The sequence below is a fragment of the Hirundo rustica genome, chromosome Z (assembly GCF_015227805.2).
Source record: "Hirundo rustica isolate bHirRus1 chromosome Z, bHirRus1.pri.v3, whole genome shotgun sequence".
Lineage (NCBI taxonomy): Eukaryota > Metazoa > Chordata > Aves > Passeriformes > Hirundinidae > Hirundo > Hirundo rustica.
In genome coordinates, this window is record NC_053488.1 from 18,562,698 (window position 1) to 18,669,144 (window position 106,447).

The 106,447-nt window shown below is 38.6% G+C and overlaps 1 protein-coding gene across 1 annotated transcript; it reads left to right on the plus strand.

The window, feature by feature from the left end:
- Window positions 1–37,309: 37,309 nt before the first annotated feature.
- Window positions 37,310–105,863, plus strand: RANBP3L (RAN binding protein 3 like). Its single transcript, XM_040089954.1, has 17 exons — window positions 37,310–37,339; window positions 73,445–73,697; window positions 83,118–83,176; window positions 83,441–83,477; window positions 84,055–84,132; window positions 85,174–85,248; window positions 87,015–87,089; window positions 87,746–87,861; window positions 88,325–88,428; window positions 92,523–92,643; window positions 94,378–94,477; window positions 95,572–95,702; window positions 96,601–96,721; window positions 97,241–97,383; window positions 98,760–98,952; window positions 102,139–102,181; window positions 103,423–105,863. Exons 1-17 carry the CDS (start codon window positions 37,310–37,312, stop codon window positions 103,430–103,432), a joined length of 1,689 nt encoding a protein of 562 aa, XP_039945888.1. The 3' UTR covers window positions 103,433–105,863.
- Window positions 105,864–106,447: the final 584 nt, after the last annotated feature.

The following is a 106,447-nucleotide window of genomic DNA, read 5'->3' on the forward strand; positions in this document are numbered from 1 at the left end:
GGAAAGGAAAGGAAAGGAAAGGAAAGGGAAAGGAAGGAAAGCGAACGGAACATGGAAGCGATAAGGAAAGGACAGGAAAGAAAGGAAAGTCCCTTCCCTCTCCCCTTCCCTTCCCTCTCCCTTCCCTTCCCTTCCCTTCCCTTCCCTTCCCTTCCCTTCCCTTCTCTTTTTTTCTTTTCCTTTCTTTCTTCTTTGTCTGTTTACCAAGTGTTGTCATTGCAATCAGCATTGCCATAGTAATTGTAAACAAGTTAATTATATTATGAAAATTTGGAAGAGGTAGAGTGCCTAAAGAGCAGCCCTGTGGGCAGTTCCTGTCACCACTAGAGAGTGAAGAGAGTATTTAAATATTTATATTAAATATTTAAAATATTTATTTAAAATAAAACACAAACAATGAGTACTCACCATTCATAAGTGGCACATAAAAATAAATACAGGTTTTCATGGACCAGGAATCAGTTACAAGTGATGCAGTCTCACTTCATTGCAGTCAAAGCTGCAGTCATTTTACAAACCCACCACAGCTTCTGCTGTTGCCTTTCTCTGGAATTACTTTAAGTCCTGTTTGTAAAGCGCCAGTACACAGAGGAAAAGAATAGCTATTAGAATCTCCTTCATAATTTTGTTCTTCATTTTTGCTGTGCAACAGGGTAGCATAAGTTCATATGTTTCCATGAATGATTTTTCCTTTTTTTTTCCCATTCCCTGAGAATTCTGAAGCTCACATTCAGAAGTTGCAATTTTTATCTACACTAAAACCAGCTAAAAATTTTTCTTGTCAATTTAGCTGGACTTTGTGGAGTGCTGTTTTGAGGAGGCTGAAATCTGATTTCCCCCTTCTGACCTGTGATATATGTCCTAAAGTTAATTCGTGTTAAATGTTATAATATGTAATTCGTTCTCTGTAAACTGCAAGTTTTATTTCTAATCGAGTATACAACGGGTTAACTGGGACTGAAACAGCACGGAGAGGGGCAAAAGGAATTCTTTTGCTAAAAGATTGTACGGGAGGGATACGAAAAAACTATGCCAAGAATTACACGAAAAGGGACACGAGGAGACTTCGGGAATCGTTAGAGGAGAACACAAAAGGACAGAAAAGGGAGATGGAGAACCCGGAGGACCGAATGATTACATCAGATCAATATCTTATCCGTCCCTGCCCGACATTAACATCTCTACACCATCCCCGGACGCAGCAATCAAGACATTGTTCTCCAGCACAAATCCATTCAACTCACCAGAACCCAAACATGAATATCTAATGAAGCTGCCTTGGGAGAGGGAGCCTTAGGATCCTGATTTTCTCTCTGTGAACCAGTGTATAAACGTTGATAGCCCCAGACCAAAAATGTGAACTTGGGGGGTGACATACTGACAGAGTGTGTTACCGTATTCACCCAGTGCCGAAACCCTGGGGTTCGATGCGGACCTTTTAATTGTGGCTATCGGAGACTGTTATTTTGTCTCAAAATAAAATTCTAAATTTTGATTTATTGAATTTGGTCTATCGTATTTATTACATGACCTAAACTCTAAGACTCCTCCCCTAAAATACCCAATAAAACCCACAGCCCTGCCCCTGTTCGCTCTCTTCCTCTTCACCCCTCTTTGCTCTCACCCCTTCCCCAGCCTGCAGTAGCGGGGAATAAATGGATTTTCAAGCTTATAACAAAGACTTGTTCTCATCTATTTCCCTGCCAATGGTCCCTAGAATGAAGGTCACTGCTACCAGATGACACAACAAATGGTGGATGAACGCAGGCAACCAGTGAGGGCAACAGGACTGGCACCCCGTCAGTCACCCCTGCGGGACCCCCATAAAAACATGGGGGTAGAAAGCTTACAGGGAGGGAAACTCCTAAGAACGAGACTGGTTCTCTGGGACTGAGTGATGAACTAACATCTTCCATCACAAGTCTTTTCATTCTTCATGGGAAGGAGTTTTTAAGAGCTACAAGCAGCTAGTCTGCCTGCAAAAAGGACCATGCTGGGGACTCTTACCAACTCTCCCGACACGTTTGCTGCAACTTATGGAAGATAAAGCCCTAGTGGCTACCTATGGACAATTATGGATGATTTGCATGCAGAATGTCGGTGCCCTAGATCAGTGGTCCTGCCTCCTGTGAACTTTCACATTTTTCAGTTTCTGTGAAGCTGCCTAGATCTTTCCTCACCCTTTCTTCCTAAGAGGGCAGCAAGGAGTGAAAACTGCCAGGACGGCACAGAGTTGCTACATTTCTCCGTCACCCTGTGCCCCTCTCCACCCCTATCCCCCTTTCCCTGAAGGCAGGACAAGGTCGGAAACCATCCAGAAGTGATACAGGTGCACTACCATCCTCCCGCCGTCCTGTGTCCTCCTTCGCCCCCATCTTTCCATATCCTCTATTCCCTGCCTGGGAAGGCAGTGGCTGTGTCGTCCCAGGCGCTCCTTGTAAAAAATGGCGCTTACCGAGGGGTTTTGAGATCTCCTATTTCCCGCCAAAATCTTTCTCTTCCAGTCCTGTGCCTGCCTTTCCCCTGCCTACCTACCCCTTCCTGCTGCGCGGCTGCAGCTGTCCTGCCCCAGGCCCACACAGCAGCGGAGGTGAGGTGGGGCTGGCCCGAGAGTGCCAGGCCCTGCTGTGCCCTGCAGCTGTCCCCAGCAGAGGAGGTGAGGTGGGGCTGGCCCGAGAGTGCCAGGCCCTGCTGTGTCCTGCAGCTGTCCCCAGCAGAGGAGGTGAGGTGGGGCTGGCCTGAGAGTGCCAGGCCCTGCTGTGTCCTGCAGCTGTCCCCAGCAGAGGAGGTGAGGTGGGGCTGGCCCGAGAGTGCCAGGCCCTGCTGTGCCCTGCAGCTGTCCCCAGCAGAGGAGGTGAGGTGGGGCTGGCCCGAGAGTGCCAGGCCCTGCTGTGCCCTGCAGCTGTCCCCAGCAGAGGAGGTGAGGTGGGGCTGGCCCGAGAGTGCCAGGCCCTGCTGTGCCCTGCAGCTGTCCCCAGCAGTGGAGGTGAGGCGGGGCTGCCCGAGAGTGCCAGGCCCTGCTGTGCCCTGCAGCCGGCGTGGCAGAGGAGGTGTGTAGGAGGTGTGGCAGAGCTGCACAGCCCCGAGAGAAGGCCGGGCCCTGCTGTGTGCTGCTGACAGCTCTAGCACTGCTGCTTTCACCATTCCTCGCTTCACAGTCATCATCACCTACAATAATAACACCCACAACACCAGCACCAAAGCTGAGACCAAACAGTAAGAACTGTGTCCTTCATAAAGAAGAGATGAAACAACTGCACCCCTTCTGGTAGGAAGAGCAAAAGCTGAAGGAGATTGAATTATTAACCCATTAAGTGAAAATTTATTCATTTAATTCAGTATCATCAAATCTGTTCCTTTATTCTTTGTAATTAAGTCTCAAATGCTTTTCTGTTACTTGTTAATTTAGCTTAAGAATGTTCATTTTAATTTTGCAAACCAAGAAGTCATATTCCCAATAATCCCCTTATTATAAATTATTCAACACACCTTTTAACCAATTTATAAAGGGAGGAGTTGCGGCATCCTGGTTTGAGGAGGCTGAAATCTCCTCTCCCCCTTGACCTAAACCTAAGACTCCTCCCCTAAAGTACCCGATAGAACCCACAGCCCTGTCCCTGCTCTCTCTCTTCCTCTTCACCCCTCTTTGCTCTCGCCCCCTCCCTGGCCTGGGGTAGGGGGGAATAAATGGATTCTCGTGCTTATAACAAAGACTTGACTCATCTGTTTCCCTGCCAGTGGTTGTAACCTCCCTGGACAATGGTCACTGCTGCCTCACGATGCAACAGACTTCATGCCCAGGGTTTTATTACATCTAAGATTTAACGTGTTATAACACTCAGTATAAAACAAGCAGTATTCAGTTCAGAAAGAAAAAAGAAAAAAAGAAAAAAGAAAAAAGAAAAAAATAAAAAGAGAAGAAAGAAAATCAGACTCAATGCATCCTCCCTCAGCTTTCTGACTTGCTGGGGCTAAAGGGAGCTATGGAAATTCTTTGGATAGCCTCTGTGGAATGGAAGAGATCTGTGAACTAGGCGCCTTAATTCCACTTTGTGGATTCTTGTGCTGGCCTTACGAGCAAAAATGCAAAGTATGTCTGCATGGAAGTGTGTTTTAAAAGAAGCCACAAATCATTTTAGTATGCCAGGAACAAGAGCCATGATTCTCAGAAGTAAATACCATTGATAAAAGGGAAAGTGATCCTATCTTTTCCACTGATCTGAGCAGTATTTCAAGTACTAGTGCTACATATGGAGATTGCTGCAGGGTCAGTTTTTCTACTGCTATTGAAATTAAAATGCTAAATATTAAATTAATAAAGAAATCAGACATAAACTTGTTGCATGTAAATTTCAGGGATACTGCAATGAAGCTACAGTCAAAGAAGTTAGGTAATAAATGGGAGGTGTGCTCTGACTTGCCAGTACAAATATTTTATAAAGAGAAATTCGGAGAATTTTTCCACAGCTAGTTCTATCTGAGAGAATTTTTAACCTTAATGAATTTAATTTTGAAACTAAGATCTCACAAAAAGCGCAGTTATTTAAAAGGGAAATCCCAAGGAGAAAATCTTCAAATTTGGTAGGCTGAAACATATATAGTTCTATAAAAAATAATTTCAAAATAAGTTAATGCAAGGATAACAGTTGCCTGTTTTTTCCAACTTTATTAGTTGGTCTAATAAAGATCAATTTTCTCTTTCCATAGATCTTGCTTGCCCATTGCTTCATCCATTTATATTCAAGGTTTTAAGGCCTTCTACAACAATACAAAATTCTGTAAAATTTCTCCACCAGGGAGGTGCCCAAAACTGACATGTGTGACTTCCACTTAATAAAACACCTTTAATATAATCTTTGACTGCTTAGATGACTAGTAGGCAGTAGGCTTAAATTATTGATTTTGTAGTGCTGGAGGACACAAATTCTACTAACACTTGTCACTGTTGCTCATTTACTAAAATGTCGGTGCAGCAAAGTTTGCTGGAGGACATTCCCACCCTTCTGTTGGTATTTGTTGTACTTCACAGCGTAAAAGGGAGATGCATACCTTTCTCATTTTCCTCTTTAATTCTGCCTGCCTTTTGTGGGTTTTCTGTTGTGTTTAGAAGCTGCAGGCTACCCAGCTCCATTGGCTGAATTCCTGTAGTAATTTTATATAATAAGTGTTGGTCTGCTACAGGGCAGCTTTGGACAGCATATTGCTGTTCTCTGTTTAGGTTTGTTCCCAAGGTTTATTAGCACAACACACTAATAAAATAGATGGCAGGGAAATGCTGTATTTCTAAGTAGGCTTGCATGAAACAAATATCACCAAATATGCAGCAGATAATATATGGAAGGTAGTTTTTATATTAATCATGAAGTACTGTTTCCTTGGATAGGAATATGACATATATTTTTCCTTTGTTCATCAGAAAAATTTGAAAAAAAACAACCCAGTAATAAGAAATTAATTTCCCCCGGTATATATGTTCCAGAATATTCATGAAGCTTCCTAAAAGCATTTCTGTAAAAGAGATATCCATCCAGAAAGGAGTCAATATTTTATCTACCAACCAGTCATAAAAATTATTCTAGTGAAGAAATATTAGAAGGATGTAGAATAACAGTGAAATAAACAACCAAGCAGTCAATATCAGAAACCACAAAGAAGGCTGTAACTATTTTAATATTCACAGGTAATTCTTGCAGGAAATGCGTGAGCTTCATTGTGTTTTTTTACTGTTGGTTCTTCACCTATTTAGTCAGAAATATAGGTGAATTTCCCTTCTCAAATAGAAAAAAAGTCTTTATTTTTCAGAAAGAACAAAGCATGAATCATGTTAATCAAAAGTATTTCATTAAATGAATCTAAATTTAACTGTAGTCTGAATCTGCAATTGAATCTGAATCTCAAATGAGATATAATGTTATTTATAGTTTCTCATTTGATTTAGAGAGAACAGTTTATGCACATTCAGACAAAAGTATGTTCAGCAAATTTATAGAATGGCAAAAAAAAATGTTTAAGGCAACGGTAGTGGCTTTGACATCATTAAAGAGATGGAATGGATGAAACCTTGTGAATGAATTAAAATGTTTTGATTTATATTTTGGTTTCAGATGTGATCCTGAGGGAGCATAGCTGCACAGTACTTGAAACCTGCAACAAATCCACAGCTGAATCTTCATGGAATTTATAGCTTCCAGTCCCAGTAAAGGGTATGGATTTTTCTGTTTTATTCACTGATTTCATAGGCCACACTTGTGGCACTATCCATGGATTAGTGCCAATCTGGAGGAATGAATAAGGCAAAAGAATGGATCATGAATTACCTACAACCCAAGTGATACTTTGTTTCTTTTGTCCAAACAGGTGAAATCAAGATACCAAAGAAAAATACCAACCCCCTCCCAAGAAAATCTGTTATTCACAATGTTCACAACATGAAGAATGGTGATATGTTAAAATTAATAAATATTTATAAATTAACATTCATACAAAGCGATACTACAGCATTGTTTTATACTCGGCTGTAGAGGTTAATATACTTCATTACCACAGGAAAGCAGGATTTTATTCTGTAGTTCAGACGTGAAAACAGAGATTACTTTTAATAAAAGGTAGACTGAACTAATTAAAGAGTTTGGATATTTGAACAAAGGAAAACACATCATGTTTTGGGTTGATGCCAGGCCCCCATCCAAGCCACTCATTGACTCCTCTCCACAACTGGACAGGGGAGAGAAAACTTGATTTAAAGGGTTCATGGGTTGAGAGATAAGGACCAGGAGAGATAACTCAAATACCATCACAGGCAAAACAGGCTCAACTTAGAGATATGAAATGAATTTCTTACTAACAAAATCAGAGCAGGATAATGAGAAGTCAAATAAACCCTTAAAAACACCCTCCCCCAGCCCTCCCTCCCTCCCAGCTCTGCCTCCTACCCCAGCAGTGCAAGGAGACAGGGAATGGGGGTTGTGGTCAGTTCATCCCCCCGGGCTTCTCTCGCTGCTGAGGGAGAGGAGTCATTCCCCTGCTGCACCAGAGTCCCTCCCATGGGAGACACTTCTCCATGAACTTCTCCAGCACAGCTTCATCTCAGGGGCAACAGCTCCCTGCAAATTGCTGCAATGTGGGTCCATCCCATGGGCACCAGTGCCCCTCAAACTGCTGCAGAGTGGGTCACTCTTCCATGGCTGCAGTCCTCCAAGGACAGGCTGCTCCAGCCTGGGAGCAAGGCCTCTTCCCACAGGTGTCCCACAGGCTCCTCTCAGGCACCCACCTGCTCTGGTGTGGGGCTCATCCTGGGGCTGCAGGTGGGGTGGATCTTTGCATCCCTGCGGACTTCCCTGTGCTGCAGGGGTGCAGCTTCCTCACCGTGGGCTGCACCAGGGGCTGCAGGGGAATCAGTACCAGAGCCTGAAGCATTTCCTCCCCCTCCTTCACTGACCTTGTGTCTGCAGGACTGTTCCTTTCACATGTTCTTACTCCATACTTCTCTGCTCAGTATTACAACTGTACCACAATTTTGGTTTGATTTATTCTTAAATACATTACCAGAGAGACATTACCACAATTTGTAATTAGCTCAGACTTGGCTAGTGGCATGTCCATCTTTGGACAGGGACTGGCTCTTCTGGATGTGGAAGAAGCTTCTGGCAGCTTCTCACAGAAGTCACCCCTGCAGGTCACCCCCCGCTACCAAAACCAGGCCATGCAAAACCAATACACACAAAAAGAGTTCTCCTGGAATGTTTTAAGTACAGCTAAATCCATCTCTATTGGAAGGCAACATTATCTATGGAAATCTGGCAACTTTTATTAGGCCCTCATTTTCAATTCTAAAAGCCAAGAGTGATGTCAGAGGACATGTGTAGAGTGAAAAAGTATATACTGGTTGCATGCATTATCCAGATTATAATGAACATTTTCCTAAGGTTTCAAATTTTTAGGCATGTCTTTTCAGACCGTCTAATGTTGACCATCACACATCCAGAATCCTGTCTCCTATTACAGTCCTTTCCTGAAAGGAAAGTACTGTAACGTGAGTTTGTCAAATACTCACATGCTGTCAAATACTCACTCCCTGGTTGGACAGACTATGAAAGTAAATATAAATATGGATTTACATGAAATCTGCATTTGTATAAGGGTGTCTAAATTAACAAAAGTTCTGTGTGTAAGCAGTTTCCCAAAATGTAGATTTTACTCAATATTGCTAACTTTAGTAATAATAAAAAAAACCTGTTTCCCATGGAAAGATTCCCATCTGCAGATTTGAAAATATTTCACAGAGTAACTCATTATCTTTTCTTTATTTTACAGATGGAGAAACTATAGTGAGAAGAAAAACCAGGACTTTGGGTTGATTGTTTCTTAATATTTCTGTATGATCTTTACCATGGATGGCTTCAGTTATTTTATGTCACAAGAATGGTTTTTGCTGTGTAGGTGGAAGAGCAAGTTTCAAATTATCAAATAACATATCAAAAATAGTATTTATGCAGAGGAAAGAATTATGGGAAAAAGGCATTCTTCTTCTAATACTGCCTTCAGTAAACAGAGAGTAAGAGGTTGTGTATGTTAATGGTGATGAATTTTTTTAAGATGAGGGGTTTTTTGAAAAATGCAGCATTTACATCTATTTGGGAATGTTTTAACTACACAGTGTTTCTGTGCCTTATTTGAAAAATAGAAGTGAAACTTCTTCACCTTTGCTCAGAATTCTTTGAACAGCTCTTATCTCTCCTTCCGTAGGAAGTGACAGATAAATATGTATCATTTTAGAATACAGACAGAAATCTCTTTCACATGACTTAGATGACTGAACTATCAAATTCAAACACACCATCCAAGTTACCTCAAAGGTTTTCAGACTGAAGCTAAAGGACACTGAATAGGAAGATTGACAACACCATCAAAATATAAATACTTACATGTAAATCTTCCAGAGTCATAATCCAATCTGTTTTTCTCAAATGTGTCAAACAGGCAGACAATGGGCAGAAATCTCTACATATGATGTTCAGACATAATGCATAAAAATTACATTTGAAATTAAGCACTCATATTATTTCAGTCTTTCAGCTCACTGTATTTCAGTCAGGTTGAATAACTCTATCCCTGTTCCAGGCTTTTTTCCTCATTTTTAGTTACACACAATATACATTAAACATAATGGAAAGAATCATAGGTCATTATTTACAACTCAATTCAACTCTAGATATGGGCACAAAGTAGAACTGTGCCAAGCCTCTGTCACATGATAGTATCATATTTCTACTGACAAATAATGAAGAATCATGAAAACTTAAAAGTCTAGTAAAGTTTTGGTACTCTTTTTACATTTGTCAGAATTTATAAATAATGATGGTTTAATTGCTTGTGCTTTGAAAGCAGAGTAGTGGAAAGAAAAAGCTTTTCTCAAGCTAACATTGATTTTCCAGTAATGCAGTTTAAAGTGTTACCTTGCAGCTGCTCAGACCTTTCTAATCAGAGAAAATGCTGTAGTTGTTGATAGACTTACTACATCCTATGTCAGTCTGCAATCTAAGCAGGTCCCTCAAATTATTCTGATAGGTTCAGCAGTTGTATGTCACAGCCTGGAAAAAGTGTTTGCTGCTGCCACATTAACATTTCAGCTCATTGTAGTTTCTCTGAGCTGATCTCAGTGATGCTACTTGAATGAAATATAACATCAAGCTCTTGACCTCATCTGAACAGTGAAAATATTTACAGCATTATTCTTAAAATAGGGTTATTACCTCTCTGTCTCTGCCTAGGTTAAAAGGCAAAAGTATGAAAAGACTATCCAGCCTGGTTACCATTTTTTGCACTCTTCCCTAATTTGCTATAAATCACGAAATGACTGCGCCCTCTTCACAGGTCATGGGCCTGAAGGTTAAATCTGCATTCTGCAGTGGGAGCAACCATTCAAGAAAACAACAAAGATTTCAGTGTGTTCTGGGAGTTGAAAAGCAGAGTGCACTTCTGCTTTCTACATCTTCCATCTTTAAATCTATTGCTTATCATATATTAAAACACATGAAATGTTTGCAGAATTCAACTCAGGCTTATTGTTTTTAAGAATTTCATTAAAATGTCTTTTTAAATACTTTGTAATTAATTTTTTTCATTTAAAAGTTGCACTTGCAACCAGGATTTTACTTTTATGATCTGAATTTGAGAAAAAAATCTGGGTTTAGTTTGGGGGTTTTGTGGGGTTTTTGTTTTTTCTTTTCTGAGCATTATACTTTACGTCTTTATTTTGATTTTGTTCATACATTTATTCCAAGCACTTTAAACTACTTCACTGCTGTTGGAACCATCACAGGGTATTCCATGGCTGACAACATGAAGACTGTACTCCATGGGGTGGAAACACAATTGTTTAATGTTTTGAAAGCACAGAAAGGCTTAAGCTTGCTTCGCAGTATTGAATACAGAGCAGACCAAATAACTTCTCACACATAACCTAGAGTTTACTGTATAGCTGCCATACTTATCACTATACTTTTCTGACCTCATGGTCTTATAACATTAGAAATTTTACTTTTATCATGGGCAGTTGCACATCTGGTAAACATTGAAATAGAAGTATTCCATCAACCCTGCCTGCACAGTATTTTGAAGTGGAAAAATGAAGCCAGATTCTGGAAGAGTAGGCATGCAGTCCTGTGGTGAGTAGAGTGGATCTTCTGAGTTATGTGACAATTCCTGTATTTTGTGTAGATCAAGATGACCCTCAATTTTTACTGAAAAAAATATTATTTTGTCATTGGACCACAGAATAGAATTGGACATGGAAGTGACAGATACAGCATCTGCTACCAGCTTTGCAAGGGTGGCTTGGCATGACCTAAATTCTTTCAACATGAGGGTCTCTTCATCTACAAATATGTCCTAAGCAGAGAGATCTTTTCTTGATCTGTAAAATGCTCTGAGATTCAGAAACAGAAACTAGCTATTATTTTTTCACAGTGCATTTCAGCAAGACAGACCCAAAATAATTAGCAAGCTATGTAGTTTAAATTCATTTTCTCTGAGAGGAAATTATGTCTTAGATGATAGGGGCTAAGCTGTGTCAGAGGAACATCCACATCTGCAGTCAGGCAAGGTGAACTCCATATTCCCTGACAGCCCTCAGCTCTGGTCCACAGACACCATAACAAGATGTACTTCAAAATACAAACTGAAGTCATGTGGTGACTTTTGGTGAATAAGACAGATTTTCCAAAATGAAATTTGTCAGAATACCTAGTCTTTTTTTTTTTTTGCAAGAAATGCTAAAAGGGGAATTCTCAAATGCTGAAGGCAATGATAGAGATATACCCATGATTAGATTCTGGCAACTTTGAGGATGATTTCTTACACCATCATCCCATTTACAGTACATACTATAAAGCTTAAGGAAAAAAAAAAAAAAAAAAAGGAAAAAAAGCTTAAGCCATTAACATAACTAAAATACCAAAAGACGCTTTTTTTTTTTTTTCTGTGAGAAAGCCTTATTTCTCTGAGCATAAATCTATTTCTTTGATAAAATAAACAGTTAAAAAAAATAACCGTACTTCATGAAAGTGCGTGTTTAGAGTCCCAAGTACTGTTTGATTTTGTACAAGCAATTTAAAGTACAATTAGCAGTAAAATAGCCAGTTGTTAAGGCCACCAATAAATTAAAGCCAGAATACAATGGTGACTTGTGCTTAGTATGCAGATCATATAAACCCCAACTGCAGAGGCCGGCATTAGGATTCTGGACACCTGGTCTGCTCTGGTAGTGAATAAAGAGCAGGGCTGAATGTTGGGCTTCAGTTGTACACTTCTAGTGGTTAATCCTCTTTGTAACAGTTGATTTACATGTTAGAAGATCTAAAAGACAGGAAGTACAGTGTCTGGCTTTGAGTCCTGGTTGAAGAGATTTCTGTTCATCTTCCTATGGCAGGAATTACAATTTATTACCGGCTATTTCATAGCTTTCTTTGAAAATTTTTCATGTATTATACAGAGATTTAGCAATCAACAACCATGAATACAGTTCTGATTGTTTGTATGGTGTGTTTTTACAGATGAACATAAGGCTGTTTATGATATATATTAGAAACTGAATACTTTTCATGTAGTGTAACAGCACTGTTGACTATGACTCAAATAAGGAAAAAAAATGTCCAGGTGAGTCTCAAGCGACTTCATTTATAATACATAATATATTCATGCCTGAATGAAGTTGTTCTGCTTTTCAAATCTTTGAAAATTTGCTAAGCCAGTCATAAACCTGCTTGAAGTTCAGCAGTCAGTCACCATGGGTCACACAATAGATAAAAATTGTCAGGGCAACCCAAAAACATGAAGGTGTCCTCCGTATCTTAGACGGTCCACACTCCTAAATGAAGCCTGCGAGCAGTGATCACCATCATCACCAACTGCCCATGGGACCCCTGTGTTGGCCTGACTGGAATTTACAGTGGGGGGCTGGAAATAGATAATCCTTTCAACACAAACCGTTCTATGATCTCTGAGTTGTGACTTTTCTTTTGAGTCAAATTGTGCCCTGAAGGACACAATGAAGGACAGGGAAGTCACAAGAAACCCTCATGCTGGCCAGCCCAGCTTCTCCCCTGGGCTGTGCCACAGCTTCTGCACTAGGTGCACTTGTTAACATTCGATAATATGTTTATAGCGGAACATGCTGTGCTTTCAGAGCCCATTTAGCCTCCATTAAGTCACTTCAGTCTCAAATGTCACTTTGGTCTCAGACTGACTCAGACAGGTTCTTCTTCTATGGCCACTCATTTTCTCCCCAGATGCTTTGTGCTCCTCTGGATCTCTCTTTCTCACAAGTTATTTCAGCCAGCATTTTAATTACTTACATCAGCTTGAGTCTGCACTTCCGTCAGGTATTTCCTGTGACTCTTACCTTTTCCAGTGCAGCCAAATACACAGGTGACATTTTGTTTGTAGCTCATTAGTGGCAAAATATGGAATGTTATGCTAGATGCTGAATGCTGCTAGTGAATGCATTTTTGATCTGAGAAGTCTTCAGACTGCACTCAAGCTAATAGGTATGTTAGCTACTGCCCACTCAATCAAAACATGGAAACAAGTGCACTTATTGTTAACTGATGGCTGAAACAGTGACACGTCATCCAAACACAAAACCTGGAGAATGATTTGGATTCATCTGTAAACAAGGCCATTCCAGCTTCCCCAATTAGGAAAGAAATGTTTGCCAGAAAATTTTTGAAGCACAAATGCTGCTAACATACGATACTGACTCTAGATTCCATTGCTGTTCCTGAGTGATCTCAAGCTTTGCAATGTGAGTGGATGACGGATGATGACAGACTACCTTTTCAGTATCTAAAGACTCCACTGTTTGTAGATCAGTGTCTGAGATTTTGGGTTCTTGCTGTATCTTGTAGAGTATCTATAAAAGGGAAGATGAGGACATAGGTGTGTGTGTGTGTATGTATTAAAAGTATCTAAAGAGCAGAGGGATGGTGGCAACATTCACATACTGTGATACAAGCAAACAGAGAGGGTAAGAGACTTATATATTTCTTCGTGCTGTCTGGAAAGATAGCTTTGGACTTGTGAGCTAGGAATTCCTTTAACTAGTCTGATCTTAATGCAGTCAATGAAGAGAGTGTTGTTATCAATTCTGTTTTAAAAAAAAGACACTTAAAAAGCAAACATGCCAGCAACTTTCTTTTTTTTTTTTTTTTTTTTTAAATTCAAGAGAATCTGGGCTGTGTTTGTATTTTGGCCACAATGGGTAATTTTCCTCTGTTAATGAAGTGCAGTGCCCACAAATACTTCTGTAATTTTCAGAGGAAAAGGACTGCACTAACTTATATATGCTTGTTTTCTGATCAAATTCTTGACCAACAGTATTAGAAAGATATGGGTTTTGGTTTTATCATTAAAAAAAAAAATAGTTCAGCAATATAGTGCTGCCTACTTTTCAGAACATATGTCTATTACTATAGATTTTTGCTAGCTTTCTTCATTCATCTTTTTTTTTTTTTTTTTTTTTTTTTTTTTTTTTTTGAGACATATGCAGAACTCAGGTGATCAATATAATAAACATTTCTAGAGGTAATTTGGTATCTTTGGGAAATTTCTTTTTTTCTTTTGCTGTTTTGGACGGCATCTACTACATTTATCACAGGTGAACAACATAAAACTGCAAAAGAAGTTACTGTTTCGCATTTTCCCAAATATAGTTAATTTAAGTAATATCAAATAATCATAATCAATCATTTAACCAAACTAAAAAAGAAGTGAAAAAATGGATAGATGTGGGGGAAAAAAAATAGAAAATTAAGTGTCAAGGGAAAAAGTAATCTCAGTGGAAACTTGTCTAACTCAATAAATAATTTCAGAGGTTTTGGAAACAAAATAGTGATTTCAAAAAATATATTTGATGTATTGTTATTCTTTTGAAATAACTTTTCTACATTTAAATGAAAAGAGGCGAAACACATGAAAGCAAGGGATAGCATCTTATTTTCGGCATAGTATATCTAGCTCTTTATTGGGTGAAGTGAAGGATCAGTTGTTCACTCAGTCCTACAGACTGACTCCATGCCATGCTGATGTACAGCTCTGCCATGGTGGTAAGAAAAAAATCCATTAGAAATGAAAACAATTTGGCAGAGATTACCAAAATTAGTTAATATTTGCCTTATCTTTTTTTGCTTTCAATTGTGTCATACAAATCTTTAGAGATCTATCAGCAGAATTCTCCTTTCATTTATGTCTATCCAAAAAAAATTATCATTAGTGTTTAATGTCCATTAACTCAATCTTTAAGGATAAACAAATTTATATTAACAAGAGGTTCAAAAGTGAGGTAACACTTCTATTAAAAAAAATAAAAATTAAAAATTGGAGGAATGTCTGATTTTAAGGAAGTCTAAATGTATGCTATACATTTAGCTCTCATGTATATTACAGTGTAAACTATAAAGTGTTTTGAGCTAGATTTCTTTAGCAGAAAATGAGACTTTTGAGGAAATACACTATAGCTCGTTTCAGTTTCTGAAGCAATTAATCAAATATTTCTAATCTATCATCTGACTGCATTGCTTACCTTGTGGAATAACATAATAAACTAACTTCTGTCCCTGATCTAGAGTTCTTATCCTTGCCTCTCAAGGCTTTGATAATTTCAAATACTTCCTCTTTGTCCACACAGTTACATCATATTGTCCCATTAAAAGTGCTGATATCTTGACTTCTCATTTGAATTTGACAAATTTTAAAACATCATGGTTGTTGTTGGGGATTTTTTAGTGGTTTTTGTTAGTTTGTTCATTGTTTTTGTTGTTGTTGCTTTTTTTCCTCATTTGTTTGAATGTACTGCCTAAACTAATTCATGTGAAATTATTTTCTCCTATCAGATAATTCCACAAGACCCACTTCCTTGAACTTGCAAGAAATAAGCTATAACTTGTATAAACTAGGAGGAGAACACGTAGATCTGTAGCTGTAATGTATACAATGGTAATTATAGGTGGGGCTAGTAGAAGTCTTTTATATATAAATCTAACTGACATTTTTGTTAAGAATCTTTCATTGGTTGCTTATAACTTTTTCAGCTTTTACTCACATTTCAGACTGAATGTCTACCTTAACTGAGCATTTGGAGGCATTTTTTTAATGTAATTCTTCCATTCAGATAGAAAAAAAACCTCTTCCAAATTAAGAAAGATATCCATCAACCTCTTTGAACAGCCCTGCCACCCCTTTACTATGGTATTTGCAGCTTGGCAGAGGACTTATAACTATTCCCATGGAGCTCCACCCACACATAACCAAGTTACCCTTTGAATTGCTTCGCTTGAAATATGCTGCAAGACTTCAGAGGAGTTCAGCACCTTAATCTCGAGGCTGATGGAGACAGCCTCTCACGCCAGCCAGCCTGTACACGTCACTCTGAAAACACAGCTGTTTTGTGGCCAGATCTGCTCCAGGCAAGCAGCTGCTGGGAGCAGTGGGTCTATCCTGCACCCCAGCAGTGCTGGGGCAGGAGATATCTGACTGGAATGCAGTGGAGAAAAGGACTCACCCAGGGAAAGTACTAGGAACTGGAATATTGACTTGCAGGGGCTGGAATGGGCAGGGGGAAATGGAGCACTGAATTGGGGATGGGGCTTGGGATACATACATGCATAGCACAACATTATGGAACTGACAGGCAATGGAGCTGGAAAATGCTTAGGAAGATAGATAAAGAGAGGATTTAGGCTGCAGTGCCTTATGAAAGTTTGGAACCAAGATGTGGCATGTCCCTTAATCCCTATGCCCTTCCTGCTCACCTCCTTCCTCTTCTTGCATTCCGTGTGTTGTCTTATTCCTTTCTGTGACACTGAGAGGTGACACTTAGTTGCCTCAATGCACCACACCCAGCAGAAACTATCCAGCGTTCTCCACTCAGTCTGTCTTAAGCAACATCAGGAGACTAAAGTGACCATTCAAGGGCTCCAACAGGTGCCAATTCCAACCAAAGTGCATTGGATGAGGATGCAGCCCACAGTACAGAAAAGAACAGGATAAAGTGACATCACTGAGAATGTTTTCATTTTCAAGGCACTTTTTCTAGTGTAATTTGTGGAACCAGCTTCCGAGAGGGAATTAATGGATGTCTAAAACAGCAGATAATGACGCGGCCACAGGCAGAAAGTCAAGGAAGAGAAATCTGACAAGATTCACTATGGAAGCAAGATGGATTTTAATATAACGAAAGAGTACTGATAAGGTCTGAAAATGGGCTTGACCTGCACAAAGGAATGTTCTGGTAATGGTGAAGTGAATAATAAACCAGGAGGGTGAATGTATTTCCTTTTAGTTTTTATCTCTGTATGCTTGGGGACTGCAAGTCTAAACATGGATAGAATGGAAAGGGAAGAACAAAAGATTGTTGTAATGCATTAATTGGGTTTATATTGTGTTTCATCAGCTTTGTAATGTTTTTTTTTTTCCCTATATCATGTGGTCTGTCCCTGTTCAGCAGTGCCCATCTCCCACACTGGAATGTAACCCAACTCTGTTCCACTCCCACCTTGTCCCTGACTGGGCAGTGGCTTGTCCCTGCCTCTAGGCCCTTCCCCCCGGGGAAAAAGCCCCAGGACGGGGGGACTGGGGCTCTTTGGCGCCTGCATACATGGGGAAAGGACTCCAGAATAAAGCTGTTATATCCCACCCAGTGAGAGAGAGCAGGCTCTTTCCTTTTGCTATTGGCGGTCGTCTGGTCTCATAAAGAAATACCTCATCCCACAAAAGATAACTCCATTTTTTCTATAGTAGACTGAGTAGGTAAGGGGAATGAGACTGAAATTGAGATAACATAGGTCTTTAGAACTGTAGACCACCATGAGGGGTGGATGCAATACAGATAGATGTTTTGAAGACTTGTGAGTGTCAGTGCACGGCACACGCTGCACAGCACTGTTAGCGCCCTTTAGCATAATGAACTACGGAGAAAGAAGAAGGAAATATGAACAAGAGTACATAAAAGAACACTCATATCCCAGTTTTCTGCATTCCACTGCTCGTCCATGAGCTACTATCTCTATGTCCAGCCAAAAACAATTTATCTTGGTGCCTCTCAGGACGATACTAAGGACAGTGACTGTCACTGATGGCTTACTCCTTTAGCACAGTTGCTATGTTGTTAACTTAAAATTCTTCTTCTCTTGGTTTACAAAACATAAAAGAACAAATTTTAAAAAACACAACTTAATTTTTAAAAAAATAATGGAGATAATTAAAAGGGCAGACCTCAGGATTAAATCTGGGGGCTTTGTTTTGGTTGTCTGGTAGCTGTTTCTCATCTGCTTTTCAGGGAAAGCCTAGAAAATAATGCAAACTTCTGAGATATTTCCTGGAATACGTAAGTTTGTACTCAACAACTCTGTTGTATCTGCAAGGTAATATGTCCCCTTCATTCTGTATGAGTGTCATAGAACTTAAATTAACAAGAATGAACAACTCCGATATTGTACTAATAAATGTTAGAGAAAAGCAAGGAAAGCAAAACTTCTTGTTGTCAGACAGGAGTTTAATAATATTTAGTAAATTTCTAGAACTAATTCTAAGAGAGCAACACTGCCATTATAATTTGAATGAGCATAAATATTTATTTTATATGTAAACAATGTAATATCCCACTTGTATGTGACAAATGCTTATTGCAAATAGAATTGTTACCACTGATATCATTAGGAGGAAGGAAAAATGCCAACGCTGTCATATCAGTGACGGTGTTGGGGACTCATTGGCATAACATTATTCCCACCAACAAAGCACTGTTTTATAGTTCAGGCATTAGCTGAGACCTTGGTGATCAGGGATCATGTCTTGGCTAAGGTACAGACATTGTATGAGACTATAGTTAACTCACATAGACTCATTTGCCTTAGTTCTTATCTAATTTCTCATGTCATTTTTTTGCATCATAATTTCAGACCATAAACTCAAGACAAGAACTCCTGTGATGCCTGTATGCACTGCCACAGAATTGAGAGGCACCTGGTCATAGAGAAAGATTTGAATGGTCTTGAGACTGGAGTAACAGAATGATAGTAAGAAGTGTAAGGTAATGTATTTCTAGATAATTGAAAACATTCCTAGGAGCTTAACCAATTGAAAAGCTGCTTCCAGCAGATGAAAAAGAATTTAATGTGCTACTCTAACAGATGTGCTGAGTCCAGAATTACAGGCATGGTTGCAATAGAACTGTACAAAATGCAGACAGGCTTTTTTTGCTTAATGTCAGCTTATTTGTGTATATTCAATGCAAAATATATTGGGTTTTAGCCATAGCTCTTTGCACACTTACAGGTTATTTCTTATGTGTTGCTGGCTCTGATGCCAAAATGTTGTCGGCACAATTGTTGGTGTTTCCACTCATTCCTCTTTAAGTTTATACTGCATTTGTATAAGATTGTGTTCACATGTGTTTATGTGTGTTTGTATAGAAAGTATATAGCAATGTATACGTGTGAGATGGTGATTCACGTGCACAGTGGATTAGACTTTACTTTCCACAAGCAGATCTTGTTTGCTATTTCATGTTTATAATTATGTTTTCTCAGTGTCCTCATCCTTTATTTGCTTGGCAACTTTCATATTTCAATTTCTTGCAAAATACAGTATCCCAGTTGGTTCACTTCCTCTGTAGGTTACAAAAAGTTTGGTGAGGGTCACTTTGCTCCCCTCTTTACAGACCGGATGGGGAATTTAAACATCAAAATACTAGTTTTATACCACAAGGATTGCTTTCTACTCTAGCTTTGGACACAAGTAACATTTGAACATTGTCATTGTTCATTAAAAACACTAATAAAGGTATGCTTTAGAAAGCAAAGGAACAATTACATGGCAGAGAAAAATGCAGAAATAATGAGATATTAATTAGTCATTGACCCTTTTTTAACAAAGGTGCGCATTTGTTCATGCACAAATAGGATATGCAGAACTGTCTAGCTAAAGGGGTTATTTTGATTATATTAGATCAGTTTCAAATTAATGTTAAACAGAAAGAAAGTCAAGTCACTGGTATGTCTGTAACATATTTACCCAAACTTCTCTCAGTAATTAACTTCAAACTCTGCTGTTTAGTCTTCATATTTTATATCCCTGTTTTCACTTTGCAATGTTGTTAAAGACAAGTACTTTCATTACCATAGCAGCCACGGAAGTGTGATACTGTAGATATGAAACATCTTTCAAAGTACACAGTACCATGGGAACTGAGATATGGAGTCTTTGGGGGCAGCAAATGTTTGCAGTAGAAGCAATTCAAATACATCATTCAAACAAATGGTAGAAGTCTCACACTAAGTGACGCAAGACAAAGATGGAAGGTCTGTGCTGCTGTAGGATCCTTCAGATATTTCATCTTATTTCTTGTGGCCTGGAAATTTTAGGCATGCTAGTCAGGAGATGGAACACCATGATCCCTTTGCAATGGAAAAGGTTTTTCTAGACCCACCAGTAATCTGGGCCTTGTGACAATATTCTTTTTATAATACCTTTCTAAAACTTTCCATAGTCTTCTGTTTCCAACCAATATGCTCTTTAATTCTTTTATTAAGAATCTCTGATTTGGTCATTGTGTAGTACGTTATTGTAGATAACTTTGAATGTCCACAGATGCATCTTGAATCTATTCCAACTACTATGCTGAAGAAGAGAGCACATATTTTAGAAGTTCCTGCAGAAAAAAGTCAGTATGTAATCCATGTGTTTGGGGACGATTCAGGCCTTTTTAGTTAGGATTAACTTAAGTAACTTAATTCCTCTTTAATTACAGCTGGTTTTCTCTTTTATACTCAGCTTGTAAATACCTAGAAGTTAAGGGGGTAGTGTCTAGGTATCCAGGTATTGAACACTGATAGCCACGTAGCTGTGGAGCCAGCTAAGGTTTGTTGGTAATTCCAAGAAAGGATTGTTGGTAAGAGCATGCTGTGAGAAAGAACAGGAGGTGGCTGGAGAAGAGGACATACACAGCAATGGCAGCACTCATTGAGACAAATGTCCTTGTCTTGGCTGCTGGAGATAGGCACAGCACAGCAGGAATGAGGCCAAGAAATGCATATGGGGGGATCAAGATCACCCAATACCCCTAAAGCCTCTGACCCCTTTCCAGAAAGGTATGGCGAAAACTTATCTGTAACAAGGTACCCCCACCAATCCAGGTGCACGTGGGCCTCAGGACACTGGACATCCCGTCAGCCGGATTGATGCTGGAATCAGGACTATGATCTGTTTTTCTCTCTTCCTTTTTCTCTCTCTCACTGACTAATTAATCTCTCTCTTTCTCTCTTTCCTTTTGCCATTCTGTGCCACACCAAAAGTGTCAAATTTTGTCCTCCAGCTGAGGTCATAAAAGAAAGCCAGGAGAATGGAAAAACCAGGCAAAGGTCACCTGTACTGTCACTCAGTTCTTTTCACCTCAGAATTTATGCACTCTATTGATAAACAAAGTGGGTTTTTTTCCCTCAGAAATGTGTCCAGTGTGTAAAGTAAGAGCTGTGGTCTAAAGAGATGGCATGTGTTCATTCACCAAAACAGGGGGAAAAAAATCTAAATAATAAAATATGAGCTTCAATCATACTTATTCAATCAGTAAATGCACACTAGAGCTACATTTTCAAACAACTAAAGTTACCTTACAAGAGTGAATAGCTGGTCTCACTGAATCAATTGATTTCACAGGAACTGTGATTCATACTCAAAAAAGCTATTTCCTTCCCTTATAGATAAATTGCTTAAACTGCCTTCTTTCATTGCCAGCTTTATCCTGTGCTGTTTTGCAAGACCTTTTGAACCATGTGGCACAGAAATGTAACACTGCAGCATCCCAGTTACCTGTAAATAAATCTTACATCTATTATTTAGTCCTTCTAACCCAATCCTGAAGGTGGATTAGGGAGTATCCATCCTCCAGGGACTACCTGAATTGATGCTGAGATGGGGAACAGGAGCCCTGCAGGGTCACTCTGAGGACAGAAACATGACCAGCACACTGGAACTAGTGCTGTCGCTGTGATCCTCCTGAATTAAATGTCAAATGAACCCTGTTATTCTCTTCAATTACTGTTGACTAGAAATAGCTACTGCTTGTTCTCATGTCTGAAGGAGAACATGATCTTTTTTATCATGACCGGCTTGATAGCAGATATGTGATTTTACCCTTTCTCAGGCAATCACTAAATGTGTCCTTAAAAAAATCAGTTGAGCATACAGTAACTGCTTTCACATTTAAACCAAATGCAAATTAGAGACCACCCAAATTAGATACCACCAAAATAAAGGAGAAAGCACAAGACTTCAGTTGTTTGCAAGATGCAGCATTGCTAGGGTACTTCCGAGTGACTCACCATGAAAAAGAGAGCAGTACCCTGAGAAAGGAAGCACTTTGAAATGAAGAAGAAAAGACAGTACAGTCCCTCACAAAAAAGTGTGAACACCACATTGTGCAGACTGGTGCATGAAAAAAGTCTCACTGGTCTAAATTGGAAAAAAAAAAAAAAAAAAGCATTATACCCTATCCAAAAGAATTTAAGTGTCACCATTAAAATCAAGTTGTCTGGATGTTACCTACAGTACAAGTTTACATTATGGATGTTTCACAATTTTTTTTAAAAATTGCACAATATACCTTTGCATATTTTAGTAGTATTGTAACTACTAGAATGGCACAAAATTTCCATACTATTTTTACCAGTCTTGAACAGTTGTGTAAATACATCTGTGCCTGCAGCTGTGTGCATATTACATATTTTATTATTCACAAATTACCTCCCATTTCCATCAAAACTTTATGAAATCTTATTTTTCAATGGTTGGACATTTTCATAACTCTAAGTGTCTTGGGCTGGATTTTTTTTTTTTGTAGGAATATCAGCTTGGTTGTTGCACATTAGAAGCAGCTATCTTTTCCTCACATTGCATTACAAAACTCAAAAACTTTTTCGGTCAGGAACATGCCTGTTGGAGCAGGATATCCAGTGAGAATATACTGTGAACTTGTGAAAGCCAAGGTTGCAGAGGGGATTTCCTAATTTTTCAATGGTTTAGTTTTGCAACATCAGTGAAGTCTTTATGGCTTCCTAATTCCTGAAGTCTCCTAAATCCAAAACTATCTAACCAATTGGTTTCTTGTTTAGGTATTGTATCTAAATAATTATAGCTTCTTGTCCTCAAGAATACAGAATATGCTTTCAAAGAATAAACATTGCTCTATCATTGTCTTGTACCTGCAGAATTGCACTCATGTACATGCCCTTATCTGTGCTCTTGCACTCATACTTCTACTGTAGGTAACATCCAGACTGATTTTAGTGGTGACACTTAAATTCTTTTGGATAGGGTATAATGCATTATGTGAGAGGATAAATTTTTACTATCTGCTGGTGACAGCAGAAAGAGTAGCAGTTTATATAGCACTTGAAATCTCAAATCCTTCCATAGCACCTGTTGGATGTCTGTTAACAAACCTTCAAAATGTGGTAGCAGTGGAGATCAGAGAACCTTGGTTTCTTATCAGGACAATAAACAAGTAACAGTTTAAAAAATAATAAAAATTTCATCTAAACAGTTTGCAGATCCATCTCAGTTTCTAGGATTGGCATTTTAAGGAGAAAAGAATTTAGTTTGAGTGGGCAAAACACAGTTTTGATTCTGTACTAATTTCCTTGTTGACTTTATGAAATATGAACCATTTCTGACCATATTGTTTCAAAGCAGTAAATAATTTGTTTCTTTTTACTAATTCTTTCCATGCATCCAATGCATAATGTATCAATCAATGCGTGTGTCACTGTCAGTCCAGCAGTTTAGTAAATTGAAGTAATTCAGTTCACATGATACAGATTTCTCTCTCACTCTCTTGTGGAAAAAACAGCAACTAACAGTAAGAATTATTCCTAGCAAGAGATGCAGTGTGATTTGCACTGAGATACAAAAGGGCTTTCAACCATAAGATTAATTCTGCTTTGCACAGGTGATCTACTTAATTAGCTGTTTTGTTGAAGTTATTTTAATACTGTGAATTTTCCCCATTTTTCACTTCTGTTTTCATTGCTCAGGCTTAATTGTGAAATCAGATCTTGGACAGTCATCCAGAAAGCAGCACTCTTTTATTTTTTCAGGGATATTTCAGGAGAGCTTTTTCTGTGTGTGAGAGGTTATTTAAGCAATCTAGCTGGAATTTTTGGTCATTATTGCACAGGAGAGAGGAATATAAAGGAAAGGAAGCTAGAGAGAAGAACAATTTTTGTTTTGGGTGATGTGCTGCCTTAAAAGGAAAGCGAAGAGGCATTAATTAAAGACAATCTGGGAACACTGTATATGTATACTACATTTTGCTTGTGCTGAAGAATGTGACAGTTCTGAGTTTGAGTTGATTATGAAGGTATGATTCATGATAGGATATATTCATTACAGTAATGAAAGTTTAAACACAATTTGTTTTCTACAGTGTTTTTTAAAATAACTGATTGGAACCAAAGGAATGTGCCTAAGATTTGGGAATTTTAGTGAATAGGTACATAGAAAAATCATGCCGATAACAGTCACATGCAGGTAAAGAATAAAACAATCTTTTTCTTTTTATGTTCTTGACTACTGTCATGTTTATTTTCAGGGGTTTTTTTTGTTTATAGTCTATCCAGGTTATGTTTTCAAGATGTCTGAAAATCCTGTGGCTTCATCAGAGTTTCCATTTGAGTGGGTCTAAGTCCTTCTTGAAGGGCAGTGCCTCACACTGGTTGCCTTATCCTGCACACCCTGTGGTTTTATCAGCGCTGATCTGACTAGACAGATTACGTCACTTGTTCTGTGGTATACATTCTGTTTATATAACCTAGTCTGAGTCTTTGCTTCTTTTGTAAGAGCAAGCCTGTCTTGGCTCACATTCAGCATCTGATTTATCCCTAGTTCCTCCTTAGCCAGCTGTTCTGTCTATGGTATTTGTATAGTTGGTAGATTACCTCTGCTTTCTATGTACTTTTATGCATGCCTGCTGAGCTTCACTCAGGTCATGGCATCACACACTACTGCCTTCCATTTTGAGAACTAAATATAAGTAAGGCCACTATAGGTATAGATTTCCAACAAATTATGCACCCTTTCTGTGTTAAGAGAGTCATAAAAAGCTTCTGTAAGCTGTTGATGAGGATGTCTTACAGGACAGTTGTCAAAAGTCTCTATAGTGTCTGGGAACATTGAATTATCTGCTGCATCCTCAGCTGCAAGTCCTGTTACTTTATAGAAAAAACCTGATGTGATTTCATAGAATCATAGAATGTCTTGAGTTGGAGGGGATCCATAAGGGTCATTGTTGGTGGGATTTTCTCAGTCAATGAACCCTTCATCCTTCTTTCCATCTCTCCAAATAAAGTTATGCATTGTTTTTTCCCTATGTAGAGGTTTCTTATCTCTGTTTTCTTTCACAAGCTCTCAGAGGACTGCTTACTCCCTGAGAGTGTATCAGGCATTTTGTTTGTTCTTCCTTTATAAATTCAAACTGTATATTTTAGCACTCCATGAAGTGTGTTAGCTTTGTGTTCTCAAGTGATCTCCTTAGTGGTTTCTGAAGCCCTGTAGCTTTGCCTCTCTCCCATTATTCTTGTTGTATTATTCTTGCTGTATTATTCTTGCTTTGCTTATTGTTACTAATGTAATTGTTACTTATATTTCTTTCTTCCTCTTTGTCTTCCTTGCTAATTACAGCTCTTTGTGCCTTGGCCTAAGTTTTGTGTCGTCTGAAAAATACTTGTCCCCAGCAGTCTAACCTAATTTCCACTTTCTCTGTGCTCTCTTCCTGTGTTTGGGGCTAATAACAAGCTCAGGACTTAGCCAGGCCAGTCTCTTTCTACGCTTTCCATCCTTCCTCAGCATTGGGCCAGTTTGTACTTGTGCCTCAATACCATTTCTTTGAGGAATTGCCAGGTCTCTTTAAATCCTTTCCCCCATGAACTTGCCTGCCATAAATTCTTAACTAATGTGCCCCTGAGTTTACTGGAATCTACCTTCCTGAAGTTTATTGTTTTTATTTTGCCTTCCTCTCCTTGATTTCACCACTCTTCACTGCTGTTCTCATAACAGATTTCTCTGTGGTGAATATTCCTGATACTCCAAAGCAGCAGTGGAAGGCTTCTGAAGCTTTAGAGGTACACAAAAATCACATTCAGAATCCAAGATTTACCCAAGAACCTTCCCCATGCTCTTACAGCACTGCATGGTCCCTTCAGTTTTATCTGCGGAGACTATGTAGTGGGGAAGTTTTTAATACATTATTGTGTCTTTTATTTCTGTTTACAAGGTTGCAGACAGCACCGTGTGACAAGCCAGCTTTCCGTGGATGACTGCAAACAATAGTTTGAAAACTACTGATTTAGAGTGCAGGAGTTTCTCTATTGCAGCAGATCCTTGGTCCGTACAAAACAACGTAGAAAAAACCCTTAATGATTTAGAATGCAAAGCATGCATGTGAAGATTACCCAGGATAAAGTTCAAGAAAGAATTACAGGGAGACCATAATTGCAGAGAGTATTCAAAGATTGACTCAGTCCTTAAAACTCAAGCACTTCATTTTCCAGTCTAATCCAAGTTTTATAACCAAAAGAAAATTGACATTCCCACTGAGCACTTGATGTTATTAGAATAGGCAGGGTTTTTTTCCTCAGCTTTCAAATTTTTCTTTGAATTAGCTTTGTTTCATTTTCTCCTCAAGCATGTGAATTCTCTGAAAAGCCTTTCCTCCTCAAAGAAGTCTCCTGTATCAAGCCATCTGTTTTTTAAAAGTTAATCCATTTTGTCTGAGCTCAAGTTTTAATTTCAGAAAAACTTTTGATTGTGTCTATCCTGGTTAACCAGTCCTTCCTCTCTTTGAACTCCACATGCATCTTTCTTACCTCTGAAGAAAACATCATATGTATTGAGAGAATTAACTTATTTCTTCAATATGCAGTGCTTTTAAACACTAAGTATTTTGTACAAGATGATGTACATACAACGGTGATCTTCTGAAAGAAATCTCTGAATATACAAGACATATGTCACCAGGGTTACATAACTTGGTTATACATATAGGTTGGTCTTTTTCTTAGGTATTAATTTCCTAAATCCTCTAGTCCCTTTGCAATGCTATCCTCTTCTCAAAAACTCTTTTATCAGTTTGCATGCAGAAAAAAATCCTGATCAAAAATTTTTTTGAACATACTGTAAATTTCCACTGGAGTAGAAACACGTGTTTGACATGCACGTTGGGGAAATTGGTGCTGATTTCTTTAACATATGAACTTAGCATTGTAGAAGCATCTCCTCAACTTGTGTTATAACAATAATAAATAGTGAAGTGATTAATCAAGAGGATTATGTTAATATATGCGGAGTGCTTAAAGATGAAAAGGAAATTTAGGAGTATTGGGAAAAAAATATTACTAGATATTAAAAGTCAGTAAAAAATATATAAAACACCATGTAAACATACAAAGTAGGTGTTTGACAAACTGGGATTATCCAACATAAAAGAGTCCTGTAAACTTCATGCTACAACTGCATGGATGTATAGCACTATCAAACCACTTGTAACTACTGATGAAATAATTCTGCAAAAAATTTACAGGTTAAAAAAAAAAAAAAAAAAGTGCTTTAATCTAAATTTTCTAACAAGGGTACATTAGGTTGGAAAGTCCTTGCTTTGTAAAATACTGCATTTTATTTAAGGGGAAAGTTGTGATTTTTGGGTTTGGTCAGTAGCCTGTGTGTACTCTTGGGAAAATCAAGATCTTTGGTTCAGACCATTCTTTAGAAAATACCCCAGTTTGCCTCTACATATGAAGCAGCAAGCCTCAGCTCTGTGTGGGCTGAGTAATTCCACATCCAGTATAGACATGCCTGTGCTCTTGTGTGGAACAGTTCTGCAGAAACTGTCCTGCAGTGCCTTACCCCAGCCTCCAGGACAGAGGTTTGGCTCTGCTGGCTGAGGTGTGCTCAGCAGAACTTCCTCTTGGAAACTTGGAATAAAATTTGTATTTCTGCCAGCTCAAGTTTTTAAAGAGTAACAAATGCTTCAATCCTATTGTTGATCAAGCAGCTGTGAGGGCAGTGACCATGAAGGCCACACTTCATGGGAAACTGGGAAAGAAATACCTACAGTCTGCTTATTGAGGGGGGAAGAGTGGGGTGACAGGCAGAGTTACATCCATGTCAGAGATGCTGGACTGACTCCTTGGAGGTAATTCAGAGAGTGCTGGGCTAAGTGAAGCCTGGTTTCCTGTATGCACTGGTTGAGTAAAACTGTTTAACCAAAACATGGTGAGGCGATAATTTCAGCCCAGCTCTGAAAAATGAGAGGAATACCAGGAATGTTCTGTGGGACAGAGCTCAGCTGAAATTCATAATGTGTGAGGTTCTAGAGAACCAAAGCAGAAGATAACCCCTGGGTCACAAAGAGGATAAGGAGATCTTGTCAGAGCCTTGTTTCCTCATGAAATTGAGCAAAAAATGTTTGGAGCAGCTTTTGACTGGAACTTCTATAGGGAACCTCATGTCATTCTTCTGAGGAGGGCAAAACGCCATGCAGTTTCAACTGTGCAAGATAGTATGTTTCTGAGTTCCACAGAGAAGGGGTGAAAGAGAGGGAAAAGAACCTACTCAAAAAGAAGGAATAAGGTCCATATAGATGTAATCCAGGCTTTAAGTCATTTAAACTCTACCAAAAGAGATAGTTACAGGAAACAAACAAAAGTGAGGACAGCTCAGGTAAATGCAATTTTCAGCTGGTTACCAAGCAGTGGGGGTAAGAAGTAGAAAAGTGCTAGTTGTTTTCTGCTTGCCTGCCACAGATTATGGGAGGACAGTGGAGTTGTTGCTCCTGTCTGTCTGTCACCATGAGCAAAGTAGTCAAAGTAGCCTCTAATGGTAAAACTTCCGAAAGTCATAAAATGTACTTGAATGGGACGCAAAATTATTTGATATGTGAATCTGAGGAGAGGACTAGAAGTTTCTGAAGCCAATACGTGACAAGGTAATGGATTGGGAAGTTTTTTTGAGCTACCTATAGCTGGTTAGAGTATCTTCAAGAATACAGAAACCTGGTTTTTTTGGAAGTACTTACTTCCAAAGAGATGTCTGGAGATGTCTGACTCAGACTCCCCATTCCTGATTCTAATGGAGATAACCCATCAGGGCCCTGAACTTTGACTTTGAACTTTTTAACTCAATAGTGTGAATACACTATTGTGTGCTATGAAATTGACAGGATTTGTCAAGAAAGCAAATAGTGTAATAAACATCCAAATTTGCATACTGAAATTAATTAGCCATTTCCCTTTGTTTGCAATTCTGATTTTTTTAAAAAATTAATTATTATTTTTAAACCATTACATTTAATTCAGGTTCACAGAGGAATTCTCATATCATGGAACTAAAAATACAGGTAGAAACAACTCTACCAAGATTCTCCAGTCTTGGTATCTGCCCTGATTCAATACAGTTACCAACCAACCTTTAAACTCATCTAAATGGCTTTATCCACAAGGGAAGCTGAGCAAGACACAGGCCTGCAATGAAGGCTACATGTTTTTTAGCAAGAACAGGGACATACAATCAGGGAAAAACTGTGGTGACTGTAGCACTTTACCACTTCAGGTATCAGAATAGTTTGTATTTCTGAGATGCTGTGCTCTGGGTTAACACTAAATCTATGGGGGATACCACAGAGATACCACAAGTGCAACTCCTGGTCTCCTGTGCCATCAGTCCCTGTTAGAAATCTGTGAATGAGGTCATCTGTGTAGCCTAAGCTGAGTTTCAGACCAGAACTTTTCAAGTTTTCAAGTACTTACAAACAGCTGATAACAGTAGAAGATACAATCCCCACTTCCCCAAATTAGCTTTTGAAACAGAACTTATGAAATTCTAGATATCCTATACCAAAGCCTCTAAAATAATTTCTGTGTCCCTGTTGCATGAAAAATACTGCATAAATGAAAAAACTGTTTTTATAAAATAAATCAGGGGTTTATGGATTCTTTTGACACCCAGATACTTCATATTTTACTTCCAAAGAAACCTTTTTGAGTTTATTTTTGTGAACATATTTTTATCTTCATTTTCTGGCTTTAAAAATCATTTTCTTAATACAACGTAATAAAAATCAATCATTAAAACTGCAGCAAGATAGTAAAAATCCACAAAAACTATCAAAACTGCAGCTTCTTTCCAGGTAAATGTTAATACAAAATTATATAATCCACACTTAAAACAGCTTACATGTTTTTGCCTTGTAATAAAAAATTATAAATGATTTCTCATTTTCTTGGGCATGGACTAATACCCACCAGCAGCAAAAATCTATGTTACTGTCAGCGTGTGTAAAATGAGAGGAGAGCACACTTTAGAAAACTTGGAAAAGCTTCCATTTCTGTGGAAGATACAGGTTTTTTATCTTGATAATTCAGCCAGTCTTTTCAAAATGAAGCACCGAAGTCAGGAACGATTGTTCATTTTATGTACTATCATGTGGGAAAGTTGCCTGAAATTGGAGGACTACGCCGCGGTTTTCATTTAGTGGCACCTAAGCACCACCTTCTGGGGAAAGCCAGTATTTCCCGATGGTTTATAGGAGTGGAGCAGATCCCATTTGTATTACTGAAACTTTTATTGCTAGACAATATTGTCAGTTTTTACACTGCAGCAAGATAAGAAGCTTAAATAAATGTATTGATATTGTTAATAATAACTTTTCATAATTACTATTCTTACACAATTGTTATTGTTACCATTGTTACTCACATTACCTCATAGAATAATAACAGCATTTCTTTAATAGTAAATCTGATTCATGGATGAGAAGTTCACAGAATGAATTTTTTACATCAAAAATCTCATTGTAGAAAACAAGTGACATTAGATATCATCAGCTAAGCCCAAGGGGATGTTAAGATACCATTGGTCTGTAGGATAAGCAAACCACAAACTGAATCATGATCCTCTTATTGGCAGTCTAATGAAGAGTCATTTAGACTGCTGTTCATAAGCAATCAGGACATTTCAGGAGAAGGTGGAAACCAGATGTCAGTATCTCAGTAAAAATGGGAAATAGTGCACGGGGCTGTGGGCCCAAAAGTCTTTGAAATGATAAAGGGTTGGCTTGTATTTTCCAGAGAGAAAGTGTCAGTGACAATGAAAAACTGCCTGGAAGACAGTACAAGGAACAAAATAATAAGGTGAAAAATGTTTTCCTGTTCATACACATGAGCAGAAGAACATACCGTCTGTCAAAGACAGAAAAGCCCTAGTAGAAACGTGAAAATAAAGCTTGGAGAGTTTTCCTGTGCAAGTGAAAAGTGATCTCCGCATCTCGGGGAAAGAAAAAGGTATCAGTGGCAGTCAAGCACAGCCTCAGTGTGAAACTGAAACCTTGAACAAAGTGTGACTTCAGGGCAATGCCCAGGCTTCATAATAATTCTGGTGCTCTGAACTTGCCACCGGCAGGGGTTAGAGGGGAAGGAATCCCTTTGTTGTTCCACCCCAGGGAAGAGGCAAAATTACTGTTCGTTATATGGCTCCCTCTGCAGCTCTGTGTGCAGATGGCAATTTCTTATGGCAGAAAGCTGCACTGATCCTGAATTTTCTAGGTGATAAGCGAAGTGTTTTAATGCTCTTTCTGTGTTGCCAAATACCCAACAGAGCAAAAAGGAAATGGACCATATTAGACATGAGGACTATCAGTGCAATAAAGGCAGGCCCATGTGTTTCTGGGATACACTTCCTGAGAAATATCTGGCTCACTCAGGGCAAGATAAAATAATAAACAGTATTAATCACTAATGTCATAAAAGTGCTGTGCTTTGCATGGTGTGTCTTTGAACTAGGAGCAAGGAGAGAAACACTGGCAAGACAAAATAGACTTCAGGAACTTCAGCAAAGAACTGCACAACAGGGAGTAGTTTTTAAAGGCACCAGCCACAAAAGAATTGGGCAACTTGTCAGACTGCTTCAAGATTATACTGTTGGACAGCACTTTTATTACAAAGCCTTCTGTTCTTTCTTTTTTTTTTTTTTTTTAACTTGCTCACAAAAAGCAAATGTTTTTAATTATTAGGTGTTGTTTATTCAGTTAATATATAGCAGGTGGTAATAATTCTTCAACCTTTGAAAACCAGCATATCAGAAAAAGTAGAAAACCCTCCTTATCCAAGTGTCCCACTAGGAAAACATGAGAGAAAGTCTCTAGATCAATTCAGAGTGTAATTGAATCAGCCCTTAGAATTCTCTGTAGATTGTCATATTACGCTTTATTAACATAAAAGACAGGAGGGTCACAGTCTAGTGGAATTTATGGGGTGCATTAAATGCTAGAATTGATGAAGAGTGATGGTTGGAAGGGTCCTCCAGAGAATGCCTAGTCCAACCTGCCTGCTCAGGGCAGGGTCAGAGAGGGCAGGCAGCTCAAGACTGGGTCCTTTCATGTTTTGAATATTGCCCGACAACTTCTCTGGGCAACCTGATGTTGTCTTCTGTCGCAGTGTCCCTCATGCCTGGCAGGCGCCGGCCACAGGCTAGCTCAGTCCCGCACTGCGGCTAACGCCATTAGGTCGGGGCTAGACAGCTAACCTCCTCCCTGTGGGGCCTTGGTTCCCCCATACCAGCGACTGGACCTGATGGTGTCACGACTGCGGCGACAGATAAAGGGTCGACTCTCTCGAGCAGGGTTAAGGGTGGTTTATTCAAGGGGAGCCCGACAAGGAGTTTCGCCTCAGACAACTGCCGCCCAGAGAGAGCCCCGAACAAAGCTCTGCAGCGACTTATAAACAGGGGAGGATCAAGGGATGGCGACAACGGGTCAGCCAGTAAGGGAACGGGGGGGTGTAACAGGGGGGTGTCAACACTTAAACAATGATCCAATCACAAGAAGGGGGTAGGGGATTTCCCAGGCACCAGCCTATCACTCAACGCCCTCCCTGGATCTTTCCAGAAGCCAGGGAAGGGCCCCGAAGTGACAGACAGGGTGCCCAGGAGGAGAGAGAGGGGATTGACAGGGACAGGTGGGGGAGTGGGGTGATTGACAGAAAACTACCCGTTATATAACTAACTCCTGAGGTATGAACCAACACAGAAACGGGGGCTACAATAGAACAAACCATTACAAAAACCTCTTATAACACTTACAGAAAAGCTTATAAAAAATGCTTAAGAATATAATAAAGTAACTTTTGCACCACCACAGTCTTCAATCACACAGGCATTAAAAAAATTTCTGCTGTTTAAACAGTGTTTCCTGTATTTTGGTTTCTTCCCATTGTCTCTTGTCCTATCACCAGGCACCACTGAGCAGAGCCTGGGTCCATTTTCTTTAGTCTGCCAGCCCCATGCCCCTGGTATTTACAGACATTGATAACACCTGAGCTTTCTCCTCTCCATGCTGAACAGTCCCAGCTCTCTCAGCTCCTCCTTGTATTCAGGCAGTCCAATCACTTAATTGTCTTCATGGCCTCTCAGTGGACTCGCTCCAGTATCGATGCCAACACTAACCACTAAGGTCAAGTGACTGGCTTCCAGCTGGATTTGTGCCACTTAAGACAGTATTTTGAGACTGAAGTGCAGCCAGCTTTCCATCCGCCTGTCTACTTACTTGCTCTACTACCTGTACTTCATCTGTTTGACTATAAAGATGTCTCAAGAGCCTGTGTCAAAAGCCTTCCTGAAACTGAAATAAACACCACCTACTCCTTTCTGGCCCTTACCAACCCATCCAATTGTTTAGTGAACAGGGAAACACACAAAGTATGCAAACATGAGGGACAGTTGTAGTCACAGCATACATTAATTTGACTGAAAGGCTATACTATTTGACTGCCATTCTTTTCTAGAAAGGTGCAAAACAAGTAATTTGAGGATGTGTGTTCATATCAGAAATTGAGACCATCAGTGCTACTAAAACAAAGCTTGAATAATCACCACAGTGAAGACAAAGTCAGATTCAAAGGGATTTAAGCACCTTTTGTAATTGTTTGTGGTAAATCAGATAGGTAATTGCATCCTTTTAAAAACTGGTGGGTGTGAGGTGTAAGCTTTAAAGGCATTTTTGTAATAATTTATTTTAATTCTCTAAAAGACTAAAAAAGTCTAATCCAAAGTAGCATATTTGTTATTTTCAAATATATCCACTAGGTATTAGTCTTTCTCATCATCACATGTAGTGTAGTGCTTCCAATATACCCTAGATTCATATATTCTATTCCTTCTGGCCTTTTGATAAACATGAACCTAGGGCAGCATGAACCAAGAATATATAAGACTGCACATATATTAAGAGTTGTATTTTAAAAATTAATTTAAAATTTTGTTTCTGAGAGGCACTTTTTTTTTTTTTTCTGATTGTTAACTGCATCTTTTCTTACAAGTATTTTCCATTATCTTAGTTGTATTTATTATAGCAGGAGACGCTTCTACAAAACCTCCGTTCAGATTAAGATATTGTAAAGTACTGAATGCCTCAAAATTAAGGTGAAAAGAGCAATGCGTCTGAAATTTCCAGACACCAGTAAGTCATAAAGTCTTTGTTCTTTTCTCAATTCCCAGAACATTGAAATGTTATTTTCAGCTAAATGTAACTAATACCAACAATGCTATACTTCAAACTCATTTCACGTCTTTTCCTCTGACATTAGAAATATGTGAAATCTAACATTGTCTTCTGATCGACCTGTCATCAGTTCAGAAAAGGTTTTATAATTTACTAGTAGCATTCACCTTTAAAATATATTTCTTACTTTTTGCTGCATTTCTGCTATAATTTTCTTAATCTAATACTTAAGTGACAAGAAGAGAGGATGAAATCTCAGTAGAAGCTGAAGGCTTAACATGTTACTTTAGAAAAAGTTTACTAAACTCCTGGTGAGCTTCAGGTACCCAGTTTTCTTAAGAAACCTGACAGAGCATTGCTGTGTCTGAGCAGAAACCAGTTCAGTCAGCAAAAGCAGTGTAGTGCAGTACCATAGGATGCAGCACTTCCAAGGGGAGCCACTTACATGAGTCACAGAGTGGCAGCACTTGGGAGCTCCCCTTTATCTCCTGCTGTATTTCATTGTGACAATTTAGTACTTGCTGTATGGATAACTAAGATTGCTACCAATTCTATTAGAGAAATATGCTCCCGTATTTTACCCCATTAAAAGAAATCAGGTCAAGCAGATTTACATTCTTTCCAAATTAGATATTCTGACTAATTTCCTTGGAAATTTGCTTGCAGCAGAGAGATAATTTGGTTTGTTTTTATCCATATTTCTGACTGTGTGTCTTGGGTGTGATTGTTGCATATTTTCAATTTCACACAGGCTAAATTGTAGGCATCCTGTGTCTTAAAGTCTCTTTTCCACATTTGGATGGAAGTCATCCTGAAAGATAAGTCACAACAGGAACACATGATACTGAATAAGAAATATGACTCCAACACTTGTGACCATTTTAATTTCATCCCAGAAGTATGATCCTTGTTCATTGAGTGATGGCAGCTTCATGATTCCATTGTGTTGGGATTTTGTACACTTTTTGTTTTAAACCCCACTTCAATTAGAGTAAGTGTTCTACTTTTTAGCCTTCCTTCAAACTGTGAGGTTAAAAACCAGACTTCCTTAGCGCTGTCCCCGGTTAAACAATAGAATAGATAAGGGTCAGACTTTTCATCCTCAGTGAGTAGTTTATTTATCATTTTAACATTGTTTTCAGTACCCACCAGTGGCTTCAATACATCCACTTCAAGGAAACTGGAAGTAATTTCGATTTAACTTACTAAAAGTTTTTTAATTTCATACCCATGAACCTTTTGTTAGATACAGGATATAAGACATCTACCAAAAATAAGCCCTTTTTTTGCTACTGTTTGCTTAAAATCTATGCATAATACTTTAAGTCTTTCAATCCAGTCTAGGCTTGCTTTGATCCAAGCAGCCAGTTTTTTTAGCACTAGACTGTGTATTTCTGCTTAGCTTGATTTGCAATTCTTGTGTGTTGATCAAAACTTCATAGGTTGTTGCTACTGACACAAATCTAATTAAAAACATTTCTCACCATTCCACTAGATTTAAGTCCAAAAGAAATTTATAGCTCCTCTTAATGTATTAGGCACCTTTGTGAAACAAAGGGAATCAGTGCTGCCTACAAATATATTCCACATAGGAATGACATCACCCCCTCAAACACATACTTGGAGTGTTATCCACCCAGTATTGACATCCTGAATTATTGCTTTAGCTATTACAGTCCACACTTCTATGACCAAACTGGATTTTTGTCAAGAGGATATTATGTAGCTGTAGACTTGGCTTCTCTGCATTTTTTTTCATAATTATAAATTCTCTCTAGTTTGCAACAGTAGTTATATTTGGGCCTGTGTTCCGCACCTCGCTTCAGGCGGAAGGAGTGTGCTGGAAGATGAAAGCTCTGTGCAAAGTAGGTTTGAAACCCATGAATCCTCTCTCAAGTCAGTATTCTAAGTCTACCAGTACTAAAGTGTAGTTATATCTGCAGTTACTTTTTCCATTAGAAAGGTGTCTGGAAAATCTGGTATTCTTGGCCTGACTTTTGGCAATCAAGGCACCATCCCCTGTCCAGGCCAGCTGTGCTCTGGGATGGGGTTTGTCCTTGGGGCTGCCTGGGCACTGCTGACCCATACTGAGCCCAGTACTAGCTCGCCCCATACCCTCTTTGCAGGGTGAACAGTCACCAACCAGACCTAGCCCCCCTCACTACAGCACTTTGAGACCTGTTTTTCACTCACTTTCATTACAAATGTCTTGGTTTCACAGATTTTACGTGTCAAGTTATTGTTTGGTGTGGTGTTGTGTGTTTAATGTCAGAACCACGTATTTGTCATGCTAGGACAACCCCATGTTTTGTCTTATCTCAGAGTTTTCCTTCTAGTAATGGTTCCACTGCAGGTACTTGTGCAAGACTTAATGACAGAAAGCTAACACTCTGCTTGGGTATCCTTTGCCTGAGTATTTACTGAGTGGGCAGCTGCAGAGCTTCATCACAGCCATGGGATTCACTGCATTTTGTCTCTTTTCTTTTGAATCCCTTAAAATATTGACTACCACAATACTTTATGGCAAGAAATGCCGGTGTTATGTTAAAAAACTATTTTACCTTAAGATTATCAGTTCCTCTGATGGGTAATTTTATTGATACCCTCTAGTGTTCAAAGTGAGATAAATATTTAATAAGTGTTTTCTTAAAGTAGGTAATATAGACAGCCATGCCACAGAGGATGTCTTACTGGACCTGTCATTTACCAACCCAAGTGAGTTAATCAGTGACATGATTGGAGGCAGCGTGTACTGCAGTGATCACGCAATGGTGGAGTTCACTGTCCTGAAGGACTGAGTCAGGAGAAGAGTGAAGTCAGGACACTAAATTTTAAGAAAGCAAACTTCAAGCTGTTCAAGGACTTTGCCAGTGGTTCCCCCTGGGAAAGTGCCTTCAAAGACAAGCAGGGGTGAAAGAGAGCTGGCAGTTCTTTGAGGGTGTGCTCCATAGAGCACCAGAGCTCTTGTTCCTCATGAGTAAGAAATCAGGAAAGGGAATAACATGGCTATTTAAACTAAAGGGCAAGAAGGAAATGCACAGGGAGTGGAAACAAGAGTGGGTATCCTGGGAAGAGTATGAGGACACTACCCAGTTGTGTAGGGATGGGCTCAGTATGGACAAGAATTGACTGTACTTGACCTTCACAAAGGACACAAAGAATCAAAGGAAAGGTAAAAGGAAATGTATCCCCCTGATGAAAACAACTGGCAAAATGGCGACAGTGGATGAGGAGAAGGCTAAGGTACTCAACAACAGTCTTCCTAAGTCTTCACTGACAACATCTCTTCCCACACCTTGCAGCTGAATGGAGCTCCATTGAGGAACTGGGAGAGCAAAATCCCTGCCACTGTAAGAGAAGATCAGGTTCAAGGCTCCTTAAGAACCTGAATATATGTGAGTCTACAGGACCTGACGTGCGTCCCAGAGTCCTGAGGGTATAGTTCCCTAGGAGCTCTCCACCATTTTTGAAAAGTCATGGCAGTCAGGTAAAGTCCCAGATGACTGGAAAAGAGGAGACATTGTACCCATCTTTTGAAAGAGAAGAAAGCAGGGTGCCTAGAAATTACCTCTCACCCGTTGGAGTCCAGGGCATTCCTTTGGTTGCCCTGGAGGGTCAGAGACCTGGGCAGGGGGATCTGGGACCCCAGCCCAGAGCTCAGAGAGACACTGGCTTTGATTTCAGTCCATGGGAAAGACTTCCTGCACTGCAGGAAGCATTGCAGGCCACAAGAGTGTGAAAGATTGTAGTTTAGTATATCACAGGGTGAAAAAACAGTAAATTTATATTTCTAGCATTGAAGTGAATGGGGGCAAGATGGAGAATTTGGGGCGTTGTCTCCTTCTTCTTCATCCTTCTTGCCTCATTCCATTTCAGCAGTGACTTGGGCACAAAGTAGTTTGTGAGGATTGGGTCAGAGTAGAGATGACCTTTTTAGTATTAGTAATAGGCATTGGTAAGAAAGAATAAATAAAGGATACGTAGTAATTAGTATTAAAGATAACGACAGCCCAGTTTGGGAGGAGTCGGGGAGTCGTCAGAAGTCCAAGCCATGGCAAACATCTTGTTGGACACTGAGAAAATTGTAAGATAAGAAACAATAAACGAAGCGTGCAACCTTGAAAAATCTAAACCTGAAGACTCCGTCTCTTCCTTCGGTTTGGCACAGAACTTGCAGAGGCCAGAAAAGACTCTAAAACCACCTGAATTGCGGGGAACAAACGCAACACTCACCCTCACTTCTGTGCCTGGGAAGATCATGGAACAGATTCTCCTAGCAATTGTGCTGAGGCTCTTGAAAGATGGGGGATGTGATTCAGGACAAACAGTGCAGCTTCACCAAGGGTAAGTCCTGCTTGACCAGCCCAGTGACCTTTTGTGATGGAATGACCACCTCAGCAGACAAGGGCGGGGCTATAGATGTAATTTATCTGGACTTCTGTAAAGCCTTTGACATGATGCCCCACAACATCCTTCTCTCTAAATTTGAGAGACATGGATGTGATGAGTGGACTGTTCAGTGGACAAGGAATTGGGTGGTCATATCCAGAGGTTAGTGGTGAACGGTTCAGAGTCCTGAAGGATATCTGTGCCAAGTGGAGTTCCTCAGGGGTCTGTATTGGGACCAGAGTTATAAAATATTTACCTTAAAGACATAGATGAAGTATTGAGTGCATCCTTAGCAAGTTGGCAGATGACAGCAAGCTAAGGTGGTTTGACACACCTCAAGGATGGGATGCCACCCAGAGGTATCTGGACAAGCTGGAGAAGTGGCCCTTGGGAGCATCATGAGGTTTAACAAGGTCAAATGCTGGTTCTGCATCTGGGTTGGGACAACCCCTGGAATCAACCCAGTTTGGACATGAACAGACCCAGAGCAGCCCTGCCCAGAAGGACCTGGGGGTGCTGCTGGGTGAGAGGCTGGACATGCCCCAGCCATGGCACTCACAGCCCAGAGAGCCAAACGTGTCCTGGGCTGCACCCAGAGCCCCGTGGGCACCAGGGGAGGGAGGGGGTTCTGCCCCTCTGCTCTGCTCTGGTGAGACCCACCTGGAGCTCTGCAGCCAGAGCTGGGGTCCCAGCACAGGAAGGACAGGGACCTGCTGGACTCAGTCCAGAGACAAGATGATCAGAGCACCTCTCCTATGAGGAAAGGCTAAAGGAGTTGGGGTTGATCAGCCTTAACTAGAGAAGGTGTAGGGGGTTTAGTGTTAATATTTTTGTGGGAGGGAGAGACTAGGAGAAAAAAAAACAAACCAGGCTTAAGCTTAAAAATGAACAAAAATAGTTTTATTAACATATATTAAAAGACTGAGAAAAGAAAAAAAAAGTTGAGAAACAAGAAGACTTAAAACAGAATGATACCTTAAAACACTCTTCTTTTCTCTTACAAACTATTAACTTTCTTATTGAACAACATAGAAAGACACAACTTAGGATTTTCAGTCAGTTCCATTACTTAGACATAACTACTCATTACTCTAGGAGAAGAGTCCTTCTAAGATTGTTTTATGAAGACATTTGCTGCAAGACAAAATAGTCCAGTGCTCTCAATGTCACACATCTGCTGCCGCCCGGAGTTTTCGCAGACTGTGATGTTCTATCCACAGTGTATCTGGGGTATTATTTACAAATACTTCTTCTGATCTAAAACTGTCTTTGTCTCAAAAGGCTGAGACCTCCTTTTGACCCAGGAGCAGGAGTTTCAAAGTTCCCAAATAAACCTCTATTACATGAGACCTTAATTTTGATTAGAATAGCACTCTACCCAAATAATACTAAGATGCTGCAAAGAACAGTTCATTTCTTCATAATTTACCTTAGAAAACTCTGGTTAAAAAGGTCCACTTCTTCAATCCTATTCCAATATTATTAGTTCTTTCACTTCTCATCTAACTGGCTTCATGCAGTGTCTGTTCCATGTACCTTCTGGGTTTTTTTCTTTCTTCTTTCTCTCGAGGAAGAATTGTGCTTTAAAAGTTCTGTGTTGCTAAGAACGGGTTAAGTTTGCCCGGGCTTGCAAAAGCCACGTGCACGCACCGGGCTGCAGGGCTGAAGAAAAAATGCAAGGCCGTGCTGATAAAGGAAGCTGGTAAAGGTCCTTTTTTCCAAAAGGGCAGCGAGGCCGGACCCGAGGCCGCCCGCCGCCTCCGATGTTACCTCATGGCTGAGCCTAAAGCGAGAGAGCGGGCGGTCAGCAGCAGATCAGTTTTAAATGTCCCTTCCAAAATTGCACTGACAGTTCTCATTGGTCAACTTAGCTGCCAATATCCCAGCCTGCTTTTTGATAGGTCCTTGTCCTCCCCCCAACCTACGCTACAGTCAGGGCAGGGAAAAACATTTTACATTTCTCTATATCTAGAAAACAAAATTGTGCTAACCCATGATAGAAGGCTACTGGCACACCCTATTGTGGCCCTTTCAGTTTTTATAAGGGGCCTACAAGAAAGATGGGAATAGATCTCTTAGCAATGTTTGTTGCAATAGGACAAAGGGTCCTTAAACTAAAAGAGGGTAGTTTGAGGCTAGATGTAAGGAAAGTTTTTCACAGAGAAGGTGGTGAGACACTGGAGTAGGTTTCCTGAAAAGGTGCTCCATCCCAGGAAACATTCAAGGCCAGGTTGGACAGGGGCATAAACACACCCAGCTTCTGCAAGATTTTCAGATCAAACCCAAAGAAATTTATAGTCCTGATCACCTGCCATTTGCTATAGATTAAATATTTTAATAATTTTGGGTTGGGGGTTTTTTGCTTGTTTGGGTTTTTTTGTTGTGGTGGTTTTATTTTTGGGGGGTTTTTTGGTTGGTTGGTTGGTTGGTTTTTTGGTTTTTTGGGGGGGTGTTTTGGGTTTTTTGGTTGGTTGGTTGGTTGGTTTTTTGGGTTTTTCTGGGGGGGTGTTTTGGGTTTTTTGTTTGTTTGTTTTTGGTATATGTTTAAATATCTGTTCCAAGTGATAGGAGTGATTGGAGGGCTCCTCATGAGTTCTAAATTTTCATCTAGTCACAAGACCATAGAATCATAGAATGGTTTTAGCTGGAAGTGATCTTTGAAGATCATCTAGATCCAACCACCCCAACATGGGCAGGGACACATCACCACATCAGATTGCTCAAATCCCCACCCAATCTGGCCTTGAACACTTCCAGGATATCCACGAAGGTCCCTTCCAACACAAACTCTTCTATCATCCTGTGATTCTGTTTTCTATTCACTCTCAGTCAAATAATGATTTTGAGTCACATCAAAATACATTATACATTTTTTTTAAGATGAAAATTCCTTCTTTGCTCAGGTTCTTTTCAAGTGAAAAACATCTCTTTGTCATTCTTTCTTTATATCTCTTCAGCTTCCAGCATATTCAGTTTGGCACAGAGAAAGGAACTGTGATGCGAATTCAGTATTCATTAGCAAGGTGGGTTTATAAAGAAGCTTACCCATCTCTTTTTCTTTCTTCCTTTCATCATAATTCACAGGGTTGTGTTATGTTCTGATTCCCACTTTCAGGTAACTATTCACATTGACTAAAGTTTTATTACTTATGTCAAAATCTTAATTAAGCCCATATTTGTACATCTACATAGTGACTTTTTAAAAAATTCTGTTACCCTTTTCTATCTTGTGTTTGTTCTTTCAATGCACAAACATTGAGTATTTTTGCAGTTCCTTTGCCGCCAGTTTTAATCTTGACAGTTGAAAATAACAATGCCGCACATTCTGCTGCTTCACTATATGAGGCCTTTTCCAAATCATTGACAAATAAATTGAAAACCTTGGATTCCAGTACTGAGCTTCTTTTGACTTTCTAGGTAACTTCTCTCCAACTGTTCCTAACTTCCCTCTTGTATCCTCTAACAAATTACTAGTTTAGAAGCACAGGGACTACTGTTTTATAGACAGAAGGACAAGTTTTGTCATCACACTTTGCCGCATGCCCGTAATTATATTTTTACTTTACAGAATTTTAAAGAATACAGTGTTACATTCAATAATAAAAATAGTGACTGAGTAAAGAGGTGACAAAGATTGACGAATACTACAGAGATTGCAATGTGTCAGTATGAGAAAACAGTAGAGGAGGCCGATATGATCCTGCAGTTTTTCCTCAGGAAAATATCCCACAGATTTTAGTCAATCAATGTGCATTGTGACCCCAGAAACAGAGGAGGATCAAACCCAAAAACTGGTCAGAAAACTGGAAGGAAAAATATCTTTCAAAAACAGCATTCCAAAGTGTTTATGAAGAGACCACACTCCCAGCCCCCCTTACAATGGGTAAGGCTCATTCCTCTGCCAATAAAGCACGCAGTGGAAATTTCCACTGCAAGTTACAGCACATTTCCACCCTTTAACCCTACTCACACTGAAGTTTTGCAATTCTTTATGGTAGTTGAAATGTATAACCTTTACTTTACTAAAGATAACCAATCTGATTTTTTTCTAACCTAGCCTAATCTAATCTTTGTTTAATTAAAAAAAAAAAAAAAAGGCATTTTTATAGTTCTAGTGAGAAATATGAGGATGTAATGATTTGAATGATGAGCAGACATGGTACCAAAATAATATTTGTTTTAATTTGAAATTATTTCATATAGAGGTCAACATATTTGCAGATGAAATTGGTAGTTGCATGTTTGGCAAATAGCATTTTTGGTTTAATAGTAAATAGTTGTTAATATTATTAAATTCTTTGTTTAATTCACAGCAATCTGTTTTTATCCTGAAGATGATGATTAACAGGATGCTTTGTGATCAGAAGACATCTTCTTTGCTGCTTGACGGGCAGAGGTTTTTAACCTGTAAAACTCATTATTGCCACGAAAAATGCATGCCCATAAGCCTAAATTTGCAATTGTGAACCACTCACTAAGGCCATGTTCTTATCCTAAAAGGGTTAGTATTTAAAGCAGGTAGAATTAAAAGAATGTAGCAGATGGGCAGAGAAGTGGCAAGGAGAAACAACAAGTAAAAGGGCAGGAAGAGTTTCCAGGAAAATTTTTTTAAGGCAAAATTTTGAAAAATAAGAGAGCAAAAGATCTAGAAATGAGAATGGTAAGACAACAGTGTCTTGGAGCCACGCATGAAGAAAAAAAAAAAATTATATGTGATTTGGGCATATGAGACAAGGGAAGAGGAAAGATTTCTTGCTTTCAAAATACAATGGAGACATGATAAAACTTCCCAAGTTCCTTCACCTTTGTTTGCAGGTTTTTTTCTCAATATTCTGCTATGACAATTCCTGGACAAGCTACACACGCCTTCCACACCATCCTGAAAGTCTCCCAAGTCGCAGTTTTGACTTTTACTTCTGACTGTGATTCTTTTGCTGCCTTCATGCACTGTGCTGCATAAACACAAAACAGTAAGGCAGGAAGAAGAAAGTGGCAAGGATAGTCATGCAGGGCCTTCATGTTCCCAAACAAGAGTCCTTTTTCCTGGGAGTCTTAGATAGCAGGATTAATTTTGTTCAGATCTGAAGTATGAAAACTTAAAAAAGATTTAAAAGTTGTCCAACTCCTGTGACATCACCAGTCTGTCTTCATTTTATCTGAACACTTGTGATAGTATTATGTCTCTGCCTAGTGTTATGCATCCAGTGCTTTTTAGTTGAAAACATCTGTTTTTTTTCTTGAAGTATTGATCTCCGTTTTAGTTAACCTTTGTAAGCCTTCTTTACTTTAGATTTTCCATTTTTGTGCAAACTGCGAGATTTACATTTCTCCTGCCTTGTTTCATGCATTTAATCTGTTTATTGCTACTTCTACTTGCTTAACACCCTTTTTTCTTAACATTCTCAGTAGTATATCTTGATATCAAGCCTCATTACCTACTACAACATCATTTGCTTGAGAAGATCCCTTAAAGATGCTGACATGGAAAGTCACATCCTCGTGCCTCTGTTTGACCATGGTCTTTCCATATTGGCAAGCTTTCCTCCTGCCATCTCATCAGATTAAAGTTTCTTGTCCACCATTTCTTACAATTCTTCTTTTCTATTTGTTTTCGTAGCATGAAGTGATTTTCCTTTTCCCATGTCAGGAACAACTTTCAGGCACAAGGACTGACTGAGCCACATATTTAAATCTCAAATCTTGCTCTCATTGTGTACAAGGGACCCATCCTATTGTTGCTAACCAGCCCTCCAAACTGTGTCATCTACAGGTTTTAGCAATGATAATTTTACCTTTCTTCCAGGTAACTGGCTGAGATAACTGAGTACAGAGTTCAGTTGTCATACACAAGGGTGAGAAAGGGTGCTCTGATCTTGGCATTGCAGTAAAAAAAAGTCACTTGTGATGTCAGGCTTTATTTTCATTATGTTTATATTGACGAAGATTTTTAGTGCCATCTAAAAGTTCTGTATTAATTAATTAGTATCATGATTGATTTTATAAGAATCATTTTCAAGTGGATAAATTTGCAATTATCTGGACTGCCCCCCTTTTAAAAGTATGTGAAACATTATTTTTCTTTCCAGTTTTCTGAAACTTTTCCAGTGTTCCAATAGTTTCTGAAAATCAACAGTTATGGTTCAAGACAACTGAACTTTCTAGCTTGTTAAAACTTTAAATGCAAATTACATTGACTTCTCCCCTGCTTCATTTGTATCATATTATTTCTCAGTTTTTGCATGGAAATTGTGTCATTATCTCCCTGTAAAAAAACAAAACAAAACAAAACAAAAACAACAACAACAACAACAACAACAAAAAAAAACACCACCCCCCCCCCAAAAAAAAACCTGTGTCCTTTTCTTCTGCAGATACAGTCCAGAAATAACAAAAAAGGGGTTTTTTTAATAACATTTTACTATATCTGTGTAGCTGTGTCTATAGATAATATTAGAAATCTATTCATTGTTCCTAATATATGAAAAATCTCATTATTTTCCCTACAGACCATAGATTTCTCTGCTGGACTGTTGATTTCTTAATAAATTTTCAAAAGTTTCCAGATTTTATTTTATTTTTCTTGCTGACAGTTTCCTGCTCCTTCTATTTGAGTATATATTTTTGTATATAGATACAGATGTACATACAGTTCATTACTGCTGCCACATTTATCAGAAAATGGGGGGGGGGGGGGGGGGGGGGGCGGTGTTCCAAATTTTTCGTGCTACCCTTAAAATGCTTTCTACTACCATTCACTCTTTTCTCCCAGGCAGCTGCTTCACCGATTTTTGGCAACATTACATTAAATTAGTCTTTTAAAAAGATGATAGATATGAATATTTGTAACTTCAGTTTTCTTCTGTTTGACTACATAATCTCCTTGCCACTTAACTGGTGCAGCTGTCTTTGAAGTTATGAATCTTTATTTGATAATTACTGTTGTTGCTATTTCATTAGTGGTACTCAGAAATTAAAAAGTTGGAAGAATAAGCATAGATACCTTCTGTTCACACTGTGAGTGGGTATAGTCCATTACCCACGTTTAGACTTTATGCCATTATTTGTTTGTTTCTCAGACTGAGTGACTTGTGATAACACAGCCTTCTAGCCTACACATGATGACCTGGTTCTTACAGTGCTACAGAGCATGAGCTCTCTAGTGTGATAGATACCCAGCCCCACACAATATGTTGCTTTTTTCATCCTTTAGGACATTGATTTGTGAGCATTCAAGAGCTCTATTTCTAACTTCCCAGTGACTTGTGAAAAAGCAATGGCATTTTTCATGTAGACTGAGACTCTCCTTTCACATATTGCCCACTCACTTCTTCACAAGTAGTTGAGACTGAGTGTGAAGTGGAAAGTTACAGGTATGCTTGAGAGTAAACCTCCCAAATTATTGGCTGAGGTCAGGCAAACTGTGAGCAGTATCTTAACAGTTCTTTCAAATGACAGCAAACAAAGCTTCAGACATTGTAAAATATTTAAAGCTGTGCGAAACTCAGCAGTTTTTGCTGGCAAAGGTTCTGATTTTGGTCTGGCTGCAGTTTGAATAAGGTTTGCATACACTAAGAAAAAATGTAAGAGGAAACACACCTAATAGAAACTTACCTCTAATAGTATAATGGTTTTGTTAAAAACCTAAAAGCAAATAATTCTGTTAGTTTTCACTAAAAACCCAATTATTGGTCCGGGTTTATCCAAAATCTTAGAGTTGCATTTTCCTTGTCACAGATGTAAGGACAAAATTCAAGTTGTATGGAAAATAGATGAATCCCATTGAATTGTTTCAATATAGGAAAATTCACAGCTCTGAAAAGACTGTTGTTATTTCTTCTGAAAACTGGGATTCCCTTATCACCCTTGTAGTACCATTGTGGAGATTCTTCCGTCTCATATCAGCTCTTAGTTTGATCTGTTGGAAACAAAAACACATCATTAAATTACTGTAGAAGTACATTATTTGAAAAGGGATATAGAAAGAAACCAGCTTCCTCTAACTCAGTGCAACAGCTTTGCATCTGGTGAAAAGGTGAAAAGGTAAAATTGAACTATGTCTTCTGATTTCAGTCCAGAGAGTTTCATTCATTGCAGTAAGTGTGGAGTATTGTAAGATCAGTAAATTCAGCAATCTCAAAACCAAAATTAATTTAAGCTTTTTATCAGTTCTTAGAGCAGTACAGGGGTCTTTGTCATGTGCTTTTCTAAATTCTCAAGCACAAATTTACATCTGCTAGAAATGAAAAAATGTAGAAGTGTGGAGGCACATACTGTATACAGATTCTTTCTACACATATTAAAAATATTTTATTGAGCAAGGCTGCTTTGGGTTCAGCAAACAGAGCCTCAAAAGAGCTGCGTGGCTCAGAATGTTAGCATATAATCATTATCACCTTCATAATGACAGGTGTAGAAGCAATCTAGAATACTTACCCTGCCTGCTCCAGCTGATGCTAGAGACAAAACTTATTTCAGTGAGAGCATGGTCATAGAATCATAGAAAGGCCTGGTTTGGAAGGTACTTTAAAGATTATCTTCTTCAAGCCCCTACCATGGGCAGGGACACTTGCCAGTATATCAGGTTGCTCAAAGCCCCATCTAACCTGTCCTTGAACACTCACAGTGATGAGGCATCCCCAACTTCCCCAAGCATCCTGTTTCAGTGCCTCACCACCCTTGCACTCAAGAACTTCTTCCTAATATCTAAGGTAAACTTGTCCTATTTCAGTTTAAGGCCATTCCTCCTTGTCCTATCACTACCCGCCCATGTAAAATATCCCTCTCCGTCTTTCCTATAGGCCGCCTCTGAGTACTGAAAAGCAGCTCTAAGATCTCAGATCTCTCTCTTCCCCAGCTGAAGCACACCAGCTTTCTCAGCCTGTCCTTATAGCAGAGGTGCTCCAGCCTCCTCATCATCTTTGTGGCCTCCTCTGGACTAGCTCCAAAAGGTCCATGTCCTCTATATGTTGGAGATCTCAGATGTGGACTTAGAGGTGGGTCTCACCAGAGTGGAAAAGAGGAGGATAATACGTATCTCTAAACTAAAAAATAAATGGTTGCGTCTTTCAGCACAACTTTCCAATGCCCATTCTATAACATGTTCCTTTTCGTGCAGTTTGAACAGTTAATCACCAGATACAAAATCAACTGCTTGCATGTGTGAGCCTTCTCATCTGTATTTCTTTCCCATATACCAGCAGAAGGCAAATTTTCAAGGAATTTCAGCAGCAGTTATGGCATTATTGTGGTGTCTTTTCTTTCAGGTTGAAGGTCTCTGGATGAAGTGGGATGGCTACCAAACTCCTTAGGGTTCTGTAAATAAATTATTGCTAAAGCTGACTAAGAAAGCTCTAACATGGCAATATCAGAGCGCAATATCTCTTTCTGGATAGAAGATAAATTCTCCATTATTAAAAAAGTTTTCACATAAAGTAGGAAAATGTCTGTTACATAGAAATTAAAACACTGTTCCATTTATAAACCACCCCAGCCTTAGTTTCCTGAAGGAAAACTTAATTGGAAATATTTTCATATAAGATTTTCATACTTTTTAATGTTCAGTAAGAAACACTGGACAACATGTTTGTCCCTTCTGGAACCTATTAATATTATAACACTTTCTGTCATCAACAAGTTGAAAATACTGTCAGTTCCTCACTTCACTCGTGATTTTTCTACCCAGATTACATTCTGTAAGTAATCTGGGCTTTGCCTGTAAAGTGTTAAAGATATATGTGGATGTCAGAATAACACCTGATTAATAGAAAATTGTAAAGAAAAAGAAATTTGTCTGAAGAGAGGCAGTTACAGTTCTCTAGCAGCTCATAGGCTGTAGATCCTAAAGGACATGATTATTGTCAGATGAAAAAGGGAAACCAGATGGATTAAAGTATATAATATATAATATATACTTATATACCTTAATATAAAAACATAAAGTATATAAGTATTATAATCAGAAAGGTTCTTAAGAATCTTGTAATAATTGCATAAGAGTGTAATTTTTGTAAGGCTTGAAATAGAGTATAAAGGAAATGTTTTGTATTTGTTCTCAAACTTTTTCATGATTAAGTGTTTTGTTTTTTCCTTTTTTAAAATTGTAAATAATGATGTTGCAGAAGCCTGGAAGATAAGGGGAGAAATGTGTATATCTCAAACACTGTCAGCCACACAGCTGTGAAACCAACCAAGGATTGTTCATAAGAACATGCTGTGAGAAAAACAAGATGTGACTGCAGAAGGTGCCATACACAGCAAGGGCAGCACCCACTGGGAAAAATGTCCTTGTCCTGGCTCCTGGAGATAGGCAGCAAACCCAGCACAGCAGGAGTGAGGCCAAGAAGTGGGCATGGACTTTAGTAGGTGTCAAGACCACCAAAGCCTCTGATCCATATCCAGAAAGGTCTGAAAGAATGAACTGCGCATGAGAACTGATTTGCATAGAAGGAGAGAAATTTATCTCCAAGGTGGGGAAAACTTATCTGTAAAAGGGTACCCCCACCAATCTGGGTCACAGGACACCCCATCAGCTGGATCAGCTCTGGAGCCAGGATTGGCAATCTCTCTCCCATTCTTCCTTTTCTTCTCTCTCTAGCTCTTTAATCCATCTTTCTCTCTTCCCTTCTTTAATCCATCTCTCTCTTCCCTTCTACCCTACATTTTGTTCAAAGCCCAGCTCTGTGTGTTCGGACAGGGAGATCAGGGACTGATTACACCAATGCCTGTGCCCAGTGTGTAATTTACTAATGAAACTTTGTAAGGTTTTACAGAACCTCTGACTTCTGTTCCTTTCTACTACCGGAACTGATTCTCCCTTTCCCCTTTACAGATAGGATGCCACAGATGGATATCACTGTATTTAAATGCATATATTAAAATTTTACAGAATTCATGGCATCATATTGGTATCTTTATATTGAAGGACTGAAAGTCTTGGACAAAAACCTGCAAAAGTGGCAGAAACATATAAATATAATTTATAAATAGATATTACATTCAATAAAGTAAATGTTCCTTTTTGCATGGGTATTTTAAAATGCCCTTTTCAACGTGTTTATTAAAACTAGCTACAAGCAAAATTTGTCTTGTGAATACTGACCACGTGTTACCTCTTTTTCTCCTTTTTGAGCTCTAAAGGAAAAAGGCACCGAAGAATTAGTTCTTATACAAAGCTGTTTTGAGGTTTCTCTGTTTATCATAATTACTGTGGAAAGGATCTCCCTTCCCATCTCAATAAATATGCAACTGATCTTTGCCAGGTTCTTCTTGCTTCTGGTATCACTTCCCCACAGGTGTGTGCTCAGCTGTACCTTCTCACTCCATCCATCCATGGTTCAGGAATTCCAGCTCCCACAATTGCATCTTGAAAACTTTTGTTGCCCCTATTGTAGCTCTCTTGCCTGTTCCTTAGTGACTGAGGCTTCCCTGTACACTTTTTTTCTCCTTTTCGCACTTTCAGTCTACTAAAACTACACTTCCCCCAACTTAGAGTGTTAAGTCCCTTCTCTTTTCCTGGTGAGAGTGTATGGTTTGTTTTCCATCCTACTTTAGCCAAAATAAGCTGTGTTTTAGACTCAAAGCTGAGCGTGCTCATTTGTGTATGTAAACAAGTACAGCTGCTATCTCTCCAAGCAGCTAAGTTGTGTATTCCTCACACAGGTCTAGGAAAGAATGAGCTGACTTTAATCTAAGCAGAGAACAAACTGATTAAATGTTCTTTCGGTCAGAGTGGGACCTTTTTTCAAATCTTCAATAACAACTAGCTATAGAGCTGTTGTTTTTAGTGTGTGGACAAAATTACTTCACAAATAACATTGGAGCCAGCAGGGTGGTTTGAAATTTGGGGGAAGAACAAAATGTCCAAACAGAAAACGTAATGTGCATATTTCTGACCGCAGGCAGAGCAAAAGTTGAAAGTTCTGACAGTGTATTGGAAGTGGACATACCTATTTAGGCATTGTAAGATTGAAGCTTATCATTATTTTAAAAGGAAACAATTCACTAACAATAAAAATCTGGGAACTTAAGTTTTTCATATGGGCTAAAACTTATTACCACACAACTGCTTTTGATATAGATTTTCCTTTGTGGTATAACTTGTACTTTTTAGCCTTGAAAAATTAGATGTAGTATTACTATAACCAGAGTCAAAAATACTAAACCTGGATGCTAAAAATGTGCATGAAACATCGCAAAGAGTTAAAATAAATCTCTCAAAACTGTTGTAGACTCTGCAGTTAATATATCTGAAGCCTTGTAAAAGCATTACATGTGTACAATTGGCTACATTATGCATATAAGGAACAGGAACCAGGAGTCATGCTCTCCCAGAGACTTCGAGTCTGGAAGAAATCCCTTATGACTGGAATCACAGGGCCTGAGACTCTCAGGCAAGTTTTGACCCATTACTTCTGATCTTTAGGAATGGTACAGCCAAACTGGACTGAACCACAGGCAGCATGCTCCTGCACCGTAAACACTGACTTCAAGAGTGAGTACTTCACTGTGCCAGCCAGAATGTTCATGCGAATTTAAAAAAAAAAATCATTTAAAATTGATCTAATTAAAGACCAGGCTGGAAGTATCCAAGCTAATAAATACAACTTTTGAATTTTAAATGTCAAATAACAACAGGCTGTAGAAGATCAAAATAATCAACTTGACCATATTGTAGGATTAGGTTTTTAACAAGTTAAATTTTTTTACACTTTTAATTAAATTTTTTATGTTAATGAGATGATATGAAACTTCCTTGATTTTAATTTGTTCCTGTTTAAGGGTATGTAATACTGTATTCTTGCTTCTTTGTAACTTCTACTTTCATATCTCCCCCGAAAGAACTTAGGTGAATTGAAGCAGTGGAATAAAAAGCCTTTAAAAAGTTTTGAAGTAAAATCACAATTCTGAAGAATCAAAGTGAAAAAAAATGCACTTAACAGTTACAAATAAAGAAGATATAGAAAATACATATGGATGTGTACAATGACTTTTGAACTTTCTATATACGTGAATTTCACTGGCTATTATAATAAATGAGAAGCGCAGTTTCTAGATGGTTAAATGGATGTGACCTCAATAATTTGTGGAAGAATTCTCCTAGTAATATACCAAACGTGTGAGGTATGAAAACTAAAAAATAAAGCTGGCTCAACTGTTACTGTATAACTTGGTCATTGTTGCAGAATATAAAAATACTCCAAAGAAACTTGAATTGAAATTTCTCAACTAATATTGGGGATTTTACAGAAAGAAATTAGATTTCTATCCAGTCACTCAGCAGGATCTCATGGTTTGTCATTTTATGCTTCTTAATTCATTAGAATTATTTACCTCCTCTCCATACCTCATTATCCTTTAATTTGCTGTTAACAACAACCCTGTTACAACTTAGTCACAAGTGTCAGCAGAAAATTAAGTGACTCCTCAACCCTTTTAAGAATGAACTTCGGGAGTGAAATTGATGAGGAAAGCTGAAATCATAATGTCAATTACTTTATATCATACTATATTTTGGTTTTACACATCAGCTATGCTGGAGCTGTAATACAGCAAAGAATGTAAGCATATGCTTAAGTCCTGTTGAAATCAATGGGACTTAAGCTTGAGCTTATGCTATGCATATAGATATATATGGATTGAAAAGCTATGTTACATAGGGGTGATTTGTTAAACTAGAAATAAATCAGCATTCTTTTCTTACGTTTCCCAAGTTTTCATTTAAATTACTCTTTCTTCTGACTTGAATTTTACAAATTGTTTTTAGGATGGGCAGTCTGCTGGCAATAAGAGTTAGAATCTGACATCTTTACTTGCACGGAATAATATCTCACCAGTGTTATTTTTTTATGTATTTGAAATTAAAAAGTCAGGCTAGACTAGAAATACTTCTGTATGATTTAAGATTGCTGTGTATTTATGCAAATTAATTGTATAAGTGCCTTTCAAAAAAAGCCCTGTATAGCCTATGCAAAATGGTCTGTAGTATAAACCTGTTGCATGCAGAGTAAGAATGTATATTTTCCATTAGAAAAAAAACCAAAAAAACAAACAAGAGTTCTTGTAAAAGTGTAAAAATATGGCAAGTCATCTTCATTAATTTAGTAATGCAGGCTGCTTCCATCTTTCATTTTTGTAATCTGCATTCACAAGGCATTTCTTGTAAGCTTATATATTTGACTGTGAGAGGGGGAATGTCTCAAATATTTACATTAAGATGTCCTGTGTTTAGTATTATTTGTGTGAGAAACATTTCTGATGCTGTAAGCTCTAAACTTGGATTTTAAAAAAGAGAATACAGGTCTCAGTAAATGAGAAAAGTCTTTTCATTCCCCAATGAGATTATAACTCTAATTAGTAGTATTAGGAATGACATTCATAACACATCAAATTACATTTTTGCATTAGCTTCTATAAATAAAATATTTTCATCAACTCTACATTTGCCTGCATGGCAGATGTGCTGATTATTCTGCACTTGCCTAAAAAAACACTGAGAAACTTGATATGGAGCCAAAATATGCATGGAGACAACTGAATTGCCAATTGTAATATTTTTTTGCCAGCAGTTTCCTCAGTCAAGCAAATCAAGTACCATTCTATCAGCACTAAAATCAGACAGCTGGAGACTCTGCTACCATTTTAAAACTTTCCCTTAGCAAAGACAGTGTAGTGGAAAATCCCCAGCTCAGAGGCGGGGATAGAGAAAATGTAATCATTTACTTGTCACTATGTGCGCCTGTAACCAGGACAAGCTTTCCAGGTATTCCAACCCCCAATTACAGCATTCAAGTGTGGAGAAGGATCGGAAACATTAAATAGATCACAAAAGAGACTCTTTTTCATAAAAGCATGTAGCTACAGCACAACTACACTGTAACCCTCAACAAACAAAGGTTTGTTAAGTTTTGTGCAAGAAGGGGAATGATGATAGCATTGCACATTCAGCTTTCATTCCCTTCTCTGATGGAGCGTTTGGGCCCTCAGAAATAGCTGAGACATAAGGAAAAAATTTTTGGACAAACATCACAGAGTAAGATCACAGCATGGCTGATCTCTGAGGTGCATTGCTGTGGCAATGTAGCCTAAGTACTTAAATATGTCATATAGCTACCCGTCTTATAATATTTCCTTCCCAGCTTCCCAGCATCTCAGTCAACACAGCCTTTTGGATGGTTAGGACTGTTTAATTAGTTAATGGCCTAGTGAAATCAGGTGAGCACAAGAGAAGCCTCACACCTTTTGCTTTCTTTTCCTCTGCTACATGTTATGCAGTAGGTCCTGTAATATATCAGATAAGCCTGCCATTTTCTAGCAAGCAAAAGTTTCCAAAGTTTCTCAGATACAACCCACAGAGTGGTCCTATATTTTAAAAAAAAGCCATACAGAAGTCATATAGCAAAAAGATAAGCTTTATAAATGTTTTCTCAATTTATCAGTACACAGTAGAATGGCATGCATTTGAACTATGTATGTGGGCTTCCCCTGGAAACCCTGTTATTCACTAATAAAGACTATTGGCATGGAAAGCATGTCTAAGGCAGGCTGAAAAATAAAAAACTATTGCACTTGAGAAGCTTGAATACATAATAAAATTGTTACAGAATTAATAATAGATTTTTAAAATTTCTCTAACTTTTAGTCTGAACTGGGCACATTTCTGTGCCTCTTGTGTAGTTTAAGCAGATGTTTAAATTTTGATGCAGAAATTGGCAGGTGTCAGAATAATTTTTATGGCCATTATACAGCATGTCTGGCTATATTATTATAATCATACTGTAGTCATTTTGATTCCAGAAAGCTAACAAAAACTTCTACCCTTTCTTAAAATGGTAGCTTGAATGTGAAATTAGATAAAGAAGGTACATCAGCAAAGATGGTAGTTTAAGCCACATACTGCTATTTCACAAACATATGTTGTGATTTATTTTGCTTTTACAACATACATACCCTCTCAGTTTATTTCTCCTTTGCAGGAAATTCCATTAAAATATTGTTTGTAACTGTAAATAGCATTATAAAACTTGATTTTCACTTAGTGCTGCCTCTTAGTCTGGAGACAGATGAAGACTTCATTGAAAGGTGTGCTGAAGCACATAAAGTTTTTTTAAAGAAACCAGATGACAAGAAGTCCACAGAGAGCAGGACATTGAATGGTTTAAAGGTGCTAAAATTTCCCATGGGACTGCCAAACCCACATAATCTAGCATGATGTCTTCAGCATGGTATGCAGGTCACACAACCGTAATTATATTAAAAAGGCATGAAATAGGTCAGGTCAGATAAAGAAGGTGGAATTAGTGAAACTTTAATGATTGATTTAAGAGTAATATTACCTCGATCGAATTCCTGATTTGCAACCCTAATTTCATTAAGTTGCTATAGCAACATGCCAGTTATTAGACAGCTATAGATATATATCTATATGTGCTGACTCCACCAACAAGCTTGAATAAGGTAATACTTGGCACCTTCTGACCTGCATAGTCAGGAAAACAGGCAATCCACTCATCCACTAATGTAAATTGCATATTCCTCCTTTGATCTGCTTAAAAATTCCCAGTCAGGTATTCCTACACACTTCTGATTTCTAAGTAGGGACTGTCTGCAAGAAAATCACATGATCTATTACATATGAATAGCTATTTGTGAGATTTTTGTTAACAGATTAGATCTGTGTATGTTTTTGAACAAGAACAACTGTCAAAGGATTTCTACTTTGAATGAGTCAGCACTGAATGTAATTGATCTGGTGCCTTCCTATTTTTAATCACAAAAAAATACAAAATCATAAAAATCTAGACTTCAATATCTGAGGCAGCACAAATAATCCATTTTTCCTACTAATGTATATTCTGTCACAATATAGGTGCATCAAGAGAGTTGTATTTCTTTGCTTCTTTAAAAACATAATTTATTAAAGAAAAACCTGGTGTTACAGATACCTAGGGACTTTGGGCAGTAGAAGGACACAAATCAATATATTAAACCAGAAGAAGCTAAAAAGGGATCTGAGGCTTCCAAGTCCCAATTATTTGCAATAGAACAACAGTAAAAGAACATTATTAAAATATATGCTTTTTTTTGACTTTAATACATGGGGAGATCATGTACCCAAAGTTAGGCAATAATCTTATTGTGAAACAGTGGATCATTCTGAATTCAAACAAGACTTGCAAGAAGCAGAAGAAAGTAAATCTGCCATCAGTTTCTCTCTGTTACTCAAGCATTTATGTCTGAAAATGAGCAGTACCCCAGAATAAAACAGGAAAATATTGGAGAACTTGGCCTTCCTTATGGCTGATATTCTCTGGAGATACAAAGACACTGGAACCACTCATATGATTAAGATAGATATATTTAATGTTCACAATTATTAAGCACTCCAGAACTGAAATCTGTTAAATCAAAAAGTCCAATATTCTTGATAAATTTACGATTGAGAATGATAATTTATATTCAGCCTTTTAGTTAAACTTGAGCAATACTGACAGGTAAGAATGACTCCCTTTGAAAGGAAGCATGAGAGATAAACAGACTGTACCCAAAGGTGATTAGGTTTATGTGTGGTAGGTGCTGCTGAAGAACCTAAATGGAAAGGTAACATTTATAACCCGAGTGTGTGAGCTGGCACAGGCAAGACTCACGAACAACACAAAACCACAGGTGAAATGCAAAGAGTAAATTTAATTTTGTTACCTCACCAGCCAGGGTATCCTAGATGCAGCACCCAGGCAGAGGAACATGAGGGGACACAGGTACCAAAGGGCTTGGTCCATGCAGAGGATCTACTAAACTGCTATTTTCAACTGTATGTCAGGAATTCATTCAGGTGTAGTTTACTACTCTGCTTGGGTCTTTCCCACAGCAGAGAAGGAAGGAAAGGAAGGAAAGGAAGGAAAGGAAGGAAAGGAAGGAAAGGAAGGAAAGGAAGGAAAGGAAGGAAAGGAAGGAAAGGAAGGAAAGGAAGGAAAGGAAGGAAAGGAAGGAAGGAAGGAAGGAACATCACCAGTCCTGGTTCCAGCATCAGGTGAGCCACTGGGATGTCCAGGATGCTGGGGCACGTACTCTGGCTTCATGGGGTTACCTTTATATAGAAAGGAGATGAGTTTTTTCTCTCTTTCTATGCAAACCAGTTCTCATGTACAGTTCGTCCTTTCAGACCCTTCTGGAAATGAGTTGGAGGCTCTGGGGGTCTTGGGTAGTCTTGATCCCCCCTACGGTCCCTAACCACTTCTTAGCTTCATTCCTGCTGTGCTGTGTTGTGCTTATCTCCAGGAGCCAGAACAAGCTCATTTGTCCCCAAAAGTGCTGCCCTTGCTGTGTGTGTTCCCTTCTGCAGCCACATCCTGTTCTTTCTCACAGCATGTTCTTACCAGCAATTCTTTGTTTTTACCAACAATCCTCATCTGTTACCACAGACTGTAACTTTGGTTGGCTCCACTGACATCTGGCTATGGGTGTTTGAGACATATACAATATCCCCTTCTGGGTTTCCACAGCAGAAATGCGCCATTCTGGGTACAGTAGGTTTGAAGTAGCATTTGGTTGAGGAGATGTTAACTAACTTCAGGCAAGCAAAACAGCATGAATGAGTCAGAGTATGAGTCTGGAGTTTTTTACTGTCATTTAAAAGTCAAATACTGGCAAGAAATCAACCAGCAAGGATTGAAGCTGTTCTACTGTATTATAAAATGATTGGGGTGTCTTTGGCTACATTGAAACTAATGTATTAGATCACTTCCAAGGACTGTCCCAGAGGTATAAGGCTCTGTCAATTATTTAAGTCTCATCCACACAACACAGTGGCCTTGCACACCATTGGGTGATAAACTTCATCCAAGAGTAATTTCATTATCTTATTAAGGCCCTTAAATAACCATCCTGATTTGACTTTATGCCTACACTTGAAAGGTGATGTACCTTATCATGTATGAAGGATGTTATTTCACTCCAGACTGATGCAGCAAGAAGCAGAAGGACGGGCTTCTCTGAGGAATCAGATTTCTACATTCTGCCTCATGTCAGTACTGTCTGTCATGACAGCTGACACAAGGTAAGGCACAACCTCAGGAGGAAATATCTGTTATATATAAGATCACAGTCACACTCTTTATTGATGAGACCCAAAAAACCTTACTGTTACAAAGGACAAAGGACTTTTTTTTTTTTTCCTGACAGTGTCTAAACTGAGAGCAGAACAGACATGTCTCTCAAGACATGTAAAACAGCGACTAATTATGAACATTTCCAATGCTATTCCTTGAAGCTGGGCTCCAAAGACAAAAGGCTGTCTGAAAGCAGCCCAGTTTGGGGAAAACCGTAACCAGTCCCTAGAAGAAAAATTACAAAGTTAAACCCAAATCCTACTGGATGGGGGATTTCGCTAGGCTTTCTCCCTTGTCCAGAACTCATGGTCCATAAGACTGTCAAATTGGGTCTACAAAAAAGCATTTGATCATTCATTTCACTCTTTCCCAAATCTCATATTTCAATTGACTTGGTTAAGAGAGACACAGATCCCAAGCTCCTCGTAGGACCACGTCATTCCAAGCTATTCTGTGTTGTGCTTTGGAAAGATAGAGGACAGTAAGGCGCAGGCAGGAGTGTCTCAGCAAAGACAGAGTAAGTAACAGTCCATGAATGTATGGGCTGAAGTGACTGTTTATGGATAGAAGAAAATAGATGGATAAGAAAGCTTTCTCATAGAAGTTTGTTCTATCTTGTAAGCACCTGTGGAGAGGGGCATCTGTCGTGAGTCCACAGACCGTGAAACCATTGACTGCAAGGTGAAGTGTTACCTCTGAAGACCCCCAAAGAGAAGCAGTCACCTGGCTTGCAGTATGAACAGGACCATCAAAGGGCACTCACAGAGCATCTTCTGGCCAAGTTTATGATCCTTCCTCTAGCTCCACTGTCACAATGGACATGGCTATTCCCAGGCCAGCCTAGAGGATAGGGATACTTTCACCTAAAGGTGTTTGAATAAACATGTAAGAAATTTCACATTCCTGCTCACAGCCTGCTTCTTATCTCACCCCTTTTTTACTTTTATTCTCTTTATGCTTTCTTTTTTTTACTTCTTCTTTATCTTTGTTAGCTGGTCTCCCTAATAATATTCCATCATTCTATCTAATGTAGGTATAAATATGGTTGGTCTATTAAAATTCAAATAATTGCCATTTTTATAATGCAAAATTATAAATTTCATTAATATAGATCCTGCTTTACTGTGAATGTGTATAGTTTTTCAAATTTCATGCTTCTTTATGTATATAGATAAATATTTCATCTTTATATATTTATATAAATAATCAGAAAACAATCTGAATAGATTTTAATATCTGAGTTGATCCTTCGAAGTGATCTAATACAAATCTAATAGAGATATAAAACACATAAAGCTTAGGATCTTTGAGACTTTTAAAAAGTATATTTCTACATATTTAGCCTCATACTTTTTTTTGTTTTGGTTTGGGGGGGGGGGGGGGGGGTTGTTTTTGTCTGTGGGTTGGAATGTTTGTTCGTTTTTAACTGGGTCCACATTTTGTTGTCTAGGAAAACAGATCCTTTGGAAATCCATGAAGTTTATGCCCAGTTTTAATTTATCTTTTTTCTTCTCTGAGGAAAACTCCCAAAACAAATCTGCTGGACTTTCAGCAGAAGATCATGTCCTTCAGTCAGCTAATGAATTTTGGTTTAGGACCAAAGCTTCAGGAAACGCATTTTCTAGATTTTATTTACATTAAAATGATCAGAAGAAATACACACTATTAATTGCTCAAAAGACTCAAGGGGAAAGATGTCATGTATTTGTATATCCTTCACTGGCACAAGCATAATCTCATTTCCAAATCCTAAAAGTGAAATACAAGCCAAGTTATTCTGAATCTAGTAAGTGTGTCTGTATTTAACACTAGGGAACTCCTGAGAAGAAGAGAACTCATTAGCTTAGGGGTTTAATGACCAATAAATACTTTTTCATCTTGGGTCTCCTTTGGCTTTTGCGTATCAGCTCACTGTAAATTCCAAGGCTGAGCACTAGATAGTTAATTATTTCTGCAAAGAGCAGTTTCAGTCAGCCTTTCAGAATGTAAGGCTAGGATTTCAAAGGAGCCCAACCAATTTAAGTACTCATCACCTAACAGATGTCAAAGGGGTTTAAATCTCTTAAAGATTCCTACAGGGAGAGGAGAAACAGTAGGTCTTTTGGATACAATGGAAATAAGCAAAGTCTTGTTCCAGGCAGATTTACAAACATAAAATATTTATTAGTCACCAGTGGTAATTTTTTGCTAAAACTACTGAATTCTGATTCTCTTAATATTTTACTGAGGATCTAAGAAATCCTTCTTAGACAAAAAGGAGCTCTCCTGGATACCATCAAAAACTTCTATATGAATACAGTGTGAAAATTTTAATTCAAAAGACAAATAAAAGAAAAAGCTCAATATTACACAACATGAAAGGGACCTTTCCTAACCTTTCATAAACAAGGACGGAAGCCTTCAGAATACACTCCCGTCACACCATAAATCAAGACTACCTTTTCAGACTTACTCTTCCCCTTTTAATCTACACAGGCATGCAAATATCTTTAAAACTGAAACCAGAAAAAATGAAAAGGAAGCATGAAAAGGAAAGATCTTAAATGAAAGATTTTAAATTTTAAAATCCTGAGTATTTGAAGAGTCCCTTTTGGTTTTTGCAGTGAGGTTTGACAATATTGACAGTTTTATTCCCCTGCCTCACATGACTCAGAAAAAAGAAACAGCCTATGCTACTTTTTTGTCTGTGAAGTGGCCATTTCTTTTTATATTTTCTTGTGTTCTTGACTGTTCAGTATCAGGACAAAAAATAGTATAATTTCTGTTTATAGGCAATTAATTTTCAATGGAAAGAAGACAGTGCTTGATGAAATCACAGCATGAAAGAAGAAGGCAATTTTGAATGAAAATGCATTTGAAATGAAATGCTTCTCTAGCTATGGAAAGGTTTTCTACCATTAACAGTGATGAGAAAGAAACATAGCTATAGATATAGGTTCCATCTGAATGAACTGATGCATGTGAACGGCCACAGAGTCTGTAGTCCGACCTGGATAGCTGCAATCCTCCCAGAGAGAGAGGTCCACTTGGAGACTGCCTTTCCGGGCATCTCAGGCAGACCCTGGCTGCCAGGCAGCCTCAGCAAGACACAGCAAAGGGCTGCAAGAGTGAAAATAGTGAATAGTGAAAAGGATACTTCTGGAATACAGGTGTCTAACAGCTAACTGGAATGTAAATATAATTAGGGTTTTTAATGTCCTAAAGAAGGTGGCTGGAAGGATTCCATGCCTGTAAGTATTATAAGCCATTGTACTTTCCTTCACAGAGCTGGCTCTGCTCCAATACCTGTGACTTTGCACGAGTTGTCTTTGGTCAGCCTTCCCTTGGACTGCCTTCAGGGGTTGGCCAGCTTTTGACCAATATTGTGACAGATTTGAAGATACCAAATCACTGTTTTCTTAGAATTCATTACACTGCTAACTTTAGTCTGCTGCAAATTAATATTTTCCTGTGTTCATCCTTGTACGCCTGGCTCCACACGGTGTATGTGGCATTGGATCTGAACAGTCTTCCAGACTAACAGCTGTGGCTTTTCCATAATGTATCTGTGAACAGATATTTAGAGCATGTGCAACACTATAGATCAAACTCTTTATATGACTTGAGTTTGCTATCTTGTGTCCAGATGTGACACTGATAGTCAAGATAACTTTCTTTGAAGCAGTAAGCCTTTGAGTTCTAAGTACAGGTCTACTTCTGCCTCAGAGGAGAGGTGAAAGATGTCAGAGAAGTATACAGGCAAGAACAAGTTCATATTCAAGTCCCAGAGAAGAATCAGAGTTGTAGCCTCAAAAGAGGATGAAGATGCACACCTAAAGGGAAATAGTGAAGGGGTACGATTTATTCGAACAAGGGAGGTGAAGAAAGTACCTGCCCCTGTCCTTATCATGGTTCTCTCTGTTCTCATTTCAAAGGGCAAGACTGCCAGATAAACCTTTGCAAATCATAAAGTCCCATTTATTTCTGTGGAAGCCTTGCCAGCTGACAGTACTAATTCAGGGCTTTTACATTATGGAGCACTGTTCTACAGTGTAGCAAAGCAGAAGTGGTCCCTAGTAGCTGGATTTCTATCCCTGGAATTGACCTGGATCCTTTGTCTTGTAAGCCTCTAGTTTTCCTTAACTTTTTATGTCTTGAATTGTTGGTTCTCTTCTTCCTCCAAATCTTTAATTTATTTCAGCGCCTTCTTCCTTTTCCCTTACCCTTATGTGCAAATCAATTTGAGGAGGAATGTTCATGCAGAAAATTTCCTCAGATGTTTGGCTTCCTCCATCTCTTCCCAACTTACCCTGCTGTTTTATTCTTTTACCTAACTACTATCAGAGTACGCTTGGGTCTTTAGCAAAAGTCACCTGATAGATGAAGTCAGAAAATATGTATTAAGAAAAACACAGAATCAGAAAACATGTTTCAATAGGAAGCAGAAACAGATTCTCTGAAGAAAGACATTGTGTGACTAATACATTACAGTTCTTAACATGTAGAGAAGTGCCACCGCAAATCAAAAGAAGTCCACTGATTCACAAAAGCACAAATCTAAATGCAGGACTTAAAAAAAGCCAGAACCTGCTTTAAGACTGTTGATTTTAGACACAAGATAAGTGGTTTGTCATTCTGTCCATGAAAGTAGCTTGAGTGAACTTCAGAGGAATGTGCAATTCCATAATACCTCAGCTGAGTATTTCTTCCCACCTCTTGCAAATGCATTGGTGGTTTATGCCTTGAGTCATAAGAATTCATCCCCTACTCATTTATGACTCTCTATATAATTATTATTCCTATATATGGTATTTTTACACATTTACTGCTGGCTTGCTGAAAGTTTGTCTTGTGGCAGCGTTCCAAGTTCTCTTTGTCCATTACGTTAATAATGTTTTTGCTCAGTTTTAGGACTTTTATTGGGCAGTTACAGGATAAGCAGCTGTTATCTGAGCTGGGGCTTGGTGCAGGAACTCTCAGCTATTATACACAGTTATAGTTATTCTCAGGACCAATGTCGAACAGTAAATTGGTTTGTTGAATTGCTTAATAGAGTTGTGCAATAGTATATAATACTGGCTAACTCTCATTTCTCACTAGTTTTACACATGTAAAGTATCTCAAACTTCATTTTCAATGAAGTTAAGTACAATTACAGAGAAACAAAGGTAACTAATTATTTATATTTTAAGACCATGGAAAAATATTATTTTATAGGAAAGACACAAAGGGAGATATTTTTCATCATATGTCCTAGGGAAAACCCCACAATAATGTATTTTACAATGCTGCCTTTTAACTTTTATAACTTGACTTCAGAAGTTGTGGGGTTTTATAATTTTCTTTTCCCTGGCAAATTATGTACAGTCATATTGTGGAACTCTGTGAACACTATTAAAGAATAAAACCTTTCTGGATTATAGTGAAATCTGTCATTAACCACTATTTTTGTTATGATAATCTCCACGTAATTAAAGAGGAAACTGACAAAGCATCTGTGATTAGGAGAGACAAAACTGCTTGAGTTTACCTCCTGATTAGCTCTGCCTAGTTTTCTCTTGAAAGAACATAGGTACTTCTCTTTCTCCTCAATCTTCTTTTCACTTGATGATCTCTTACACAAAAGCCCAATGTCTCAATCCCCACATTTGCCATAGTCCCAGAGACCCAAATCAGGCTTTTGACTCTAACTGTGAGCAAAAGCTTTTGATTGCAGCCCTAACTTTGCGTATTAGCCTGCTTGGTGCTCTGATTTTATTAGAATAAAGGATAATAAAAATACAGCATGTGTAACTTTGTTCCTGTCTGTGTTTGTCTAATGATGAAAAACTCATCTGAAAGTAAGATAATAATTTCCACAGCAGCAATATTAATTATAGTAATTTTAATATACTCTATCACAGCTATCATATAAAAAACTTATTCATGCAGAAATTCTTCCTTTAGTTCTTGTTTACTCTAAAATACCATGAGCCGGCAGCTGTTGAGTAAGTAGTTAGTTGCTTGATCAACAATGTGCATGTACACACAAAGTTAAAGTAATATAAAGATATTGACACGAAAACAAAGCCAAAACAACTTATTCACTTATAGGGAGATTCTATCACAGTAGCTTTCATGAGGCTTGAAGAAGTTTCTGTGCCCACTAAGTTCGTTTATTAATAGGAAGTTCAGGACAGCAAAATGCAGCCTTGCCATGTCGGTGTCAGCAAGGTCCAACAGCCACTTTGGGATGCGTGAAGTGATCTTCTTTCTCTCCTTTGTGCTGAGCACGGAGAAGTCATTCACAGACAGGCTGAGGAGCTGGGCCTAAAACCTGGCAGTCCTGCAGTACCCGTGGCAACTGCATGATAGGGTCTGCCAAGGATGGGAGGCTTCTTGTATCTGGTGCCTGCCAGTGTGGTATGGCAGCAGCTGAAATTCCATTTTCTTCCACTGGAACCTGCCTGTTTGCTCACTGTACAAACTACAGTACCAAACTCTTGAAACTGAGCCTAAACAGAAAAATGAGGGAGATTTCAGTGTTTATCAGAGATGTGCAAAATATGACACTTGCATTACACAGGGCTTGTTCAGGCTCTTTTATAATTTCACTTAATGTAGGCTTTAACAACCCAGGGTTTGATTTGAGTATCAGTTTCAAAAGAACTCCGAAGGGTCCAGAATCCAAAGCCATTAAAATATTAATTCCATATAAGGAAATCTAGTCCAAAAGATAATACTATGTAATTTAATGACACAGGAAGTAAAAAAACAGTGGCTGCCTTGTGTATGTGTGTTTTATACAAAAAGGACTAGACAATTAATCCCTATTTAAGCAAGGTGAAAGAGTGACATAAATAATACTTCATGTTTCATATCGCAAATCTGTCTGGTTGCCTGCTTCAAGGAATTAGAGCTTAGTAAGTTTAATAGGATTTATTAAGGGTTTGAACAGTCTCTTGTTGAAATCAAAAGTATTTCCCAGACTTTCATAAAGTTTATATGGTCCTGGGATTTAGATACCTCAGGTTCTAGTAAAAAATTCTATGAAGCATGCTGACCACAGCCAGCTAACTGATTTAATGTACTATGTTACTGACAGACAATTCTTCTGCTTTAAAAAAATTACTGATTAATCACTTCTGAAGTGGGGGTTTGTTTTGTCAACTCTCTTAGAGAAATACTGTTTCATTTAGTTGGGCATTTTGTCATATTGTAGAATTAAGGAGGAATTTACCCAGGTTTTGTAACATAACATCAGACTTGGCCAGGGGCCAAAATATATTATATTTTATATAATATATATTTTTGGTTTGATTATATCCAAGTTTAACTTAACCACAGCAGCAGGAAGGGACCTTATGGTTTTATTCCTCTCCCAATTCATAGGTAAACAATAATTGTGTTGAAGAATGTGATTTTCTTCCCCACCAGGGGGTAAAAACCACTACTTTTAGCAATTTGAATAGTTATACAACTTTCGCACTTAGAAAATGATTAAGGAATTTCCTCTGCATGTCTCCAGAAGCAAAAGAAGTGAGAAGGGATTGTTCTGCATGTGCTAAAACACTAACGAGTCCTAACAGCTGAAGCAGCTTTTGCCATTCATTGATTTACAGATTAATACAGATTATTGTTAAAAGTGGTAATTCTAATCGTTTCATGACCTCCTGCATAGTGCAACAAAGAATTTCAATTATTCTTGTCCTGTGCTCCAGGAAGTCACTTTGTACCTGCAAAGAACCAAAAGAAGACACATAAAAATGTAGTACTATGGGGCCACAAGGAGCTGAATTGATTCCTGCAATCTGCAAATGTTTGAAAGAAAACCTAATGGATAACAAAACCTAGCTTTGCCTGAGGTCTGAAGTAATAATCCAAAGTGTCTGTTTGACTGCACAATAATCTGCTGATGGCTCTTGGTATCTGAGTCACCAGATGGAAACCCTCCCAGGAACACAAAGAGCTCCAAACTTTTTTTTTTCTCCCCAACAAATATGAACAGTGTAATTGTCTTCTATCTGATGGGTGGGAATCTTTTGGGAAAATGCTACTCTGACACAACAAAATAGTGAAAGAGAAAACAATTTTTCTATCATATTCATCCATTTGCCCTTGTCCTGACAGATAACTGAAGCAATAGCGATCCTTTTCTCTACATTCTTGTCCTTAAAATATATGCATTTACAAGGCATAATTGTATTAGGTAGCATAATTTTATCTTTAAACTATACTAACATCACTATAAATTTATTAACCAGCATTATTTTTTGTGATGCCATAGTAAATTTTCTTGCCATTTAGCATTTACTCAAATGCTAATGTTCCCTAAGGACAGCTACACACAGATTGATGTCCTCAGAAAACTTGCTGAGGGTGACCTCAACACCCTCATGATGCTAACAAAGAGGTTAAACAGTGCCAGGAGATGAAGGCAAAACATAAACCACTGGTAAAGAAGATGCAAACCTACTGCAAAGAGTGTAATGGTTTCAATTTAAGACACATTCTTCATCACATCCATCATTAAACATAAGCAGCCTGTTAAACAGTGAATTTTCTGCCACTCAAATGCAGCTTTGCATTACAATCAAAACTTTACACATATTTGAAATATTATATGTATATAAATTGCAGCATAAAAATGAGATTTATATGTTAGTCTTGCAGTTCAATGTGCTTCTGTATTTGATTACAGGTTTGACGGCAATGAGTCCATTTCCTATCCCAGGAGGAATGAGAGTTCAATGCCAACAGAGAAGAAAATGGAAACTTAGAAAAAGGGGTGTATTAAAATGCAGACACCAAAGGAGAATACAGTACTTGTCAACAGCAAGGCAAAACCTTCAGTTATTCCTAAGTAAAAGCAGGTTTTCATTATAACTTTCAAGGCTTGTGTACACCATTAGACCTAATGGCTTATTCATTTAGCTTTTGTTTTAATCCATATTATCTTGCTTTCCTAGACATCCCTTCTTCATTCCTTTTCATTCTTTCAGTTCCATCTCTGGACGAGCTCCTAAAGAAATCTTTGAAGTGCCTGTTAACATGACTTGAGGTCAGCTGATAGAGCAGACAGAGAACCTCTCCTGTTGAAGAGCAAACAAGACAGGGCATGCACTGATCCTGTCCTGCTGAGTACAGTAGGAATTTTATGTCCTAGTTCTCTTTCAGTTTTCTTTCAGTAATTACTGGAGGCAGGTTAATTAAAACCAACCCTTTTGTCCATAGCATTAAGTAATACCAATGATGTCCTGGCATATCTATTACAGAACCTCTGGAAAGTTGCCAGGAGGTTTCATGGAGCTAATTTAATGTGTCACTTTCAGCAGAACGTGCAGAATTGTCATAGCAACAATGCAGCACAGTATCAGATTTTACATTTTGCAGTGCCATGTTATTGACAACACCCTGTGAAATACATTGGATGGATGAGAAAGGTAGAAACATAATAACAAGAAAGTATTCTTTGTAACTTATATTTGAACATAAAGATATACCAAATGACTATAATGGGGGAAAAAAAAAAAAAAAAAGAGCCTAAGAAGAAGGCCTGTCTATTGTGTTTTATAATAAGTGGCAGCAAGCATTTTAAAGCATACAAAAAGCAGGTATGATTCTAAAAATACTTAAACCTTTGGCTTTAAAAGTATTTATTTTTATGCACAAGATACCATAAAGTATTCCACAGAGTTCAGAGGGACAGTTGCTTCAGTGTGGACTATACAAGAAATTATTCATCTCTCTCACTTGGAAGTTGTCTGAAGGGAATCCTTGAGAGTACATGCATCCCTTCTGCAGTCAGTAAAGGGACAGTGTCTGTCCAGAGGCAGCTCAGATCACTGGAATAAATCACAGAACAGTTGCACCTTGCAGGTCAGTTTTGCCTTAAATAAGGTGGGTTTGAACTAAAAGACAAGCTGCCATTAAGCAATAGATCCTACAGAGGCAGGGTAGAGGTTTTTTCTCTGTTGGTCTTTTTCCCACACCACGATCCACCACTGTGCAATGCAAAACTCTGGAAGTTTACTCAGGAACTTTGTCTTGGCACAGATAGACACACACAGTCACACTCTCACCGCCTCCTCTCAATGCCACTATACTTCCAGAATTTTCCAGAAATCACACTGTCCATGGCAAGAACTCCTGGTTCTGGGGCACTTACGGGGAGAACCAGGGTTCTCCTAATTTCTGATGCACATGTGGGTATCTACCCGCAACAGACCAGGGCTCCATATCACAACCACAGACCACAATCACTCAGACGTGGCTGGAGCCATCGGTAGTGATAATCTTGTATCTCTTATCTTATATCTCTTTCCCCGTTATTCTTTTTCCAATTTTCCTCTCTCAAGGTTATCACATCCTCAAGAACAGCTGTAGACCCCTATTTTTTTTTTTTTCCAGATATGGTTTCAATGGAGTTGTTCACTGTTATATGAGTTATTTAGCATTGTTTTGCTTTAATTCACCCCAAAGGATCTATTAACAAGGAACCTGATTGCCCTGCCTCAGAAGCAGATCCCAGCAACTGCCCTCTCTGAGGTACAGAGGAGAAGCAGAGCAATGGGTATCTTAATTTAGATGCTTTACTTGAGTGCCTAAAGTTAGAAAGGTGGATTTTAAGAAAACAGGGATTCAGATACAGAAAACAGGAACGTGTTTTCCTGGAGATTTTAACATATCTGACAGTGTTTGTTGACAATTCTTTTCTTGACTCCTGTCTGAAATCCAGAAATGTCAGCTAGGTTTTACTGTGTTGAATGAATATTCAGTCATGATGTACTCCAAACTGTTGGATCAAATTAAATATTATAGTCTTGCAAAATATCATGAGTGATTTAAAATAATGGTCCAAATATTTCAAATTTAATAATAAAATTAGGCTCTGGAAAAAAACGCTGTTCTGTAAAAGTTGTTCTGTACATGTGTGTTTGGATTAATGACATTGCCCTTACATATTTTCCGATCAAGTTTTGAAGTCTTTCGATTTAGTATTGCATCATGCCCTGATGAAAAATTTGTATACTCTACAACATAGGGCTCATGTAGAATGAGGTAAAAAATGGCTGGTGTTGCTCAAAGAGTAGCTGTCTTTGGGGAAATCACCAGTGAATATTTGTGGCTTTTCTAGAGATTGGAAGCTGCAGCTGTTCTACATTTACATCAACAGTGTATGTACGGCATAACAATTTTGGAGTGGGTTGTCTAGCTGGTTTTGTGACTCAGGCTTATTTAAAGAATAAATGCTTTTATAGGGAAAAATACAACGTTAATAATCTAGCCGTGGGAGTGTGTGCTTCTGCTGAGAGTGAAGAAATGCCTTGGAACAGCCCTGACTCTGGGAGGACTATGTGTGCACTTGTGTGCAGTGTTACAGCAGCCCTGCTCTCCTGACCTGCACGTTCAGAGGATGTGCTGGCGGGGAAATACAGGCTGTGTCTGCTTAGATGTTCATGCCATGAAAAAAGAACCTATAGGGGGTTGAGACTGTGAAGAAAGGCATTTAAAGAACAATATAACCATCACACACAGGCAATATGTTCCAGTGGGAAATCAGTGTTCATCGAATCCGATATCTTTCTACAGGAAGGTCATCTGTGTAGTGAGTGAAGGGAAGGCTGTGAATGTAGTTTTCCTGGGTTTTAGTACGGCTTTTGATACTTTTGTCTGTCACAGCATCCTCCTGGGCAAGTCATCCAGCAGTGGGGTGAGCTGGTGCTTCACAGTGTGCTGGGTAAAGAACAGGTTGGATGGCAGGGCTCAAATGGGACTGCACTGACTGGTGACCATTTAGCAGTGGTGTTCCTCCGAGCTCAAGTCTAGGACCACCTCTGTTCCATGTTTTTATCAATGTTCTGGATGCAGGAGGTGAATACACTTGTGCTGGTTTCAGCTGGGGTACAGCTAATTTTCTCCACAGTGGCTAGTACAAGGCTATGTTTTGGATATGTACTGAATACAGAGCTGATACTACAGAAATGTTTTTGTTGTTGCTGAGCAGCGGTTACACACAGCCAAGGCCTTTTCTGCTTTTGAACTGTGATGCTAGCAGGGAGGCTGGAGTGCCTGAGAGGTTTGGAGGAGACAAAGCCAGGACAGGTGACCAAAACTGAACAAAGGGATATTTCAGACCATGTGACATCATGCTCAGGATAAAAATGAGGGGGAAGAAGAAGCAGGGGGGGTGTGGGGGGGAACGGACATTTGGAGTGATGGAATTTGTCTTCTCAAGTTATTTTACATTTGATGGGTCCCTGCTTTTCTGGAGATGGCTGAACATCCGCCTATGCATGGGAAGTGGTAACTTGTTTTCCTTTGCTTTTGCTTTACTATACTCTCTTTATCTTATTACGAGTTTTCCAGCTTTTACCCTTCCAGTTCTCTCCCCGATCCTGGGGAATGGGGGACAGAGCAAGTGGCTGCTTAGGGCTTGGCTGCTGGCTGTGGCTAAACCTCAACCGCAGTTATCACATTTGGTATGAATTATATTCCCTACTAAAATTTTAATAAGTGGAGACTGCTCAAACCAAGGGTTTTGTTGAGTGATTAAAATGTATCTGTAAATTAAAATTAATGTATTGTGCTTACTTTATTCATGTTAAATAAGGAATTCTCAAATGTTATCTTTGGATAAGTAGCAGCAATGGAGTGCATCATGCTGGCATTCCCAAAACCTGTGCTGTCCTTCGAGGTTCTGTTGATCTGGAGGACTGCAGAGAAGAGTACCTGAGACGTCATTGACAGCAGGATGTATACAGGCATTTTCAGGATTTTATCTGTTTTATTTATTATAATTGAGTGTTCACAAAAGTGTTAGACTCATAATTAAATTATAATGACTTTGATCTAGGATTCATAGTTACTTTGTCTATCAATGAACTTTGCTGTTAGGGGTTAAGTTTTGTTTTGTTTTGTTTTGTTTTTTTCCTTTCCCTATAGAATTCTGCGCCCCCCCCCCCCCCCCCATAAGTTGCTAAGAGACTAAACACTGATGCTTAAAGGGTACTTGACCCACACAAAAGAAGTGGCAAGGGCAGTAGATCACTTAGTTTGGGGGGGAGGGAAATGCTCAGAGGCTCCCAGGAGCTGGGGGTGGTTTCTTCTGCTCTCCGTTTTGGAGAGGATGGTCGGGAGACTGCTGGCTGCGTGAGGAGTCCACTGTTAACGGAGGGTCCGATCCTGGGAATTCTGCCACCATCCATCATCTGCTGGAGTGCCCAGGAATCTGGAGCCCCTCACCTGCTCTGCTGGAGCTGGGCCAGCCCTGCCCGGCCGTCACGGCTTCTCCAGCACTGCTCACTTTGCCAGAACACCCCCCTGCCTGCTGGGGACCCTCGCTGTTCCATCCACCAGCCCGGGAGTTTCCACCGTTCCAGCTTGGTGCTCCCGGGGTCCCAAGGGATCAGACTGCCCCGGGCTTTGTGAAACAAAGCCACTCAAGGTTCCTGGTTCTGTGTATTATTAATGCTGTAGTTGTTGTTGTTTGCCTTGTTATACTTACTAGTAAAGAACTGTTATTCCTTTCCCCATAGCTCTGACTGAAAAGCCCCTTTAATCTTCTAAATTATAATAACTTGGAGAGAAGGGATTAGAATTCCCCATTCCTAGAGAGGCCCCGCCTCTCCCTAGCAGATACCTGTCTTTCAAACCAAGACACTTGCACCATGTGGAGCTGGAACTAATAAGGAATTTGTCTTGTGACCTAGCCAAGAGTATACGCAGATAACTACTCCGCTTTTTCTTTTCTCCCTCTTAATACAAAATTAACTTCATCACAATGTGATGAAAAACTGCTTATGGAGAAACTAGCTGTTGGTTAAATTTGATATTCATAGTTGAAATATAAAAAAATAGATAGGTGTGCTTTATGGTTTCCAAAGTATTTTGCCTGTATTTTTACTTTTAGTTGCTAGTTCAAATGATGTTGTGTACTCACTTGACTGTCACAGTGTATTAAAGATTTTATTATTTAAAGGAGGTTGACAGGGAAAATGAATATACTGTTAAGAAATACTGTATACTGTAAGAATGGTGATGCTGAGTGGCACCACAGAATCCTTTCTTGAGCAGTGTCTAGCAATGGATACTGCAGCTGAGAAGAGGGCGGAACAATGTGATATCTCCACAGAATACTTTCTCCTTCTCCAGCAGTTGTCCTTATGGACATTTATTGATCCCACATAACTCTACAAAGACTGTCATAGGGAGTTAAAGGCATTCATTTCAAATATTTATATCTGTTGTCAGACAGTGCAGTTGGCTTCACTGGACAAATCAGACATAGCTCTGTGCCATTACCTTTTCTGCAACTAGCCACCTCTGTCTGGAGCAGGAAGTTTGTGAATTAAAAAAAAAAAAAAAAGACTGAAAAATTTTGAACAGCGTATCTCAGAAGATAACTAGAATATATGACAAAAGTATAAAACCATGAAATGTTCAGAAGCTAGAATAGGACTGTTACACCTAATAGTAACAAGGCAGTATTCAACTTAAACTGAAAATATGCAAAACAAAAATGACAATGCATTACTGTCACTGTGACACATGACGATGAAGTGCACACTACAAGTCAAGGACTAAGGTTTATTTGGAGGTGGCACATATAATTGGAGGTCACAAAAATACTAAGTTCAACTGTTAAGGCTCATGTTTCTGCACTTCAAGTACTATGTTCAGTTTTGGGACTCCGACTACCTGAAAATGAGGTGCTGGAGCATGTCCAGAGAATGAGGTTGTAGCCAGATGGAACCTGGCCTCTTTTTCCATGTAACAAGAAACAGGACAAGAGGAAATGGCCTCTGGTTGCTCCAGGAGAGATTTAGATTGTATATTAGGAAAATTTCCTCCACCAAAAGGGTTGCCATGCACTGGAACAGGCTTCCAAAGGAAGTGGTAGAGTCACCATCCCTGAAGGAATTTAAAAAGATGTGCAGGTGTGGTACTTGGGAACGTGGTTTAGTGGGGAACTTGGTAGTGCTGGGTTAAGAGTTTGGACTTTGATCTTAGAGGCCTTTTCCAGTCTAAAAGTTTCTCTGATTCCACTGCAGAAGGGTTAAATGGTACACTTTAGAAGTCATGCCAGCACACATTGAGTCTCTAACGAGGGAAAAGAGCACACTGAGCAACTGTGCGCTCCTGGACTTCTTTCATCTTTTTTTTTCTGTGAAACATCTGACATAGGCAGTGTGAAGACACTAGATTAGACTAGACATATGATTCTGATGAACTTACAGTGAATTCCTGCCTTTTTGTCTTGAACTGTGATTACAGGCAATTTGACACCAGGCCTCCAATATATAAAGGCCTCACATCGTTGCCATTTGAATAATTTGGGGCTGTTGCCAGTTAAGAGAGCAGCAGGAGGCACGGGCGAGGCTTCAGAACTCGCAGCACAGCCCGTCTGGAAGGAGGGACGCCAACACCTATTTGTGCTGACGCCGCACTTGGTGCACGTCAGCCTGGGAACGATCGCGCTATTAGGCTACCTTACTTGAAATTTCATCTTCTTTTTGAAAACAAACAACAACAACAAAACCATAGCAGGCGCAGCACTGACAGGAACCCACCCGTGACCGAGCCCCCGCACCCACCGTACCTCCCGGGAAGCGCCACTCGCACAGACCCCCAGCCCGCCCCCTCTCCCTCCCCGCCCGCTTTCCATGTCCCCTCCCATGGCCCGCCCCGCGGGCGCGGAGCCAGCCCCGGGCCCGTCCCCGGGCTGTCCCCGCCGGCCGCCGCCGCCGCTCCATCCCCGCCTCGCTGCGGGAAGCGCCGCCCGGAACGCGCGTCCCGGGGCCTCGCTGGCTGCCTCGGAGGGCGGAGGGTTTCCAGACACTGCTGCGGCGTATATAACGTACATGATTACATATACACAGAGGGATGTGTATAAAAGGGTACTTGTGCTGACCTCATAGTGCGAAACGAGCCAATTCCTGCTTTCCGAGGGAATGTTTTATGTGCAGACACGCGATGCTGTGACGGACCCCGGCCAGGTGCGAAGGTGCCCGACCTCCGCAAAAAAAGAGACTGGCCCGGTGGTCCCTGGGCTCTGCACCCAGCTGCTCACCTGCAGGAACAGACCATGCCCAGGCCCTGCCGAGGCTCCCGTGGCAGCAGGTTAGACCGCAAGGAGGAATGCTTTACAGGTAAGTTTTGTTAGCTATTATCCTTTGCACGTCCCTTGTGTTCCCATGGTCTTTTGGGGTTTTTTTTGGGGGGGTGGGGTGTGTGGAATGGGATAAACACAGAGAATCTGCCGGGTTGGTAGCAGTGCTGTGTGTAATCAAAACAAGAGCTTGGCTGGCTATGCTTATATTATTGCATTGATGGTAATCTGTCGGAAGTCTCCAATTTGTATTTTCCTTGAGGAAAGGACACTGCCAGATGTGTGTATGTGATCTCTGTTTCTGATAGCGTTAAGTCCCCTGCCATTTGAGCTTTCTGCAGCTTTCCTAACTGCTGGGCCTGACAATAGGTGAGAATAGCATTTGCATTCCTGGCCGTACCTGGAAGCAACACTCGTTTTTTCCTGGACATTCGTGCCCTGACGTGCCCTGTGCCTTGAGAGCAAAACTGTCCTGCTCTAGCTCTTCAGATGCCTGACTGCAGAGGTGGACAGAAAAATCCCTTGTTTATGTAGTGAAGAGAGCCATGAATTAGAGTGATTTATCAATATCATTAAAAACTGATGAGGTTGCATACCAGCAAGTGCTATTTATTAAGGACTTTTTGCAGATGATGCCACCAACCATTTTTTACCACAGGTTGATGAATTACCTAGAGGACTTTCAAGGGCTAAGCCTCATGTTATGACTGATACGTTTTAGAGAGGTTGGGCTAATTTATCAGTTGACCAGCCTTTCAGTTTGTGCTTAATATTGAGCACGCAGTCCAATTTATTAACTGAAATTTAAGGTTGTGTGAGTGTTGTTGGATCATGTCCTTATTACCTGTGCAGTTCAATTTCTGTACAAACCCTCTGAGGGTTACTTCTGTGCTACCTCGTACAGATTTATGAAGTTTAAATTTGGTACAATGCCCTGAAAAGGGTAACTTTTTATGGATGTGAATTTTATTGTCCTTGCATTGGTTATTTTACTGGCTTTTATAATAGATTAAAAATTCTGAGCAGTGGGATGTTACAATGTTTCTTAAATATTTTTTAGTTACTCTTTTTGGCACAGTCCTGCTGGTCTAGTGACACAGTTCTGGTATAGTATCATTGCTAGAATTACTCCAGTGATGAGACTCTCAAAAATATTTACTTCACTTAATGTTTGAAATAAAGCCAACTGGGTTACATTTCTCTCAGAAATTATCTTAGAATATTGCTGAGAAATTGTAATTTTCATTGCTATTTTAATACCTGTTTATGTTATAAAGTTCATATAAAGATGAGAACTACTCTACAGAGGTAAGTGGGTGTGACATATGCTGTACTTATAAACACTTCCACAGGCTGTCAGCTGAGTTTCCATGGCTGAAGAGAAGTATTTTAAATTTTAAATCTCATCTCTCACATGGCATGCTATAAACCACAATGGAAGGTAGGAGTATTAAATGGAATTTTTGGATAAAAGAACCCTTTCCACCCTAATCCCTATCTGTGTTTAGAATCTTAAGCATTGAGAAGAGTGACTTAGGAGAGGAGGAACATGTCTTAAGGAGTCTGATTATGCAGGACTGTGCCTGCATGAAGACTCCTTGCTCTCATAACTGGTGTCACTGATGACAGAGAAGTTATTTATGTGGGTTTTGAACTATTTGTATGACAAAGACTGTGCAATATTTGAGTCCCAACAATGTAGTAAAGCCGTCCTAGGAAAAATTCCTTCAGAAGTTTTATTTCGCAATTGTCAATTAGATTAACTTTTCTTTCTGAGTGCAATGAAACAGAAACTTCTTTGATTATGTACTCTCTGCTGATCCAAACAGGGAGGTGTGAAGTTATGTATTGGTTCCCTAAACTGTATTTACAGGATGCTGTCTGAACCCAAGATAAGCAATGTTCACTTCATATTTAGTACAGGGTGTTTAAACAGAGCACAGTGCTGTGTTCAGCAGTCTCTTCATGGGCCACTGAAGTACAGTTGCTCCTGCAGCAAGGTCAGCCAGTAGCCAGATATCAGTGATATATGTTTAAGTTCTCTAGAAATAAAATTCACAACAATGGGTGATTCCTTTTTTTTTTTTCAAATAATGAAAAACTTTGTCAAAGATTTACTCTCAATAGGTTTGAAGTACTTTATTTTAACAATACTCAAGGGGTTTATTTTCGTTATGTAGAACGGTTTCTATTGAACGTGTTTGGAAAATCAGGATTAATGAGGAACTGTTGCAAATTTATTGACATTCAGAAGAGTATTATAAAAGAAAAACTCCGTTAACATACAGGTCTGGAACTATGATTAAGGTAGTGAAGTTGTGTGTTGCTGAATAGCAACATGCATCTCTGATACATTTGTGTATGGGAAACTCTTCTCATTAGCACTGGAGATTTGACCAGATTAGAACTTTGTTTAATTTATGACCTTATTTTCTTTTCCTTTTTTTTTTTTTGAGTGTTTACAGATTAAATAAATCCCATTATTTATATATAATAGATAGAGATGCAAATTGAAGCTATCAATCCTGTATTGCAATGTCTCTAGGGAAAAAAAAAAAAAAAAAAAAAAAAAAAGAGTAAGTGTGCTTGTAAAATCTCCAGTCATGGCATAAAAACTGATCTTATTTTTAAAGACAGTTGTCTTAAAAAGTATTAAATGTACTTCATAAGCAGAATCAAAAGTATGAAGAATAATAAATGAGAATCTGAAAGTACGTTTTCAGGTCCATATTTAGAGCTTTACTTAGTGACCTGTTTTTCCAAAGGTGCAGAAAAGCTGTGTATGTGAATTCCACCAGAATACTCAGCTGCCCAGCGCTTCTGGGAACACACCTGTTACTCAGGGTCAGCAATGGGAAATTTAATGAACCCTTTCCCATACTTCTTTTAAGTTGATCCATTTTATTAAGTTGATTGCATGAAGTACTGTTCTAGGACACCCCCATTTTGCCTCATGTCTTATTTAAGTTTTGGCAGAGGAAAGCCTGGCTTTTGTATTGAGGCCACCGAGAGACCCAAGATGTTGGCTGACAGCATTGTGGCACTTTCTCTTGGTTGTGAACTGACTCTATTTTGTTGCCTGCTTCCATGAGTATTTTTAAACCAGAAACTGGTTCTGTTGCAGGTTTGGAAAATCCTGCTCTTGATTTCTTCTTTACAGAAACCAGAAGCTTTTTTGTTATTTTCCACCAAATTTTAGATGAAAATGGTCCATCACTGGAAATACTGACAGATGTCTTTTTGTATCAAAAGCCAGAAACAATATTTAGACACGAGCCCAAGCTTAGAGAGCAAAATATTTTGTTAATTCATCTTGTTGCTTGTTTTCACTATATATATTTCTCTTCTGCCTGTTGCAGTTTTGCTGTCTAAAGTATTGATAGTCTGCTATGTTTGTGTAGCATTTTGAATAAAGACTGGTTGTATTATTACATAGTTTAACTCTGATTTTCCTTGCAGTCACTAATGTAGAGATCATCGTCTAACGCAGTGAAAATAATTTCTTTTATTAATTTCTTTTATTAATTTTATTTATCAGTACAAATTTCTTGATCCATGTCTTCCACGTAAATGCTAGTCCATTGCTGCTTTCTTTTCCTTCATCTATATTGCCAAAATTTTTTGTCTTAGTGTGTTTTCAAGTAATAACTGTACATAGCACATATTCATTAGTGACAGAATCAAAGTTTTTCCGTGGTGGTTTTTTTGTTGTTTCATTGGTTTTTGGTTGTGGGGGGTTTTTTTTTGGTTTTTTTTTTGGGGTTTTTTTTTTTTTTTTTTTTTTTTTTTTTTTTTTGGTTGTTGTTGTTGTTGTTTGGTTTTTTGGGTTTTTTTTCCCCCCCTTACTGTTTATAAAACTACTTCTGGGGATGTAGCAACCAATGTGGCATTAAATCTACTTTTCTTTTCAACATCTTCCCGAATTGCATGTTCTCATTGAGCTAATTTAGATGTTAAACAATCAAAATAGCAGTCTTTTGTGCAAGAATTTCTTATTATTGATTAACTTCTTTTGGTTAGATTTGTGTGGGAACCAGCAATCTAAGCAGTAACATCAAAATACAGCAGTGTCTCTGCTTCTGTTTTTGCAAATTACAGCAGTAACATGCAAAGCTTCTAAAATATGCTACTCATATCAGAGCACAGAAACTTGATAATTCAATGTCATAGCCCTGTCATTTGATAGGATAAAATTATAAGCTGATTATACATTTTCATGTAGTCTTTGTGTGCTGAGCAGTGCTTACTAGGATTTTGTAAAGGAAAGTTAAAGATTTGGTAAGTCAGTGATATTATTTAGACATTATACAATTTTCAAGTATCATACTATTTGAGAAATTTTTTTCTGATTAAGAAGGGGGTTTCTGTTTGGTTTTGGTTTCTGCCATTTTTTTTTTCCTTTTGTTTGTTTTATTTATTTAATGTTGTGCTATGTTGACCCTGGGTGAATGCTATGTGCCTACCAAAACCACTCTTTCTCTTCCCTCCTCAGCTGTACTGGGGAGAGAAAATTATGGAAGGCTTATGGGTTAAGATAAGGACAGGGACAGTACACTCAGCAATTACCACCACAGGCAAAAGAGACTTGGCTTTGGAAAATCAATTTAATTTAATACCAGTCAGATTAGAATTAGAGTATGGTAGTAAGAACTAAACCAAAATCTTAAAAAACCCCTCTCTTCCCACCCTTCACAGGTTTAACTTCACTCGCTCCTTTCTCTGCCTTCTCTGACTGAGCAGAGCAGCGGCACAGGGAATGGGGGTTATGGTCAGTTCCATCACACATTGTCTCTGCCGTTCCTTCTTCCTCTCTGGAAAGACTCCTCACACTCTTCCTCTGCTCCACCACAGGGTTGCTCCCAGAGGAGACAGTGCTCCATGAACTTCAACAACTTGAGTCCTTTTCACAGGCTGTTGTCCTCCATGAATTCATCCAGTGTGGGTCCCCAGTGGGATCAAAAGTCCTGCCAGCAAACCTGCTCCAGTGTGGGCTGCTCTGTCCACAGGTGCTGCCAGGATCCTGCTCCAGCACGGGCTTCCCGTGGGGCCACTGCCTCCTTTGGGCATCTCCCTGCTCCACTGTGGGCTCCTCCAGGGGCTGCAGGTGGATCTCTGCTCCTCCATGGACCTCCAGGGGCTGCAGGTGGATCTCTGCTCCTCCATGGACCTCCAGGGGCTGCAGGGGCACAGCTGCCTCACCATGGGCTGCACCTCAGGCTGCAGGGGAATTTCTGCTCCGGCAGCTGGAGCAGCTCCTGCCCCTCCTCCTTCGCTGACCTTGTGCCTGCAGAGCTGTTCCTGTCACACATTCTCACTCCTCTCTCACAGCTGCGATTGTCCTTGTGCAGTACTTCTTTGCCCTTCTTAAATCCATTATCCTGGAGGTGCTGCCACTGCTGCTGGTGGGCTCAGCCTTGCCAAGCAACTGGTCCATCTTTGCTTAAAAAAATATGTTAAGTTTTTGCTAGGGATATGAATGAAAGCATTTTCAATATTTTGGCCTGTTTGGTAATGGTGAAGATGAAACAGATTGAATTTTTTTTCAGTTGAAAACATAAAAATTAACTGTTTCAACATCAGAAATAAAAAAACCCCTTTTATTTAGATCACAATTCCTATTTCAGAATTACCTTCTGAAAGATTTGAGTAGGATTTTTTGCATCTCTTTGAGAGGAATAGCAAAAAAGTGCTGTCACCACTTTTGGCATGATTTCAGGCATAGGACTGCCTGAAAATTAAAAACAGGTATGTACTTGTATTCTCTCCACTGCGTCCTTAGCCCTCAAAGTTTAAGGATCATTTATCTATGTTTAGGGCAGGATGGAACAATAGTGATAACAACTCTTAAATTTTCAAAATTATGAGTGTCCCACTTATTTTTTAATGTATATATTTTGTGAAGTCTCAATAGCTTTAGAAAAGGCAATAGCAATGGAATTGAAGAGTGGCATGTCACAGGATAGACAGAGGGACCCTTACATCTCATGGACAATGCTGGCTTTTAGGATAAAAATAAATCTGGTAAAAGAAAATTTACATTATTTCTAGTCTGTTATTCTCGCTAGTGCTCCTAAGGCATCAGACAGCATTTACTCTTCCCAGAATGCTCTTTCAAATGGAATGCAGTCTCCATCCTGTAACCTGGGCGCCTTCCATGTCAGGTAGCTCAGGTGTGAGCACATCTGATAGTGTTTCTGTACAGGACAGGAGGCTGGAGCCAGGACACCATCTGGGTGAGGTCTCAGACAAAGAAATTGGACATTTCTAATGCATCTTCCAGGCAAAGGCCTGTTTTGATCTTTGAATACACCAGACATTTGGCCAACACATTTCTGATTCAGCAGCTTCAGGGGAACTGTAGCACGGGAGAGAGCCCAGTCTGTGGTGATTATTCATGCACAGACAGACAGGTTCTGTGTCCAGACTCTTGGCTGAGTCTGGTGGATTATTCCAGTCCTTGCAGCCAGAGGCAGCTCATTTGGCATTATTTTCTGGTAACTTTCCCAACAGCCTCTTTCATCCACTTGTGCCAAGCTGCTGAGGACTGGAGTGGCCCGGTCTGAACAAGGCACTAGCCAGCCCATGTCTGTCTGTGTCCTGGTGGTGATGATGAAGGGGAATGGCTCCAGCTCACCCATTTCTGTTCCTATGTCTGCATCTGCCTGTGCCTGGCCTTGGCTGCTGCTGCCTATTCCTGGGACAGAGTCTGGCATGGCTCTGTGCAGAGGGTGCAGAAGCACTTCTCTTTCACCCAGCACAGCCACCCTGCCAGAGGCAGACTTAGTGCAAGAAATGAAGGGGAGAAATGCAGAGACACTGACCAGTGTTGAAATTACCGCAATCAATTCGACTGCGCTAACTCCTTGATGGCCTTGTGCTATATCCAGAAGTTCTGGGTGTCTTTTTCTGTGGAGATCAGATATGTTGTGCCTGAATATCTGAGAAGCTGAAAATGTAAATGGAAATTTATGCTTAGGATACATATATAGTTAACACAACATATTTTTAAAACCCCGTTATGAACAGCCTGATTGAAGAGTGAAGATCTTACTGATGAGCTTTGTGGAGTACGCTTCAGAAATTACAAAAAGGTCAAAAAGGTCTTCTTGATTTGAGTAGAAGCATTTTAGAACTGTAAAAACTATAAATAACTGTGACAGTGTCAACAACCTCTGACTAAATCTACAGGCAGCTCTTCGGCTCAAGAGCAGGAGGTGGGATATAGTCTTTATATTTACTGTAATATTAAAATATGTCTATTTATCTTTGAAGGCTACCATTATGGTGTAGCTTCATGATTTTCTGTTGGTAATTAAGCAGTTATGATTTTTTTTCTTCAGGAACTTTTGGGTTTTGAATTATTTTTTGAATCTTCTTGCAGTTTCAAATGTAGTGGGCTTTCTTAATTGCTTCAAATCCCCCGCAGCCTTTTAGCTCTAGGAAAAGTTCACTCTGTGACAGAAAGTCAATTCCTTTTTCACAGTACTTCACTCTTTGCTAATTCCATTCTTTGGAGTAGAAAATGTACCTTTAAAAATGGTGCAATCTTCTGAGCTTGAGGATTACTGAGAAGAATACAAAGGTTTCTGCAGTTACTCTTTACTTTTTGTATTTTTTCTTCTTTCAGTAAGAATGCCAGTTTTGTTTGTTTTTAAGGGGACAGAAAAAAATACTATTCTCTTCAAAAAATTATATTTAAATGAAATACTATTGTTCATGTGTGCCACTCCCCTCTAGTGAATAGAAGTGGAATTGCTTCATGTCATGTCATGCCATTGGCCCCCTAGCTGCAACCAGATTATGGAATTTTTTCTTCAACTTTCAATGACAGAGAGTTATCTTTGTTTCAATGGAACAATGTGAACTTTATTCTGCTTTTTCTATTAAGGAGGAAATAGGCTTTCATTGCAAAGCATGCTAAATTTGTTGAATCCTGTCCTCTGCACACACACAATGCCCAAGTAAATATAAAATTAACAACAGCAAAACTGTATTAGTTACTACTCCTCCGTCTGCATATCTCTGGGCTTGAGTAAAAGTTTAATGCACTTTTCCCCTGTTTATATATATGAAGCATTTATTTTAACAATGTTTACTTTTTCGTTAATAGTTGAATACATTTTTGTGTAGTAATCATAACTCCTCCATGATGTTTGCTTTATTAAACCTTTGAGTAATTGATACTAAAGCTTGAGTTGTTTGGTCACAGATAGGTGTGCAATTCTAGATAAAAGTATCTCTCCACATATTTTCACTTGGATGTTTTTGTTGAAGATGTAACAGAGGAAAGGAGTGTTACAAAAATGTTGTGGATGTGATAACTATTCTGTCAGATATCAGCTAACGAGGCACCAAGTGTGAGATTTCTCTGGCCAGAGGCCAGTCAAATAGCTCAGCAGTCATCCTAGTCTGTACTCCGTACTTATCAGCCATGAAGAGGAATATATGCATTTAGCTTTCCATTTACCATCTGAAGTACACAGCTGAAATATGCTTTTAGTCAGAAGCTGATTGTTTCTATTTACTGCACATGACAGATGTATTGAGCTAGCATGAGATGAATCCTGTATGGGGTAGTCTTTAAAAAAAAAGATCTATTTGTGTCTGCTTTTTTGATCATTAATTATGTCCTTTAATTAATATAATAAATGTGTTGTTAATCAGCGGTGCTGGCGAAAATGGCTTTTTCCGTTACACTGACAACCAAATTTAGTCTGTTAGAGTTGCATGGGCTGTGAAGTTCACAAGCCTAACAAAGTAAACAGCCTGAAGAAGTATGAAATGTAGAAGCAGTGAATCCTAAATCAACATAAACTCAGGTGTGAGACAAATGTATGCAGAAAAATATTTAATAGAAAAGAAAAGCATAGGTCCAATATATTTTTAGTTACACCTAAGAGATGCAGAGTTATGCTGAGACTAGAATTTGCTCTGTAGAGCTCCATATATTTATTTATCATACACACACACATTATCATAGACATCCACCTACGTGAAGCTTAAAGAGCAGAGTGTATTGGAGCTGAAAGGCCAAGTTTATGAAGCTTAAAGAGCAGAGTATATTAATGGAGCTGAAAGGCCAAGTTTAAGGATATTTTACATATCACATCCTCACTCTTTTCTGCTACTCAGAGATGCAGTTCACCACTGTTCTTAAAGGATGGCAGATGTTTTTTTAAAGGCTAAAATAATTTTTTTAAAGAAGTATTAAAAATTAAAATTATGAGGCAAAATCCCATGGCATCTAGTTAGGCAAAACTCACATTCAGATATGGGTATCATAGATTTTTAATTTTTTTTTTAATTGTACTGTACATCACTCTGTATTTTCTTCCTTTGTAACAAAAAAAAAAAAAAAAAAAAAAACCCTTCTGTTTGTTATTGCACAGCATTTTCAAAGCTCTGGTTGATAAATACTATTACGGGATTGTTATTAAAAATTATCTCTTCTCTTTTTCAGAGAGATCAGTGCTTGCCCAGGCAACATTTGTTTTTGAAAAGAAGGACCGCTCTTTGAAGGTAAAAAGCCTTTTTCCCCCCTTTTTCATTATAGATAAAAATTGTTGAGAAATAGGGATTCTATAGACAATTATCTTAGCAGTACTATAAGATTTTAGCCCTGGTTAACACTTGTAATAAATGGTCCAAAAATAGAACAAGAAAGAATAGAAAACAGAAACAAGACAATGCATATATGCTGGATTGTTATACTTTGTGTATATGTCTAGAAAATGACTGTTCTATTTTCCTTGACTTTTCCATGCTTATTTTTTTTTTTTCCAGCGGCCTGCAGAAGACCCAGTTTGCAAAGCTGAAAATGGTAATGACCACCTCACTGAAACAGCATAATATAACTGGGTTATTCATAGGTCTGCCTCAGTGTTTGGACTCTTTCTGTGAGCAGGGGCAATTCCAGTTACCAGACTAAGATTTTCTGGGTTATAGAACCACCTACTCTATCCTAATATGTACATCCCTGTCTTCCCTCAAGAGTTCTTCCGTCTTAACCTCTCATATTTACCAGAAAGAAAAGCTCCAGAAGCCCTGAAAATTGACCAAGCATATGCATCAGCTGTATGAACTCCTAACTGCCTTTTTCTGTTTGCTTGGGCAATGTTATAGTGTAGCTTCTCATTCTTAACGTTTTCTGACCCCATGGGCTATGAAGTGATTCTAAGTGCTTGCTTTAAGTTCTCTGAACTTACTGGAAATAAAGAAGACTCCCCACGGCTTTGTGACAGGCGTTGACTGAGATTCCAAAGCCCTTTTGCTCTTAGGTACTGCCTTAAGGCTGTTCTGTAATTTGCTCCTAGAATTTATTTTGTTCAGGTTTTAATTCAGTATTATAACATCATGCTGATGCCTCCTGCAATTATATTATATTTTCTTTTCTCTAGATTTCATTAGTTGTTCCAGAAAACGTGCAAGATCATCATCTTTGACTTTCCAGAAGTCTGACTCTCAGTCTAATACTGGTATGATATTTATCTCCAGTCATATTTTAATTGGAGCTCTGTGTTCTTATCTGGTAAAGAAAAGAATGAATTCCCCCATCTAAGAAATGTTTCTGCATTGTAGGCATGCTGCAAGTCATGAAAACTTAAACATTGATACTTGCTGGTAGTGTCCAATAAATACCTTTTTAATTAAAAATACATCATTTTTTCAATACTTACATAATACTACATAAAGTAGTGAGAAATCTATAAATTTTGTATCATTTTCTTGAATTGCTGACACAGTCAAGGGAGGATGAGGTAAGGAAAGGAGTTATATCCCTGGCTTCTGGAAGAGATCAGTGTTCCTGGGCAACCCTTCAAAATGTAAAGCAGTTTCCAGAAGAGCCCCTCCTTCTGTCCAGCCAGGAGTTGACTAGGAAGACTCATTAAGGACTGTGTATTTTTTCCGTGGGAAATGAACACGAATCGCTGAAGCTACTGTGCAGAAGGACTGATCTGTTATTTACAATCTTTATTTAACATATGGATGGTACTAGAAAGGTACTTCTGAATTCAAGCATTAATATATGTACAGTGTATTTTTGTTTTAATCACATCTGAATGTACCTAAGAGGACTTAAGATAACCTAAGTTTGGTTTACTCTGAAAGTTAAACTGGGATAGATATGCTATAAATTTTAGGGCATGACTATACCAAAAAATGAAGCAGAGTACAGGAGGAAGCTGGAGTGTTTTCCCTCTTGATTGCACACACTGTTTAAGTGATAGGTCACTGTCTGGCTCTGTTTTGAACCTCTCCACTTGGAGGTCTCCAGGACAGAGCTGCTAGGGAGGGGATTAGCTGCGTGCCTGAGCCCTGCTGTGCTGCTTGTCCTCAGAAACCTCCTGGAATCAGCAGCACAGACATAACCTAACAGTCTGCTTCAGAAAGATGGTAGGTAGCAGATAATAATTTATTCTGCTGTCAATGAAAGCGTGACATCAGCCTGGCTAACCCTAAAACTGGTCTTTTTTATTCTCCAAACAAGTTATAATTTCAGTCTTTCATTCTTTTAGATACAGCTCTCACACAGAAAAGAGAGAGATCATCTTCATTTAACATCCTTCCTACTTTCCCTCCCTCCCAGACAGGTAAATAAAAATAAGTGTTTATGTAGAAAAGCAAGTATTAGCTAAAATAAAGATGGGTGCAGAAATGCTTTTTCTGCAAGACAGAGCTGAAGTGTGTTGGTTTAGTCTGGCATTTAGATGGGAGAGAGGAGCATTTTATAAGGAGGACTGGCAGTTCAGTGGAAGATAAGGTTTTTTTTTTTGTAGTAGGGGAATCCTCTGGAGCAGAGGTGGAATCTTTGAATAATATAAAAACATGCATTTACAGAGTGTGATACAAATTATACTTAAAAAACCAAAATAAAATTACAGTAATTACATTAATAGTTTGCTTGCAATATAATGGTGATGGTTCTTACAGGAAAGTAATTTTCCATCCTAGGAGACTCTCTTCCACCCATCAAGGGGCTCAGGGAATATCCTGACTCTTAGCACTAACAGGAACAATGGAGTGGTCTCAAATCCTAGCTGACGTCTCTTACCAGAGACAAGTTTTTGACAGCCAATGGTGTAGAGGATTTCTAAACAATGTTAAGAGTTCACAGCGTTTTAATAGCGACAAAAGACACTCCTGCAATGAAAAAGTGGTGACTGGTGTATCAGTTGTGCCATTTTAACACGGTACATGTGGGGCATCCCACCCTTAAGGGGAAGGCAGCACCCAAGATCTGTAGGTGGTTGTGGTGGAAAGGAATGACAGAAGTCAGAGGTTCTTCCAAAGCTTAAAGTTTTACTGGTGAATTACACACTTGGCATGAAAACCGGTATAAGTCCTGATCTATTCTGAGCACAGGGAGGTGGACTTTGGATGAAGGGGTAAGGTGAAAGGGAAGAGAGAGAATTAAAGAACATTAAAGAGGAGAAGAGAGAAAGCAAGAAAGAGAGAAAAAGAGATCACCAGTCCTGGTTCCAGCATCAGCGTCAGTGAGAAGGGTTTCCCCACCCTGGAGATGAGTTTCTCTCTTTTTGGGCAAATCAGTTCTCATGTGCAGTTCGTTCTTTCTGGAAATGGGTCAGAGGCTTTGGGGTTCTTGGGTCGTCTTGATGCCCCAACAGTCCATGCCCACTTCTTGGCCTCGTTCCTGCTGTGCTGTGCCATATTGTGATTACGGTTGTCCTGGAAGAGTGCTGCCAAACCTCTTGGTATGGCCCCTTCTCCAGCCACATCCTGCGCTTTCTCACAGTGGGCAGCCTGGTTGGCTCCACAGCTATTCGGATATCAGTGACCTGCACATTGTCCCCCTTACCACCTAGACTTCCACAACACGGTTGCCATCACCTTCTCACTGGTGTTTGCTATCTTTATTTAAAAAGTGAAAACATCAATAGGGCGCTGCCATTGTTCTAGTGAATTATGAAGGCCTTTTTAGCAGAACAGGGCAGGGTACATTTATTTATTTATTCCTATTTGGGTCTCACTTAATCATCTTAAATATGCCTAAAAGTCGACCAGGTAGCATTGGCATTTCAATGTTTCGACAAAACAGGAACATCATTTTTTAAAAAGTGAAGAAAGACTTTGCATTTAAAATATTCATTAATGTCCAAAAGACTGTGACATAGCCAGAAAACTTCTGGTGCTTTCTGGTGCCAAAGTCTGCCCACCGGTAAAAACTGAGACAGTAACAGTTATCTTGGAGATCTTTTTTCAGATGGATATGTTGGAATAATGCTGGAATATTGTTGGAATGTTTGGAATACCAAAACAGGGAGAGGTTACAGAAATATTAATTAATGGTTAAAATTTGTGTGTACTCATTATTCAATTTTAAATTCCTTTTCTGTAGTGAATAAGAATAACATATTCATAACCTCAGCTCTTCTTCAAAGAAATCCTGACATCATCAAAAGTACAAGAGAAGGTAACTGTCATTGTAATATTTATTCACTGTAGTTCCACAAAGACATCCTTTAGAGATACTGGTGCAAAAAAAAAGAACAGCTCTTCTCCATACTGAATGATAGGCTAGGTGTCTTTATGCAGTTCATAACTTACTTGTTTGACAGTGTAAATGACCTGTGACCCTACGGCAGTAAACTCTGGTCTGAGCATCTGCTCTGACTACTTACTTCCTGAGTGGACTGAACATAACCTTCCATAGTGAAATTTCACATTTCTAACTGAACACTTTTGCTTCTGGAGAAGGCAATGAAGAAACCTCTTGGCATCTGAAGATGCAGAATTAAATCTGAAATGCCAGACATATCTTCAACAAAGCAATAAATATAAGTATAAAGAGATACTTAAATATATAAATACAAATATATTTTATAAGTAAAAATAAGAATGTTTATGTATATAACACTTTTTTATCTGATAGGATAACACATTGGTTTCACTTCAGAGTTGTGTATTTCAGAAACCATTACAATTTGTCAGAATATGAAGCAAGTAAACAACAGTAAATGTTACTTAAAAATGTTTTGAAATTTTCAGTTAAGAGGCAAGACATGTAGGTATGAATTAGATGTGAAGAAAAAGTGTATGTTTAAATATTTTGTCTTTGTATTTTGCAAGGATCCTTGTCACCAAGTCAGTTGTGGAATGTCATTAGACCTGCCACTTTACAGCCCCCACAAGCCCTGACCTGTCCTGTAGTATCTCTAGTGACTAAGAAAGAAGCATGTGTTCAGGTAAAAAGAAAAATAATTTTACTGGAGCTCAAATTAAGGAAAAAAACCCAATCAAAACCAAACACCAAACAAACCAGCGCTGTTTAAAAGCAAATAATTATTCCACTGCGTGATTTTCAAGAAAGTTCCCATGTAAATTTCAGTGGAATTGATGTATCACTGACATGATGTGAAATGTTAAACTCATGCTGACTGTGTTTGAAAAGCATCTTTTCTCTGCAGGCTGTCTTGTCTTTCTGATATCAGGGTTCTTTGGGAAAATCAGCTTTGGGTGTTTTGGATTTGTTTATTTAGAATTTTAATTGGGGGCACTGGCTTAGTACACATCTGGAGGAATGTGTACTAACCACATCTATTAGCTGTATCTATGTCTGTCTATCCATAGTGACTGGATTCTAGCAGATCTGTTGAAAGCAGAAAATATACTACCTCTAATTAATCCATTTGATTTTGTTATTCCTAGCTATCTGAAGACAGCTCTTATTCATCCGCTGAGAATTCACTAAACTCCAAAACAGCAGTGGGGTCATCTATTACCTTGAGTCTTTCCAGCTCTCAAAAAACACAGTAAGATTTTATTTATTATATTTCTATATCATCTTGTCACTCGGCTGATGCCCTGCCCTTTCATCATCTGTGTCTAACCTGCTACTAAGACCATGGTATCTGCACCCACACAGAGCTCAGTGGTGTTTGTGTGTGGTGTCAAGGTTTGTGTCTTGGCATGAGCTTCATATGCCATAAAAAATGGACTCGCAACTGCAATTAATCTCTATGGCACAGGCAGTTTCTCACAAGCAACCAAGCTGGAAACTTTTGGTTTGCCATCTCTCTTCTAACTGTATGTCTGCTGCATCTCATAGAAAAGGTGCAGAGAACCTCAGGAAATTTCCTTCTTTTGAGCAATTACCAATACATGTCAGCATATTGGACACAAGAGGCATAAAGGAAAAAATACAGGATTGATTTGGAAGACCAGGTGAATGCTGCATTTGATCCTCTACTTTCATTCACAAAACAGAATTTCTGGCATGAAAAGTTTTCTGTGGTGACAGTGATAGGTTATCATTTTTGTTCACCACAGACTTCAGAATTTCTGTGAGGAAGCTGACGTCCTTGGACTAGGATATTTCCCTATCCTTCTGACACTGTATGTGATGGAAGGAACCTCATTCTTAGAGATCAATCGGATTCTGACTAAAAGCTTGGAAAGCTTGTGTCAAAAGTGACAGAAATACAATGCTGAGAAAACACCGGCTTCTGGTCATGTATGCGACTTTGCACAAGGTTTTGCTTGGGAAACAGAAAGGGGTCAAGGCTAGCACTGAGAAGGCCAGCACTCACGAGAGCTCTAGGTCTGCGGTTGTCTTGTGGTATTAATACTGTTTGCTGATGTTGATGACTATTATTTACCTGGAAGTTGTGATCATCGGGAAAATAACTGGTATCACTTTTGATTAGAGAATGACTTTTCAAAATTGCTAGGGCCACAGATAATAGATTTCTAATGTTGCCCAATTCCCCCTCCAACCCAAGGAGGGCATAAAATATGTTGATTGTAAAGAATTCTGTGCTAGTCTTCTACAGGGCTAGATGGACCACAGATAAAGGTTGGGATGCACAGTGCCAGGGTTCTGAGGAGGCAAGGGATTTTTAGATGCACAAAACCCTTAGATTCTTAATTCTTATCAACAAAAAGAACACCATTAGGGGGCAGATGGTCACTGTGATTTTGGAAGAACCAACCTTTTCTATTACATTTAATGCTGTTGTGATGCCCTCTGAGGACAACATGTAGCCTCACAGCACACTGGGTTTTTAGCAGAATCTGAATGATGGTAATACATTTTTTAGAAAAGCTAAATCAGTTGCTGTTAAATTTATTTACTTTCTGTCAGCTGCACAATATCTAGGAAAAGATTGGTGAGTGACTTTCTCCTGCGGAAATAGAGAAATGCAACACAGTGATTCAGTGCCAACAAGCTAACTTAAAGTTAAAGGTACTTATGGTATTTCTTTCCCTATCCTGATTGGAGTGTTTGTGTCTCTTGAATTCTGAATATCACAATACTAGTTTTATCACAATCATGGTAAACGTTGGTTCCTTTGGCAGTTGAAAACTAATTTAAATACAACCAGATGCTTACTGCTTTTCTGAGATTGCAGGAGGATGTAAGTGCTATTCTTCTGACCCATATTAAGTGACTGATGCTGTAAAATACTTAGGTAAAATCTTTCTGGCATATCTGTTTTCTTGTCAATAATAAACAAATTATTTTATTAAGCTCTGCGTACATGCTGAGCAAGCAGTAAATGAACAATGCAGCCAGACCTCCTCATTGCTAAGAAAACAGCTTTTTAGGTTTGCTTTTAATATTCAATCAAGGCATTTATTTATAAAATAAAATGCAGAGAGATGCAACAGCAGAGATTGCTTTGCCTGCAGACATCTCTCTCACTTCTTGCTCCTCTTCCACGTCTTCATTTCTCCATTATATGATTCTGTGGAGAGATGAGTGAAAATACCTTGTTATCCCTCTGCAGTTGCTGCAGCTGTCTGTCCATGTTCCATGAAACCGATAATTTTCATTTCCTGGGCTGACTATAATAATGATCTGAAAAGAAAAAAATTCCAGTTTCTTGATTCTGATTGAAAGCTTGGAAAGCTTGTGTCATAAGTGACAGAAATAAGCAGTGGGAAAACGCAGGCTTGCAGTCACATCAAGTCAGCTTTGCAGAAGGATTTGCTTGGAAGACTGAAAAGGGCTTGAGGCGAGCACTGGAACTGGTGGCTACTCAGACCTTTTTGGACACTCTGAGTAGGCTAATATCTGAATCTATTCCCCTCTCATAATCCCATGCAAGTACTTTATCCATATTTCTCCTCCATTGTTCCTTGTTAGTGATCATTCCCTGATATCAGTGACTGTGTTTTGTATCTCCGTGACAGTGCCATCCCTGGGGCAAGAACAGTTTGCATCCATGACGATGCATCCCTGGCAAGAACACTTTGTTCTTGCCATGGAGCAACATGAGGGTATTGAGTTTTTAAAAACATTTTAAGGCTGGCACTTGCAGTTAACTTTCTTTTAAAAGAAAGATCTTGCACGGATTAATTTTTCTTACATTTTTGAATATAATCCAAACAATTTCCCACATTTTTTTTTTTAGAAATAAACCTCTAATGGTTGGGTGGGTTTTGAGCTCTTTTGGGGTGCTGTCCTTAAGCTGCTATTGGAGCAGAAGTAGCAGTTGAAATACCAGTGTGGAAATTGGTCACACTCCAGTGCATTTTAGTGAGGAATGTGTTTAAGGATAAGGAACTCATCAACACATTTCAGATTCCCTGTTCATGGCCCAAAAACATGCATAGAAACTTTCTAGGCTGAAAATACAAGTATTTTCTGATTTCTCTGTTTTGCTCCTAGTCTTAGCAAGACATCAAGCGTGAGAATGCTAAGGAGTCTTTTTCTCATTAAGTGTAAGATTGAGAGAGGCAGTACTTGGTAAGCCCTTCATCCTGGAAGAGATTTCAAGCACACTGTAGTTGTGAAGAGAAAAACTGTATTTTAGAGGCAATCACCAAAAGTTCTGCCAACAAACATAGTTAATTAACAGGAATACATACATTATGTTAAGCTCTCCCAAGGATGATAAATACTTTGAAACGTTAAGGAAGTAGTGCTGAAGTATGCAGTTTGTGACACAGTATCAGGTTGCCTTCCTGCCAGGTGTTCCTTCTGGAACAGCAAGTGAAAAGAACTTGCATGGTTTTGCCTATGCCAGCAAGATGTGCAGGGCGAAGCTCTACAGAAAGCATAAACAACCTACAACCCCTTCATTAAAAAAAAATCCCAAACCAACCAAAACCAAAACCAAACCAGCAGCAGGAACAACTTCCACATAAAGGAGTTTAAAAGGACTTTTCTTGTGACTTAAAAAAAAAATGAACCCTGATAATTTAAAGTGGCTATGTAATTAGCAGGTCAAATCACAATTCTACTTGGATAAAATATTCTTGAATGAAATGTCTAAAATATAGTTGGCCAGTACCAAAGGATTACACGTATTGAGTTCTCTTCTCATTTTAAGTGTATCTATGAAACCGGTAATTGAAAAATGGAAACACTTTTCTCTCCTGTTTTACTTATACTTCATCTTAAGCCATCTGCTATCACACCTATCTATCCATTTTTTCGGTATTTGCATGTGTATGTGAATACACTGCCTCCCTGCCCTTCCAAGATGTAAGGAGGATGACCAAGGAGTCTCTGTAAGGCACTGGGGTATACATTATTCTGCAGAGTACTGGAGCTGCACCATCTTGAAAGGATGGTTAATTGTTGGTAGTCTTTTGGAGGAGCAAAAGGCAACAGGGAAACAAAAGCAACTCATTAAGATTTCTGGAGTAAGACTCTTCCCAAGGAGAAGTTGCATGTTGTTTTTCTGCTTAAGGAATACCCTCAATAATTTTAATAAATATAGTGTGATACTCTGTTCCTTTTGTAAAACGTTCCATGGAGAACATTCTCAGAATCTCTTAAAGAATTTGTCTAATTATTTATGTGGCTATTTTTTGTTTCTATTTCATGTTAGGCGTGGTGAATCTTTCAAGTGCTTTAAATAGTTCTAAATCACATTATGTTATTTTGTTCCCACAGAAGTCAGTTGCTCAAAGAAAGAAGTGTAAAAAACAGCAACAATTCTGATTTTGTGTTTGGGGAAAACATGGTTGAAAGAGTTTTGGTGGGATCTGCACATACTGGCAGACTTTTTATCAAGGTTAGTATACTTAAGGGTATGATTACTTTTTCACAGGTTGATTCTTTTTAGGTCTTCCTTCTTATAAAGATGTGAGTTAATATGGTTCCAATGTCTCTTGAGGAGAAAATATCTAAGCATGTGCTGCTGGAGGGGTAGGCATTCTTATCTTCACCACTCCAGATAGGTTCTTTAATTACTAACATGTACAGATATGCACTTCTGGTTTGTTCTTTTTTTGACTTGAAAAAGAGGTTTTTTATCTAGTCCATGTAAAATAGAACACCCAAAATGTAAGATAAAAGAATGTGGTTCCTACTGCTCTGGTAACTTCCATCATAACTGTAAAGAGATCAGATACCTAAAGGGAGCCTACAAGAAAGCTGAAGAGAGACTGTTTACAAGAGCACAGAGTGACAGAACAAGGGGAAATGGTTTCAAACTGAAGGACAGTAGGTTTAGGTTCAATATTAGGAATAAATTCTCTTTGAGAGTGGTGAGACCACAGGAAAGCACTGCCTAGAAATGCTGTGAATGCTTTATCCCTGGAGGTCATCTAGGGTGACCATCCAAGGCCAAGCTGGATGGGGGTCTGAGCAACTTGGTCTAATGGAAGGTGTTCCTTCCCAAGGCAGAGAGGTTGGAACCAGATGATCTTTAAGGTCTCTTTGAACCGTAAACCATTCTGTGATTCTGTGATAAAAAAGTATGAGGGAAAAACTGGACACCCACCTGTAGTAGCTCACCACGAGACCAGACGACCGCCGATGGCAAAAGGAAAAGAGTCTGCTCTCTCTCACCGGGTGGGATATTACAGCTTTTATTCTCAAGTCCTGCCTTGTTTGGCTGGACTGTCCCGATGACTCGCTGGTGCCAGAGAGACTTCCCCTCGCCCATGTCTGGGTTTTTCCCCAGGGGGCAGGGCCCAGAGGCAGGGACAAGACACCACCCAGTCAGGGAGAAGTGGGAGTGGAAGAGTTAGGTTACAGCTGAGTAAGGGCAACCCACCATACAGATTACAGATCCGATAAACGTAACACAATTAATGCATTACAACACCCACCCTAGAGAGTGTCCATGTTAAAGCATATTGTACATGCTTGTGAGGCAGCTTAAGTCCTGGAGGACTCTAGCACAAAAAAGTGGTTTCCAAGCTGAAGAGTGCACCATTAAAAATTGAATTGAAAATCAGTTTTTCAGTTGAAGCAGGATGAAAACTGCATGATCATCTGCCAGGTAAAAAGCTTGGCAGCTATAGGTTTGGGCTATGATTTCTGGCCAAGATTTATTTATAAGGTATGAGTTAAGCCACTGAATATTTTCAGGAGCCACAAACATTTATTTAGACCTGCCTAAGAAAATTTATCTGGAAAACAGAAGGTGACAGAAACATTTAAGTCCTCTGAGGTTAAGTTTGTGGTGTTTGAGAGTTTTAAACAACTTTTCTGGGAACTATGGGCTCTAACTGGAAATAAACCAGTGCCTTAACATCCAAGTTCTTCAGTGGATTTAAATACTAGTCCAGGATCCACACAAAGAAGTCATTCTTCTTGGAGGAAGAATGGTGCACCGAATCTATGGTAATAATATTACTTCCTCTAGAGACTGAAATTGTATCATCTGGGCTGGTTTTTACTCTGAAGCCATTAAAATTGCTGATCTTCAGCCTAGTATGCATTAAATGATTCGATGTGCTTTTTGATATTAAGTAATATAGCCATTTTTTAAATTGGAGTTCTTATTTCCCCTGTCTAGAGTCCTGAGAGGAATCCCAAGCTGTGTAATGAAGCTGATTTACACAAAGGTGAAATAATACCCATGTCCACAGGATCTTCTCACGTCGGGCCACAAACAAGTAAGCAAAATCATCAAACAAGAACAGTTAATTTTATTATTATGTTTCACTGTATTTTAGGGGATGTCAGATGAGTGGTGGTCAATAATTTTCATCTATTCTCAAGCTATCCAGTCATGAGTACACAAAATCTATATTCAGAAAGCAGCTACATTTTGGTTTATGACATGTGAACTGGACTAACTTCAGAAAGCATGATCTGAATTACTCAAGAAAATATTACACAATATTATTATTTAGTTCAAATCATTATTTGTTGTTTGAAAAAAATGCAGCAACATTTATGAGTGTCTTATGGACCACATTGTTGAATTACAATTTTAGGCTGTCTGCTGCTTGCATTTTTCAAATTCTCATATAAATTACTTGGTTATTTTGAATCATAATTGTAGGACTGAAAGTTCTATACAGACAGATTTCAGGGCTTGTTTGTGACTCTGGAGTGAGATTTTCTACTAAGCAAGCCATGTAAACCTAGGCTGTGAGGGAGTCCCCAACAATCCCATATTGTTAGCCTTCTTGACAAATATTGCACTCCTCTTTACTAACACATGTATTAGATCCTATGATTCGTCTAAGCATTCTTACAAGTAAAAAATTATAAAAATAAAACCTTCAGAACATGTGTATAGATTATGCAAAGATACTGAGCTTTGTAACAATGTTGTTCCTTTCAAATCTTGGCCTTCTGTGTTCCTCTTAAATATTCATTGTATATGTATTATTATTATGAATATTGGGATGTGTATACTCAGCATAACAATATATCAGATGAGTTTAATTTGGAAAATCAGCTTCTAAATATTTAGGCCTTATTTCTGCTTGTTTTTGATTATCCCTTGGGACAAACTGCTGCAACTATAAACAGCCCTGTTCAATTCTGTATGAGCCTCTTTCGTGAGGTCTTTTGTATTCCTGCCTTTTCCTCTTATGTTTGTTCCTTTGGCCATAAACTTATTAATAACACTAAACAATGTCAGATATCACAGGTATTACTGAGGTCACATCCTGTGTACTAGTTTTTTTATCCTAAAAATATTCTGAAAATATTTCCAAAAGAAAGAATTTATCTTTTTTTTTTTTTCCCCCTACAGAAAGAGCTTTGTTGAGGAATGCAACACTAATTGAATCAGCAGCTGCTTGTATTTCCAAGCCAGTGGAGAAAATCCTGTTAGATAAAGTTGAAGTTATAACTGGAGAAGAAGCAGAACACAATGTATTGCAGGTGTGTATTTCCTAAAACCTTGATGGTGAGTAGTTTTGATGTTGAAAATTAGATTTATTGCAGATGAAGCAACCTCATAATAACTTCAATTTATATTTTAAATTTTTGGTTTTTTAAAGCTATGCCTCAGCTAACCCATTTTTCTGTAAGTTGGTACTTTCTTTTTCCTGTGAGATTTGTTCATTTTATGGTCCGTTTCAGGTGACTATTTCAGTGGTATTTTATAAGAATCTACACAGTACATTAACTGTAACCAAAATCTTAGAACTGGAAGTGATTTGGGTAAAGATGGGGTTTATGAAGAAACTCTTTTGGGGAAAAATAGCAATGTGTTGTTAAAGTAATTTGTTTTATAGTTAAGCTAAAACAGCAATTACCTTTCCAACCTGGCAGGGCATATCTTGCTATTCTTTGTCTTCAAAATATTATTTTCTCAGAAAATAGCAATTATGGTTTTAAAAATCTTAACATTATTTTATCTTTGATTAATTCTTCTGTCTTGGCAGAAAACAAAAGTATTACTGTCTTTGGAGCAGTAGTCTTCTAGTAGCAGTACTGGGCTGCATAACATTTGTAATGGAGGAAATAAGGTTGTACAAAGTTACAACAAATTTAGTTATGCTGGTGGATATCACCGATGAAGAGTTAATGAAGATGAAATAATTGAAAAAGTAAACTGGGATTCATGCTGAATGTTTTCTATGATGAGAAAAGAGTTTAGCACAGATCTAGGAGCCATTTCATTTTAAGTAATAATGGTGATATATCTATACATCCACCTTTGTACATAGGCATATGGATGTATTAAAAGCTGTATTGAAAGTTTTACAACCATAAAGTTTTAGAGCCAATAAAACTAGTATTGGCTGGCAGTTTTCATCATATATTTCTCTTTCAGATTAACTGCAAGCTCTTTGTATTTAATAAGCTTTCTTTAACGTGGACTGAAAGAGGCAGAGGATCCCTGAGACTTAATGACACTTCCAGCAATAATCATGGAATGTTGAAGTCAAGGCTAAGTATGAATTAAATAATGAAATACCTCATATAGAAAACATCAAATAACTTGTGTTATTGTTCACCTGAGTTTATTTCAGAATGTCTAAATCTGAGAATATCGTTATATTTAAGTCAAGTTGCTGAGAATCTTTTTACTTGATAAAGTTCTCTGTGTTACAGACTGAGGAACTGGACTCATATATTGTTGGGTTCTGTGTACTTCTCTGCTGCACAGTGTCTTCAGCTCAGTCACCAGTCTAACAGTTTGCTCTTTGTTGGTTCTGCTTTTTCAGCAGCATTGTTTCAAGGCTCTTCTGGAATGTTGTTCTTACTGTGCTGTCACTTTTTTTGTACTATATTGCACAGTTTGTGTGCCAGACATATTGAAAGAAGCAAACATATTTGGGTATTAAAAAAATCTAAAATCTCATTATCAGGGGTTTAGACCAAACTAAATAAAATATTTGATGAAAATGTTAGTTGTATACAAGTGCTGGAGAAAACAGCTGCAGCTCATCTTATTAACCTTCTTATTTTAGTTATGCGAAATCAAGGTAGCTTGAGACTGATTCTCAACACCCAACTCTGGGAACAAATGATTATAAAAAGAGCAAACAGAAACAGCCTGTGCTTCACTGCAACAGATCAAGAGGACCATTCTGTTCAAGTATTTCTAGCTCAGGTGAGTAGGAGACAAGAGCTCCACCCAAAACCCCACTTCATCTAGAATTCTGAAGGGTTGCTTAAGGTTAGTTTTGGCAAATGGCAAATGGCCTTCATGCTCTGTCAGACTATGCTCAGCTTAGATGTTACCTGAGTTTTATCGTGGAATGCATTAGAATGATACCTCAAAAAAACAGGTGTGATGATATGATCTGGCCTTAAGACAGACATTTCCAGGCTCTGCTTCACATACCACCAATGGAATGGATACCATTCCAGTAATATGCAGAAGGGGGTCTTTTTTAATGGAAGCAATACACTGAAAGTTTCTTCACAGGTAGTTACAATTTTGTACGTTACTCTGGTAAAAGGCAGTAGCTTTCTGCCATGGTTATCAAAACAGCACTTGCAATAAATCTATCCAGTGTAGGACCTCCATTTCTCAGCTGAGAATACTACTTCAATATCACCTTGTGTGTAAGACAATAGTCTTGGGAACCTTGATTTTCTCCAGCAAGGGCTAAATTGGAGATGGAAATGTGCTGGACTTATTTGCAAATAAATAGCACATATGTCCCAAGGTGGAAAGTGAGAGCATCCACATGAGTTTAAGGATGTTTATAGTTTCCCCAGCAGATCATTATAGGAAGGATTCAGCTTGCTGGGAAAGAAAAATAAATCATCATTTCCAGGAAGTGTCACATATACACAAGCAAAGCAGCATGCAAGTATATGCAAGTACTTCCTAACAGGGATTGACTCAGCTCTGGCTGTGCTGGACTGCTGGTATGCATGTGAGAATTATAAATGTCCTGATTTCCAGGTGTGCCTCACTGTTTTCATAGAGTGTGTAATTTATATTCTGCAAATTTGTCTTGGCACTACTGGGCAGTAAAAAGAGACATATATGAGGAAGTCACAATATATGAGAGGGGTGTGGGGGTGGCAAGGGTTGCAGGAAGCTGCTTCTACAGTTGCTGAAGAGGCTGGTATCCATCCCTAGACCTTCCACCTGGTGACTGTATATATTAACATGTCAGGGCTTTCTTCCTTCTAGAATCAAACTCAGGAATCATCTGAAATATCAAGAATTCAATATAAACTGAGCTGTTCTTCAAGAAAAGTAATTTTTAAGCTTATGTTTCTTGTAGCTATAGAGAAAATAATCAATAGCTACATATAAAGCTCAGACCACACAAAGAAACTTCACATTATTTGTATTTACATTAATATTTGGATGTTAATTATTAAGTGTGAATCTGAAGTTGATAATTTTGATTAGATAGGACAAAATACAACTCTTTCATTATTTTTTAAAATGATTTTTTTTTAATGAAATTTTAAAAATAGATATTTTTCTCAGTTGTTTTGGACTGTACATTTTATGTTCTGCAGGCAAGCTCAAAAGACACTGAACACCTGTATGCGGCAATACATCACCGCCTTGTGGCCTTGCGAAGCTTTGCTGAGCAAGAGCCAGATGCTCATCACGTAGACACAGAGTCAGAAACAGCTTTTCAGCCATTAAACTGTGATACTGATGATGAAGATGATGAAGAACTAACTCAAGAGAGCAGCACTGGATCAGGTAAGCAGAGGTTTTGGTGGAAATGTGTAATCCTTCCAGGCTTAAAGTGATGGAAATTGGACTTTTTTTTCTTTTTTCTTTCTTTTTTTTTTTTTTTTTTTTCCTTTTAAAATGACTATTGCATTTATCTCATACAGATACCTCCTTTTCAGGCAGAAATAGGGTAATTCCTTTTAGTATTTTGACTTACTACTGTTAAAATGTAAGGTTTTGCCAGCTCGAGTACCTACACATATTTATGGCCATGGAATACTCTTGACAAAAGCTTGAAGTTTAAGACATTTTATATTATTAAGCATTACCTAAATGGGTTTTTTCAGTATATTTCAGTAGAAATGACTAGAGATGTTGATTTTACCTTGAGTAAGTAAAAGAGGAATCTATTCACACCAGTGACTAGCTTGTTACTAAAAGCCTGGAGCAAAATGTTTTTCTAAGATATTTATTATGTCATGGTTAACTGTGGTGGTGCGAGAGTTAACTTAATTTAAAACATAATTCTTGATCAGCTCTAACAACTACCTCAACTAGTAAATCTACAGGACAACATTTACACACCAGCTTTACCAGCTTTCTTCACCATAACAAAAACGTAGGTTCCTCAGAGAGAAAAATGCCACTAAAATAAGATACAAGATATTAATGCTTTAAAGTTTCAGTAAATGCAACTCACAACAGGGCTGCAGTCACATTTGCAGAAAGCAAGGCAGAAAGAGCTGTTAGACTTAAAAGCTCTTCTATCTTAGCAAAAGACAAGTCATTACTGGAGCAAAAGCATCACTGCTTGTGTCAAACTGCTACAGCGGATACAGGAGCTGCCAGTTAGGTGTGATTTTTCAACAGATGGACTACATCAGGCAAGTTTGAATTGTTCACAGGATTACTTTCCCTCTGCAGCTAGGTAACATACTGTCCTTATATTATAAACCTTCCTTTCAACAACTATTCATCAAGAATCAAATAATGAACAGTAACAGCTCTAAGTACTGTTTCCCTGAGGAAACAATTTTTTTCCCTCTTATCATAGAATCATAGAATATCCTTAATTGGAAGGGACCCTTAAGGATCATTGAGTCCAACTCCTGACCCTGCACAGCACACCCCAAGAGTCACACCATGTGCCTGAGAGCATTGTCCAAACACTTCTGGACCTCTACCAGGCTGGTGCTGTGACCACTTCCTTGGGGAGCCTGTTCCAGTGCCCAACCTCCCTCTGGGGAAGAGTCTTCTCCTGATGTCCAACCTAAACCTCCCCTGACACAACTCCAGGCCATTCCCTCAAGTCCTGTCACTGTTCACCTCAGAGAAGAGATCAGTTTCTGCTCCTCGTCTTCTCCTTCCTAAGGGAACATTGAAGACCGCAGTGAGGTGTCCCCTCAGTTGCCTCTTCTCCAGGGACAGCAAGCCAAGTGACCTCAGCTGCTCCTCATACATCTCCCCATAAGGCCCTTCACCATCTTGGTTATCCTCCTCCTGATAGACTCCAATACCGTTATATCCTTCTTATATTTAGGTGACTCAAAACGGCACACGGTTTCTGATAACTCGGAAATTTTGGATGGAACTTGATTCCTTCCCAGAATTCCTAATGATAAGAATGCTTTCTTCTTTCAAAAAAAAAAAAAAAGGGAATTTCAAAGCAGTGTAGGAACACAGATATAGAAGTTAAATATTTATTTTGATTTGCAGAGACTTCTGATACAAATACTCAGATGGCAGCCAGCAAACAGATTCTGAAATGTGTGAGGTGTTGTTTTTTTCTTGTCCTTTCAGCTTAAGCATCTGTGCCTCATTTATTCCAGTTTGTAACAACAGTTTTAACAATCCCTTTCAAACACTTTTTTAATGGCTTCTAGCATTTCCTGCTTATCTTAATCTCTTCTCAGAACCACAAGGTTTTAATTTGCACACATTTCAGTTACTGGTATTCAAGTCACTCTCCACTTTGAAACATTTGATCTCACTCATGATTGTACCTGGAACTCCCTTTTACAAACATGGAAGAAAAATAGGCCTGATGGGTTTTGAACAAGAAGAGGTCAGTTTTGAATATCAGCATAGAAATGTCCATTTAGATATAAAAGAATAGATCCTGGATTTTTAAGAGCACTTCTTTTAATCTTTTAATTTTCATTCTTTAATTTTCATTGAAAGGTGTATATGAATAAGTCATCTTCTTTTTATTGATATAACTCAGTTTCAGAGATTACCTCTCTTTAAGAGTATGTAAATGTTAAGAAGCCTAAGTCCTCAGTGATGGTTTCTTTACAAGAAATACAAGAATTTACAAAATATTCCTGCAATTTATTTAATTCCATCCTTTTTGGTTTTTCTCACCCCCTCCGAAAGTGGTTTTCTTTTCTTAATATTGCAGTTTCTTTCTCGTTAAACTGAACTCACACAGTTCCCTAGATCATGCTATGTATTTCATGACACTGTAAAAGACATAAAAAATTAGATAATTATCTTTATAGTATCTTTATAAAGTTGTCTTTAGTGCTTGAGACTGAAGTAGAAAGCAAATATTATATACATAATAAGTGAATTATGGACATTGAAGTGATGCTGTATATTTGCAAGACTTTGTGGTAAGCATTCTTTACAGAAAACTCTTAATCTAGAGTATGTTAATGCTATATACAGACAATGTACATGGTAGTAGAGATATTTCTATGATTTTATGAGTTCAGTATAGACATTTATTCCAATATTTTAAAAATTCCTAGTTGAATTGATTTACTTTCAAGTAGAGATATTAATTTCATAAAGTCAATAACAAAAAATTTGCTAAGCCTGATATTTTTATCATATTTCACCAGTTACAGCCTGAATATTTTTACCAACAAACTGCTCTATAAATCTAAGTGGAGAGAAAAAGAACAATTTAAATAGATTTTGAGAGTGGATGGGATCAATGACTCTTTGGAAAGTATTTTTCTTTTCCCTCTGACTATACAGTGAGCTGAAGAAGTGAATTTAGACAAAACAGTAAACTTCTTGGCTGACCAAAGTCAAGCAAGTAAAGTACATGGGAGGTACAAGGACGGCAGTGTCACTAGGCAAAGAAAAGTTTTATGCATTATTCCTTATACCCCACCTCATCAGTCTGAAATCTTCCCCTACCTTCATCCTGATTGAGGGAACCTCTCTTTTGATTGAGGTGTCCCCTCTGGAATTTTATCGTAGAAGCTGTTGGAAAAAATGCAAAGATTCTGGAATCTAGGACTAGGTGAGTCCCAAGAAGTCTCTCCCTACCCAGCCATAGACCTTATGAGAAAAATCACAGTATGTATCCCATATGAATCCATAAAGAATTGCATGGATTTTGCTGGTATTTGCTGTTCGTAAACTACTGGTATTGATATATAGTGTGTTGCTCTGTATCATAACATAGAAATGTAAAAGCAAATGCATTTGTAGAAACGAAAAAGGTCTTATTTTAGGGACATTTTCTGGTCCACTATACATGTACTTCCCATCTCAGTTTCATTAGGACTCTCCCTTATGCTGGAGTTTATCAAGATTTAAAATGTTACAAGAGTTTTCTTTCTATTTTGAAGTAAAGTACTTTTAAAGTTCTTAAAGGAACTTCAGCAACACCACAGTAACTCCTGAAAAACTGTTATCTTTGGCATTTATTGTCAATTTAATTTAAATTCCTATCAGTTGTTAAAGATTCCAGACTATAAAGCTAACATACACACACGTGATAGTGATTAAAGCTGAGGAAAAGGAAAAAGTTAAGAATTAACTTCTTTGTTGGAGTTTCTGTATTCTTTTCAGCAGGCACCAGTAATATCTAAAGCAGAGAAAAAAAACACTCTGTGATTGGTTTTAAATGCTCCCATATCATGAAAAAAAATCATATTTAATATTCTGACAAACACAAGCTTTCATTTCACCTGTAAGAAATTAAAAACTCATAGTAAGTATTTAGGGGTGACCAGATGGTAGCAGCAATTTTTAGGCAGATACTGTGATAGTGGTATTATGTGTTCTCATATTATTAGTCAGTTCTACCTGTCCTGACTATCTGTAGTACTTTCTGCAGATGAGTCAAAGTCACAGAGATTACACACCAAAACCACTTTCTCATAACCAGTGAGCTGTTTCAAGGTATGCTGGATTTCTCTCAGTTTTCTGAGCATCTGTAATGAAGTCCAAAGACAGTGCACCCTCCACAGAGTGAGATAATTTGCATCCTGGGTACATCTCCCTACCTAGACATCAGACTCCTTAGTGTTTTTGTGCTTGTCTTTATTGACGTGGAGGGTCATAGGCTTCATTCACAATTCACATGCTCAAATATTTGTGAATAATTCTGTGTTATCTAGTTACCTATTTACCTAAACCAGGAACTGATCATATCCAAACTTTAACCTACTGCTTTGGTATTATGAAATGCTGGAATGTTTCAAAATATGAATATGCTCAAATAAGCAAGATATTTTTTAATAAATTCTTTTTCAGATCATTCTAGATGGAACCGCAGGCGGTCTGTTGTCTGCTCATGATATCTCCCAGAGGTTACAACATCTCAGTTAGGAACTCATCTTCCCAAAGTGTCTAAGATGACTCATCAGCCCCTGGAGGGAGGAAGTCAGATGCATATTATTTTATGACTTTTAAGTAAAGATTAATTTTAGAGACAGCCTAAGTTCAATTCATTGAACAAGAACTTCAGATGCACTATTGAGGATTCCAGGCAGCCTGCTTTGCACTGAGCTGTGAGTAACACCATGGCATCCAATAGTCAAGAACTGTTACAAAGACTTTCAATTTTAGAATTAAATATATTTAGATACATTATTAGAGTAAGGAATTTTATAGGGAATAAGTACTTGTTCATCATATTGATGTATAATATTACATGAGCATGAACTAATAATAGTAATATATGTGAACAGATATTTGTTACTTTTAATCTGTTATTTAAAAGATACATTTGGAAGGCTTTAAATTGGGCTTCACTGAAAACATTTATTTGAAATTGTGTGGTAGCATTCAGTATCCTGTTTGTAAGTACATAGAAGCAAAACCTGGGGTTGCAAGATCAAGTTTAGCATGACCAAGGCCTATAGAAACCAGCCTTTACACAAGGGGTTTTATTTAATGTTTATTTTGAAAATATCTGGAATGGTATACTGGCTGCAGAATTTTGTTTAAGGGAAAGAACCATGATCTCCACATGTCAGCTTTACACACCATGAAGAATTCACCTGAAGAAAAAGCCTGTTCTAAGGGCCATATGAGCTTTAAAACTTAAAAGTGTATCTGCTTGCTCATGAACACCTTTCTAGCTGAATAAAACAAGTACCCGCACTTGAGTGTATTAATTGTCTATTTGATATACGCAAATAAAGGCACACACAATACAAAGGGATATCTACATTAAAAAAAACTCCCTTAAATGTGTGAGATTATCTGAGGTTACTTCTGGCTTAGCTGTAGCTATTCCTAACAGCATCATTCATATGAGTACATGACACATTCTCATGCATACAATCATCCCAACAGTGGACGAGACACAGTTCTCTCTAAAAGTCGTTCCACAAACTACTGCCTTCCACCTAAACATTTTTGTGAGGAAAAAACTCCGATTCTCTCTAATCAAGAGAATCAAGTGAATCAAGACTTGCAGGGTCATTCATAAGCCCATGCACAGTAAAACACAACCACTTACGTTCCATGTTATCATTCTGCCAAAGATGGAATTGGTCTGCAATCTCTCCACTGACTGATGTCTTGCATCAGAGCTGAAACAATGTTCTGAAATATCTCAAGTCCTTTTAATTAAGGTAATTGTAATGAATTCTCAGTCTACAAAGCTGCAAGTCAAGTTACAATTTAGTTTTCCCATCTGAACATGTGTATGAAGTTATGAAGGAACAATATTTGTTTCTTTCTGAATTCTCAGTGCATTGCCAAGATTAGCATCCAGATGTAGTTGAAATAGTTATCTGGATTACACTGAATCCTAAATGGCCCACCAAAATTAACACTTCTCTGACACTGATCTGGATGACAGTAAGTCTAAGTGCAACTTGATTTTTGCCTTCAGGAAAGAGGGAGTGCTTCTCATTAGAGCACCTTTGTCAAACAGTGAAGCATGGGGATTCTCCTTGACTTCAGTCTGCCAATAACAAAAATATTGTTTCCATGAGTTGTACATTGTGTCCTTTGTTATCAGCCTCACTCCTGACCCACAGCAATACTTACATCACTGACCTTCCTATTTCATTGCCGCAACTCATCCTCAGGGACAAAGCTCCGTGTTATAAAAACTCAGGCAGTTGTAAAACACATCAGTGCTATGTATTTAGCAACAGGTCATGGTGATAAGTTTGCCCTGGAGTTCAGCTGGCTATGCACTGAATGCAGAGTTTGATTTCAAAGTCTGTCCTGATAATCAAAGCTTTCTGTGAAACAGAATTTAAGTATCTGAGTGTCATAATACCCTTCTAAATTTTACTACAGTTGTAAAATCCTTGGCAAATGAAGGAGGTTTCCAGGGCAGGAACAACAGAACTTTTTCAGACACAGGACTTACACTTTGTAATTTGCTCCCACAGCGTGCAGATCAAGGTCTATAAATAAAGGCTCTTTTGATCTGCCTCTTCCTGAGATCCTTACGTGTATACACGAGTAGACACATAAACACACACTCATGTGCACACACACTTAAACACAAAGCTTCATGTCCTAAAAGCTGAGGAGGAAAAGAGATGTTTATTTTAAAGACATTGGATACTTTGGTAAAAAAAGAAAAATTTTTGCTCTTAAGAACCTAATTTTGTCATCTCTTTAGTCTCACTGCACTAAAATTCACTGTTCCTTAAGCCTAAAGATGCACCATTATGTGATGTATTAATTTGGTTTTAAAAATGTAGTTTGTCACTTTATGACACCTGAAGAGCAATTTTCATGTCTCAACAATAAACAATTCTCTTACAACTTAAATTTCTGTGTAACTAGTAGTCTTTATTTTGTGTCCCAGAGCTTCTACAGTTCCATACTGCAGAATCTAAAGCCTGCTTTTCTAATAAAACAATATGCAAGTGGTTGTGCACTCCATCCACCGATCTGTCAGACCCACACTGAGTCCATTCTTCAGTTTTAAAAAATTGAACAGGAGCTAAAAAGTTATAAGGCAATTTAAATTCTTCATGAAAATTGGCAGTTGCTGAGTAACAGAAATCAGAGAAAAGCACCCTTTGAGGAAAAAGTTTCAGGTAAGTTTGGTATTTTCTGTGATACTGGGGGGTGTACTACTGCTTCTCTTCAAGCTGCTGTACTTTCTGGGAGGGAGGTAAAACAGACCATGGAAGGATGGGGTCCCTGTGGCCTGAAGAGAGATGCAGAGACATTACCCATACCCATATGAAACTAGACACCATTTTTTTTTTTTTTCCAGATGAATTTTTATTTATTTATGACAAACCCCAGTGATAAATTTATATGCATAAGGGATGTAGAGCTGGAAGATCTTATGTAT

What these genes read in the sequence shown, in the direction of transcription:
- RANBP3L (XM_040089954.1), top strand. Translation starts at nt 37,310, where the DNA reads ATGGCGACAGTGGATGAGGAGAAGGCTAAG. An exon ending in TGACTCTCAGTCTAATACTG is followed by an intron (nt 84,133 to 85,173) that starts GTATGATATTTA and finishes TCATTCTTTTAG; the next exon opens with ATACAGCTCTCACACAGAAA. An exon ending in TTCAAGTATTTCTAGCTCAG is followed by an intron (nt 97,384 to 98,759) that starts GTGAGTAGGAGA and finishes TATGTTCTGCAG; the next exon opens with GCAAGCTCAAAAGACACTGA.